Genomic DNA, 144179 nt, shown 5'->3' with positions numbered 1-144179 from the left:
GTTTAGAGGCCCTGGGGGATGTGCTGGGACATCTGCCTCTCACATGTCCTTCTTCGGACGACCCCTCTTCTTCCGTGGGGGGTTCCTCATGTGCAGGCCTCTGTGGTGCAGGGGACTCTCCGCCAGAGTCCTCCTCCCTCCCTGTGGCGCTGGCAGATGGTGATGCAACAGATGTTGTGGCCACACAGAGGGGTGTGGACAGGTTGGTGTTGATCTGGCGGAGGCATTGGAGTATGTCCCGATGCACCGCAGTAATGTCATCCCACTTGGCCTCCTTGCGGGCATGGTGGGTGACCTGCTTGTGTTGCATGTCTTTGAGGATCCCCACTACCTGGCCAAATCCTCCGGTGCTATCCTGGTACGCATCTAAGATGTGTGCCAGGTGGGGGTCATCATGCAGTCCAGACTCCTCTGCAAGGTGCGCCCTTGCCTCCCACCCCTCCCAGCACCCCTCTCCACAAGGGCAGTACCAGCGGCGGGATGCACAGGTGACACTGGGACCAAATGGGTGGTGTTGCTGGTGGTGTTTGCTGTAGCTTCCGGGGGGTCCTGTGTCCCTCTGGGTGTTGATTGGCCTTGGTCTGTCCGTGTTGGTGGGGGTGCCCTGTCGGTGTCCAGATGCTGGAGGCGTGGTTACAGGGGGTGCAGATGTTGATGCTGCTGGTGCTGCATGATGGCTCACACCGGAGGGGCCAGGTTGGTCGTCGTCATCTGAAGAGGACAGAGAGAGAGTCAGACCAGAGAGCTCAGTGACTGCCAGAGTCTGGAACTGGTTATCCCCAGCATCACCTGTGTTTGGAAGAGACACACAATGTGAGTTATGTTTCTACATGCATCAACAGATTCCTGCATGCACCCTGCTTTTCCCTGCTTGTCACGGACTGAGTTTGATATTGTTGTTGGCCATTTCCCAGGATGACCTTGTGCTTCCCACAACAGAGCCCAGTGTCAGACATCTTGTCAGTCCCTTCCCACACCCTGTGAGGCGAGTAGGGTTCAGTGTGAGCTTGCTGGGCAATGTGGGTGGGTTTAGATTGTCTGTGACTGCGACTCCCATCATACTCTTGGCTACACCCCTTCCCAGCATGCCCATACTTCCTCCCTCTTGACTCTACTTCCCTGTGAGGGGGTGTGACAGCAGTGGCAAGATGGCTGACTGTGTAGTCCTGGTGTTTGTTGTTGGCCATTTCCCAGCATGGCCTTGTGCTCCCCAGGACAGAGCCCAGTGTCAGACATCTTGTCAGTCCCTTCCCACTCCCTGTGAGGTGAGTATGGTTCAGTGTGAGCTTGCTGGGCCATGTGGGTGGGTGTAGATTTTCTGTGACTGCGACTCCCATCATACTCTTGGCTACATCCCCTTCCCATCATGCCCATACTTCCTCCCGCTTGACTCTGCTTCCCTGTGAGGGGGTTGACAGCTGTGGCAAGATGGCTCACTGTGTACTCCTGATGTTTGTTGTTGACCATTTCCCAGCATGGCATTGTGCTTCCCACAACAGAGCCCAGTGTCAGACATCTTGTCAGTCCCTTCCCACTCCCTGTGAGGCGAGTATGGTTCAGTGTGAGCTTGCTGGGCCATGTGGGTGGGTGTAGATTGTCTGTGACTGCGACTCCCATCATACTCTTGACTACACCCCCTTCCCAGCATGCCCATACTTCCTCCCTCTTGACTGTGCTTCCCTGTTAGGGGTTGTGACAGCAGTGGCAAGATGGCTGACTGTGAAATCCTGGTGTTTGTTTGGCTACAAATCCAAAGTGAGCCCCTGTGCTTCACACAGCAGCACCCAGTACGGGGTATCTTTTGCTGATATTTCAATGAGGTGTGTGTCAATGCATTGTACTCGGTGAGTTGTGTGGAGTTTGTGTTGAGGCGGAATGTCTCCTCATGCTGGTAAGCATGGTCAGGGCTGTAAGTCCTCCTTCCCATCATGAAACGTGCTTCCATTGTAGGACGTGAAAGTTGTCTTTCAGGATGTCAGTCAGTGGTGTCCTGCTTCTGATTTGCACACAACCCCTAGCGGACCCTTGTGCTCCTCACAGCAAGACCCAGTGTTAGCCATCTCGTCAGTCATTTTCCACTCCCTGTGATGTGGGCATGTTTCAGAGAGGTGTTGATGAGCAAATCAGGAGGGGGAGCATTATCTGTGACTACAGGCCCCAACATGCTTTTGGATACACTCACTTCACCTGCATCCCCACTATTCCTTCCCGACAGCTGCACTGTGAGGTGGTGTGTTTGTGGTGGCAAACTGTCTGGCAGGGTCTATTTGGCTTTGTGCCACTGGCTTGCTCTATTTGTTTGTAGGTTGGTGCATGTCATGATACAGATCCCAGTCACTATGAGATGGCAGGTATTGTGTTTGTCTAACTGGCATACACATCTTGGGCTGATTATCTATTGGTTAGCGTAGCATTGCTTGCGGTGCATGGTTTCACTGTCCCCTTGCCACACAATCTTGGGTATGTTGTTTGTGTACTCACCAGGCTCTGGTATGTCTGTTAGGCCATGGACGCTCTCTGGTGGTAGGATGTCCCGCACCTTCTCCTCCCAGGTCCTGAAGTAGACTGGTTTGGCAGGAGGGCCACCGCCGGTGGACTGACTCAGGGCATGATCTTTTTCGATGAGTTTCTTGACCCTCCTGCGCTCGTCATACCACCTGTTCTGGATATCGTCCTTTGTGTGCCTTGCTGGTGCTTGAGCGTTCACCTTGTCCACAATCCTCGCCCACATCTTGGTTTTCTGTGAGATGGGGGTCCTTTGGACCAATGTACCAAACAAATGTGGCTCTACTCTGATGATCTCGTCTACCAGCACTTCTAACTCACTATCTGTGAACTTTGGATTCTTCTTTGTGGGCATGGTGATGGGTGGTGTTGGTGAGGGATGTGTGTGTGATGGTGCAAGTGAGGGTGGTTTGGTGTTGGTTTTGCTGGGTGTATGTGTGTGTGCTTTTGTATGAGGTGCTAATGGTGTGTGAGTTGTGTGATGGGGGAGTTGTGAGTGTGTCTGTGGTTGCTGTGTACTGGTGTTTGCTGCTGTCTGTGTCTCCTGTTTGCAAGGGATGATGGTAGTGATTGTAGTCCTTTATATAGTTGGAGTTGTGGGTGTGTCTTTATCCCATGTTTTTTTCTTTGGTAGTTATTGTCTTTGTCATTGCTTGTTTGGTCCTTTTTTTGTCTTTTTTCCTTTGGGTTTTGTAGGCATGAAGGAGACGTTCATGTGATGGAAACGGACGCTGCTGTTGCCTCGTGCGGGCTTCTCCGCCTCGTTCACGCTGCCTATCTTCCGTGTTTGGTATGCGTCGGTCACGGCAGTCTCTATTGCTTGTGTGCCGGGTTGTCTGTACGTGTCGGTCGTGCGGCTTGGTCTCCATGTGAGTCGGTCTGGTTTTACACGCATTGCATCGTACTGCACGAATCGTACATTTGCGGGTACGGGTCGGGCGGGTTCATGCCGGGTTCGTGTCGGTCGGTGAAAATCGTGTCGGTTTTCCAGCTGGATCACTATTTTCCCTACGGCTCGGCCATACGGCTTGTATTCCATACGTGTCGGTTGTACTTCACACGCATTGCATTGTACTGCATGGGTCGTACGGCGCTGGTACGTGTCGGTCGGTATTCGGTCGTACGGCACTGGTACGTGTCGGTCGGTATTCCGTCCAGGTCCGTGTCGGTCGGTTCGTTTTGCGGGCGGAATCGGAATCGGCCCCTTAGTCTATTATTATTTTAGGCTCCAGCAAATTAAAGTCAGGGATGGTGTTTAATCTTTCTTTATAACTATCCAGAGCATGCATTTACTGAATGTTTTAAAAAAATTGTGACTTATGGAGATCGAAGTCGACTGCCAGTTGCTCAAAGGATTTCATGTGGCTCAACATACACACATCTTCGAGTTTTGAGATCACTATCATATCACATGCTCAAAACCTTCCAGTTGGATCAAACCATTAGTTCAAGTAACATGATGAAGTAACACTTCCATCATCCCCCTTTTACCACAAAATCAATTTCAAAGCTTGGTGCCAACATTTTAGCAGCATTTTCATGAGTGAGGGCAATGTTTGGTGTTATTTTTACCCGTATAAGAGAGGCATCAGTTTGAGTTCTTCAAGAGTGTCCATTTCCAATATCAGAGCGGGATCCTCTCTTTTCTCATCAAGCCTGTCTTTAATATAAAACAAATGACAGCCCAATAAAAATGGTTTATTTCGACTGTTCCCAAGCCACCATAATACAATGTTCACACACATTTCTTGTACACATCTCTGGGGGACCCACCTGCCCATATATACATCAGATTAACTTGCGGTGCAGTGAAGAAGCTGTAAGAGGACAGTGTAGGGGTAATTATTCAGTTTGTACAGCAGCTGGGGCAGTGCAATTATTTTGAACAAGGCATGTCTCCCCATTATTCTCAGTGGTAATTAATTCAATATGCACCCAAGTTTTTTGTAGCAAAGGAACGATGATCAAGTTCTAGCTTTACTGTGAATCCCACAAGGTCTGGTTTTTAAAGCTGCAATTGGTGCAATTTTGCACTAGAAAATTTAGGGGCACCAATCTATCCATCCATTAAAAGGGCAAAAGTCAATTTATCCCAGTTAATTTTAACACCTGATGCATCCCTATATACTCTGAGCATCTCCAGTAACTGTAGATGTTCAGTGGTTTTCTGCACATATAATAACACATCCTTCACATACAATGAAATGCAATCCTCAAATCCACCCCCTCTATCTTATGCCTCAAAATCTGTGCATCTCACCTTATTTATTCTGCATGTGGCTCTATCACTAAGGCAAAGAGGGTGGACAAGGGTCATCATTGCCTTATGCCCCATTTTGGGGTCAATTCCAATCCTGTATTTTTTTTCCCGTACGACTCGTATCTGTAATTTTTCCCGTACGAATCGTACAAGTCCCGTCCCACGATTCGTACGGGAAAAATACATACAGATCGGCCCAATCTGTACAAATTCGATCGGGAAAAGTTCTACGAGACGGACTCGGACACTTTTTCGTACGAATCAAAAAAATAAAGTCCGAGCGTACAAGTATGATCCGGACCGGCTTTCCGATTTAGGATTTGTACGGAAAACGTCCCGTACACGGGGAATGACTTTACCCGCTACAAAGCAAACTTTGTAGGACTTGAATCCTGAGAAAAGTAGTTCCCGGGTGCAAGTCGTACAGGGGTACGAGTCGTACAGGCCCCCCCATGCATATGTACGCACCGCACAACAACATCACGTAGGTACGCATCTTACAACAACATCATCATCATGTATGTACGGTGCGTACCCCAACATCGCGTATGTACGCACCTCACAACAACATCGCGTATGTACACACCTCACAACAACATCATCGCGTATGTACGGTGCGTACCCCAACATCGTGTATGTACGCACCTCACTACAACATCATCGCGTATGTACGGTGCGTACCCCAACATCGCGTATGTACGCATATCACAACAACATCATCGCGTATGTACGGTGCGTACCCCAACATCGTGTATGTACGCACAGCACAACAACATCATCGCGTATGTACGGTGCGTACCCCAACATCGCATATGTACGCACCTCACAACAACATCATCGCGTATGTACGGTGCGTACCCCAACATCGCGTATGTACGCACCTCACAACAACATCGCGTATGTACACACCTTACAACAACATCATCGCGTATGTGCGGTGCGTACCCCAACATCACGTATGTATGCACCTCACAACAACATCATCGCGTATGTACGCACCGTACATAGGGAATGTAAAATAGCACAAGGAGAGTCTATTCGACTCGCACAACACCACAAAACACGTCTACATCAAAACATCGAAATGACTGACCTGGCCACTTCCAAACACGCAAACAGCGGGCCAAACTCACAACCACCCCACTATAACACACCCACCAAAAATTCAAACTGAGGCCCACCCACAAATGGACCAATAAAAAGGGCTTACACATACAAACCATGAGCCTTTGCAACAGACTCACTGCAGTTAGAGAGCACACACCAACAACTGCACCCATCCACCTTAAAATATACACCTTCACACAACCTCCTTCACATATACCCCCCTCTTCACATTTAGACACACACCTTCACATTCAGACCCACACACCCACAACCATCCACACCCTCACCCCACACCATGCCCACAGACAAGAATCCAAAGTTCACAAGGGAGGAGCTGGAGATTCTTGTCAATGAAGTCATCAGAGTTGCGCCACAGCTGTTTGGAACATTGGTCAGACAGACCAGCATAGCCGAAAAATCATGCCTGTGGCAGAGGATTGTCGATAGGGTGAATGCTGTTGCACCCATCAGAAGGACCAGGACTGAATGCCAAGCCAGGTGGTACGATCTGCGGAGGGCAGTCAAGCGAAAAATGAATGACTACGCCCAGAGCAACATCACTGGAGGTGGTGGGCCCCGCAGACGAGTACATTTCCATCCCTGGGAGGAGAAGGTGATGGCCCTGCTTCCGCCGGTGGGAGTACATGGACTTCAAGGAGTTCCAGAGCCTGGTGAGTACACAAACAACTTATGTAACATGGGGGTAATGGCATCCACAGCCCATCTACACAAAATGCACGCAACTACCTCCAAACACTCACTGGCCAGAACCATAGTCAAAAACAACGCCAAAGCCACTAACATGTGTATGCTCCATTGAGAAAGCAAGGCCATGCTATGTCCCATGCTACACGAAGCACTAACCCAAGAATGGATGTCCGGTATGCTGGGAGGGTGGGTGTCACAAAACGCATTGTTGAACACCAAATCAGACACAATTGCCCTCATCCCATATGGCCCAGGGACATACCCATGCACCATGCTTAATGCACAGGGACTGGGAAAGTACTGACAAGATAGCTGACACTGGGCCCTGGTGTAGGCAGCACAAGACCCTCCTGTGACCAGTACAAACACAAACACCAAGACAACAAGGTCATATATCTAGGACAGGAACTCACACTCACTGTCATGGCAGCATGCTCCATGGGGGGACAGCTACATCACCTGGAAGCCCCAGTGCAAAATCACACCACAGCCACCAGAAGGCTGTGTCACACACGCCCCTTACACAAGCAGACACGCCTGGGACAGGCAATGGATTTACCCACTGTCACAATGGACATGTAACACAACAAGACCAATACATAGCCGAAGAAGCATCCAAGCCAAAAATCAACAAGTCAAAGACTCAGGAACACATATCAATCTGTCCCCCGCAACATACCCATCCACAAGTGAACATTGAGGAGAATGCTAGGCACATACAACTAACTGGAGGAACAGTGCCAACTAGAATGTGTATGAAACATGGATGTTGCATGAAACAGCGTTAACATTGACTGTCTCTCACACACAGGGGAACAATGGGGGTGATGAATCACAGTCCCAGGCTCGGGAGGAACCTGATCCCACCGGCAGCGACGCCTCTCAACACTCCGCAGATGACCCCGACCGACCTGGACCCTCTACTGTCCAAGCTCTGCAGCACCTGGTTCAGGAACATCTGTGCCAACCACCACCCCCATTCCTGCCACATCCCAGGAGACACCGAGGAGCCCTGCCTGCAGTGAACAACTGAGCCAGTCTGACCAGGAAGGACAAGGTTCGCCGGGCACCCAGGAGGAGGCAGACAACACCACCAATGCCATCCCTCAGGGGTCCCGTAGACCCGATGTGCCCACAACGGCAGGCCAGGCTCATGTGGGCAGGGGTGGTGGGAGTGGAGGCAGGCGGAGGCGAGAACCTGACCAGCCAGCTGAAGAGACCGGTATGTCACACATACACAACATCATGAAGGCATACCGGCCAGCCAGGTAGTTGGGACACTCACAGAGATAAAGGGGACCATCACAGAGATAAAGAACCAGCAGGCCGAGCAATATGCCAGTCAACAAGAACACCAAGGAAGGAAGGAGGCAAGACTGGCTGAGCTCCTGGTGGTGCAAAGGGACATTAGCCATTCACTCTGTCGGATCGCAGACAACATGGGCAACCCTCCCTGTGCCACCAGGCGAAGACCACCACCAGCCACAGGGAGGGAGGAGGAGGAATATTTGTCCGACGGAGCGTCCCAAGCATCGTCAAGGCCTGCATCTGAGGGACCCCTGAGGAAGGTGGGTCATCCACAGAAAAGACTGTGAGAGGCAGCGGGCCATCCACATCACCTAGGTCACCTGGCCTGGCACATGGCCTTCATGTGCAACAGCATCACCTCATTGACTGACATTCTCTGCCACATGGACTTGCTGGTCACAGTCTGACCAATGATGCCAAACACTGTGGTCTGGACTCTGCTGCTCTCAAATGCCAAGGATCCCACCTCCCCCTGGGAACTTTGGTTTCTATGGTCCCTGTATTGCACCTTTTTCTTGCACAAATCATGCCCCAGACCTACAATACAAAAATATATAATTAAATTTGGTGTTGCAGTCATTTCGCATGAGTCCACAACATAAGTGTGGGGATATGTCAAAGTATGCCTGAGTGTGGAACTAACTCCAGCCATCCATACACTGGGATCTGAGTCCGGTCGAGGACACCTGGGTCACAATGTATCATCAAATACAGACATGGAGCCCAATACTCACCCGTGATGGACTCAAGCTGCTGAGGGGGGGCTTGCAATACTGCTCAGAAAGACCAATTTGGAAGAGTATCATGAAGGTGTTGAGGTCATGGGTCATGTGGAGGTGCCCGGGGAGGGAGTCCCAGGTCTGTTTGGCGAGGTGGGAGAACTATCTCCTGCATGCAGTTGTTCTTTGGATGTGATGAATGGTGGCCAGGGCAAGGTTGTCTGCACGGAGTTGGGCCAACGGGGTGTTGGATGACAGATGTCCAAGGTCGGTTTTGGGTCTGGGGTTGTGGACTGCCTCCTGAGTGTGGGTGAGGAGTCTGAAGGTGATCCTGCAGCAGACAGTGAGCCATTGTAGCTATCTCAGGTGGATGATGATGTGGCTGGGGCGGGGGATGTTGAAGATGAGGTGTGCGGATGCACCCTGGATGTGGACAAGTTCTCCTGCAGTTTTGCTGTTGGCCCTGCGTACAGGGCATTGCTGTAGTTGACCCGGCTGGTGTCGTGGACCTTGGTGACAGTCTGTATTGCCTTGGAGTGGATCTATCTGTGGATCATTTGCAGCATGCGGAGGGTGTTGCAGCATGAGGTACAGATGGTGTTGAGTTGCATGGTAATTGTGAGCGATGAGTCCTTGAGGAACACCAGCTTGCGTGCGTGGCCACTGGGTGCTGGTGCGGTGCCCAGGCTGGTGGGACACAAGGAGTTGACCCAGCCGTAAGGGGACAATCCTCAGATGATGACCACAGTCCTGTCCAACTCCAGCCTCAGGTGGCTGATGTTCAGCGATTCATCAACGGATCTCATGCCTTCTTGAAGGTTGGATCTGGCAATGGCTGGGTCTTTGGTGAGGGTGAGGAGCAGCTGGGTGTCAATGGCATACGAGATGATGATGAGGACGTGTGCGCATGTGATGGTGGAGAGTCATTGAAGATCGTCACGCTGAGAGATGAGCCCTGGGGCATGGGCCAGATGACCCCAGTGTACCACATGCGGAAGGGTGGAGGCCGACTCCCTGGGTCTTGCTGGTGATCTACTTGTTGATTTAATCCTGGGCCCTCCTTTGGATACCAGTGTTTTAGATGTGTGAGCTGACAGTGTGGTAGCACATGGTGTAGAATGCCGATGCGAGGTCAAGGGGGGTGGTCTCACCATTGTTGAGCAGGGCAAAGTTGTCGTTGGTGGTGCTAATTATGACGGTTGCAGTGGTGTGATTACTGTGGAAGATAGTCTGGTGCCGGTTGCCTGGAGCTGTTTGCATGGAGGAAGTTTGTCAGTTGCTCGTTGAGTGTCTTCCTGATGACATTTGCTGGGTAGGGAAGCAGGGTGATGTTCCAGGAGTTCCTGCGGTACTGCCGTCCGTTGTGTAAGAAGGGCCTGGGTCTCTGCATGCCTCCAGCTCCCATGGAATGTGGCAAACTCAAAGGAGACATTCATGACGTGCTGGATGTGGGCTTCAAGGATGGGGAATGATGTGGTTGAGATGTTGTGTGGGAAGGGGCCTGATGGAGAGCCATAGTGGATGGTGCACATGAGCCAGTTGGTGTATTGCTGCTGACGGGAGTCCAGAACCTGAGGGGGGTTTGTCCCGTGGATAATAGGGCTGTCTGCCTCTGTGTGCCAAGGCTGTTGTGTATGTCCATGAGCTTGCAGTGGTAGAAAGTTGCAAGGGATTTGATCTGCCTTGCAAGGGTGGGGTGTCTTTTGGATGGAGAGCCGCTGTCAGTCCACTCACAATGCTGATGAGCTCCTTTATGTCGTGTGTTTTGGTGCCTCGGCCCTATCTGAAGGATCTCCACTTGTCCTTTCTGATGATATGGTGATGGCTGTGTGTGGCGTTTTCTAGGGCTGTAAGGTAACTGATGGTTCTTTGTGTTGCAAAGTTTGCACAAGAGTCCGTCTAGATCTGTATGAGTCCAGTAGGTCTGCCTTGTCCCAGGTGGCTTAACTGTTGTTGTGCTTCACAGGAAAGTCCGTCAATGTGGCAAGATTGTTGGATCAGTTGCTGATCCAGTGTGTGAGGTTGCAGGGTGTGGCGGGGGTGTTGGTTCGAGTGTCCCACACAGCCTGTCTGTGGTGACTTACATCAAGCATCTTTGGGGGATCGGTAGCGGGGTGTGGGGCAGTGTGTTGCTTGTCGGAGACGTGGATGCAAATGTTGATGGACCAATGTTGGCTGGTGGTGTGGTTCTCCTCCAGCAAGAAGTTACTGGCCCCCAGCCACATGTAGCCTGTGGAGGTGAGGGCGTGCGTGCAAATGTACGTGTTGATGGCTATGCGGATTTGTGGATGTAGGCCTGGAGATCTGTAGATGAGAGTTACTCTGAGGGTTGCCAGGGGGTTGGTGCGAAACCGGATTTGTGACTCTGAGGGTGTACTTGTGAATAAATTGCAAGTCATCCGCCAGGATTGTTAGTGCCGTCCCTGTGGGTGATCTTGTATCCGTCAGAGATGGCAATGAAGAAGTTGCGTGCTGAGGATGCTTTTATACAGGTTACTGTCATGAAGGTGATGTGTGGGGCTGTTGTGTTGAGGAGGTAATATAGTCCAATGGCGTGCTGGTGGACGGAGGGGGTGTGGAGTAGAAGGGACATGACCTGGTTGTTCTGACAGGGTCTGGTAGGCGGGGAAGCCCTGTGTAGGCAGTTGGAGTTACACACTCAGCATGCAGAGGTGTCGTGTGTGCGCTTAGGGGTTGCCTGATAGCAGGCGGTTGCTTGTATGGTGGACATTGCTTGGAGGGTGGCTGCAGCATGAGCCTGTTGTGTGACGTGGGTCATGCAAGGACCAGAGCGTCGTGCACTGTGCACGTTGTAGGCGCAGACGGTCCTGCCTTTGGCACAGAGTTGGCGCAACAGTGGCACAGACAAGCTGCTGGCTGCATTAAGAATGGGTGGAGGGGGGAAGGGAGGAGCATTTTGGAGGCGTGTGGGTTGCAGAATCAGGGCACTCGGTGGGGCGGTGCCGCAGGTGAGGCTGCAGCAGGCGGAAGGGTGAGAAACTAGGCAAGAAGTAGCACACAGAGACAAGGAGGTCAGAAAGGCGCAGTACAACAGGTGTATGTAAAGGAAGGAGTGTCAGGTTACTCATGGGTCACTCCGAGAAAATGTATGAAGAATCAACAAAAATGACGGCCACAAGATCAGGCAACAAAGATGACATGAGCAGACAACAGGCACAAAAACCTGGGAATGACAGACACACAAGAAGTCACCTAAAACAAATCTCGCCGCACACATGGTCAGTTACGAAACATGAACAATGTTGTACTCATGCAAATTTCAAATAAAGTCTCTCCGCAAAACTGTGTGGCATGACATCATCACTCGAGTGACACGTCAGTACACACATCAAAGTCACTTTGCATTCAGTCAGCTGAACACACACATTGCAACACATGCCACTCAATGCTACAAGCTTGCACACTCATACCCAGTGACTCACTACTATGAGAAGAAGTTGCGAATGAGCTGACTCCGGATATCATCCTCCTCCTCCTCATCACTTGCCTCGTGACCAAGCCCTGGATCCTCCACAGGTGGATGTTGCTGCTCATCAGGATCCAGGATGAGTGGCACTGCCTTCTCAACGGCCATGTTGTGCAGCATGCAGCACACAATGAAGATTTTGCACATCTTCTCCGGTGCATATGGGAGGGACACGCCTGTCTTGTCAAGGCACCGGAATCGGCTCTTCAGGAGGCCAAATGTCCTCTCAATCACTCGCCTGGTCTGCCCGTGTGCATTGTTGTACCGGTGATCTGCAGCTGTTCTTGGGTTGCGGAGAGGTGTCATTAGCCATGGCATGTTGGGATATCCAGAGTCCCCTACATGGAAACATCATGTAAATAAGTTGGTCAGGAGATGCCGTAAGAGCCAAAGATACCGCAACACACAGGACAAACAGAGTATACCCACCAACAAGACATGCTCATTCGTTGTGCAGCCACCAGCATCATTTGTGGCACCCTGCTACACCCTCATGATGTAGGCATTGTGTGCTGATCCTGGAAAACGTGCAAAGACATGGGAAATCAGCATGTTAGCAAGACACACCACAAGGGCATTTATTGAGTGGTAATGTTTACGGTTGTGATAGGCTTGCTCCTGTGCCTGTGGTGGTACCAAAGCCACATGTGTCCCATCAATGGACCCAATGAAATGAGGCATCCCTCCCAGGGCATAGAACTCACCCTTGACATCTGTCAACTCCTCAGGAGTAGGGAATTTGATGAATTCATCAAGGTGCTCCAACATGGCTGCCAAAACATCACGCAGGACACGGCTGAACATTGTCTGTGACATCCCACCAACATCAGCTATAGTCAATTGAAACGTACCTGTGGCAAAAAAATGTAGGGCTGCCATCACCTTCATCTTGGGGGTCAGCGCAGTAGGATACCTGTGTCGCGGTTGGAGGTGTGGTGCCAGCTTGTCGGTCAAGTCCTCAATCAACTGTTGAGTGAATTTGTAACGTCGGATGCAGGCACGTTCCATCATGGCAGCCAAGTCTGGCATTGGTCTTGGGACAGGCGGTGCCCTGCAAGACATTGTTAGGAATAATGAAGATTGAGAGTCTGCCAACATCAATGTCAATGAACATAGCACATGCTAAACTGCTACTAAACATCAGGTAACTATGGAGTCTGGTGTGTGCAATACATCCAGGACACATATGCCAGCTTGCTGACACTCCTACGAAAAGCCAGATACACCTGTTGATTGTCATGTCTACATGACATGCCCTGAAATGAGCTGGGGGCAAGTCTGAGTGAACAGCCAGAGATATCACCGGAGTGACACACATCCACATAGCTGCATTGGAAGGGTGTCATCTCATCCAGACAGTTGACTGCAAGGCACACGCAGAGGTCACATGGAGTGTCAAATGTACATATGAAACACATTGCGATGAAGGGGTACACGTGACAACAAATAAACACAGCCATTCAGACGACGCAGACATGTATGCCTGGGAAAATATGATGTCCAATGCACACAGACCCTACAGCCGTGGGCATCCACATGTGGCATGGTGTGCGTAGATGTGTGCCATGCCCATCTCCACACAGACCCATGTTGAATGCACCAACAGCAGATGCAGTTGACGGAACACTAACAGCAAGCTCATGGGAACACATGACACACACCTGACATAGTCACATAGGGGCACTCTGATCGTGACATGTCAGTTGATGGAATGTCCCTGTCCCTGGAATCAGGAGACAGGTGCGGGTGGTGATGACTGTGCCATCCCACTGCTGCTGTGCATGACCCAGTTGGACTACAGACACACATGTGGCAAGTATCAAGGTGATGTGTGCCACATAGTGCCCCATCACACATGACATGTGTACACAGGTCATCACACATCAATTGTGCAACTAGATGAGATGACCTGTGCAACATCACTGGGTGACACACCTAGGGCCTGCACATGAAAGTATGCAATGACAAGTACTTGATGGACAACCTTGTGCGACTCGTAGCCCTCTATTCATTGTGTGTGTACGCATCGTATCACTATTCTACTGGTGTCCGTAGGGGTACGCGTGAAACGCACCATACACCCGCATTCATTGCGTGTGTACGGTCCGTATCACTATTCTACTGGTGCCGTAAGGGTACGTGTGAAACGCACCGTACACCAGCATTCATTGTGTGTGAACGGTCCGTATCACTGTTCTACTGGTGCCGTAGGGGTACGTGTGAAACGCACCGTACACCCGCATTCATTGCGTGTGTACGGTCCATATCACGGTTCTACTGGTGCCGTAGGGGTACGTGTGAAACGCACCATACACCGGCATTCAGTGCGTGTGTACGGTCCGTATCTCTGTTCTACTAGTGCCGTAGGGGTACGTGTGAAACGCACCGTACACCCGCATTCATTGCGTGTACGGTCCGTATCACTGTTCTAATGGTGCAGTAGGGGTACGTGTGAAACGTACCGTACACCCGCATTCATTACGTGTGTACGGTCCGTATCACTGTTCTACTGGTGCCGTAGGGGTACGTGTGAAACGCACCGTACACCCGCATTCATTGCATGTGTACGGTCCATATCACTATTCTACTGGTGCCATACGGGTACGTGTGAAACGCACCGTACATGTGTGTGGATTTCAAAATTACATAGGGGACACATAGGGGACAAGTATTAGGCCCAAAATGCATGCTGGTTGTCATGGATACAGAGTTTTCATTTGAAATGTGTCCATCAGGTGTCCTGGAACAGTCAGTTGGCCAAATAATACAATGTTGCAAAGTGGTTGTTGACTTGACATGATGCTCAAAATTTGAACAATGCGAATGCGTGTCATTGGTGAATGTTTAAAGTCATTGGTGTATGTTTAAAGGGATTGGAGTAAATGTATGATGCGAATGAGTCTGACCAATCACTATGTACTCCTCTAAATGAATGCCCCTCAGCAAGACAGATATAAGGCAGCCAGAACCCATGAGAGGGCACTTGCCTGCAGAACTTTCCAGTCGACCACACTGCTGCTGTCTCTGCTTCCTCTGGACCATGTTGCGTACTGTGGAGAGGGCCCAGCCATTCACCCTAGAGGAGAATGAGGCGTTGCTGGACGTCCTCCTCCCACAGTACCCCAAGCTGTATGGGAGACCAGGGGAGCAGTTGAGTGCTGACTCCACTACCTTTCCCTATGCACCTGTTGTGTGACTGTCACTTCTGGCATTGTGTCCAGGTGTGACAGACATGCACAGTTGTTTAGAGTGGGTCCCAGGGGGGGGACTTGCTTATGTCTCTCATGCAGAGCATGAGGTAGTTCCTGTGTGCACTCCTCACTTGCATTGTACTTACTGTGACATTCACTGCATAGTGCATGACACATTCAGCCTGGCAAATCCTTGGTGGCTTTTTTTCCTATTGTCGTGACGTGATTCAGTGGTCCCCCCGGTGTGACAGGTGACTGTACCCACAGATGTGTATGAGTTGAGTGGACCTGTGGTGAGAGTGTCCAAATGATGTGTACGACCTCATGGACATTGATGTGTGTGAATGTTCCTTGTCATGTGGGTGAGTGTCTATGTGAAGTGTTGCACCATAGCTGCATGGAGGAGGCAACAGCTCTACCCATCTGATGCGAAAAGTAAGCCGTGCTGTGTGTCTGACTTGCAGAGCTAGCACGACACCTGTGACACCCCACAGGCAAGTGGCACATGTGTAGAGTGAGGGTTGTATCCGCTGTTGTGACTGACAGGCGAGTGATCTGTGCCTGGGTGTGTCTGTCTAGTCTGCTGAGGGTACGTCAGTGGAGTGGGACATGTGACTGCTTGGCACGTGCTGTCCATCAGCCTACTGTTGCATGTGCTGCACAGTGTGTGTCATGATCAGTGAGTGTGTCGCACCCCTTATGCCACCTGTTGACTTTCAATGCCATGTAGTGCATTGGGGCTTGCACACAGGCCAATTTCTCATTGAGAATGATGCAATTCCTGTCAGCATCCTATGCCCTGTTCAACATATCAAAGATGTTCAAATGTGCGTCTCTGGGACATGGAGCAGGTGTAGTGATGTTGTCTCACTTTGTCATCCTGACAGGTAACTGCCTACGAGAAGATGGGGATCTGGCAGGACATCTTCAGGGCCCTGAGATCAGCGGGGGATCGCAGTCGGCACCTACCACAGCTCCGAAAACGGTGGCAGGACATCCGGTGCTGGACCCGGCGGATCGCCCGGGTCCAGCTGGGGCTCGACACTCCTCACCCCCACGGCGGGCGCCCACGTGACCCATGTCCTGGCGGTGGTCTTCCCTGACCTCGATAGGCAGTTACAGGAGAGACTGCAGCAACGAGGGGGTAGGTATTTGGCTGTTTGTTGTGTTATGTGTCACCAGCTTTTGGAAGTGCTCTGTAGCCTGGATACACTCCCAGAGTTTATATGTGCAGTGCATTCTCTGTTCCCCAATGTCACCTGGTGCTCTTTTTCATTCCTTCCCCCCCTCCTTGAAATGTGTCCCCAGGTCTGTGTGTAATCACATTTGCACATGGTCATCTAGGGTGCCAGAAAATCAAAGTGCACATTGCTTTCCACATCATGTGGGAGGGTGGTCTGTGACATGTGTTGGTACCTTGTCTGTGCCATGACCTGTTCACTATGTTGGGGGTTCATATTTGTTGGCACTGATGATGAGTCTCAACATAGGAGTGTGAGGTTTCAACTGAACACCCTTGCACCATGCATAACCAATGTTGTGGCCTCAGACAAGATATGCATGAGTGGGAGATATGCATAGTGCCATGACAGTTGCTCATGGTACAGTCAGCTCATTCCAGGAACATGGAGCAGTGTGCCCACTACAATCCCCTGAGACACCCTGGCCTCCTAATCATGTGTGTCATCCAACACTGTGCACATTCTCTGTGTGTTCTGCATAGGTCTGCCTCTGTGGCATTGTTCCCCGGCCTAGTTTGTATTTTTCCAATGTGTGCTACATATGTCCACTGGACAGGGATACACCATTTGGCTTGTGCATACTCACACTGGGCAGTGCCTGTGTGGCTGTTCACAACAATCTGTTGATGGTTGTTTGTCACAAATATGTGTTGCCAGCCCCACGAGGTGATGTTGGGTCAATTTAGCAATTGTTGCTGCACAGTTTTTGAAACCCTGATTAAGAGGTGTCACTTCTTGATCTGTATCAATCACATTGACTCAGGTATGGGGGGTTGTGTGGAAGAGGCCTACATGGGCACCCCTGATTTCTCCTTGCCAGGTCTGACCTGTGTGTGAGAATTTGCTGTGCAAAGAATCAACGTGCAGTGCCCCTGTGATGGTGGCCAGTGCTTAATGTTCTTGCTTTGCATCCTGTGTCATTTTTGTAAGAACATGATTAATGCTCAAACATTTTTGCCACATGTGTGTGATTCAGATGCAACACAGTTTGGTCTTTGTGTGCTGACATCGGTGTGGACATTCTGGCTTGCCATGAGGGTGTCTCCACAGTACAGCTATGTTTTTTTACAACACAATTGCAGGCCCATTAGCTTATGCATTGTCCTGGGTTTGGACATGTGTGCCACTCTACATGACAAGCAGTGGGTCATATGTGTAGCCAACTGTGTCATCAGGTAACGGATGGCCTTGTGACAACTGACATAATTCAAGTTGTTAGTCAAAAATGTTTGTAGCTTGGCACCCACAGCACTTGTCGACAGTTCTTCATGTTTTAAATGTGGTAATTTGATGATTTGTGTTAAGAACACTAATGTGCCTGCATGAAAGATGTCTCCCAAGGAAGTGCACAACAAACAACATTTCCACTTTCATGGAACACGCTGGCACCTTTTCAAAGAAGCCCCAACCAGCTCCTAAAAAATGACGCAATTAACATAATTAATAATTATCAGCCAATTGATTAATCAGTAATTATAAATTAATTCCCACAATTCACACTATAAAATCTAAATTAAAAAAATACTAATACACAAACATGTATAATAAATGTATTATAATTAAATTACATCCAACCATATTCCCCTATAAACACACAACCCTCACCTAAAAATGACACCATTACCAAAATTGACAATTAATTTATTAAAAATAATTAACAACGAATTAATAAATAATTAATAATAAATTAATTCTCACAATTAACACTATAAAATCTAAATTAAATAAATACTAATGCATAAAATATCATCAGTAATTTATTATAATTAAATTACTTCCCACCCTATTCTCCAATAAACCCACAACCCACTACAGAACTTAAAAAGTAAAATGTAATTGAGATAAAATTAATAACTAAAAAAAATTTAACACATATTAAAAAACAAAACAAATTCTTAAACAAAAAAATAGATTGCATACTTTAAAAATACATACTAAAATACATAACCCTAATTAAAACATCGATAGTTTAAACAACTATATTTCTGCAAACGATATTAACAACTTCCATATTTCCAAAAACGATATTTCTGACCTGCAAGTCCATAGTCTTGACCATGCTATTCTTTCTGTCGAAATTGCTGTATCACGATATTTAAAACTCGATGTTTGTGTATGTCCACATTTTAAACTCGATGTTATTTCTGTGCACCCTCTGTTATTGGGAGATCCACCGTTCTATTAGTTTCTCTTTGTTCCTATAGTTTGGGTATCACCAAGTCTTTAACTATTGCATTCTTCTCCTCTGATGTCGTTGGGTTTTGCGATGGGTAACATTTATCATAGTAGTGAGCGAACATGTTCACAATGCCCAGTGACCATGATACAAACCCCTCCACTGTGTTGCAGATTTCAGACACAGGTCTAGATTCAGTATTTTTGTTTGTGAGCCAATGTATATATTTGACTGTTTTGCCCCTAGCATGTAAATTCTATGTTGGCATGCTACCCATGATGCATTTTCAGAGTGGATGAATTGTTGTTTAAGTGCAGTTTCAACTGCTTCTCTTGGGATAGTATCTGGGGTTCCTCTATGAGAATAATCTGACTTTCAAGGGAAAATGATTCTCTTTCTCTGTTCCTTTTTTCCACATTGTATGAAAAATTTTACCTCTGATTATCACTGTTAGCATTCCCATATGATGGGTCTAGAGTGCTCCCGAGGGCATTGAGTTCTGATTTAAGTAGTGTTGATTTCCTCCCACAATTAATCAGAGAACTTTCCCTCTAGTAACCACGAAGCTTTCGGCTGATATTGGCTGTTAGCCCATTTTTGGGGGTGGCATAGAGTCAGTTCTATTAGGGAGTTATCTGAAAGGCATATAGACAGGACATGGAATCCAGTAATGCTGTATAGCTCTACTGCTGGAATACAAAAGTAGTCAGGCCTGGAGTAGGAGCAGTGCAAATTAGAAAAAAAGCTTTGGGCGTGGTCTGTCCGCGAGAAGAGATGGCCACTTAGTTCCGGAGCTCCGTGCTGTGGGGAGCCACGGATGGTGGCGGCACCTTGTTCAGCCGTAAATAATTGGCAGAAACCCCAGTTTTGGACGTCGGAGGGTCCAGTGGTGCTGACTCTGCAATTTTGATGACGCGGAAAACCTCCTGTCATGCCCTTCTGTCCTGTTGTGTTTACTAGCGGATTATTGGGCTCGGAAGATGCGGCCATCTTGGAGTTCACAGAGTTCCTGAAGGAAGCTTGTGAGAGGCATCTGAGGTGGGTTTGCCTTTTCGCTGGGCTTACATACCAAGGAAAACAAGGAAATGCCTGGAGCCAAGCGGAGTACTGCCTCGTTCAGGTAAAGGCATCTGGTCTCATGCTACTTTTCTGCAAAATGTCTTTACGCATTAGGAGTACTTGAGGAGATTTATACTACTTGTCACCGCCTTAAGCTACCTGCCAAGGGGGATAAGATATGTTTTTCGAAGGGTTGCTACTCCTCAGGATGCTTCTTTTTGCTATTGCTTAATTTGATGAGATGACGAAAACAACAACACTGTGGTAGTTTCACAATTCCTATTATTACAGCCCGTGTCTCTCCTCAGATAGTGTGCGCTGGGCTTACATGGCTTTGAAGTGAGTTTTATACTGCAGTTGCATGATTTATGAAGTAAGCACTATACTACAGCATTTGGAACGTGTTAGATAGGCACAAGTCCTTTGACAAGCCGCAGTGTTTACTTTGCACCTATATCAGGGCTGTGCACTCATGTTCTAGATCAGGAACTTCTGAGGTGATTTATGTTCCTCACACACTAATCCGAAACTGTGACCAGGCGTAGGAGTTTTTCATATTATGAACATTCCTCCTCTGCTGTGTTTGCTTCACTCAAATAAGGAAGATATTCTGCTTTGCCTTGGTGATTTCTAACGTTGCCGTCAGTGCTTCTCCTCAGCCATTACTCACTGTTCACACGGCTATAATATCATTTTCATGCTGTGACAACAGGAATGTTGAGTCTTACGTTGCTTTCTCAATAAGCTGCAATGTAACGCAACTGTTTTAAGCTTAGGAATAGCTACACTGAAGTAAACAAAACTCATCAACACAGCCTGATTCTTCTCCGAGTTTCTAGATCGCCTAACAATCTCTCCTTTGTTTAAATCACAAAGACTTATTTATACTGCCCACATTGTTGAAGATCATAGAGAATTACCTGCTTGAAGGTGCCCTCTGGTAAAGCAAATGGTAAATCTATAAAACAGCCTCTCTATTCTGAAGCTCTAAATCAGAGCCGATCCAGCTCGGAGTTTGTAAATATTATTTCCTCAACTCAAAAATTATCTAATTCTATTATGGCAACTACACCAGACCCTACTATGGACTGCATACTCCAGGAAATCTCTGTAGTAGGGCAACGTCTAGAGGGCATGGAAACGTCCATATCTGCCCGAACAACTGAAACCAAATCTATACACGCAGATATTGCTGGATTTCAGAATTGTCTTCAAGGTCTAACTGAACGAATTGCGAACCGCTTTAGCAACATACCGGACCGAGATCAAGAACTCCTTTTCCTTAGGAGTGATATTATAGAGTTGGAAGACAGAAATCACAGGGACAATGTACTTTTTTTTGGTTTTCCAGAAGGAATAAAGGGTGCAGATGCTAAATCCTTTCTCAAAATAACTCTACCAAAGATCACAGGTCTCTCCTTCAGTCAGCAGTTGGAGATGCAAAGAGCGCATTGCATCGGTCTGCTCAAAGGAGGGGAAAATATACGACCACGCACATTCATTTTTTGCTTTCTAGGCCAAGAAAAGGCTTGTCAAATAATCAATTATGCTCGTATTCATGGTCCGTATACATTTGAAGGTTATGAGATTAGTGTGACAGCAGACTTTTCAAAAGAAAAGAATGATCGGCGCAAGACCTTTCTCTCTCTTAGACCTTGCCTGCATCAGTTAGACATCAAATATGGCCTTTTTGAGCCGGCACGCCTAAGAATTACTAAAGACGGTATCTCTAAAGAATTCTTCAGCCCAGAAGATCTTAGAGAATTTTTAAAGAACCTCGCTCACCAGAATATGGACTGTACAATGCCTTTACCTGAACTTAAATCCCAACATCCTCCATTCAGCTCTAAGTTATCTTCTGGTGGATCTCGACCCAATCGAGATCGCTCCAATAGTAGAGGGAGAGATCTAGATCGACATGTGCATTCTCTGGGAGATCGATCACAAGCCCTTCAAGCAGTAGCTGCTCTTACACAGGATAGAGATAGAGACAAATCACGGTCTCCTCTCAAAGCCTCCTCATCAGCTAAGGAGGGCGTACCCTGAATCCCGCTTAACTCTGATTAATTCTGCTTTTCTACTTAAGTACTTACTATTGAGGTTCTGCTGATAGGAATTTCCTTTTAGCCCCCTGAAGCGATAAGACCCCAAAACAACGGAATAGACTTAGGGGCTCATTACGATGGTGGGCGGATTTGGTCTGCCCGCCACCATAGCGGTGATTGGGTGTGACCCCATGTGTACAGCGGTCCCGCCTATTCAATTATGATTGGACCGCCACCCCTGCAGTCGGATTCCACACCTTTAACATTGCAGCAGTGGCTGCTGACAGCAGCACGCTGCGATGTTGAAAGGAGCATGTTGTGTATTTCACTGCAGTACGTGGCAGGCACTACACACTGTGCCTGCCACTTGGTGCAGTGAAATGTATGGTACCCCCCAGTGCACCCACACCTCCCCTTAAACACAAGGGGGGCCCGCAACGGGCCCCTGAAGACATTCCCTGCCAGCCTTTCAATGGCGGTTCAACCGCCACAGAAAGGCTGGCTTCAGCCGGCATCATAATTGTGCCGGCCGAGCCTGCTAGGCTGTGCAGCGTTGTGAGCATGCTGACCACTCCGCCCAGCAATCGTGATGATTGCTACAGGTGGAAAAGCGGCAGAAGGACTTTCCCTCTGCCGGCGTACTCACCGCCATAATAATGTGGCGGGGGTAAATCTCACGACAATGGCGGAACGATCACCACCGCCAGCGCGGCAGGCGCTATTTTTCCGCCATCGTAATGAGCCCCTTAGTTTGTTATATACACTTTTTTCAGAGATGGAGCTCAAAATCTGCAAACAGTAGACGCTCTTATGCAGGGAAAAGATAGAGACAAATCACGTTCTTCCTCAAAATCTCCTCCTTCACCTGAAGAAGATGTTTCCTGAACGTCGACTTAATATTTATTTTTGATTACTACTGAAGAGCAGTCAGAAGTCATTTACTTCACTATCTATTGACAGTTCGATCTGATGAGTATCTGAAATTCATTTATTCTTTTATGCATTATCTTTGATGTTACGCTCATTTTGTACTATATTATATTGTTTTGGGTTATACTATATTATATCATATTAAGCTATGCTATATTATATTCCTTTTCCTAAACCCTCTCTCCCCTCCCCATCTCTAAGTTTATTTCCAAATAAGATAACTATTTGTATTTTGCTTGTTATTATTACTACTATATACATCACTTACCTGTTTCTATCAAATCTTCTGTTGATCTTATATTTTATTATTCTCTTTCTTCTTATTCTTTCTAACCCACTTCCTAGTTATCCTCCTCAAACCCACTAACACATCCTACTTAATTCACAAGCCTTTTTCTTCTACTATGAATTATAAATGCTCCTTTGCGCCTTTCCTCTTAATACTCTCTAATACACATTCTTTAGCTTAATCAATATGTAACTTGTTAATCAATTACTTCAATGTTTTAGACCTAACTGACAACATTTATTTGCGATAATATTTATTTATATATTTATTTGTCTATTTATAATATGCTAATATCTAGACATAGTAATGTTTAATTGTTATACTTCCTACTAAATCAATATTAATTGTAAATATTAATATATTATGTAATGTTTGAACGATGGAATTTTCATATTTTAGGATAATATCTTTATAACTTTATATTGCATTTTCTGCATAATCTAGATGCTTATATTTTTTCCTCTTTTTAGGTGTTATTTATACTCTCCATTATGGATTTTAGAATTATTAACTACAGGCATGCATGTTTCTATTTAAATGTAATAACAACTCTTTATATAAATTTATACATATCATTATTAGACTATTCATAGTGTATCTCGTTGTACCATATATCGGGCAATTTCGTTCTAAGCTGGCCCCTCCTTCTATTTACTCATTCTAACTCCCTTCCTTTCTTTATTCTCTTTCAATTATCTTATCTTCTCCAACATTATTCTCTCATAATTCCTGTTCCTTCTTCCCCCTTTAATCTAAATTCTGAATTCTATATTATTACCTGAATTTTATTAGCATCAATTTATAAACCACTTATTACCACTAACGTTGTTGCCGGCTGGGGCTCCCCCGGCGCAAATAGCCCGTAAGTTTAGACTCTTAGTAAACAGATCCATCTCACTGAAGCTGTTTTATCCCCACACAGCACCTCTCCCTCTCTTTCTTTGAATTCTTTTTAGTTTGTTTTACTACTTTTACTTGCTTCTATATATAATATCTAATTGACTCTTTCATAAACCCTTGATCTCCTTATATTCCATGGGAAATTACTTATTCTTTAATTCTCCCCTTACTTGGAATTTATCTTCTTCATATCTTATCTTTATCTCTTTTTTATCCCTCCCTTATATAGTTTCCTCTTTTATTTAATTTTTGTTTGAATTTTATCTTATTCGTTTTTATCTCCTCATTTATTTTTATCCTCTCTCTTGCACAACTTTCCCAACACTTTCCTCATCCCTATTTCTACATGTCATTCTTCCTTCATTCTATCACCTTTGTATCTTAATCTCTTTTATCTCTTACGCTACTCTATATTTCTCTCAAACTAACGTCTCCATTTTTCCAACGTACACATGACAGCGAATACATCCTCCTCCTCCCATCATTAACGCATAGTTTTGTGGAATGTTAATGGCCTCACGCATTTTATAAAATATGAAAAGTACTCTCTTGTCTTAAAAAGAAAAAAACGGATATATCTCTGTTGCAAGAGACTCACCTAAATGCTCTAGAATCCTCTAAATTACAGCGAGAATGGGTGGGAAAAGTTGTAAATTGTGGTTTGACTACGCAACCTCTTCCTGAAACGAATCACAAATCCCTACATTTCTCTCTCGATAAAATATGGATTGACCCTGAGGGTAGATATGTCTTTGCTAAGCTAAAAATTGGGGAAATCCTGTGGGCTATGTACTAACCCTATTTTGCGAGTCACTTGCAAAGTAGTGTTTAGCGACTCGCTATTAGGAAGGGGCGATCCCTTCCTAATAGTGACCCCAACAGCTATGTAAGAAAGTTTTGCGACCGCAATTGCGGTCGCAAAACACTCACAGTTTACCACCCTTCGAAGAAGGGTTGTGAAGCACTCGCAAAAGGGAAGGGGTCCACAGGGGACCCCTTCCTCTTTGGGAATGCATGCACAAACATTTTTTGTGGGCAGGCAGTGGTCCCATGCATTAAAAAACAAAAACTGCTTTATTTAAAATTAGTACCAGACATGAAGGTCTCCTGACCCCATCCGGCCACCATCCCTGAGAGTGCCCGCCACTCCCAATGGGGTTGCAAATTGCGACAGCGTCATGAAAATTAATGAGGCATGCAATTTGCAACCACATTGGGAATCGCAAACAGTGTCTCAGACACAGTTGCACATTGGAAATTGTGACTCGCATATTGCGACTCGCAATTTGGCACAACAATTTCCAATGGTTGTACATCTGGCCCCATATTCTTTGTGCTTCAGAGCCAAAGGAACAATACCGCTCAGTATCAATGGAAACTGTGAAGTGATACTGCATATACCATACCTGTAATGGGGCAACTCCACAATTATAGATTACTAATGACAATGTGGAGAATTTGCCTATGCACAGCCGACCCCAGGTAGCTAGGACTGTGCATCCTCATGACCATACACACCCCAACACTGGTCAGCCCTGGGGAGGATCCATCTGAGTTGTTCCAAAATCCGCTACAGAAGAAAAAAACTCTGTTGCATCAGGCTCAAAGTAGAAATACTGCTGATTATTTTAGCTGGGCTGAGTACCCGGACATTTTGGAAGAATTCAGACTGTTTTCAGACAGTCAGGGAATTCAGGAGGATCCATATTTTTCTTCACCATACAAACAAAGGCAAACACCCACAGGTTACAGATCACCAGGTGGGAACTGCTGAAGATGATTAACAACACAGAGCCTGGCCTAAATGTGATCAGGGAAGAACTAAGAGCCATCTGCCTCATGGTGATACAACATCAGTATGTGTTGGAGTTGATGACAGCGGTGGAGAGTGGGGTGTTTGCCAAGATCAGGTGACATTAAGTGAATCTGAGCATATGACAGTCTTTCAACTGTGGTGTGATGCTACATCATTTGGACTTTGTTAGAGACTTTATAAAAGAAGAAACCCCAAAGGAGAAGCAATACCATTCTGATTGTTCTACTCTAAGACCCAAACGCTATGCTGATCCATTTTTTTATGATTGCTAAGCACTATCCTCTTACTTTTGGACTGCTTTGCTGATGTTAAATTTGGGAGCTGACAAACCATATAATTTTCCTTTTTTTCTTTTGTTCTATGCTAATGGACTCACCCTTGATAGACTTTAAAGCTGTACCTTTTCCCCATCTTCATAGGATTTGAGATGTTGAACAAACAAACTATCCTTCTGCCTTTAAAGGTAATGGGACTTGGTAATGCTGTAAACGGATTTTTATAATGCAAGCTGTGATATTCTTAACCAAAATTAAAAATAAAATTGCATATTGCTATGGATTTTGAATCTTTAACCAATAACCAAATTAATGTAATATTTGTATGAGTCTATTATTGAGTCTTGTTTGTTCTTCCATTTAAACAGTGCTATTTTACTGAGGATGTACATGCGTTGTAGCGAGAAACAGCGAGCTCTGTCAGAACATCAAGTATTTCTTCCTTTGTTCTGTATTGCTGCCGAAGAGCTTTTGGTCTGCAAATTCTATTTTGACTTAACTTCTTCAGGAGGTTGGGGTTTCACGTTGCTGTTCTTTATTTCTACAGCATGGTCCTAAGAGTGGTGTACCTAAATCTGATCTCAAATTTGTGAGTCAGCTGTCAATTAATGGTCCTCATTGGACAGCTAATGTGGTGTACCTGCCACCCTAATTTCCAACCCTCCTATCAGCGGAGAAAGATTCATCATAAGATCATTGCCTCTCCGGTAAATGAAAATGGTGCAGATTGTCTAATCCTAAAGGGCCCAGTATGGTTACGGTAGTAAGGAGAGTAGGCGTAAAATAACATTTTACCACACTTACACTGCTACACAGCCACTTACCAGCTCGCGCCAAGTATAATTGTGGCACCGCTAGGCATCCTCTTCAGAACACAACTCGGCCTGTGGAAGACAGAAGAAGGACTGTATCTGCTGTTGAGACCTGTCAGGACAAGTGAAAGGCAGTAACTTCTACCACTTGTACCCAGGACAAAGAAATGGTCTCCATTGAAGGTACAAGGACACAACAAGCTGTCAGAAACCCTTTTCCTGAATAGCCCAGGTGATCATTTACAACCGGACCAGCCCAGAGCCTTGCTGGGGCTTCTGCTGGAATGAGTCTTGACCCCCCCCTCAAGTGCTCTTCCTGAGGTCTTTGGACACTTGGCTGTGTCAAAGTGTACTCCTAACATCCTGAAACACCTAAAACATGGAAACTTTTTTGCTCAAACACCTCATGAGGAACAGGGTAAACCTGCCAAATCAATCTGACAAATGTGAAATTTCACTGGGCCAGGATTATGGATGCTCTCGCCCTTAGCTTTTCTGAGCAGAAACCCTTTTTAAGTGGGACATCACTGAGGGGGTAACAGGCCCTGTGGAGCACTGTTCGGCTACAGTTTGCAGCCTTGTCCTCTTGAATGTCTCCAAGCTCCAAAAAAGTAACTAAGATACTTTACCTAGTAAAGGTTCCAGAACTATCTGGCCGGCAATGGACCTCCCTTGGGAATTAATTTAGAATTTCCTCCACTCAGAGGTTTCCCGCCAAAAGTTAACGACTTCACAAGGCGTAGTCCTGCTCAGTCACTGGCTACTGCCTTGCCCTGCTGAGTATTTTTGACTTCTATTTTAGAGGCAAAGCTCAATGGTATAATTTCAGACTGGGTCAACCTTAAATCATGCTTAAGCCAGGCTTAAATCAAGCTAAGGTCCTGTTCAATTGCAACCAGCTGACGACGATTGCTGCTTAACACTTTTTGGCACGATTTTTATTTCAAACTCTAAAAATGCAGACCTCTGGTTCCTGTTATAAGATTTTTGTCATTTTATTGTCAATTATTCTCTATTTTTCCACATTGAAATATTATGTTTATTGTGTTGCGGTTTTGAATTTGTAACTATTTTGATACTCCTAAATGTTGCACACATTTTATATAGTTAATCCTGTCTCCTCTGTGCCATAGTTACCAGGGGCGGAACTCAGGCTTAAAATACTAAGGAGCACATGCATCAAGCCATTGCAATCGCAAACAGTGTGAATCGCAAAATTCTGCTGTTTGCTTATATAGCCCTAAGCAATGCATCATCCAAATTCACAGACTATCCCTGGCATTCACAAAAATAGCAATTACCTACTTTGTGATTGCCAAATAGCAAATCTGTAATAGCAATTTCACTATTTGGTAATCGCAAACCTATGCATGAAACATTTCCAAATTGCGAATGACCTGGGAGTCGCAATTTTGCACTCGCAAAATTACACCAAGTCAATTCAGGTGGTAACCAGGTGAAAACTATCAAATCAGGTGCGAACCATTGGCAAAGTATTTAAACAGGCCCAGAAGGCCTTAGAATGTTTCACAATGGCAGAGCTCTACGTCAGGGCGAGTAGGATGAGGCTATGAGCAGCAGCACAGAGAAGAAGGAGGACACAGAAGCAAATTTTTAGATTCTGCATTAAATTGTTCGGGCAGACAGAGGAAGAGATATATGACAAATATAGGTTGAATGCAGACATGATCTATGATCTGATAGTTGAATTAGATCCCCTCCTTCAGTGTCACACTTGCAGGACATATGCCATTCCCACTCATGTGCAGGTTGTAGGAGAGTAGGATCTGCTTCACATCTTTACCCCCACTTTTTGCTGGTGTTTCACTGTTTTTCGACTTTAGTCTGGCTGGAACCCTGCTATTCAGGGCCCCAGCCTAGCTGCTTCCTCTCTAAAATGATTCTATGTACTTTAGGACCAGTTCAGATTGGAGCTGAGGTGCCCTTGTAAGCCCCTAATATATGGAATACTAGGTACACAGGGCATAGGTTCCCCAGAGGCCTACCAGGGGCTGAAGCATGTATTATGCCACCCCTGGAAAGCCACCCAAAATGACACCACAGGTCTGCTACTGCAGCCTGGGTAAGGTGGTGCATGCACCCCGTACAGAGATATAGGTTCACTATATCTCACCATATACCCACATATAAACCTATAAGTCACTCCTATGGAAGGCCTTATCAATCCTGAAGGCAGAGTGCTTGGTTCCTATGTGAGAGGGTGCCCCTGCATGAGCAGAGCCTCTCTGCAGCGTTTGGACACCCTTTTCTGATGCTGTTGGTAGTGCAGCCTGACCATATGCTCTAAAGTGAATTATAACCAAATGGTAAATCCTAACTTTGGACTGGCTGCACAGAAACATGTCGTGTTTGGTGGCAAACACCTTGGAATCATACATCCACACCAGTAACTGATGTGGGAGTATGAACCCACCCTTCTAGAGGGAGAGACAAGACAGCACTGGTATACCCGGTAGAAACTTAATAGAGCCCTGGCATCACAAAATGGATGCTGCAGCCACAGACACTGGTCTGGCCTCCTGCTGCTGACTGAAACTCCAGCAGGGGAGGCCTGGACAATAGGTTTCCTGTCAAAGGGAGGTGTAATTACCTCCCAGACAGGCTTATATGTATTGGGGCTGGGTGGGAGCACTCTCTGAGTGCTTTGAAGTCCTGCACTGGGGGCACATTTGGTGTCCCTGTGCATAGTCCAGCTCAAACCGGTTCAGGGGCTTCCAGCCCCTACTCAGGTGCGAAACTGGACAAAGGAAATGGGTGTAGCCACCCCTCTTTCCAAACCCTCCCATAGGTGGGTCCCCAGAGTATGTCCAACCCCCTACCTTAGTATAAGTATGGGACCCCTGTCCTTAGGACTTTAGATTACCCTGGACGAAACTCTGACACTGAATCCTGGGCCTTCAACGCTCTGCTCAAGACCAGAGGACTGAAGAAATCTCCCTTGGGGTCAAGGAGTGACTCCCCTGCTTGGCAGGCACCAACAAAGCAATTTGTCGGTCTGGATCCTCGAAGATCCTGCCGGACTCTGAAGTATTTGCATCCCAGGAAGAGGATTTCCAGACATGCAGAGGCCGACCCGAGTCCCCAGCAAAGCTGAGACCCGCAGCTCTCATGAGTAGCGTGGAACCGGAACTCCTGGTCACCATGCATTTCTGCAAGTGCATTGACTTCTCAACGTCTCTTGAAATCGTGCTTAGGCTGACTTGTAGCTCCCACCTCGAGCACTGAATCCACCGAAGATTGTCAGCCTGGTCATTCCGAGTGACCCGTGGACCACCATTTTGTGTTTTGGTCTCGAGTTCCCTTCACGATCCCTGGTCCGTTGACTGGTGGGTCCCTGAGGGGGTAACTTTGTATTTCCTTGGGCATTCCTGGTTTCTACAGATGTGCCCTGGCTCCCATCCAAGTGGTGAGTTCCACAGACCTTGCTGGTCTGCACCGAAGCATCTTTCTCGTTTCTGTGTGGGTTGCTGTTGCCAAGGCTTGTTGTTTCCAATCTGGGCACCGATGCTGCAGCACTCGACATGCTTTGTGGGACAGCTCGAATCCAGCTCCTGGACCTCGTGGCTGAAGAGTCAAGCTTCACATCCTTCACCTGAAATCACCAGACATCGGTGGGCATCTGCTCATCGCCTTCCTGGTCACTGGCAAGGGACCCAGACTCTGTCCCCTCTGCTTTCAGGTTCTTCTCATCTTCAATCCAGGCTTGGATCTCTTTGGACACTTCGCATCTTCACGGCAGCAGCACTTCCTCGCCAGCTCCCATTGAAATCGTCGACGTGACCCGACACAAAAAGACATCTATGCACCCAGCTTCCCTGGGTGAGGTAACACGAGTACTCTGGTGCGCCCGTGGGTGCTAGCCTTAGAACTAAGTCCAAAAGGGTTTGGTCCTGAGTCATTTCTAAGTGTCCCTAATCTTTAAAAATCTAACCGCGACTTTCCCCATAGAAGCTAACTGGAGCTCACGGCTGTGTTCACCCACTGCACACGGCCCCCGTGGGTCCCCTGTGTCACTACCTTGGGTGGTTCCTTGGGGTCCCGCGATTCTACAGGCTCTAGGCCTTGTGTCTAGCTAAGTCGTGGTTCTTATACCACTATTTTAGTATATGGTTTGGCTCGTCCCTAGGGCATGACGTGTATTTGTGCTATTTTACTGTGATTATTGAAGTGTAACTTATGTGTTTTGACCTCTAGTCTGATAAAGAGACTAGGAGGGTGTGTTTAGTAATAAATACATATATTTTATATATATACCTGGTGTGGACATCTTTCATTTAGTGACTCAAGAGATTATGGACTAGTAAAACAAGCTGCTTTACATTCCTTCAAGACTTAGCCTGAAGGCTGCTCTCCATAGCTACCACTAGGATAGCTTTCAATAAAGGTTGTCTTTAACCTATAACCAATAAGGGGTTGTTTGGACTGATACAAGGTGCCCACTAGAACTAGTGGCCAGCATATATCAGTCCCACTTCTCATATTGGTGTGCAGCGGGTGGGATTCCAGCTTGCTTTTGTTTTACAAGATAATCTCAATTGAGTAACTAATTGAAAACCACTAAAGGTACCCTAGGTACATATAATACAAGCTTTAGAATACAGTAAGTTCTACTGAACTTAGAGGTGTGTGTTAAGGGATAGCCCACCCTTTCTACAACTCAAGAGAGTTTAGTAGGCCACTCTAGAGTAGGTAGTGTAATACACCACACCACACTAGTAATGTCTCCAAGGCCAGGAACCAGTAGGTCCTTGCCAGAAGCCAATGGGCTGCAAGATTCCCAGTATGATAGACTCCCATTCATGGAACTGAGAGCATTAATTACAACTAGGAAACTGAAGACAGGAACAACTCCAACCACCCAGCATCTCATAGAGGTACTCAGGCTGGATGACCTTAGCAGATCTTTTGGGTTTTGAAGGGGTAGGCAGAGTGGGTCGGACAGCACCTGAGGAAAGGCCTAGGGGTGTAATTCCCCATGGCCTGACCTCTGAGGCTGGCCAGGCAGATAACAATGATCTGGACCTGGAAAATCCAATTCCCCTAGATAGTGATGGAGAGGACCAAAATGGACCCCTCTTTGTCCCTCCTGGGAGAGTTGGTGGTGGGCCAAGAAGGTCAAGATCTCCCTCAGTGGAGTCTAACCATTCTAACTCATCTATAGGGACCTCAATCTCCTCTCATAGGAGGGAAACCTCTCAGGAGAGAAGGGAGAGACTGCTCAAGTATGAGGAAGCCCAGCTAGATAAGGATGCCCTAGAGCTCTACAGTGCTAGAAAAAAGTTGGGACTAGAGTCCCATGGTGGCAGCAACATCCCTAGAGATAGGGAGAGGTCTCATGACCATAGAAACCTGAATAAGATTGTCCCTCCTTAGAGTGGGGATGACATGCACAAATGGATAACTGCACTGGAAAGGGCCTGTAAAGTACAAAGGGTCCCCCAGGAGCAGTGGGCAGCAATCTTATGGCTCTCCTTTGCATACAAAGGTAGAGATAAACTCCTCACTGTTAAAGAAGAGGAGTCAGATGATTACAACAGTCTGAAGAGTGCCTTAATTGATGGGTTTGGCCTAACCACTGAGCAATACAGGTTAAAGTGCAGGGATACCCAAAAGGCACAGACTCAGGACTGGGTAGAATTTGTAGATTGTGCTACTAAGGCTCTGGAAGATTGGTTACTTGGCAGTAAAGTGCATGACTATCAAGGATTGTACAATTTAATTATGAGGAAGCAGATCCTTAATAAATGTCAGAATCAGCTGTTGCACCAATACCTGGTAGACTCAGATCTGACCTCTCCCCAAAAATTGGGAAAGGAGGAAGACAAGTGGGTCAGAACCAGGGTGAGGCAGAAGGTACAGAACCAAAGCGGTGAACCCAAGAAGCAAGATCCTAAAACCTCTGATAAGGGTGGGGAGAAGGATAAAGACCAGAAGTCTTCACAAGGCCCCCAAAAATCTTCTTCAGGTGGGGATTCACAGTCTAACAAGGGAAAAGGCCAAAAGAAACATTGGTGCAAAATCTGTAAACAGAAAACTCACTGGACAGTGACTGCCCCAAGTCCAAAGAATCTACTCCAGCCACCATTGCCCCTAAGGCAACTGTTCCCCCTAGTACAGCTACAATAGGTGGGACAATGCTCAGAATAAGGGTGTAGTAGGGTTGACCCTGGGTTCTGAGATGGACTCTGGCCAAGTCAGAGCTCTAACTCAGGCTGTGCTTGTCTGTGATGGGGGCATGGATATGTCCCCCTGTGTGAGTCCCAGTAATCTGGGCAAATACAGACAACAGCCTTTAATAAATAGAGTAGAGGCTTGGGCATTCAGGGACACAGGAGAAAGTGTCACCATGGTGACAAAAGATCTTGTGGATCCTGGGCAGATTATACTTGGTGAAATGTACCAAGTGACCAATGCCAGCAATGTCAAAACAGACCATTGTCTGGCAGTTCTTAACTTCTCCTGGGGAGGGTTAACTGGCCTTATGAAGGTTGTGGTAAGTGCAGACCTACCAGTAGAGTGCTTGCTTGGCAATGATCTAGAGACTTCATCTTGGGCTGAAGTTGAGATCGTGACACATGCAGAAATGTTAGGGATCCCAGCTCATGTCTTTGCTGTGACTAGGTCACAGGCCAAAATGTCTAAAGCTGGACAGGCCTTGGAATCTGGAATAATAGACCAGGTGCCTCCCAAGAGGAGGAGCAGTAGGGTTAAGGCAGTGCCTTCCCACCTGACTCAGAATGCTGATCAGTCTCCTCAGGGAGATAATCTTGAGCCTGAAGAAGGAACTGTCCCAGAGGAGCTTGAACCTGAACAGGTTGAGTCCTTGGGGACAGGGGGCCCTTCCAGGTCTGATCTGAGCCAGGAGCAGAAAACCTGCCCCTCTCTTGAACCCCTCAGAAAGCAAGCTGCTGATGAGGCTGCTGGGAATGCTAGTTGCACCCATAAAGTTTATTGGGATGATGGACTCCTTTATTCAGGGTGTAGAGACCCCAAGCCGGGTACATCCAGAAGGTTAGTTATATCTCTGAAGTTTAGGGGCTTCCTATTGACAGTAGCCCATGACATTCCCCTAGCAGGACACCTGGGCCAGAACAAGACTTGGGACAGAATTGTCCCTCACTTTCACAGGCCCCACATGTCTGAAGACACTAAGGAGTTCTGTCGCTCCTGTGTAACCTGCCAAGCCAGTGGCAAGGCAGGTGGAACCACAAAGGCCCCCCTGAAACCACTACCTGTAGTGGGGGTTCCCTTTGAGAGGGTTGGGATTGACATTGGTGGTCCCAAGGATCCTCAAACAGCATCTGGGCACAGATTTATACTGGTGGTGGTGGATCATGCTGAGAACAAGAAAGTTAGTATGCAATTCCTATAGGATTCGTGCAAGTGACTGGGGGAAGGGGAGCTACAAGTAGAGTTTAGCCGGAAAGGGGATGGGGAATTCCTCCTTTCGGATAAAGTGCCCTCACACACCCAGCCCGCTGGGTGTCATGCTTCATCATTGGGCATGCTCCTTGTCGGGTCAGCGGTGCAATACCCGACGGGCACCCTCAGTGGGGGCTCTTTGACAGAGCTCTTTTATCATTGCTGTATGGTGAGTGTGTGTTAGGGGCCCTAGAGTGTAGACGTGTTGTATCTGAATGGGTGAGTTAAAACAGTGGATGGTGGTCAGGGCCACTTATTTAATAATCCTGCCTCCTACCCTGATTAAAATAGTGATAGCGACTATCTACAGTAATGTTGCAGCTAGCGGCTCTTGTATGGTCAACATGTTTCTTGCCTAATAGTCCCTACAATAGGATCAAGTGGCAATTCTTCAGGAGCAGGGAAATTATGCACCATCGGCTTGAGGTGTCCGTAGGTGCTGTAGCCAATCTAAATGTTAGTTAGGACTGGCCTCAACGGCAATGAATGAGTGCGTTTAATCAACAGAACCGGCAGTACTGGTTAGGTCCTCCGCCGAGTGGGCGTCAGTCTCTGAAACTACGCATTGATTAAACGCGCTCATTCATATGGCAAGGATAAAAGATCTCCGCCAAAGAGCCCCCACTGAAAGTATGATAACAACCGCATTCCAGCCAGTAGTGGCCCGTGGAGGGAGTGCTGGGGGGTGGTGGGCGGGGCGGCGAAGGGGCAGGGTGGGGGATAGTAAACACCGGAATATGGATGAACGGAGGTAAGTAAACAAATAAATGAAACAAATTTCTTTGCGCGCGCTGCATCGCATTTTGCAATGCCGTGCACACAACAAAATTAATTTTATTTATTTAATTGTTTACTTACCTTCGTTCATCCATACATCCATTTATCCATATTCCGGTGTTTACCACCCCTTGCATTTTGCGATGCAGCGCACGCAACGGAATTCGTTTTATTTATTTTATTGTTTACTTACCTCCGTTCATCCATATTCTGGTGTTTACTACCTGCCACCTTGCTTCTCCCCCGCCCCACCCCACCGCCCCGCAGTACTCCCTCCATGGGCCGCTACTGCTTCCAACAAGCCACCATGACCTAAAAAACATAGATGGACCTGATTGCAAATAACCACGATAGTTCTGACCTCTGTATAACCCCTGATTGCTCAGAAATCAGAATAATGTGAACTTCAGGACACTCAGACATTACCGAGTGTGACATAGACTGCACCCTGTTTTATTTCATTGTTGGATATTCTTCGAGCAGAAGGGCCCTGTAATTACACATTTTGGCAAGGTAAGCACCAACATCCACGTAATTTCCCATTACTAGGGCAAACATGGAATGGGTGCTGTTTATCACAGTGGCAAATCCCGAATCCTAAGTGGTTGGATATTATCAGGTGCGAGAAATACAAAATTTCACTCTACGGCTCTGGTGAGGAGATCGCTATTGGAATGCAACGTTGGGGCATATTAACAAGCCAGGCGATAACATTATCGCCGCTTTAGTGGCAGAAAACTGCCGCTAAAGCGGCGATAATGGACTTGATAATATGCCCATGGGAATTCCAATTGAAGCCCATGTTAAATGTGAAGGACATCTAACATGGACTTCAATTGGAATGCCATGGAGCATATTATCAAGCCCATTATCGCCGTTTTAGCGGCAGTTTTCTGCCGCTAAAGCGGCGATAATTGTATCGCCTGGCTTGTTAATATGCCCCTTAGTTGTTAACTACGAAGATAAAACCCTGCTCCCATCGCTTCTTACAGACTTGGGGGCATATTATCAAGACAGGCGATAAAATTATCGCCGTTTTAGCGGCAGAAAACTGGCTTGATAATATGCCCCCTAGTTCATTAAATAGGCGATTAAAAAGTAGCTTAGCGACAATAACAACTTTTTAGAATTAATATGATATACAAAGCAGTGCTGTATTGTTTAAATAATGAAGGTCACGCACAGACACCGATATTGTGCACTTTTGCCACTTAAAGAACTGTTGTTTGTTTTTCTGCACAACACCTTTTATCCATGAGTTACTCTCGGTTGTCGCCCCTCTGGTCGGTCCGATGATACTTTAATGAAGAGAGAACGGTGGAGTGTCTGCACATGCATATTGCAAGAAGGTCTTTCTCTGTAAAATCCAATTTCCTTTAACACTCTGGTCATTAAGCGAAAATGATCAGCCCTCTCGGTCGCCTCACCTGCACCAAAAAGCTTTACATGATTTGTTTCTCTATTTCCAGGATCACTTTACTTAAGATTTATAGTGTGCATGATATATTATTATCACCTGTGTCTGACTTAAAATACCCCTCTTTTGTGGAAAGTGGCATTAATCTTTAATGAAGAAAGAACATAAACTCTAAAGGGTTTCTTTTCCACTCACTCCAGGCATATTTATTTCGATGTATTCGACCTAGTCCTGTCCCTAAAGAGACTGATTCTTGGGTCAAGGAAAGGGTATACCTGCACATGTTAGATTTACTGAGCCCATTATCAAATGGGGTCATTAAAACATTAAATTGTTACCTCTATTCACAATATTTTCAAAGGTTATATATATTTTGTATAGATCTCAAATAAAAGATTTGACCTATGTTATGCTTCCATGTGTATTGCTCCATCACAGTCAAGCCTCCATGGTTTTTGTGACCTGAAATGGATTTTTAACACCTGCAGTTTCATACCTCCCATTGACTGTAGCTCAGAAGCATGTGCAGCACTACGGTTGTGACTTACCTACTGTAGAAAATCGGCCACAACCCATTTAATCCCCCTCGATATTGGTGTTGGACTACCCAGTTTTGGGATTTTACTGTGAGCGAGTCATACTAACTGAGTTTTTTGCACAGTTAAATCTGAAAAAATGGATAAGTACAGTGGTCAACTTTTAAGATAAGGTTCGCTGCAGGCACATAGGAAAGGCAGCTCTGGGCTTGTTATATGTGAGCATTTGAGCACAAGGGCTCTGTGTGTTAGACTACCAACTAGCTCAGCCCAATATCTGCACACAAGTAGCCTACTACTGAACAGTGGTTTTAAGCAGTGCGTGGTGTACTAAGTAGAAACATGAAATGATAATAACTTTGAGTTATTATCATTTTATGCTTCCTGCTGCTTTGCGGGCGGGCGGCTGGGCGGGGCTGCTCTGCTCTCGGAGCAGGGCAGGCGAGGAGTAGTTTGCCCACCCCTTAGTGCGCAATGACTGTTTGGTCGGTCCTCTCGGGCTGCCGAAAACAGTCAGGGGCACTTTCCCCTTCTCCAATGCAGGCTGCATTACAGCCTGCATGAAGAACATTTCCACCCCTACAGACCTCTCTGGATGAGTGCTGTGTCAGGGTGTTCAGACCAATCACAACGCTGCATTGAAGCGTTGTGATTCGTTTAAGGGAGGGAGCCTGGCTGCCTGCTTCCTGTTACTGGAATGAGACAGGAGAGCAGGAGCAGAGACACAGGATCCAGTCGAAAGGTCATTTCTTTAAATTGTTTTTATTTTAGTTTTTTATTCGTCCCCCCTCCCCAGCAACCCCCTCGTGATACCCCCGCGACCCATGCCGGCCGCCCCTGCTACTGAAGGGACCCGGTGTAGGCTTTATAATGCAAATGGGCATTCATAGTGTAGGACTGTAGTGCTAAATGAAAAGAGTGGGTGCTTTACACAATTATATATAATGGGAAAACATGTTCCAAAGAGCAGTTTTGCCTTAAATAGCCCTAGAGATACAGATCAGGTAACAATCCTAGGGTTGAAATGCTCCCCAGATAGAGATCCAAAGTGATGTTTTTGATAACTGTAATTCTTGTGGCATTTAATGTTTTGTTATATTTCCCTGGATCAGCTTGTAGTTGTATTCTAGGCCTTTAAGCCCTTCACCGGGCCAGGTTAATTACCCAGTTGGACAGCTGGAGGATCCCATGACTCTTCACACAATAGGATCAATTGCCTCTTCTTGGCCCTGTTCCTAGGAAAGGATGGGTGGGGGCAACATTTGAATGTGCTAATCAGTTCTCGACCCTGCACCTGGCTTGGGCAAGCTGAAGCCCACAGAAACAAAGGAGGACAGGCAGGCCACTGGAGCCAAACACTGGGGGGTGACCCTTTAATTTTTTGGAGCAAAGAAATCAGGCAACAGTGACTGCTGGGGCCAGGGATGAGGCTCCCAGGGAAGGGCCTTTAAAAGACCAATTCAAACTGCCATGGTGAAACATCCCAGAATGTTATGCAGAAGGCTTGGACAGGAGTGGAGTGATGATTCTTATGCTGGAATTGAGCAGAGAGGCCTACTTTCTGGAACTTTACCCCCCACTACACAAATACAAGTAAAACACAATGAAGAGACTGTTGAGAATTTTCTGTGCCCAGGATTGACAATCCCCAGCTGGAAGGAGAAACCACCTGACTCCATTGCAAGAATGGACTTAATGACTCAAGTTAGTGCTCAAGGACTAGCAGGGTACTGGCCTTTAAACAAATTAAAAGTGTGTAGTGGAGGCACTTTAAAAAAAGTGGGGAAAAAATAAAAGATTCAGGAGTATGACCAGTTGGCAAGAGGTTGCCTCATAAGCAACTGAGACCCATCAGCAGGGGCTCTCCATAACCACCTGTGAGGGCCTTGACATTTGAATATTGTTCTTTGCTGTGCCCTTAGAGTGAGCAGGGGCACCAACAATAGTTCGGAAAGCCTTTAGGATCCTACATGAAGTGCACCAGCCCCCTAAAGGCACTCCTAGAGATTGTGCTTTTGCATGTGGGCTGTGGAGTGAGAGAACCTCAGTTGGTTTAACCGAAAGCTGCAGTAGAAGCAAATTAAAGGTAGCAAAAAAGACTCTAGCATTCATCATATTGAAACTGATCCTATTTTATTGACAATGACAATATTGAAAATGAAAGGGTATATTCTTAAATCATGGTCAATATTTTGTGTTATATTGACAAACACAAACTTAACAGTTGATCAGTACACATTTATAAAGAAAGTCATCAACATATTTTAAAACTCTTTATTGACAACCCCAAAGTCGACAGTGATTCATAACAGGCCCAACCCTTTCTGTACCAAAAACATAAAGGTCATGTCCTCCGCCACGGTGGCTGTAGTATTAGGGAGAATTAGGGATGGGTGGCAAACTCCACTCTGCCAGTGGAGGTGCCAGAGTTTTCCCTACTCTGTGCTCTGCTTGGAAAGCTGAGTTTGCGAAAACTCTGTGAACATCAGCGTAGCTGAGCTTACCAACACTGCCCACCTTTTAGAAAGCACATGAGCGTGGTATCCGTTGTGTTGACATAATTGCATCAACAGCAGATACCCTATCCAATTCATTCCTGCAGTGCCCTCGGTCATTGGGCTCTACAAGCCAGCTAGCAGGAGTAGGGATTATGGAGTCCATTGAGGAAGGTAAGAGTCAGCATGAGTGGCATTCCAAATGGAGCAAGCTCTGTGTGCGGGAGTCGCGGCCCTTCACTTGTTGACGCTGGTGATTTATTGCACATGTGGGGGGCCCGATGATGATGGCAAGCCCAGGGACTGCTCTGGCTTGCTGGCCAAGCATGGTTTAGAGCAAGAAAAAGGGGAGTCTGAAAAAGAGAAAAAAATACATGCTGGAGGAGGGCAGGGGTCGCGAGAAGAAACTACTTTTCGATTGTTTGTTTTCACATGAATACGAGGTGTTTTACATGGGCCTTCAGGCAATACATGCTGTATCCCTCCTTTCATGGTCAGGTGCCTGCTGCACTTCCACACATGCGTAGGTGAACAAGACTACTACTAGTGATTGAAGTAATCACTTCCCTCTTGTGCAATAATCAATCAAGGTGCAGTTCTGAAGCCTGCCCTACAGCACTCATTAAAACCCTCCTAAATCCACCCGTCTGTTTACGTTGACTCTTAAATTGTTTCAGAGCTCCCATCACTTTTCCACCCTTTTGGAATTCACTCTCTATATGTAGAGGCATACGTTGCTCATCTGTGCCTGCCGGTGAATGCCCTCATGCTAGACCCAGCCTTTTTACCAAGAAACAATTATGTATTATGATAGGGTGGCTGTCAGAGCAATACTTCGCCTACTCACGGAACTCCAGGGAATGTGGCTGGATTTTTCAGCAACTCCATGGAGAGAAACTCCATGACCGCTGCCCACCCCTAGTCAGTATGTTGCTGACTATGTCTTCTTTTTGGAAAAAAAGTCTTGCACCACCAGGTTGATGCAATGGGCCAAACGCAGGACCTTGAAATAGCCACAGTCTGATATTGCCTTGACTATCCTACTGCCATTGTGTGTGGCAACAAATCCAATTCTGTGACCTCTTGGTCATAGCCATTCAGACTTCCCACAGAATAGGGGAACCTCTACACGGGATTCTATTCTTATTTACCAGCCTTCTTTACCTGACTCACTATATTCTTGCCGATGCCTTGAGTCCAAGAAGCTGTGGACATAACGTGGTCCCCTCAAATAGGAAATATTTACCAAGACATGTCCATACCCTAAGTCCAGGAATATACACATATTATTGTGCTCGTGACTATTACTACATGCTCCTGATTACCAGACATATATGCCTCTCCACATTGGACCTTCAATTTGAGGTTACGTGCCCTCAATTTGGACCTCTCTTTCGTTGTTGGCAATTAGTGGCCGGGCCTTTAAATAATTATAGCCAGTTATATACTGTGTCTCTAAGGAGCCTGCCCACCTCGCAGCTTGCATTTATATTTTACTTAAAGAAATTTTGGATTGGATCTATGACCACTTAATGACTGTGATCTCCTGTGCCCTGACGAAGGACTTGTCGGACCTCGGTCCTTTCCGAAACGCGAATCGGCGCTCTGTTTGCCAATTAATGGAAATGAAGGATTCCCTTTGTTATTTGTAGTCTTATATGTGCTATCCAAATGGTAATGTATATTTTTTTTGTAATTTTGTGAAGTATTTTGTCTTTCTCTTTCTTTCTCTCATCTTTCATTCTATTATGTATTGTTGATCATATATGTTGTTTTTGACATGCTCTGTGAGGTGTAATTTTGTGTACTGCCTTTAAGGCTATTTGAAGGATTGACTCGCTCATGATTTATAGTGTCTTTGATTATTGTTTGAACTGAATACATCTTTGCATATCTCTATTTTTCTATAGCATTGTCTGTCATTAAATAAATTCAAATGAAAATATTTTCTGTGGCTAAATGAGGTTTGTTTATGATCTCTTGGATGTATTACCAATGAAAAATTAAATAGGGGGAGTCTTTGTTGTTTTATATTGGTTATTTACTCTGCCCTTCTCCCCCTTGTATACTGCTCTCAGGGGCCCTCTTAAGTTTAGGTTTCATAGCCATTCAGACACCTTGCTGTTAAATTTGTCCGAGATGTTTACAGCTGTATATGATTTCTCCATGGTAAATACGATCACTGTTGCGTGCGGTCAAACACTCTTAAAACTTTCTTCGCAGCCAAGACCTGAAGATATCTTTTGCTTTTAACCCATAAAAGTGATCCGGGGTGCAGTGATGCACATGTAATCAGTTGCCTGACAACTGGTCCAGATGTCTGTCATCAGGTGGATAGTGTTAACAACATCTTGCTGCAAAGAATGTCCAATCAATTGCAGCACATCATGATGCAGCACTGGAACAGCAACTCTGGTAAAATAGGTCCAACTTGGAACCTTCCATTTTGGGCAGATGGCTGCCTCAAAGTCTAAGAATCCCTCTCCTTCCACAAAAGAAAAAGGGACGAGGTCCAGCGGTAAAATTTTTGCCAGCTTCCCATTGTACAAATGTGCCATTGGGTGGTTGCAGTCTTAGGGCCCCTTTTGCCTAAATATTTGCCTGTAATGATAGCCTGTACATTTTTTATTCTTTTCTGGGGCCACTGACACAGGTGAAGTTTAAGAAGTAGGTGGTGGTATACTCAGTGTGCATCGTGGTGGGGCAGTCACTGTATGTCGTGGTGTCTCCATCTCACTCGAGATTCTTGTGATATTGTGAAGTCGCTAAGGTGGGTGATTATGCTTGCAAACTACTGGGGACACAACTGTTTTGCGAGAAGATGTCACCCTCAACTTCCTCATCTTCACCTGACACCATCATTGGGCTTGTAGCTGATGTTCTTCGGCTCACCTCACCTTCACCACCACAACTATGTTTAGCAATGTTTTTAATGGGCTCTTCCCAATGGATTGTGTGTTTTTTTTTCATATGGGTTATTTGGCCTCCAGGACCATAATGTGAACCAAGATTACTTCAACTAACATGGATGTTGCAATTGCTGCATACTGCAATGTGCTCTCCCTGTGTGCTAACCATAAAAAAGTACCAAATAGTGGAGAAGTACTTTTTTACTATGCCCATGCCAAAGCCTGAAGAAGAACTGGAGGTTGGTGGGTTTCGGGTAGGTGGGGGTGTCATTGATTGCCTCTCTGTAGTACATACTTCTATTGAGGTTGTGGTTAGTGCAGGTCTAAGCTGGAAGTTTCCAAATATGGGGGCTTGTGGTGCTACCTCACACTTAGGTGGTTGAATAAAGGTCTTGGGTTATTTTACCTTACTTTCATCCCATGGGTTGTCTGGAGGCTTATATTCCTGTAACTCTCATTGCAAACTGGTGATTCTCTAGTCTCAGATTTGAGACCTCCTATTGTAAACTAGTTACTGCTTTGGTAATATCTGCTAAAGTGTGGGCATCTGTGTCTGTGTATAGTGCCTGTGCTAAATCACAGAAGGTCCCCATCCTAGAATAGATTGCTCAGGCAGGCCTGTATTTTGTGGCTTGGCTTAATGTAAGACTGTGGCGCAGTTCAGGTTGTCTGCAAGAGTGATGAACTGTCCTCTCACCACCTAGAACACCTCTCAGCACTACGGAACTCACTACAGGGGTCACAGCAGGAGTCCCAAAAGGTAAGGGGAATGGAAAAAGAACCGCAACAGATAAGTACAGAGACACTTCTGGGCCACTCAGGCGCACTCAATATAAAACATTCAGAATAAGTGACTTATGTTAATCACTTGGTGTTCAAGAGGAGCTGAGATAATCTCTTAGCCTTTGTCTGTAGGTCGCAGGAGAATACAATCCAAATACTAGTTCTCTAAGAACAATGCTGCCATAAAGGAGTCACTGGCTATGATTATGTGTCATCTACAGTCAGGTAAACAAATGGCACCTAGACACATAATTTCATTGGTACAAAACACCCATAAACAAATATTCACATCTAGGAACAGTGTCCATCCGAGGGGTAACAGGATCCTTCAATACACAAGGCGCAGGATCAAGTTCACAATATTCGTCTTAATATCAACGTTCTATGCAAATAGTGTAGAAAAAAGGGCCAGATGCACCAAAGGGTTTTGCCCATTCTATGTCTGTGGGAAAATGTGTAGATGCATATGGCCCAAAACTCTCAGAAGTCTGTAATGAGTTCAAACATAAAATGACCCCAATCGCTAAGCTGAATACAAATACGAAATTGGTTTAAACATAAAATGACTCCAAGCGCAACGTGTGAAACAAATATGTAAATGCTATAGTCTTGAATCAAAAGTCACTTGTACCAAATACCAGATGGCCAATTCAAATGGCAACTATGCATGGACAAGCCTTCTGATACCAACAGAAAATGTCAAAGTCACACAGCCTTTCACTTCACACGCAGCCTTAAAGCACACTGCACTTAGCTGTCCGATGCTTGGGCTTTTATAGTCAGTTCAGTGGCAGTTAACTACACATGGCTAGCCACGCCCATAAGCATGCAAGGTGCACATATTCAATAATGTGACAATGTTGTTAGCACCCAAAAACAACAAGCATTGACACAACAAGCACTGGCTCCAACAAATACAATATAAAGAAACAAACATTGGCAGTGACAAGAAAAGGAAAAAAACAAACAACTTAGTGGACAGAAACATGTGCAAGCAGGGATGCCTGAGGGTGCCGACATACTAGACAGGATGGGGAGACACCTGTGGCACTCAGGGAACTGCATGGATAAATGGAATAATACTCTTTTAAAAAAATGGAGGTTAGTAGGTGCCTATTGCAGGCAATGTGGTCCAGGGGGAATTGGAATAATCATCAAAAAATCAATGAGGCTGATGTGTCTGCAGCGCACCTCTGCCTGGGTGTCCAGGAGGAAATGGAATTATACTTAAAAAATGCTGTTGCATAGCTCTGCACCTATGGTGGATGGATGGATGGATGGATGGATGGATGGATGGATGGATGGATGGATGGATGGATGGATGGATGGATGGATGGATGGATGGAACGATCAACAGGGGCAAAATGGAAAAAACTCTTAAAAAATATGAAAATAAAAATTTTACATTTAAAGCTAAAACAATTAATGTAAAAAATTTAAAAATGTAAATAAAAAAATATAATTTGTTTTCAAACAAATAAAATAAAAAAGCAAACGATAATAATAAAAAAATGAAAAGGTCAAATCAAAAATAAATTGAATCTATAATTGCCGATGTTTGTGAGTGAGGATGAGAAAAAACCTATTGTGAGGCAAGGTGGTGCTAAATAAAAAATAATTATGTAATAAATAAGCACTGTTCATCAAAATCATATTCTTAATATACATACCACAGTTTTCCCCAAGAATATATTTTTAAACTAACATTACATCCATCCATGCAAGCCTATGGCAAAGTCCCACTGGCCAGATAAACAAAATGGCTGCCAGCCACATAGTCAACAACAGCAGCAAGCAAGGAGACATGGGAAACAAAGAACACATGCAAGCCTATGACAAAGGCAAATTGGCTGGAGGCACAAATTGGAAGCCAACCACATGGTCAGACAACAACAGCAAGCAAGGCGGCATGGGTAACAAAGAGAACACATTTTCTATGGACACAGATTCCACAAAATGTCCCCCTGCCAGTTAGCATAGAGAACAAAGACATATCAATGGTGGCCTATGGTGGTTTGTTGTCCCGGCTGTGCCCCCTGAGCCAGACTAAAAGGGGCTGCTCCTGTGGGCTACCCTTAGAGTGTGTCCCCGCTCTTCCTGGCTGCCACTGCCTCTCACCTCAGTGCCAGGTCCTGCAGCCTTCCCCTCAGTGCCAGGCCACTCCTCCCTCTCCACCTCTCACAGACAGAACGGACAAGGAGAGTTAAGCTGTCTCCTGTCTCGGAGCGGCTGTTTCCTGTCTCGGAGCGGGTGTGCCGTGCTGTGCGCAGGCCGAGCTGGCTCCGGTGTCGTGACATGACGCACCGCCCTCATACTGGGAATTTTTGTCGCTATCAGGGCCGGGGTCAGTGCCAGTACCTGAGCCATGAGCAGCGAGTCTCCGCCACTGGTGGGACTAGTGAGTCACGCCACTTGGAGAGGAGTCCTCGGCAGGAGTCAGGGGAGGTAGGACCAAGCCCTGCCTCCGCCCGAGAAGATCTGATTCCTGATGCGTTCCTGCACATGAGTGCGAGAGCTGTACTTGGCTCCTGCAGGACCAGACGCGGCCTGCATGCTGATCGGTGTGCCCCACTTGTTGCATGGTTTTCCAAGGCAGCCCAGCCAAACCAGCAAAACAGCAAGCCAGCAGGCATATAGAGGAGTCGATAACAAGCAACTCCAATTCTGCAGCTCCAATTTAGTGAGCCCCACCTGGTACACCTGCCTGCCTCCATCACAACACTGCATCAAGACAAGTGAGGGTTGATTCAGCAGCAGGCAGCAGGAAGCAGGCAATCGCCCAGGAGTGGCCTCAGGATCCGCCTGGAGAGCCCTGGTGTCCCACATTTAGCAGCCCCTCCTCACTAGTGATAACAGTGCTAGGAGAAGCAAAGGAGATTGAGCAGAATCCTTGAGGTATCAGCACCACCGTCACCATCTGTCTGCAATCTAGGAGAAATGAGGTGAGATGAGAGGTGAGGTGAGAGGCAGAGAGGGCCAGATAGACAGAAGGCTAGTGGGTCAGAGGATTGGGGGACTGTTAGATTATCTTTGTCCCTTTCTGATTGTGGAGCCAGGGGGTGGGGAGCAAATTGGAGTCAGTGGAAGGTGAAAGGTGGATGTTACACGGTTCTGTGCTTCCTGTTCCTTGTGAAGAGTTCGCTCAACTGCCCCAGCCACGGCCGCTAATACCCTCATCCCTCTGCTTTGCACTACACAACGGCACAGCCGTATAAGCAGTGAAGCTATAGGCTATAGGCTATAACCATAGATCACAGTCAGACGCAGCTGACACAATCTCAGGCAGCAGTCTCTACCTCAAGAGTCACCCACCTCTACAAAACGTATGTTTTCTCTAGGGGTGGGCGGAATTTGCGAAATTCACTTTCGCAAATTATCGCGAAAATGTTAAAAATCTCCTCAAACACACGGAAATATCGCGAAGATGCGGAAGTTTTTTTCCCACCCATTCACGGTATTTTCTGCGTGGTTGTGGCTCGCCAACTTACCCATGCGGTTGCTCGCGTGCGCGGCCATCTTGTTTTCACTAGTCTCACGGTGCATGATCGCGAGGAGAAAGACGCGATCGCGCGACGCGTGACGTTACTGCGGGCGCGAACTGTTGCGAGACATCGCAAATGGCTACCAACAATCCAACATCTCGTGGAGAACGCGACCGGATCGGGAAAACTTTTCGGCGAACGCGGGGATTCAGGTAAGGCGATCGCGCGCACGCGAGAATGTATTATTTTACAGTGCGAGCAAGAACCAAATTATCGCTAAGCTGCGGAATGCGGAAATGTTGACATTTTCGCGCTTTCCGCGGAACGCGAAAATGACAAATTATAGCAATTTCCACGAACGGAACGGAATTTTTGCCCAGGCCTTGTTTTCTCACTACCACGTATATCACCTAACACTTAAATTATGATCCTGCCCCCTTCTCGATCTGCATTGCGCCATTACTCAGCCACTGGAAAACATGGCAGCACCAGTAACAGGGCAGTAGAGACACACCGACTAGATGTTAACACGAACATTGGAATACCCTTTGCCCCTTGGGAATATGGAGGGAACAAGACATTAGATGACTAATCTTTAAGCCATTTACCCTGTTTTCTTAGGGGGGGGCTAATCACATTAAACCCGGCAACTCCTCAGTTGCACTATGAGGTCTGGGAAAGAAAGGTAAACAGCAACCTCGGTCTTTGGCAAAAGGAAAGGGAAGTGCAAAGAGCCGAGTGAATCCAACGAAGGATTCGTACGAACGGAAGCCCATGACCAAATGGTCCTAGTCGAGATAGACTGTTTCTCCCCAACTAAAGCAACAAGAACTGGTTACCAACCAAAGATTTACACAAAATTGTAATTTGTGAATGATGCAGGGACAGTATTGAGCTCAAGCATCAAAGTGTTTAGGGGTCTCCCCTCTCCTCTGCATCCAGAGGTCTTAGCTCAAACAGAAGTAGCAGCTGCGACCTGAACGATAACAAGTAACAGGGATAAAAATATGGACAAAGAAGTACGAGACATAAGAAGCAGCTATGAATTGACAGCACAAGAAGGAGTAAGAGGAAATTATGAACAGGCAACAGGCAACATAAATACACTAATTTAAACAGGAAATATGGCTGCAGGTATGCCCGAACTAAACATTGACCACAAAGGTTCCACGCCTCTCATTATGCGGGAGGCCGCTGAGACTCCACTTAAACCAAAAATCATTATTTTGCCCAAAGTGAACTTAAAGCCCTATGTGTCCTTGGAACCTGAGCCATACACGCTTCAAACAACACTGGCTAAAGCAGAGGAAAATACAGTAGAAGACACATCAAGCAGCCACCTAACGGCCATCTGCGAGGGACCACTGACCAGCCCTGACTCCCGCTTCTGTACACAGATCAATACTAAGGAGAATGACAAACCTGACTGGAAAGAGGAAGGGCTTGTAATCATTCTCAGCGTTTTGGCCTTGAAAACAATAGAATCTCAGGCAGCAAATCAGCATGGCAAAACTGACTGTGGCATCAAGGTGATAGATACTAAATCAGAGGAAACTGGTAAAGCTGAAACAACAGAAGAGTGGGAAAGGCTGGTAGCCTCATATTTCCAAGATATACCACAGGAGAACAGAAATATAGTCCATCAAGAATGGGCTGCAGAAGAAACCCCAATGGGAATGGAAAATCTATGGGAATCTTTATTAAACACTCTACAACTCTCAATAAAAAGCATGCAGTATCACTCAGATAAAATGGATATGCAACTATCTCTCCTTAACTTCCTGGCAATACATGTTTCAAACATTGATAACAAACAATCTGACATGGTGAACTTGATTAAGAGGGCCCAAGCTGAAACACAAATAATCCAGCCAAGTTGCACTTGCTTCACTATAGTCGAAAAACTAACAACAATATCACTACTAATGGGGGCGCTCCTCTCTGAGTTAAAAAAGACAAGAAGCAATGAAAAATATAACACCACACCAGCTAAGAGAATAACATGACAGGCTCAACCTCCAGCAGCACAGGGGCAGGGACTCAGCAGAGACAGAAGCAAGAAAATGTTAACAAATCCCCTAAATGTAAAGGGACGTCAGATCAAATCAGCAAGTCACCTGTCCACACAAACGGAAAGACCCAAGTCGCTAGAGTGGGCACAGGCAATGAACATGCCATCAAAGACCACCTCGTAGCAGGCCCTGGGTATACAGGGTCAGAGTCTCTGGTGCGCTGCAGCAACAGGTAATTGAACTAGCAGCCAGCAGCTTCCACAGCCTGCCGGGGCGATATGAAGGTGAAGAAGTGGGGAAAAAGAGCATTAAATAAAACATCGCTGGAAACAGAGGCAGAAAGGGAGAGACAAGCACAACAGCATAATGGCATACTTTCAAGCGGGAACAGAGACACCAATTGGGGATAAAGAGACATAGAGGCCACCCCGGCGTCGACAAACTCGCAGACCATTGGGATCCCCCTTAGCCAGCAGACTCAAATGAATTACGCAGGCACAGATCTCGGAGGGAAAAATAAGGATGTCTGGCAGGCAAACCACATAGCTGGACCAACAGAAGTGACCCGAAACGGGTCGACCTGCGGCTGCCCAAAAACTCTACAGACTGAAGCACTGAAGCACTGACAACTTGTACAGAGATAATCCCTCTGATTCAAGAAGAATTGTCAGCTCCAGGGAGACACGCTGAACAGAGGAAATATTTTACAACTACACCAGTAACCTGGCAGGCATAGGCTCACAAGAGTTGGAGTCTATAGAGTTCAAGTATCTAAAACATCTGACAGACCAAGAATTGACAAAGACGACCTGGGCCACAAAAGATATAGTAAAGAGATTCATGAATGAGGAATGCCAATTAAATGCCGGGGGGGTACGACGAAGGAGCTTATCAGCAAGGGCCTGCGATAATTATCGCTCAGCACTTTTAGCGCAAGGATAATTATCGCTGGCTAACGCTGGATTCTATCGTGGAGATAGCGTGCTATCAGCAACGCTTATCTCCCAAACGAAAGGAATCCATGCGTTAGCTGGAAAACAGTGTGATTATCGCTGGAAATCCATCAATAATCGCACTGCGGCCAGCGATACCTTGCTGATAGGGCTGGGTGGTCTTAGCCATGTAATTCACCTCCCATTGGATTACATGGCCAAGTCAGATCACAAGCAGGCGTAGGGAAAGTAGCGATAACTGTGGTTAGCGCTACTTTTCTTATCACTCTGCTTGTTTGTGTGCAGCTTGATAATTGGAGAAATATCGGTTAGCGACATTTCTCCAGTTATTCTGGCACGGAACGCCCACTTTGCATCTCATTAGAGATGCAAAGCTGGGCGTTGTTGTAAGGGGCAATAAATCAGCAAAACACGCGATAGCGTGTCTTTGCTGATAATGCAATAAAATTATTGCCGCTTTTCAGCCGAAAACGGCCGCAAAAGCGGCGATAATTTTTTATCACCGCCTTGTTAATATGCCCCGAAAACTTTATGAAGAAATTGGATACACAGAGCCTCTGCTCCAAAACCAACAGGAGCAGGAATACTGCAGACCCATGAACATGCATAACACAGGAAAGGCTCACTCGGAGCTTAAAGGGGAACAAATGCTTTCTATTTTGCACACAGAAACAAAAGCTTAGAGCCCGTGGCAAATGCAGGTAAGCATTAAACCAAATGACTGGACTTGGATAGCAAGAACGATCAATGTACAGACCAAGAACGCCTGACTAGGCCCGGAGCAAAACGCATCAGCTACCTCTCATCTAAGATTATGTTCCTGGAACATAAATGGACTAGGAAACAAAATCACGGACACACATATTCTGCTGTATTTTCAACAATTTGATCTCATCCTACTTCAATAAACCTGGTTAGATCAACCACATAATCTACAAGGCTTCAAATCCTACCATCTGCCGGCGGCTAGAAGTGCTACATTTGGGCATTTAAAAGGAGGTCTTACAATCTACACCTCAATCAAAGAGCATAAACACAATCAAGGAACTGGACATTAAAACAACAACATCTAACGGCATAAAAATGGACTTAGGAGGGCACTTCAGCAATCAAAAATGAATACTGCTAAATATATACATCCACCCATGTGACATAAAAGCTGGGACGAAACTCTTGGGCTTGGAACTTACAAGAATACTTTCAGAGGAGGCCACCCTGAATCTTATTGTAACAGGCGATTTTAACATGCACTTCTCAGGGCCCCTAGACAGGGACAATTTAGTGGAAGAGCAATTTTTGGCACGGGTCATCCTGCACCAAAAAGAAAGCAAATGGGGTAAACAATCCAGGCAAGCAAAATAATTCCTAAAGGGCCTGGAACATCTGAACCTGGGGGCACTAAACAGATGGTTCCAAGGGGATTGCCCTGTGGCGGCAACCTTTCATTATTCACTATCGAATACAACAATAGATTGTACATTTGTAAAATTACCACTGATTAGTAAAATCGCAGACTTCCAGATAGATATTACAGACTTTAGCGATCACCTACCACAAGGGATTACTCAGAACGAACAAGGTGCAACACTAACCCAGCTAGTGATGAATTCGAGCAGGAGGTACACAGCTAACAACAGAAGAATCAAATGCAACATGCACAACTTGCTAAGCATCCTGGCCAGGGCAAAAAACCTCTAGGAGGAAAACAAATCGACGAATACAAGTACATTAATTTTCTGGGGAAACTTCACTAAAAGTCTCAGCGCAGCCCACACAAAATGAGAAGAGTCCCGCGTAACAATAAAAGCAAAGTCGCAACAAAGGCTGCTTCCTGTGTCACACAGATTGCAATGTATCCAACTCTCAATTGAATCAAAAAGCCAACCAAGGCCCCTCAAGAGAGAAATAAATAAAGCAGTGCTGAGGCTCCGTCAAATGTGCTCAGATGATTCCCAAGAGAAACTAAGAATCCCAAATATCACCAAGAAGAAAATCATCTGGCAATCAAAAAGGGAAACAGATGCTAGGCGGTGGGTCAAACTCTTACCTGATGCAAAAACAAACAACAGTGCAAGAGAGAAATAAATAAAGCAGTGCGGAGGCTCCATCAAATGTGCCCAGATGATTCCCAAGAGGAACTAAGAATCCTAAAAATCACGAAAAAGAAACTCATCTGTCAATCAAAAAGGGAAACAGATGCTAGGCGGTGGGTCAAACTCTTACATGATGCAAAAACAAACAACAGCACAAGAGAGAAATAAATAAAGCAGTGCAGAGGCTCCGTCAATCGTGCCCAGATGATTAACAAGAGGAACTAGGAATCCTAAAAATCACCAAGAAGAAACTCATCTGGCAATCAAAAAGGTAAACAGATGCTAGGCTGTGGGTCAAACTCTTACATGATGCAAAAATAACCAACGGTGCAAGATTTTGGCGCACAGTGACTAACTTACAGAATCCAGGGGCACCAGGAATTAATTCACATCTGAATGAAGAAGCCTGGGCTAATTACCTCTGGCATCATTTCAATACAGACGTACTCGACATTACACATGAAGCGCAAGAATTGACAGAGAAAGATCTCATTGTCTTCACAAACAAACAAATCACGAAGAGGATAGCCAAAGGCAGGGCAGAGGGGGCGCCAGGGCCCAATGACATCCCGCCAATCCTGTACAAACAGGACACAGAATACTTGGAAGCAGCATTTTTGCCACTTTTTAAACAGATCATAGAAGTGGAAAGAAAACCAGACTCCTGGAAGGGATTATTATTTCCCCAATTTATAAGTAAGGCAGCAAAGAAAAAGGAAAAAATTATAGGCTTGTTGTCCTAATAGATAACAACGCCAAATACTATGCTGGCCTTCTACTGGAAGAACTCATGGATTGGGTGACTAAAAAGGCTAAAATACCAATCAATCAAACAAGGTTTTGCAAATGTACCGGAACAACAAAAAACATATTGCCTTATACCTTCTGATAGATGCAGTCAAAAAAGTCAACCAACTACTCTTTGTTTGCTTTATTGATTATTCATCTGTCTTTGATAACATTGAAAGGAAGAAACTATGGGACAAGCTATCCAAAAGAAAAATCCCACCAAGACTCCTGATTCTACTCTATACCAACACGTGGGTACAAACAAAACTGGGAGCTGGCGACCGCCTATCTAGAAAGATACAGATGACCAAGTGGCTCAAACAAGGATGTGTTTTGGCCCTGAGTTTGTTTAATTTATTTATGTCAGATCTTGTGCCCGAGCTAGACAGTTGCAACTCCAACACCCCGAAGTTGGGAGATAACACTCTTTCAAACTTACTTTACGCTGACGACATTGCACTAATCAGCCGCACTCTGATTGACTTACGACATCTAATTGACATTACGCACAACTATTTGCAAACTATGGATTATGTATAAATCTAGATAAAACAAAAGTGATGGGGATAAACCTAAAAAAGAACGCACAAAGATACTGTTGGCAACTAGGAGGACTCCCACTGGAAACTGTCCAAGTGTACAAGTATCTGTGTGTAATAATGGACAGTAAAGGCAAGTTCTTGCAACAAAAAGAAGCCACAGCAAGAAGAGGTAATGCAACGGCGGTTGCACTAAAATACCTTAAAATCAAAACATCCAGCTTAAGTTTCACTCCTTTGCTACAGGTGATCCAAGCAAAGCTCCTACCCTATATCACCTATGAGAGCGAGTGGCTACGAGGTTGAGATGCAGGGATCTTGGATAGCACGGTAGCTAGGGCAATGGGAATAATATTCTAGCTACCCAAATATACCTCGCCAGCACAAATAACATTAGAATTCGGATTACGAAATCAACAAATAGCGCAAAAGGGCGCTTTCGCCAAATGCTGGCATACAATCAAGGGAGCAGAACCAGGGCCTCTGAACGAGCACCTCTGGAATGAGCTTAAGTCAAAAAAGGCAGCGTGGCCGTGACCTACCTCAAAGACTCAATAGACTGTCTGGCCCTACAAGATCTTTGGGAAAGTGTTGGAACGCATAACAGCTTCAAAGAACTGGTAAATAAAACGGTAAAAATTATGTCCCTAGTGGAGGACAAAGCTACTCTAATGAAAATGGCACACAGCCTGTTCATCGTACAGAGCTACTCCAGAGGTTCTCCCTTTCAATTCCACTTTGGAGTGGGCTTCACAAGAGCAACAAAGGAGAAATACCTTCAACTACGGTTGGGCATCCTTGCATTGTTGCCTCACTTGCCCCCATGGAAACGTCTACAGACAACAACCAACTGTTGTTTATGTGGAGAGTCATAAAAAGATCTGCTACATTTAATATGCATATGCAGGATATTAGATAAGGAACGAAGACTCATATTAAAACCTACATGAAAAAAATGGGAATAAGAACATGTACGAAATCAGTTTAAATGTTATTTGAAGGCGGGGTGTCTCGCTAGCCTGCCCTCTGGGCCAATTTTTATGCAAAGCAGAACAGATGCTAAACTCCAACTCTTAGCTGGCCAAGTGGGCATCACATTAGGCATTCAAGAGTTAGCCACCGCCATGCTAGCATCAAAGAGAACCTGCACCTGCTCACCACAGCTGATGGGAGCCACACTCAAGACTCTGCTTTGTCTGAACACACTATACAGGAGATAAAACAAAGGCTGAAATGGCAGGGCCTACTTATTGCCTTCAGCCCTGTCTTGCAATAGCACTGCAGGCTTAATCCTGTCAATTTTAACAAATCCCTTTAAATTAATGTCAGAACGTAGATCCGGCTAAGTTGAACTGTAAATGCCGGCATATAACTAAGGGTTTTAAATTTGGCCAATTTTTGTATTTATTATTCTTTTACTTATGCTTAATTTAAAGTGTTGTTATAGAATATGGAATAATTTGATACCATTTTTTTAAAGTTGCAATGATTTTAAGTATTCACGCAAATAAAGATATTACTTACTATGGCAAATACACACAAATATAGGACAGACTAAAGAGGCATGGTAACATTGAAAAAAATACTACCATTAATTTAGCAATGCCAAAAATGAAAATTAACTGAGCAATAGCAATTTTACAACAATACACATCCACCCAAGGCATCAAATATCACCCACACATACACTTTCTTTAGAAAGAAAACGTGAAATGTAAAAAAACACCATATTTTTTATTTAATCCAATGCCATCCCACCCTTGAATGATGTTTAAAACAGTAAGTAAGTATGTTTATTATTGTTCTATTATTTATTTCTTATTTTGCACTGTGTTTTTATACTGTTCTTATTTTCTCCGCCCTCTTTAAGATGTAATGATTTCAAATAATTGAACTTCAATGAACCACAGAAACATTTGTTTCAAGCACCCATTACTAGTACTGGCCTGGACCTAATGGATGGCCCCTTGGCGGACTTGGCTACATAGTAACATAAGTAAATGTTTCAAATTTAACAAACATGGAGAAAATGTACTGAACTGTGCAAGATTGTTCCTTTTCATAAGAAGAAAAATATAACTAGGCCCCTACTGAAAATGCAGGCCACCCACCACAATAACTTTAAAAAAAAATAGTACAAATAAATACTAGTGCAATCTCCTTATCAAACAATCAACACCCTTATACAAGAGTTTTTTTAATCTATTTGTGAAATCTCAAATACAAAGTCCTTTTATCCAATGGAATACATGCTGAAGACAAGAAGAGTGATCCTTCCAGCTCCAAATCCAAATTTAAAGTGACTAGGAGATGGACAAAGCACTGGGGATAACCTGCTGGACAGGAATAGGAAGTCTCTGGGGCACTTCCTTCTTGTTGGGAAAAAAGTAAAAAAGGATTCTCGCACACAAAAAAACAACTCCAACAGTTCCAATGGAGAAGAAAATCCCCTCCGAAAACCTCTTCAGCTGCTTGTCCAGCAAAAAGCTACTCAAGTGGCGGTGTGCTCACGATTGGCACTACATTGGCGTTGTTGCAGTCGGAGGACATGGGATCAGGCGTGAACTTTTGCACATGCTCGCTAGAGGACCGAGAGTATTGTGGGACTCCTGATCGAGCACCAAAACAAACCTCGAGCATGCAAACTGTAAGAAAAACTCTACTTCGCACCGGGAAGGCTAAATTCAGTAACTCTGTCCTCCTCCAAAGAGTGCAGAGTGTTCAAATTCCACAAACTCTGCAAGTGGAGTGGAGTTTACTGTCCAGGCCTAATTTGAAGCTGATGATCTAAATTCAAAGATCTGATCTACACAATCCCAGCTGCTAGATGAACTACCATTCATTGCGTGTGCACATGTAGCACCCAACCAGAGCTCTCCAGTTCTGGTCATCCTGCCTGTCATATCTCCAGTGACCACCGAAATTGAAGCTCTGGTAAGTCAAGACATTGGCTCAATGCCCTACACACTGCCTCTTCGCGGGAAATCTTAAAAAACTGAACAAATGGGCCATGGACCACATCACGATGTGAGTCTGGGTAGATTAGATTGGCGAAGAAGGCATAATCCATGGTGTAATGGTTCATTAGACTTATTTCAAGTCACAGGAGTTGTAGAAGGACACATTCAAAGGGAAATCAAAATGGGTACAGGACATATAGCCTTCTTCTGTTATGAATCTTCAGTTCCTTCTGCTAAGCTAAAAAGCAAAAAACCACCACCCTTGAGTTACTGCAAATTTCTCTTTTATAATCTTCTCTTCCTGTGAACTGATGGGTGGTTTATTTCCACTTCACCTGTAGGGCTGGCAGCAGAGCTTGATGGGCTGCTAACTCACAGAGGACATCAAGTGTTGGGCTTACTGCGTCTGCTGCATTAAATCCTGTAGGACAGGGGCTCATGATATCACCCATCATGGAGACCTGTCAAGGTCAAGAAATACTCTGATACAATAAATGAAATTAAAAATCAAGTCAACGATCAAATTAAGTTTCAGTGACTGTAAGCAGAACTTTGTCAAACCGGAAATGCCATGTTGTATTGTGTTGGTCTAAAGAAACACAAATTACAAAATAAAATCGCTTTCCTTGCTCAAACTTTAGCTGGGTTCAAGAAGCCCAACACTGCATGGTAAAGTCTACATTATTCATTTCAACATGGAATATATTTATCTGCATGCTTTAATAGTCATTTAGCAATCATTTACACAGCTCGCAAACATATTTTTTGATTATTTTAGTTTTTTTTTTAGCAATTTCAAACAGTGGAACACAATAGAATAAGTTGTTAGCCCCAGACATTAACACCAAAACAATCACCAAACTGCAAATATAAACCTGTTGGCTATACCTCAAAGAAACAACTGCTACAAATTGCATATACGCTCTTTCTCAAACTGTACCATAACGCTACCTTTATGGCTCCATTATCAGCTAAGCAACAGATAAGCACAGCAGTGAGAGATATGAAAGCAGCACAAAACAATGACCAAACCTGTGTACCCCAGCATCAATAAGGCCTATCCTGGGCCAGCATCAACTAAAGAGTATACAACTGTCCTGCATATCTAACACACAAAGGTCGATCCCCAGATTAATTACATACTCATTCATCACTTGCATCACTTTAAGCCGAATTAAATAGAACAAACTGTTAGGCAGGAAGATGTTTTTTTTCACCCCTACCAAGGGTCTAGAACCTAAGGAGGTGCCTGTAGGGGATCAGGAACTCATTCCAGCAGAGGCCAGCACACTCTTGGAGTCACTCAAACTTGGATGATGGGAGCAGGTCCAGTCTTCCTTCTAAGAGACCCGGGTATGTCTTAATCACCAAAGCAGTCCTCAAGCAACAGGGTAGTCTTCTGGCAGCACAACAGTCCTCCTGTGGGGTCCACAGGCCCTGGAGTGTACAGTTTGACTGAGGAACCAATATTTTTGCTTAGGGCCAGCTTTGAAGTGGGGGAAACTTTTTGACTGCGCTCCACATCGAGTTCTAGAATTTCCTTCCTTCGCATGCCCATGTCCCAAGAGGTCTGTGGTGACAAAGCACTGATAGCAGGCTCTATGTGAGTGTGCTGGAGACAGCCCCTTTGATATGTAATTGGGATAGGGAACATCCCTGCCCCTCCCATACTGGAAGTATGGCCCATCTTCTCAGCATCTAGTCCCCCTTTATCTCACTCTCTGGGAGGAATACACAAAGCCTATCTCCCAACTACACCCAATCATGGAACTCAGGACACATGCTGCAGTAACAAAATGATCAGGGTTAGAAAATGCCAACTTTCTGAAAGTGCAATTTTCAGAACAGTCACTTAAATTACAATCACACCATTAAAGGGGTTTCAAATTATAGTTCATTTGAGTGTGAACATGAAATGCCTACCTACTCACAATTAAATGTTATCACTTATTACATGTAATATGGTAACCCAGTGTAATCCCATGGGACAGATAGGCCTTGCACCAGGACATGTAAAACTTGAATGGACATGTCCAATTTTTTTAAATACACTACACCTTGCCTTAAGGACTGTTTAGGGCCTAGCTTAATGGTGACATATATATATATATATATATATATATATATATATATATATATATATATATATATATATATATATATATATATATATATATATATATATATATATGTATGTATATATATATTCACAGAAAAAACCATAGGTTTCAGGCACGTTATAGTTAGGAATTAGCATTTAAAAAACCTCAGAAATTCACTGAAAAAACCATAGGTTTCAGGGGTGTTATAGTTAGCTGGACTTTTCACTTGTACAAAACCATTGAAATTCCCCCGTTATAGTTAGTTCAGCTAACTATAACTCGGGCGCCCTCAATGCACTGCTGATGACGTCACATATTACATCACTCATGACATGGTCAGTGACATCACTCATGACATCACTGATGACATCTCAAATGACATCACTGATGACATCACTGATGACATCATCCAGTGAATGTGTGTTTTTCTGAAAATTAAATATGTTTTATATATGTATATCTCAAGGTCGATGGAAGAATAAATGGGTATATAAGTGTCTAAATGGATGATTTGTTTTTGAAAAATTGATTGTGTAACTGACTGATTAAGTGTATCATAGTGAATACATGGCTTAGTGAGTAATGTTTAAATATGTAAATATCTGTATCAGTCTCTCACTTTGTGTATAAGTGGCTGCATGGGTTGGTGAGTAGCTACATGGGTGTCTATATTGGTTATTAGTTGGTTTTTGAGTATCAGTCTGAGTGTCTGCATGGTTCGGTGGGGGGTATTACGTAGTGCATAGGTGCATGAATGAGTGACTCACTGTTTGTATGTGTTGAACACAGCATGTGTGCAGGACTGTATGGGTGGATGAGTGTGTGTATGGGTGTGTTAGTGAGTGAATGACTGTCTCAATAGTGTCTTTATGAGTAACTACATATGTTTTAAACTAGTATATGTGACTATTGGTGTATATATGTGAGTATATGTGAGAGTGAGAGATTGAAAGAGTTCCTGTATGAATAAGTATGTGTTTCTATAAGTGATTGTTTAAAAGACTAAGTATGTGTAAGTTTCCGTAGAAGTAAGTATGGTGGTGTGTGTATAACTGTATATGCAAGTAAATGTATGTTTGATTCTTTTTTTAGCATGAGTGACTATGTGTGTGAGTAACTCTATGGATGAGTGGCATTGTGTAACAGGATGTATAGGTGTATGAGTACATATGATGAGTGAGTACATGTATGAGTGACTGTATAGGACTGTTGGTGAATGAGTGGATGTGTATGTGGATCTTAGAATTACTGAAGAGGTTGTTGTAACTGGTATTGGTATGTCCATTGTTTTGAAAATTTTAGTCTCTATTTTTGAATGTGTGTATCAAAGGTTATATTAGGGTGAGAGGAGGTCTGCCACTCTATCACAAGGATGATGTCATCAGTGATGTCATCAGTGATGTCATTTGAGATGTCATCAGTGATGTCATGAGTGATGTCACTGACCATGTCATGAGTGATGTAATATGTGACGTCATCAGCAGTGCATTGCGGGCGCCCGAGTTATAGTTAGCTGAACTAACTATAACGGGGGAATTTCAATGGTTTTGTACAAGTGAAAAGTCCAGCTAACTATAACACCCCTGAAACCTATGGTTTTTTCAGTGAATTTCTGAGGTTTTTTAAATGCTAATTCCTAACTATAACGTGCCTGAAACCTATGGTTTTTTCTGTGAATTTCAAAGGTTTTTTAAATGCTAATTTCTAACTATGCCTACAGAGATAGGACATGTGAAGAAAGAAGAAAAAATGCACAGAAAGAAACAAAAGAAGTGCAGAAAGAAGCAACAGAAGTCCTCAAATACGAAGATAAGTGCAGGAAGAAGGATAACGTGCAGAAAGAACAAAAAGAAGAGCAGAAAGAAGCCTTGTTGCAAAATCATCCTGTACCCTCAACTTTTTCAGACGGATACTGGTGGTAACTGAGCCTGACTAACCAGTCCTAGAGCCAGTGCTATGTTAAAAGACACTTAGAATACAGTGAAAACACCTACATACACTAGGGAACATTATGCGTTGGGGTCCCCCTGTGATTAGCATGACCTCCTCTGTAAGCCCCTAGTATATAAGAGGGCATGGGGATTAAAACTACCTCTTAAAACAGGCCACAGGGCGTTTTTGCACACGTTAACTCAGGCCCCGTCCCCTCCCTTCACCACTGTGTAAACACGCCCTGTGTCCATTTTTAGTTGGGAGATTAAGTTCATTTGAATCCTGAGGGTCCCTAGGGTCCAACTAGCCCACTAGGTACCTCCAGTAAGTGCCACAGAGCTGCGTTGCAGAGAGGTGTAAAAAGTGGCACGGCCTGGACCACCTCTCTGCAATGCAGCTCAGTGGCGCTTACTGGAAGCACTTGGTGGGCTAGTTAGCCCCCAGGGGCCCTCAGTATTGAAGGGAAATTATATCCCCAATTTAAAGCGTGCCATAGTGCGTGTTTGCACACGTCACCTCAGGCCCCGTCCCCTCCCTTCACCACTGTGTAAACGCGCCCTGTGGCTGTTCTAAGTTGAGAGATTAAGTCCCCTTGAATCCTAAGGGTCCCTAGGGTCAAACTAGACCACTAGGTACCTCCAGTAAGCGCCACAGAGCTGCGTTGCAGAGAGGTGTAAAAAGGGGCTTGGCCTCAGAACACCTGGCTGCAGCGCAGCTCCCTGGCGCATACTGGAGATACCTGTTGGGGGCGCGTTTGCAGAGTGCTGCACGGAGGGGGCATGGCCTCCTGCACGATGCCAGTCTTTTATTTATTTTAGTTTTTTAAGAAGGGGGGCTCTTTGGTTCCCCTTCTTATTCTAATTTATTGGCCCTGATGACCCCATCCCCCAGGGCCAGTCTCCTAATTATATTTTTTTGACCCCAATCCCCAGGGCCGGCCACTGTTTTTTATTATTTTTAAAAAATATATATTTATAGACACACCTAGGACATGCTGGACAAACCGTACGTACCTATCACCATGACGATTTGCGTGATATTCATTAAAAGGCGACTATGCATGCAATGAATCCACGTGGAATGTATTTACACCACTAGTGAAGCTCTGACATGTCTGATGTCCTACCGTGCCTAATCCCGGTAGACACCCTTGTCGTTTATTTATACAAACTTGGGTAGCTATTGACGGGCACATTTAATACACATGCACACCAAGCCATTCAAAGGGGATTCGACAAAAATTCGACCAAAACTATGCAAGAAACCCCCCTCACGGTTAATAAAACACACATCCACTGCCGGATGTGTAATACTTTTTATTTTACTCTCTGGAAAGGGGACGAACATCACTTGAGAGTCACAGCGCGCTCCTGACAGAGCCCAATGCTGTGTTACACCCACCATTGCCTGCCGTGTGCCACACACCTCTGTGTTGTATTCCACTAGCTAGTGCATATGCTATGACACTCTCTAGCCCATGTGCACTGTAACACCACCCCGTGAATATGTCATGCCACACTTGTCTTCGCACGGGTTATATTGCCCCATCTAACGTGCCTTTCTCGATGCCTATGTTATAACGCACAGTGCTATGCCATACATATTACAATCTGGGATCCATATCTTTGTCACAGTGCATATGCAACCTTACACTCCCCAGCACATATTTTATATTACAACTTTAGAGACTAGTTAGGTTACACAACACTGCCCTGTGCATATTACACTCCAAGGCGCATATCGCATAGCACGCGCTAGTGCCTGTGCTATCTCGCGCTCTCCAATGAATCTGTCATTGCGCACAATGTATTGCATATTATATTTCACGCCCGGTTCATCTTATATCACACTTTTTGGTGCATAGTTTATACCATACACTATATCTAGTTTTCATTTTCAATCGTGCTCTCAGGACTATGTTCTATATAACACTGTGTTCACCTACCCTTTTCACGGGCATTACATTTTGCGATAGGGGGTGGAGGGTCAGGGGGTGTTTCTGCCAAGTGAGCCCGGAGTCACAGTCACAAACGTCCTCTTCTTCCTGAATAAAAGTGAGATTATGCTGCATACTTGTTCATATTTTAAGTAGTTCGCACAGACACAATGTTTTAAAAACAATAAAGTTCCTAATACCCGCCTTCTCTGAACAGTTAGCTTGCTGCCCCATCCCCTTCCTCCCTATCCTCTGTTGTGTGAATCCATGGACTAGCCTCCTCCCTCCTGCCATGCATGGTCTGATGTGCTGCCACTGCCCTCAGTATGATGCACCAGTCCACTCCTCCTGCCCTCCATTGCCCAATTCTATGCCCCATCGTTGACCTCCTGCTTAAACTCTGTGCTTAGCTTGCTGCCCCTATTCTCCTTCCCCCTGCCCTCCGATGTCTTTGTGCATGCCCCTGCTCCATCCTTTTTGTCCACCATGTCCCATGGACCTGCCATCCTATCTACTCTGAGTGTTCTGTTGAGCTGCCACTCCCCTCCCACCTGCCTAGCATTGTCAGATGACTGTAACCTGTCCCTGTCACCTCCACCCTGCCTGTCCACATGCCATGCCCCTATCCTCTTCCTCCTGTCCTACATGGTCCATTGTACTGCCACACCCTTCTGCCCTCCCTGGTCTGTTGTGCTGCAGCTGCTCCTCCTGCCTGCCCCGTGTGGTCTGTTGTGAGGTCCCTTCCCCTGAACTTTCTTGTCTGTGCACAGGTCCTGACCCTCCCTTCTATCCTCCATCGTCCTTTGTGCATGCCCCTCCACCCTCCTTCTTGCCCATCATAGCCATTGTGCTGCCACTAACCCTCCCACTTGCCATGCATGGTCTTCTGTGCTGCCATGGCCCCTCCCACCTTCCCTGTGTGGTCAGTTAGCTGCCCCTGACCCCCTCCCACCTTCCCTCCATGGTCTGTGTGTATGCCATCAGAGTCTCACTGTTGCTCTTCATGGTGTGTCTTGCTTCTAGTGCCCATCCTGCCTGACCTCCATGGCTATCTTGCTGCTCCTGCCCTGCCGCCTTGCCCCCAGCCCTACTCCCTCCCTCCTGGCTTGTCTGTTCCATTGTAATGCCCCTGATCCGTCCCTCCTGCCCTTTATGGTCTGTTATGCTGCAGCTTTCTCTCCTGTCTGTCCATTATGGTCAGCTAGCTACCATTGCCTCTTGCCCCTCTGTTCTCTGTTGTCCATGTGCATGGTCCTGTCCCCTCCCTCTTGCTTTCTATGGATTGTTGTGCTGCACTCCCGTGTGGTGTATTGTGCTGCTGCAAACCCTGATGCCTGCCCTGCAGGGTCAGTTTGGTGCACCTCTCCATGTCCCTCCTGTCCTCTGTTATCCAAGTCCATGTCCCTATCCCATTTCCTTCCATGATCCAATGTACCATACTTGCGAACATTTTGAACTTGGTAAGAGGGAGATTTTGAAAAAAAACTGGGGTATTGATTTTCCCCTTTGAGTTACATTGAAAAAGAGGATATTGTAGACAGGAGACAGATCAAATAAAGCCCATTTGAGCTTAAAAACATTGGACGTTTCCTGGCTGAATCGGGTCTGTTGGCATGTATGGTTGTACTACCATTGCCTCTTCCTTCTGCCCACAGTGGTCTATTACATTGCCACAGGCTTGAAGGAGGGTAGATTTTGTATCACAGGGGGCCCCTGGCCCGTTCTGTCTACCCCTGAAGTATGAGACCCTTGTCCTTGCCCTGCCAGCTGCGTTTGTAGGCCGTATTAAATTGACCAGCGGGTCCTGTGTTGCTATATAATTATCCTGAGACATCCTTACCACTCAGCCAGTATAAAACCCCTGTGTAGGCCCTTCTGTTCAATATGTAGGCCTCTTTGTTAAATTGACCATAGCTCTGCAATTTTAGTGTATAGCAGTCTGAAGGCAGGTCTGCGAGGCCTTCTGCTCCAAACCAGTAGCCCCCACCCTACCCGAGTGCTCCGTGCTCGGTATCAAAGTTCAACATCCCCCTGAAGCTGTCGACATACAGTAGGCTGCATCCTGGACTGGTACTTGCTTCCTGGGCAGGTTTCCCGCTTTTAAGGAAGTGGCAACCGCAGAGCGTCAAGTTAGGAGAACTGAGGAGATTTTATACATGAATATATTGAATTCCCGTACAATACCCATTATTTTCTGCTTGCTCTATGGAACTTACGATAAGCGATTGGCCTGAGAGACTGACCTTTTCACCCAGTCCATTGTCAGCATTAAGTGGGTAAATGACGAAATGTCTGGTAAAATCTGCAGACGAAGCTTTTGGGTAGCATACGTAGGTAGATGTAGCGTGCAAAGGAGCCCACAAAATGATATAAAAAGGGAGCACCCACAGATATCGACGGACTACCTCGCCGTCTGTATGTAGGTTAACAGGCAGTGCAGGTTTTCCCCAAGAGCTGGGAGCTCTTGTCTTCCTTTGCTTAAAATGTCTTGCTCTGCTTTGCTTGAAGTATCTTATTCTATTTTACCTATATGAAATGTCATGTTATGTTTAACCATTGTTCTCTTTACTTTTGCATTTAAAAGATTTTGTATTGTAATGGCAGGAATGCTTGCTCTAAGAGTAAACGTGAGTGTTCCTAGGTAACATTTTCCTTGGTGTAACTTGTTTCTCATGATGCATTTATAGATGTGTTTTCTCTCTCTCTCTGTCAGTACATTAATTGAGATACAGAGAATATCATGACAGCTGTATGATTATCTGGATTCTGTATTTTGTACTTTATGTCTCTATTCTGCGGTTTCTTTGAAGTTGCATCTTCTCATTAAACTGCCATTGTATTCTGCCTCCAATTCCATGTCTCATATGTCTGTTTTCTTCATTTTTGGAGCAAGCGTTCCTAGGCACCCCGGCTCAAATTAAGGTGCCCCTTTTGTCCCTGACTCACTCTCCTGCTCAGTTCTGTGGTGGCTCCCGGGGATCTGGGGACCGCCCCTAGCTTCCTTGACCCGTAATAGATCTTGCCTCCAACAGCCTCTCTTGCAAGTCCTGTATTGTTGGTTTGTTGCCCCTGCCCCCCTTTCCACTGCCCTCCATAGTCTGTTGTGCTTCCACGGCCCTTCCTGCCTGCTCAGTGTGGTTAAATTGTTGCCTTTGCACCCTCCTACCTGCCTTCAATTTTCAGAGTCCGTGCCCCTGGCCTCTGCCTCTCAACAGTATCCTAATGAACAACTAGATTGCTAACATTCTATATTTATTACAAAAGTGTGGAACGCCTGACATCATCTTGATGTAATCAAAACTGTAATACCTAGAGCATTTCCTTTAGAAATTACATATATGAGAGGGTCTTATTGGCATCAAAATTATGGTTAGTGCTCTAAAAGGCTAAAATAAGGACATATTTTCTGAGTTTTCAAATAGCGACAAAGCACTTTTAAATTATTTGTTATCTTTATGTTTTTTTATCCAGTTGACCACTTGATTAAATGTTGCACTTAGGGGAGATGATGTGGTGTTACTTCCAGAACTGCAGACTTTGCAACTGGGGAACCAGGTTGAAGTTTCTGCTTCAGCTCGACATTCTGTGATTCTGGTCAAATCACTTAGTCTCCCCATGTCTACAACCAAAATGAATATGTTCTTGTGTGATGTAACCAATGCTCATGTAAAGCACTCCAATACCTGACAAGTCTGCACTATATAACACTGCAAAAACACAAAATAATAAGTGTTTTGCACACTTCTGTCATTGGGCTATATTTGGGCTACATCTGGGTCATTTTGGGCTACATTTGGGCTCTTTTGTCTCCGGTGGCCATCTTGGGAGATTTATTTGTTATGAAGTTTCCTAATTTCCTCATGTACTGCAGTCTCCTCAGTAGGAAATGCTTTCAGTTTTTTACTTTGATTCCATCATGAAGGTATTCAGATATGTCACACATTTGCCATAAATTCTGAATGTTAGCACTCTAGTTGCTCATTATATCATTGTAGTAAAACTACTGCACCATGGAAGTCTGCTCCTGGTATTAAAAGTGCATGTTTCAGTCTGCATGTCAGAATTTTTTTAATGAAATAGAAGAGGATTTGAGAAGTCACTCAAAATGTGCCCTCATTTTCTTTCTTCAGCATTAATCATAATTTCTATGGCAAAATGAACCTCCTCATTGTGTTCCTTTTTAAATTAAATGTTTTAAGTGTTACCAGTTTATTCCAATCAAGATGGCTTCAGGTGTGCCATACTTTTGTCATAATGAAGACAGTAAGCGCTCTAGTTGTTTTTAAGAACATTCTGGGACATTCTGTCATTGGGCTATACTTGGGCTACATCTGGGTGATATTTGGGCTACATTTGGGCTCTTTTGTCTCTGGTGGCCATCTTGGGAGACTTATTTGTTATGAAGTTTCCTAATTTCCTCATTTACTGCAGTCTCCTCAGTAGGAAATACTTTCAGTTTTTTACTTTGATTCCATCAAGAAGGCATTCAGATGTGTCACACATTTGCCATAAATTCAGAATGTTAGCACTCTTTTTGCTCATTAGATCACTGTAGTAAAGCTACTGCTCACCAGGGAAAACTGCTGCTGGTATTGAAAGTGCATGTTTCAGTCTGCATGTCAGAATTTTTTAATGAAATAGAAGAGGATTTGAGAAGTCACTCAAAATGTGCCCTAATTTTTCTTTCTGCAGCACTAATCATACTTTTTATTGAAAAATGAACCCCCTCATTTTGTTCCTTTTTAAATTAAAGGTTTTAAGAGTTACCACTTTAATCCAAGCAAGATGGCTTCAGGTGTGCCATACGTTTATCATAAGTAGGACTGTTAGCGCTCTAGTAGTTCTTTGGAACACTCTGGGAAGCTGCAGTAGAACACAAAGGAATCAACTGACAGTCTCTGCCCTTGTTGGATGTACATGTTTTACTGAGAATGTCAGACTTCATTCTCACATGACTGAGAAAGATAATGTGAATTTACAGAAAATAAGCTCTCAGTTTAGCCTATAGATCACCTTCCAAACCTCTGTGGTAAAAGCATGAGAAAATATTTTTCACTCAATCATGATATCCCAGCAGAAGGCTTTTTCACATGGTGAAATCACCTTAGAACATACCACAATTCCTAAAATGAGTATGGTACCATCAACAAATGATTTATAATGTAACTAAAGTCTTAAAACCTTCTATTAACTGCAATGCTTTTTAATGAGGTGCTATCATGTATATTGGTCCCAAGATGGCTGCCAACACTTCTTGGATGAAGTGCTGACAGCCAATCAGATCTCAGGATGAGATGTGTGGTTAGGCTCCGCCCACATATATATATGCTTTTAAATGCTATTTTCTCAGGATCTACTGAACAGATTTACACCAAACCTACTAAAGGCACTTCCTTGACCTGAGGACTACCTCTCTGCCAAATTTCAAGTAATTCTGTTCAGCCGTTCGGGCTGTAGCTGTGTCTAAAGGTCCTATGGAAAAATGCATGGGAAAAACGCGTTTTGGGACCCCCCTTTTATCTCAGCCCCCGCTTGACGAATCCCCCCGAGACTTTCAGGGTAGGAGCGGAGCGTAGCGCCCCACCTATTTTGAAAAATTCGCGAGGATTCGTCAACCGGCGCCAAAGTTATTCAAAATAGAATGTTGCGGATTTCCTATGGAAACGTGGTCCTAACTATAACTATCTACTGGCGACCGCCAGTAGATAATATATATATATATATATACATATATATATATATATATATATCAAGGCTCCTAGGGGTGTCCACATTTCAAGCAGCACTCGAACACGATTAAGCTTTTCCCCTATCAAAGCTTTATTGGTATGCAGGCAGCTTTCCTCAGTTCATTATAAGGCACACGACCACAGCCTTACGCGTTTCGTTTTGCAACTTCCTCAGAGGCATCTGGGTCGAAAGAAGCAGAGCGGGCCACACCTCCTCATTTAAACCATATCATACGCTGATATTCAGCTGCCCTGAATGAGCCTGTATGTGCGGGTAGTCTGGGACGTGTAGTCCGTAATTAAAATCCACAGATGGATGCCTCTTATGATGAATGCCAAATTAAAAGCTCACCTTGAGCCCCAAGGAAAGGCGCGCTGCTCAATCCAGAAAGCACGCTCCACTTTTAAGTCCATATTGAGACTACGTGGCCCCCTACCATTATGGGGTGGTGCTTGCTTCGCGGCTGGACCGCCGCGTTGTTACATCAAGGCTGCTAGGGGTGTCCACATTTCAAGCAGCACTCGAACACGATTAAGCTTTTCCCCTATCAAAGCTTTATTGGTATGCAGGCAGCTTTCCTCAGTTCATTAAAAGGCACACGACCACAGCCTTACGCGTTTCGTTTTTCAACGTCCTCAGAGGCATCTGGGTCGAAAGAAGCAGAGCGGGCCACAGCTCCTCATTTAAGCCATATCATATGCTGATATTCAGCTGCCCTGAATGAGCCTGTATGTGCGGGTAGTCTGGGACGTGTAGTCCGTAATTAAAATCCACAGATGGATGCCTCTTATGATGAATGCCAAATTAAAAGCTCACCTTGAGCCCCAAGGAAAGGCGCGCTGCTCAATCCAGAAAGCGCGCTCCACTTAAGTCCATATTGAGACTACGTGGCCCCCTACAATCATGGGGTGGTGATTGCTTCGCGGCTGGACCGCCGCGTTGTTACATCAAGGCTCCTAGGGGTGTCCACATTTCAAGCAGCACTCGAACACGATTAAGCTTTTCCCCTATCAAAGCTTTATTGGTATGCAGGCAGCTTTCCTATATATATATATATTCCATATGAAATTGCCCTGCAATTGAGGCACCACATACCAGCGATATTCGACCATTTATTCTCAAAGGTGGCATGGAAAAACGGCATCTCACAACAGCAAAGTTTCTCTTGACCAAACGCATTTCAGGCTTCCTCAGCTCTTGTTCACTGGTATTACGAGGGGGAGAAGCTGTATGATTTCGCGCCATGTTTGCAGCGCTTTAAATCTAATTGCCGTAGTGGGCGTGGCTATAGTGAACTCTTGTCTTTGTAGTTTTCAGTCTTTAGTTGGGGAATTAATTCCTCTTCAATCCAGAGGTCCCCTAGGGGCCAACTAGCCCACCAGGTACCTCCAGTAAGCGCCACGGAACTGTGTTGCAGAGTGTTGTAAAAAGGGGCGTGGCCTCTGAACACCTCTCTACAACGCAGCTCCCTGGCACTTATACTGAGTAGTGCAGGAACATTGGACGGCAGTACATTTGGTATTCCCCCAGATTCTGGCAGATTTCTAAATTCTGGGTAAGAAAAAAAGTTGAATCCACTCAAGTCACATGACCCACGACTACCTCAATTGCCTACTTTTCAAAAATGTTCGGGGTCGATATTTCATTTCTGGTTGCCCGCTGACCCCCTGCCCAAATGCTTCAGCTTCCTGAATCCCAAGACTCACTGCAATTCAAACCAAATTTGTTTCTATAGTGTGATTAGGGCCTTTCCAGTCCAGAATGATCAAACATGTAGAGTACTGTTTTTATCAGGTGATGACTGGGAATACAAAATCATAGCACACTGGTAAATATCTATTGATTCTCCCTATATTTTAGACATTGAAATGTGAGTAAATATACACAAAACTGTTTTTGAAAAATGCCATCAGAATTATGATGGGTAATCCTTAATCTAGTGTGGTATGAATAATGTCTGGTATTAGCTCAGACTCTCGGTCACAATTAAAAATGCATAGATTTCTTTCATACCAATTTCTTTTTCATTAGATGTGAACTTATGAGTTGATGCATGGTTTATTCTACAGGAAAATCATTTTAATGTGCAGATACGTGCCATGCACTTCAGGCCTGATAGTGCAGAAGCCTAGCAAACATCTCCCCATTACAATGATGGATTACTCTGGAGTACAGGAAAAACTGAGGGAGGCATGGAACGCGATCCTGCACGGTACCCCCACATTGCTGAGATGACCTAACGTGGTGACTGATTTTGGCACTGGACTTAATGGCTATGTGACCCCAGCTGGGCTATGGGCCCGCTTACTCTAACTTCTTGGGCCTCCATGAGGTACTTCTCTCCCACTGCCGATCTGCCAGAACTGATCCGCTTCCCAGCCCCCTGTTTCCACACCCCTCCCCCATTCCCTCTATTCCTCTATTGGGGACTTGTTCTTCTGTGTTTGACTATGCAAGTGTAACTAATGTAACAATGAAAAACAGTTTTTCTTGTTATCCCTGACCGCTGAGACCTGAGCAACATGACTGATGCCCGGTGGAGCTGCTAGACAGTTGTAAAGGAGATCGGCCCTGGAGATCGGCCCTGGTTCACCCCCTCTGCCATCACCTACCCAACCGGACATTGGGCTGACAACTGAGCTGGCAGTTGCTGAGAGAGGACGTGTCTAGGGGTTGTTCCTGTGAACTTAATAAAGTTCCTACTACAAATAACTTAAAAATGGCTACGAGGATGGGATGTATTTTCATTTGAGGGCAGACTGAGTAGATGCTTTGAATTATCAACCCCTAGACAAATGATGATCAATTGAACTGTTGCACAACGTTTCTCCATGCTGTGTTGATGGTAAAGTGTTGTTGAAGACGTCCTATTACAAGAACATCAAGAGAGGAGACTAGCTGGGATTGCCGTCTTATCAATGCTAACTTCTATTCCGTGAGCCCAGGGTAAGAGTTATATTGCGTGAAATTTAGCGCTGTCTGTGTCATTAACTGCACTGTGAGCTCGGGACCAAACTGGTTTGAACTGTGTATGGCGCTGTTTAAGTGCTAACTGCGCTGTTAGTTTGTGTGTGGTCTGGATTGAATTGTCAGTACTGCTGGAGGGGACTGAACGCAAGATAAGAAAGAAAAAGAGAGAAAACTGCAAGCGTGTGAAACTGAATTTACCCTTACGAGCGAGAGTGGAAGCTCGTATTTGATCTTCAAAACTGTTTGATTCCTGGCTGGCCGAAATCAGCTAAGTCTACAAGTCTACGGCTTACAGTAGGAGCTCTATTGTTTATCGCTTGCATCAAAAGTGTTGTTTTTTAAAAAATTGGGTCACCAGCAGTTGCTCGTGCTGTCATCCATCTCATCCTTGTTGTGCGCGTCATCGGGTGTTCCACGAAGGAGCTGCAACATGTCACAAGCTCGCAGTGAAGTGTAGGAATTGCATCGCTTTGTGACGTGCGACGTGATTGACTTCGGGCAGGAAACAACGTTGTGTGGTTGTCATGACAACCAGAATAGAGTATTACAACGCGATCGCAAGGAGGAAATCAGCAATTTGGAAGTGAAACAGAAAACAGTGTTCAAGATCCCTGCTTCTTGAACAACGGTGACCACATTAATTTTGTTAGCTTTTTTTTTTTTATCCGTGTTTTTTTTCAGATACTTTAGGACCAGTGACTGACTATCTCTAATACAATATTATCATTATTTACTGTGTACTTAATGCTTATAGTGTGTATAGTATTGTTTAGGACACATTGTTCATAATCATTCTGTAAATAGGAAATACCATCAATATGGACATGTCATCCACTATAGGTCCACCTAAGTTTTTACAAAGTCCGGGAGAGCCTGCTTTACCGTAGGAGGATTGGATAGAGTCCTCCGCGACCTATTTAGAAGCTATTGGTTGGGAAGATTTGATAGCTTCCCGGAAAGTGGCAATACTCAAGCACAATTTAGGAATAGAGGGCAGAAAGGTATTAAAACTTCATCCATTTATACAGAAAAAAAACAAGTGGTTATTAGTGAGAAGGCAAGCAATAGTGAAAGTAAAGAGGAGGGTGAGGAGGTAGTAAAGTTTCATTACAATGAGATAGTTCCTATTGATGAATATATTGAGGTAATTAGAAGAAAACTAAGGCAAAAAGATTTGCATAGTATTAGAAAGGCACACATTTTTCTTTCGATCCCAACTACCGGGGAAGTCTGTAGAGCAATATGTTTCTGTATTGAGAACACTTGCAGCCACCTGTAAATTTAGAGAACCTCACGAGGAGATCATAACGGATCAATTTATAAACAGAACAAGCAATATTAAAATTCAAGAGAGATTACTAGATATGAAAGATCCATCTCTACAAAAAACTATAGAAGTAGCAAGGTGAGTTGAGAATACTTCAAAGTATGTCAAAGAGTTAAGCTCAGAGAAACCTGTCACAACCAAGGTGTGTGCCCTAGAGAAAAATCCATATAAAAAGAAGGAAAGTAACAGTAAGATCACCACTACTCCTGAGAGTAACAAGGTGTGTTACAGATGTGGCAGCATTACACACACTGCAGATTCCGACAACGGCTTTGCAGTCAAGGAGAAATGCTACAAATGCAAAAAGATTGGTCACTTAGATCGCATGTGCCAGGCAGGGTCCTTATCCACCATAAAATGGAAGCACCCTGTGAATACCATAAGAGAACATTTTGAGGATGACAATTATGCTAATGAAGGGGAAGTTGAAGTAATGGTTATTTGTGACAATGTTATACATGATCTATCTGAAGGTTACAATCCGCCCAAATGTGATTTAGGCATTAATGGCACTAAAATAATTGTGTGGACTGATTCTTATTCTCCATACACCATCATAGATAAGAACACATGGGCGAGAGTAGGGAGTCATCGGTTGAATCTGCCAGATGTTGAACTGGTAGGGTACTGTGTTATTAAACTCCCATTGTTAGGTTTTTTCTCTTAGAGGTATTGGTGTGAGATACAAATTGCATGGTAACACATGTTTTTATAAAAGGCAACTACTGTATCTCCCAAAATTAAAATATTCATTGGCTCAATGAGATTAGAATTGGAGCTGGGATATCCCAAAATGGGACTTAGCCTTCATGGGGAAAAATGGAAGAGGACAAATGAAGGCCTTTAGGGAGATTTGGGCCAAAGAAGGAGTTGTTTAATCCTTGATAGCTTTTGCCTGTGATAACACAGCATGTGCATAGGGATTAAAAAAGTCAATGACTGCAATTAAATGATCGCTGTAATTTCAAGAATTGAGAGGGATCAAATTAATTTTCATAACTAGATTGATATCATGAGTATGTCCATAGAATGTATGTCATCTATACGATTTGATCACGTATTTAACAAATATGTTGACCTGGCAATCAAATAAAGGCTAAGATGGCCGACGCAGAGCGTTGTAGTGACCCACCCTTGCTCAAGTCCTTTGTTTATTTTTGTAATGGATTTCGAGTAACAAATTAATTTGTTTGTTATTTAAATGTGAATTATGTTTGCGTTAACTAGCATTGATGAAGGCCAGGCGGCCGAAACACAATTGTTTTAGCTTACACTGATGGAATAAGCTGGAATAAATAAATATATTCCGTATGAGCCCGAGTGCGCAGCTTCGTTTGTCTTTAGACACTGGTTCCTGATGAAAATATATTCCGGAGCCGCCTCCGTGAGCTGAAGCACCCATGCTATTGAGAGAGGCGATTGGTAGGTGGTCCACATTTTGGATATATAAATATATATAGATAGATAGATAGATAGATAGATAGATAGATAGATAGATAGATAGATAGATAGATAGATAGATAGATAGATAGATAGATAGATAGATAGATAGATATTTTACCTACTGGCAGTTGCCAGTAGGTAGTTATAGTTAGGACCTATTTTCCATAGGAAATCTGCAACATTCTATTTGTAATAACGTTGGCGCCGATTGACGAATCTTCGCAAAATTTTCCAAACTTTTGGCCAGCTCCGGTCTGCTCCTATCCAGATAACACAGCATGTGCATAGGGATTAAAAAAGTCAATGATTGCAATTAAATGATCACTGTAATTTCAATAATTGAGAGGGATCAAATTAATTTTCATAACTAGGTTGATATCATGAGTATGTCCATAGAATGTATGTCATCTATACGATTTGATCACGTATTTAACAAATATGTTGACCTAGCAATCAAATATAGGCTAAGATAGCCGACGCAGAGCGTTGTAGTGACCCACCCTTGCTCAAGTCCTTTGTTTATTTTTGTAATGGATTTCGAGTAACAATTTAATTTGTTTGTTATTTAAATGTGAATTATGTTTGCGTTAACTAGCATTGATGAAGGCCAGGCGGCCGAAACGCAATTGTGTTAGCTTACATTGATGGAATAAGCTGGAATAAATAAATATATTCCGTATGAGCCCGAGTGCGCAGCTTCGTTTGTCTTTAGACACTGGTTCCTGATGAAAATATATTCCTGAGCCGCCTCCGTGAGCTGAAGCACCCATGCTATTGAGGGAGGCGATTGGTAGGTGGTCCACATTTTGGATATATAAATATAGATAGATAGATAGATAGATAGATAGATAGATATATTACCTACTGGCAGTTGTCAGTAGTTAGTTATAGTTAGGACCTATTTTCCATAGGAAATCTGCAACATTCTATTTGTAATAACGTTGGCGCCGATTGACGAATCTTCGCAAAATTTTCCAGACTTCACGGTGATTCGTCAAGCGGGGGCAGAGAAAAAAGGGGGGTCCCAAAACGCATTTTCCCCATGCATTTTCCCATAGGACCTGTTGACGCAGCTACAGCCCGAACTGCTGTACGGAATTACACCAAATTTGGCAAAGAGGTAGTCCTCAGTTCAGACGTGTGCATTTTGCTTAAATGGTGTAAATCCGCTCAGTAGTTCCTGAGAAAATTAGAGTTAAAAAGATAGATATATCTGGGCGGAGCCTAAACACACATCTCATCGTGAGATCTGATTGGCTGTCAGTACTTCATCCAAGAAGTGTTGGCAGCCATCTTGGGACCAATATACATGATACCACCTCATTAAAAAGCATTGCAGTTAATAGAAGGTTTTAAGACTTTAGTTACATTATAAATCATTTGTTGATGGTACCATACTCATTTTAGGAATTGTGGTGTGTTCTAAGGTGATTTTACCATGTGTAAAAGCCTTCTGCTGTGATATCATGAGTCATGTTTGAGAGAAAACTATTTTCTCATGCTTTTTCCACAGAGGTTTGGAAGGTGATCTTTAGCTAAACTGAGAGCATATTTTCTGTAAATTCACATTATCTTTCTCAGTCATGTGAGAATGAAGTCTGACATTCTCAGTGAAACATGTACATCCAACAAGGACAGAGACTGTCAGTTGATTCCTTTGTGTTCTACTGCAGCTTTCAGAGTGTTCTAAAGAACAACTAGAGCGCTAACAGTCCTCCTTATGACAAATATATTGCACACCTGAAGCCATCTTGATTGGAATAAAGTGGTAACTCTTAAAACATTTAATTTAAAAAGGAACAAAATGTGAAGTGTGTTCCATGTTTTGTCTTCCCGTTGCCCCCCGCTGCCACTTCCTGTCAAGAACTGCTTCTGATACTCTACGTTGTCCCCCGTCCTGGGAAGCGCACGCTGCTATTTCGGACTCTCATTGCCTTGAGTGTGTTTTGCATTTAACAGAAAATGAAACTGGTTTTTCCGATTGCTCTTGGCCTATGGCCACGGCCTGTTGCATGTGCTCACGAACTGCCGGGAGCTTCGCTTCTGGTTTATTTGAATGTGTGGCGTTTCATTGCGGGCCCTCGGGCTCTGTAGCGGCCGGCCTCGGTGGTTGTAGGCCCTTGTATGTATTTTATTGTGTAATAAAGGTTTCTTTAAAAAAAAAAAAAAAAAAAAAGGAACAAAATGAGGGGGTTCATTTTGCTATAGAAAGTATGATTAGTGCTGCAGAAAGAAACATTAGGGCACATTTTGAGTGACTTCTCAAATCCTCTTCTATTTCATTAAAAAATTCTGAAATGCAGACTGAAACAAGCCATCTTGATTGGAATAAAGTGGTAACACTTAAAACATTTACTTTACAAAGGAACAAAATGAGGGGGTTCATTTTGCCATAGAAATTATGATTAGTGCTAAAGAAAGAAAAATTAGGGCACATTTTGACTTCTCAAATCCTCTTCTATTTCATAAAACTATTCTGACATGCAGACTGAAACATGCACTTTGAATACCAGCAGCAGACTTCCCTGGTGAGCAGTACTACAGTGATCTAATGAGCAACTAGAGTGCTAACATTCAGAATTTATGGCAAATGTGTGACACATCTGAATGCCTTCTTCATGGAACCGGAACCAAAGTAAAAAACTGAAAGTATTTCCTACTGAGGAGACTGCAGTAAATGAGGAAATTAGGAAACTTCATAACAAATAAATCTACCAAGATGGCCACCAGAGACAAAAGAGCCCAAATGTAGCCCAAATATCACCCAGATGTAGCCCAAGTATAGCCCAATGACAGAATGTCCCAGAGTGTTCTTAAGAACAACTAGAGCGCTTACTGTCTTACTTATGATAAAAGTATGGCACACCTGAAGCCATCTTGATTGGAATAAACTGGTAACACTTAAAACATTTAATTTAAAAAGGAACACAATGAGGGGGTTCATTTTGCCATAGAAATTATGATTAGTGCAGAATAAAGAAAAATTAGGGCACATTTTGAGTGACTTCTCAAATCCTCTTCTATTTCATTAATACATTCTGATATGCAGACTGAAACATGCACTTTTAATACCAGCAGCAGACTTCCGTGGTGAGCAGTAGCTTTACTACAGTGATCTAATAAGCAACTAGAGTGCTAACATTCTGAATTTATGGCAAATGTGTGACACATCTGAATGCTTTCTTGATGGAATCAAAGTAAAAAACTGAAAGTATTTCCTACTGAGGAGACTGTAGTAAATGAGGAAACTTCATAACAAATAAGTCTCCCAAAATGGCCACCAGAGAGAAAAGAGCCCAAATGTAGCACAGATATCACCCAGATGTAGCCCAAGTATAGCCCAATGACAAAATGTCCCATAGTGTTCTAACGAACAACTAGAGCGCTAACAGTCTTTCTTATGACAAAAGTATGGCACACCTGAAGCCATCTTGATTGGAATAAAGTGGTAACACTTAAAACACTTAATTTACAAAGGAACAAAATGAGGGGGTTCATTTTGCCATAGAAATTATGATTAGTGCTAAAGAAAGAAAAATTAGGGCACATTTTGACTTCTCAAATCCTCTTCTATTTCATAAAACAATTCTGACATGCAGACTGAAACATGCACTTTGAATACCAGCAGCAGACTTCCCTGGTGAGCAGTAGCTTTACTACAGTGATCTAATGAGCAACTAGAGTGCTAACATTCAGAATTTATGGCAAATGTGTGACACATCTGAATGCCTTTTTGATGGAACCAAAGTAAAAAACTGAAAGTATTTCCTACTGAGGAGACTGCAGTAAATGAGGAAATTAGGAAACTTCATAACAAATAAATCTCCCAAGATGGCCACCAGAGACAAAAGAGCCCAAATATCACCCAGATGTAGCCCAAGTATAGCCCAATGACAGAGTGTCCCAGAGTGTTCTTAAGAACAACTAGAGCGCTTACTGTCTTACTTATGATAAAAGTATGGCACACCTGAAGCCATCTTGATTGGAATAAACTGGTAACACTTAAAACATTTAATTTAAAAAGGAACACAATGAGGGGGTTCATTTTGCCATAGAAATTATGATTAGTGCAGAAGAAAGAAAAATGAGGGCACATTTTGTGTGACTTCTCAACTCCTCTTCTATTTCATTAATAAATTCTGATATGCAGACTTAAACATGCACTTTTAATATCAGCAGCAGACTTCCGTGGAGAGCAGTAGCTTTACTACAGTGATCTAATGAGCAACTAGAGTGCTAACATTCAGAATTTATGGCAAATGTGTGACATATCTGAATACCTTCTTAATGGAATCAAAGTAAACAACTGAAAGCATTTTCTACTGAGGAGACTGCAGTAAATGAGGATATTAGGAAACCTCATAACAAATAAATCTCCCAAGATGGCCACCAGAGACAAAAGAGCCCACATGCAGCACAAATATCACCCAGATGTAGCCCAGATGTAGCCAAATGACAGAAGTGTGCAAAACACTTATTTTTTGTGTATTTGCAGTTCTATATAGTGCAGACTTGTCAGGTATTGGAGTGCTTTACATGAGCATTGGTTACATCACACAAGATCAAATTCATTTTGGTTGTAGACATGGGGACATTAAGTGATTTGACCAGAATGACAGAATGTTGAGCTGAAGCAGAAACTCCAACCTGGTTCCCCAGTTGCAAAGTCTGCAGCTCTGGAAGTAACACCACATCCTCTCCCCAGGTGCAACAATTAATCAAGTGGTCAACTGGATAAAAAACAGAAAGATTACAAATAATTTAAAAGTTCTTTGTCGCTATCTGAAAACTCAGAAAATCTGTCCTCATTTTAGTTTTTTACAGCACTAACCATAATTTTGATGCAAATAAGACCCTCTCATATATGTAATTTCTAAAGGAAATGCTCTAGGTATTACAGTTTTGATTATATCAAGATGACGTCAGGCGTTCCACACTTTTGTAATAAATATAGAATGTTAGCAATCTAGTTGTTCATTGGGATAGTGTTGAGAGGCAGAGGCCAGGGGCACGTACTCTGAAAATTGAAGGCAGGTAGGAGAGTGCAGAGGCAACAATTTGACCACACTGGGCAGGCAGGAAGGGCAGTGGCAGCATAACAGACTATGGAGGGCAGTGGAAAGGGGGGCAGGGGCAACAAACCAACAATACAGGACTGGCAAGAGACGCTGTGGCAATATAATAGACCATTGTGGGCAGAAGGAGGAGACAGTGATAGTACAACCATACATGCCAACAGACCCGTTTCAGCCAGGAAACGTCCAATGTTTTTAAGCTCTAATGGGCTTTATTTGATCTGTCTCCTGTCTACAATCTCCTCTTTTTCAATGTAACTCAAAGGGGAAAATCAATACCCCAGTTTTTTTTCAAAATCTCCCTCTTACCAAGTTCAAAATGTTCACAATTATGGTACATTGGATCATGGTAGGAAGGAGGAATTGGGGTAGGGACATGGACTTGGATAACAGAGGGCAGGAGGGACATGGAGAGGTGCACTAAACTGACCCTACAGGGCAGGCATCAGGGTTTGCAGCAGCACAATACACCACAAAGGGCATGCGGGACGGGAGTGCAGCACAACAATCCATAGAAAGCAATAGGGAGGGGACAGGACCATGCACATGGGCAACAGAGGACAGAAGGGAAAGAGGCAATGGTAGCTAGCTGACCATAATGGACAAACAAGAGAGAAAGCTGCAGCATAACAGACCATAAAGGGCAGGAGGGACGGATCAGGGGCATTACAATGGAACAGACAAGCCAGGAGGGAGGGAATAGGGGTCTGCACATGGAAACAGAGGGCTGGGGGCAAGGGAGCAGGGCAGGAGCAACAAGATGACCATGGAGGTCAGGCAGGATGGGCACTAGCAACAAGACACACCATGGAGAGCAACAGTGAGACTATGATGGCATACACACAGACCATGGAGGGAAGGTGGGAGGGGGTCAGGGTCAGCTAGCTGACCACACAGGGAAGGTGGGAGGGGCCATGGCAGCACAGAAGACCATGCATGGCAAGCGGGAGGGTTAGTGGCAGCACAATGGCTATGATGGGCAAGAAGGGGGGTGCAGGGGCATGCACAAAGGACCATGGACGATAGATCGGAGGGTCAGGACCTGGGCACAGACAAGAGAGTTCAGGGGAAGGGGCCTCACAACAGACCGCGCAGGGCAGGCAGGAGGAGCAGTTGCAGCACAACAGACCAGGGAGGGCAGAAGGGTGTGGCAGTAAAAAGGACCATGGAGGACAGGAGGAAGGGGATGGGGCATGGCATGTGGACAGGCAGGGTGGAGGTGGCAGGGACAGGTTACAGTCATCTGACAATGCTAGGCAGGTGGGAGGGCAGTGGCAGCTCAACAGAACACTCAAAGTAGATAGGAGTGGCAGTTCCATGGAACATAGTGGGCAAAAAGGATGGAGCAGGGGCATGCACAAAGACATCGGAGGGCAGGGGGAAGGAGAATAGGGGCAGCAAGCTAAGCACAGAGGCTAAGCAGGAGGTCAATGATGGGCCATAGAATTGGGCAATGGAGGGCAGGACGAGTTGACTGGTACATCATGCTAAATGGAGGGCAGTGGCAGCACATCAGACCATGCATGGCAGGAGGGAGGAGGCTAGTCAATGGATTCAGACAACAGAGGATAGGGAGGAGGTGGATGAGGAAGCAAGCTAACTGTTCAGAGAAGGTGGGTATTAGGAACTTTATTGTTTTTAAAATGTGTGTCTGTGCGAACTACTTAAAATATGAACAAGTATGCAGCATAATCTCACTTTTATTCATGAAGAAGAGGACGTTTGTAACTGTGACTCCGGGCTCACTTGGCAGAAACACCCCCTGACCCTCCACCCCCATCGCAAAATGTAATGCCCGTGATAAGGGTAGGTGGACGCAGTGTTATATAGAACATAGTCCTGAGAGCACGATTGAAAATGAAAACTAGATATAGTATATGGTATAAACTATGCACCAAAAAGTGTGATATAAGATGAACCGGGGCATGAAATGTAATATGCAATACATTGTGCGCAATTACAGATTCATTGGAGAGCATGAGATAGCACAGGCACTAGCGCGTGCTATGCGATATGCGCCTTGAAGTGTAATATGCACAGGGCAGTGTTGTGTAACCTAACTAGTCTCTAAAGTTGTAATATAAAATATGCACTGGGGAGTGTAACGTTGCATATGCACTGTGACAAAGATATGGATCCCAGATTGTAATATGTATGGCATAGCGCTGTGCGTTATAACATAGGCATCGAGGAAGGCATGTTAGATGGGGCAATATAACCCGTGCGAAGGCAAGTGTGGCATGACATATTCACGGGGTGGTGTTACAGTGCACATGGGCTAGAGAGTGTCATAGCATACGCACTAGCTGGTGGAATACAACACAGAGGTGTGTGGCACTCGGCGGGCACTGGTGGGTGTAACACAGCATTGGGCTCAGCCAGGAGCACGCTGTGACTCTCAAGTGAGATTCGTCTCCTTTCCAGAGAGTAAAATAAAAAGTATTACACATCCGGCGGTGGATGTGTGTTTTATTAACTGTGAGGGGGGTTTCTTGCATAGTTTGGTCGAATTTTTGTCAAATCCCCTTTGAATGACTTGGTGTGCGTGTGTATTAAATGTGCCCATCAATAGCTACCCATGTTTGTATAAATAAACGACAAGGGTGTCTACTTGGAGAGTACCAACCGGCGGGGGCACCGGGATTAGGCACGGTAGGGCATCAGACACGTCAGAGCTTCACTAGCGGTGTAAATACATTCCACGTGGATTCATTGTATGCATAGTCGCCTTTTAATGAATATCACGCAAATCGTCATGGTAATAGGTACATACGGTTTGTCCAGCATGTCCTAGGTGTTTCTATAAATATATATTTAAAAAAAATAATAAAAAACAAAGGCCGGCCCCAGGGGGCCTGAGGAGGGGGGCAACGCAGCCCCCTCCTAAAGAATAAAAAAAAAAAAGGCCATGACCAGGGGGTTGGTGTCCCCGGGGCCAATTCAGGCATTGGGAGGGCCATATTTATTTTTTTCTACAAAAAAAATTAGGGTGCAGGCCCTGGGGGAAGGGGTCCCCAGGGCCGATAAATTAGAAAAAGAAGGGGGGACACACAGCCCTCCTTCTTAAAAAAATAAAATAAATAAAAGACCGGTATCGCGCCGGATGCCACGCCCCCTCCTTCAATACTGAGGGTCCCTGAGGGCCAACTAGCCCAACAGGTATCTCCAGTATGCGCCAGGGAGCTGTGTTGCAGACAGGTGTTCTGAGGCCACGCCCCTTTTTACACCTCTATGCAACGCAGCTCTGTGGCGCTTACTGGAGGTACCTAGTGGGCTAGTTTGACCCTAGGGACACTTAGGATTCAAGGGGACGTAATCTCTCAACTTAGAACGGCCACAGGGCACGTTTACACAGTGGTGAAGGGAGGGGACGGGGCCTGAGGTGACGTGTGCAAACACGCCCTCTGGCGCGTTTTAAGTTGGTGAAATAATTCCCTTTCACTCCTGAGGGACCCTGGGGGCCAACTAGCCCACCAGGTGCTTCCAGTAAGCGCCACTGTTCTGCGTTGCAGAGAGGTGGTGCAGGCCATGCCCCGTTTTACACCTCTCTGCAATGGCGCTTACTGGACGTACCTAGTGGGCTATTTTGCCCCTAGGGACCCTCAGGATTCAAGGGGACTTAATCTCCCAACTTAAGAAACGGCCACAGGGCGTGTTTACACAGTGGGGAAGGGAGGGGACGAGGCCTGAGGTGACGTGTGCAAACACGCCCTATGGCGCGTTTTAAGTTAGGGAAATAATTCCCCTTCAATCCTGAGGGCCCCTGGGGGCTAACTAGCCCACAAGGTGCTTCCAGTAAGTGCCACTGAGCTGCGTTGCATAGAGGTGGTCTAGGCCGTGCCCCTTTTTACATCTCTCTGCAACGCAGCTCTGTGGCGCTTACTGGAGGTACCTAGTGGTCTAGTTGGACCCTAGGGACCCTCAGGATTCAAAGCGACTTAATCTCCCAACTTAAAACGGCCACAGGCGTGTTTACACAGTGGGGAAGGGAGGGGACGGGGCCTGAGGTGACGTGTGAAAACACGCCCTGTGGCGCATTTTAAGAGGTAGTTTTAATCCTCTGCCCTATTATATACTAGGGGCTTACAGAGGAGGGCATGCTAATCACAGGGGGACCCAAACGCATAGTGTTCCCTAGTGTATGTAGGTGTTTTCACTGTATTCTGAGTGTCTTTTAACATAGCACTGGCTCTAGGACTGGTTAGTCAGACTCCGTTACCACCAGTATCCGTCTGAAAAAGTTGAGGGTACAGGATGATTTTGCAACAAGGCTGCTCTTCTGTTGCTTCTTTCTGCATTTCTTTTTTTTCTTTCTGTGCGTTTTTCTTCTTTCTTCACATGTCCTATCTCTGTAGGCATACTTAGAAATTAGCATTTAAAAAACCTTTGAAATTCACTGAAAAAACCATAGGTTTCAGGGGCGTTATAGTTAGCTGGACTTTTCACTCGTAAAAAACCATTGAAATTCCCCCGTTATAGTTAGTTCAGCTAACTATAACTCGTGCGCCCGCAATGCACTGCTGATGACGTCACATATTACATCACTCATGACATGGTCAGTGACATCACTCATGACATCACTGATGACATCTCAAATGACATCACTGATGACATCATCCTTGTGATAGAGTGACAGACCTCCTCTCCCCCTCATATAACCTTTGATACACACATTCAAAAATAGAAACTAACATTTTCAAAACAATGGACATACCAATACCAGTGTGACCTCTGACCCTCTGGGCAGTTCACACCACCACGCACCGCGCACACTCCCCGTGGGTGTGCCCAGGCTGCCCCGATCCAGCCGCTGCCCACAGCTGTGCTCCTGACCACTAGTGTGGTCTCAGCCTCCGTAGCGCAGCGCCGCTTTCTCCTGCTGACTGTTTGTTTTCCCCCCTGTTGCCCGTTTCGTGACCTGACTCCTGTGATTTGCGGTTTGTTTCCCCTCTGATTGTTGCTGTATCCTCTGTTGCCCTTTCTGTGCCCAGCCTTTGTCCTCTTATTTGTTGCCCGCTGTTTTCCCTTGCTGTGCCCCTGCCGCGTTTCCCGCCACCTCCCCGCTCCCCGCCGCTGCTCCCCTGCGGCCCCGCCCCCTTCCACCTAGGACCCTTCCCATTCGCCGCCCCGCTCCCGTCTCCCAGCTGCTCCTCCCTCCCACTGGACCTTATAGGGAGGAGTGCATGCAGTGGTGTGCAGTGACCTCTGACCCTCTGGGCCGGTCACACCACCACGCACCACGCACACTCCCCGTGGGTGTGCCCAGGCTGCCCCGATCCCGCCGCTGCCCGCAGCTGTGCTCCTGACCACTGGTGTGGTCTCAGCCTCCATAGCGCAGCGCCGCTTTCTCCTGCTGACTGTTTGTTTTCCCCCCTGTTGCCCGTTTCGTGACCTGTCTCCTGTGATTTGCGGTTTGTTTCCCCTCTGATTGTTGCTGTATCCTCTGTTGCCCTTTCTGTGCCCAGCCTTTGTCCTCTTATTTGTTGCCCGCTGTTTTCCCTTGCTGTGCCCCCACCGCGTTTCCCGCCACCTGCCCGCTCCCCGCCGCTGCTCCCCTGCGGCCCCGCCCCCTTCCACCTAGGACCCTTCCCATTCGCCGCCCCGCTCCCGCCTCCCAGCTGCTCCTCCCTCGCTCCGCCCCCCCCCACTCTCCTCATATGGCAGAGTGGCAAACGCGCAGCGGGCGCGCCCTAAGCGCGCCGAAGGTGCGCCAAAGGTAAGCCCGTCCGCGCCTGGACCGCGCCCAGCGCCCGAACCCCTGGCCCCCGCAGACACCAGCCCCCCCGCCGGACATACAACACCACCGAACTCAACGCACTCAACACTGGCTGAACCCCGGGATGCTACCGAGCCACCCCGAGACGAACCCACGGACCCTTCAGCTGCCACTCCTGCAAGTTCACCTGCATCCGGACCTGCACCACACCCGCCAAGCCGAGCACCAGCAGCAACCACCTGAAGTGCATCCTGCTCAACACTCGCTCCGTCCACAGACACGCCGTCGAACTCTGGAACCTCCCCGACACCACATCCCCAGACGTCGCATTCCTCACGGAAACCTGGATGAACGCCTCCTCAGCACCCGACATCGCCATCGCCATCCCGGACGGATACAAGATCACCCGGAGGGACCGCGGCAACCAAACTGGAGGAGGCATCGCCATCGTCCACAGGAACACCATGCGCATCACGACCAACACCAACGACACCCTGACAACCGCCGAACACCTGCACTTCCAGATCCACACCAACCCGAAGACCACCCTCAGAGGCACCCTCATCTACAGACCCCCGGGACCCCGCACACAATTCAGCGAAGACATCGCCGACTTCATCACCCCGCACGCCCTCCCCTCCGCTGACTACATCCTCCTCAGGGACCTCAACTTCCACCTGGAGAACAACAACGACCGCAACACCACCACCCTGCTGGACAACCTCGCCAACCTCGGTCTCAAGCAGCTGGTGACCAACCCCACCCACTACGCCGGACACACACTCGACCCCGTCTTCTCATCCAGCAAGGACATCATCTTCAGCCACGCCACCGGACTCCACTGGACGGACCACAGCTGCATCCACTTCAGCTTCAAAAGAACAACGGTCCACCACCACCAGCAACAGGTTGCACGCAGAAGCTGGAACAAGATCACAGCCGACCAGCTCGCCGCATCCCTGAGCCAGCACCCCCCCACCAGCTCAGCGAACCCCAGCCAGGCCGTCGACAACCTCACGAAGTGGATCAGCAGCTGCGCAGACGACCTCGCCCCATTGAGGACCCCACCTAGCAGACCCGGCAGCAAGAAAGCACCCTGGTTCACCGACGAACTCAAGAGCTCCAAGAAGAACTGCCGAGCCCTCGAGAGAACCTACTCCAGACAACATGACCACCCTCAAGCTCGCCACCCGAAAACACCATCAACTGATCCACGCCACCAAGAAAACTACATTCAAGGAACGACTGGACAACAACGCACACAACAGCAAGGAACTCTTCAACATCGTTAAAGAGCTCTCCAACCCCAACGCCGGAAACAACGACATCACCCCATCTCAAGACCTCTGCAACTCCCTCGCCTCCTACTTCCACAACAAGATCGCTGACATTCACAACAGCTTCAGCACACAACCAACGCTCCCCACGACCGCACCTACGCTCCCACCACCACCCTACGTGCCTGGACCCCGATCAGCACCGAAGACACCATCCGCACGATGAACACCATCCACTCTGGATCTCCAACCGACCCCTGCCCCCACGACGTCTTCAACAAGGCTGATGCTGTCATCGCACCCCACCTGCGGGACATCATCAACACCTCCTTCGACACCGCTACCTTCCCTGAGAGCTGGAAGCACGCCGAACTCAGCGCTCTACTCAAGAAACCGTCAGTGGACCCCACCGAACTCAAAAACTACCGCCCCATCTCGCTCCTCCCGTTTCCGGCCAAAGTCATTGAGAAGAACGTCAACAAGCAGCTGGCCGCCTTCCTCGAGACTAATGGATCCCTCGACCTCTCGCAGTCTGGCTTCCAGGCCAACCACAGCACCGAGACCGCCCTCATCGCTGCCACCGATGACATCCGAGCCCTGCTCGACAACGGAGAAACAGCGGCCCTCATCCTCCTGGACCTCTCCGCGGCATTCAACACTGTCTGCCACCGCACCCTAGTGCAGCGCCTCAGCAATGTCGGAATCCAGGAGAAGGCACTGGAGTGGATCATCTCCTTCCTCGCCAGAAGGACACAGAGAGTCCACCTTCCACCGTTCAGATCAGAAGCCACCGAAGTAATCTGCGGTGTCCCTCAGGGCTCCTTGCTCAGCCCCACCCTCTTCAATGTCTACATGAGCCCCCTTGCGGCCATCGCACGCCAACACAACCTCAACATCATCTCCTACGCCGACGACACTCGGCTGATCCTCTCCCTCACCAACGACCCCGCCACCGCCAGAGCCAACCTACACGAAGGGATGAAAGACGTAGGCGAGTTGATGACGACCAGCCGCCTGAAACTGAACACAGACAAGACGGAAGTTCTGATCCTGGGCTCCTTTCCCTCCGCCTGGAACGACTCCTGGTGGCCCCCCGCCCTGGGCAGCGCACCCAAACCGACAGACCACGCACGCTACCTGGGCTTCATCTTGGATTCCTCCCTCTCCATGACCAGACAAGTCAACGCCGTCTCCTCGTCTTGCTTCAATATCCTGCGCATGCTACGCAAGATCTTCCAGTGGATCCCCACCGAGACCAGGAAGACGGTCACCCAGGCCCTCGTCACCAGCCGACTGGACTGCGGCAACGCCCTCTACGCCGGAACCACCGCCAAGCTCCAGAAGAGACTCCAGCGGATCCAGAACGCCTCAGCAAGACTCATCCTCGACATCCCCCGACACAGCCACATCTCCGGACACCTGAGAGACCTGCACTGGCTCCCGGTCAAAAAGAGAATCACCTTCCGTCTCCTCACCCACGCTCACAAAGCCCTACACAACCAAGGCCCAAGATACCTCAACAGCCGCCTTAACTTCTACACTCCCACCCGGCAGCTTCGATCGACCAGCCACGCCCTCGCCGCCGTCCCCTGCATCCGAAGAGCCACAAAAGGAGGAAGGTCCTTCTCCTACCTGGCCGCCAAGACTTGGAACTCCCTCCCGACCCACCTCCGCCTGACCCAAGACCACCTCGCCTTCAGGAAGCAGCTCAAGACCTGGCTGTTCGAGCAGTAGCGGACGCTCCCACCCCAGCGTCTTGAGACCCTCCGGGTGAGTAGTGCGCTATATAAATGCTTTGATTGATTGATTGATTGACAACAACCTATTCAGTAATTCTAAGATCCACATACACATCCACTCATTCACCAACAGTCCTATACAGTCACTCATACATGTACTCACTCATCATATGTACTCATACACCTATACATCCTGTTACACAACGCCACTCATCCATAGAGTTACTCACACACATAGTTACTCATGCTAATAAAGAATCAAACATCCATTTACTTGCATATACAGTTATACACACACCACCCCACTTACTTCTACAGAAACTTACACATACTTAGTCTTTTAAACAATCACTTATAAAAACATATTCTTATTCATACAGGAACTCTTTCAATCTCTCACTCTCACATATACTCACTTATATACACCAATAGTCACATATACTAGTTTAAAACATATGTAGTTACTCATAAAGACACTATTGAGACAGTCATTCACTCACTAACACACCCATGCAGACACTCATCCACCCATACAGTCCTGCACACATGCTGTCTTCAACACATACAAACAGTGAGTCACTCATTCATGCACCTATACACTACGTAATACCCCCACCGAACCATACAGACAATAAGACACTCATACTGATACTCAAAAAACCAACTAATAACCTATATAGACACTCATGTAGATACTCACCAACCCATGCAGCCACTTATACACAAAGTGAGAGACTGATACAGATATTTACATATTTAAACATTACTCACTAAGCCATGTATTCACTAAGATACACTTAATCAGTCAGTTATACAATCAATTTTTCAAAAACAAATCATCCATTTAGACACCTATATACCCATTTATTCTTCCATTGACCTTGAGATATATATATATATAAAACATATGTAATTTTCAGAAAAACACACATTCGCTGGATGATGTGATGTCATCAGTGATGTCATCAGTGATGTCATTTGAGATGTCATCAGTGATGTCATGAGTGATGTCACTGACCATGTCATGAGTGATGTCACTGACCATGTCATAAGTGATGTAATATGTGACGTCATCAGCTGTGCATTGCGGGCGCGCGAGCTATAGTTAGCTGAACTAACTATAACGGGGGAATTTCAATGGCTTTGTACGAGTGGAAAGTCCAGCTAACTATAATGCCCCTGAAACCTATGGTTTTTTCAGTGAATTTCTAAGGTTTTTTAAATGCTAATTCCTAACTATAACGTGCCTGAAACCTATGGTTTTTTCAGTGAATATAGATATATATATAGATATATACAAATATGGATATATATTACCTACTCGCCAGTAGGTAGTTATAGTTAGGTGCTATTATCCATAGGAAATCTGCAACATTCTATTTGGAATAACTTTGGCACCGGTTGACAAATCTTCGCGAAATTTTCAAAACTGGTGGGGCGCTCTAATCCACTCTTATCCTGAAAGTCTCGGGGTGATTCTTCTAGCGGGGGCCGACAAAAAAGGGGGGTCCCAAAACGTGTTTTCCCCATGCAATTTTCCATAGGAACCGTTAATCGCAGCTACAGCCCGAACTGCTGAACGGAATTACACCAATTTGGCAAAAAGGTAGCCCTTGATTCACACTTGTGCGTTTTGCTTAAATGGTGTGAATCCGTTCAGTAGTTCCTGAGAAAATCAAAAGTAAAATCATAGATATATCTATGGCCTTGGTGGATCCGTGCACCCTGCCAAGCACGAGCTGGATGCTAATTGGCTGTCAACACTCCGAACCAGTAAGTGTTGGAAGTCATCTTGTGCCTCAGTAGAACCGAGGCACAAGAAAGCACAAAAACAAATGCGCAGAATGCAAAAAGGGGGCAGGGTAGAAACACCCTGACCCCCTAGGCCTGCTCAGGGGGCCCCCCCCCAAATGTTTGTGTAAATCAGCAAAATCCATGCTGGGTGCGCGGATCCAGCCGATGAAAAAAAAAAAAAAAAGCGGACTCCCGCACTTCGTTGCTAATTTGCCCCTGGGGGGGCAAAATCCCAGGGGCTAATGCTAGTATTGGGTTGGGGGGCCCAAAGGGGCCCCTCAGCCACAGGGACCGCCACCCCTGGGGGCTTTATGGAAATATGTGGAGGGGCTTACAGCCCCCCCAGCCCCGGGGACCGCCACTCTCCGGGGCTTGGAAAGTGAATGGGTGGGGGGGCTCAAAGGTCCCCCCAAGCCCCGGGGACCGCCACCTCCCGGGGCTTTGGGAAAATATTTGCGGGAAGCTCATGACCCCCCACAGCCCCGGGGACCGCCACCCCCCAGGGCTTGTGTATTTTTCAGGAAAAAAAGAAGTACCCTGTGTGGGGGGGCTCAAGCCCCCAACACACCCCGGGGACCACCACCCCCTGGCTTTGTAAATTGGTGGGAGGGGGACGTGGGGCCCCCCCTCTGGAGCTGATGATGGCCCTGGGGACTGCCACCCGCCAGGGCCGGCTCCTGCAGTGTCCCGGGGTGCCAACCCACGGGACACTGCTGTTTTACACCTCTCTGCAATGCAGCTCTGTGGCACTTAATGGAGGTAGCTGGTTGGGTAGTTGCACCCCAGGGACCCTCAGGATTCAAGGGGGGGTAATTCCCCAACTTAAAATGCGCCATGGGGCGCGTTTGCACAGTGGTGAAGGGAGGGGGCGGGGCCTGAGGTGATATGTGTGCTAACACGCCCTGTGGCATGTTTTAAGTTCAGGAATTTATTCCTCTGCTATCCGGAGGGTCCCTGGGGGCCAACTAGCCCACCAGGTACTTCTAGTAAGCGCCACAGAGCTGCGTTACAGAGTGTTGTAAAAAGGGGTGTGGCCTCTGAACACTTCTCTGCAAGGCAGCTCTCTGGGTCGACCCTGCGTATTGTTCACCAGACAATCTTAGGGCTAATGTTTGTATATAACAGTTTAGTGCATTATGATTTATATTGAATAATTTGGTAATGATATGACATGTGTAGTGTTTACAGTATAACGGATTATTGATTGCAATAGGTGATGTCTGGTAGTGGCCCCTGGCATTTGAATTTGAAAAATATTTTGGTCAGGCTCTTTTGAATGATTGGCTTTAGTATGACCGTAGTTTAGTATGGGTTATAAATGTGGAGTGATTGTGATATGAAAGTAGCAAGCAAGATTGGTGGAATGTGTGTAGTAATTTGATGAATACATTTTTTCGGTTGTTTATATAGATATTGTTCTGCTGAAAGTAACCTGGTTTCTTAAATAATGAATTCATTTGGAACCTAAAAATGTTAAATTAGCTTTAATAAAATTAAAATTAAGCAAAAGATTGCTCAAGGCTGCTGTAGATTTCTTCTAGGCACTAACTAAAGAAAAATTAAAAGGATTATCAGTATTGGCATCTCCGTGTTGGTTTTGTTTGAATAGGCTCAGTCTTACTGATTGGAGCCTGGACCCTGTATACGTTTCTTTGATGTTTGTTTAATTAGGGCATTGCACCTACATTTTTTTTGTACTTTTCATCATTTTTTTAAACTTTATTGTGGTGGGTGGCCTGTAGTTTCACTAGGGGCCTAGTTGTTTATTTGTAAGTATTTGTTCTTTTATAAAGGAAACATGTTGCACAGCTCACTAAAGCCTCCCTGTGTGGCTGTGTGGTTGAGCCTCCCTGTGTGGCTGTAAAGTCTGTGTCCATATAGGTCTGCTTGAGTTCATTGTTTTCCAGGCCTCCTGCTTGTTGTTGTTGTGAGTGACTATGTGGCTTGTGGCCATTTTGTGGTGGTGGTAGTTAGTGTGCTTTGGCTGTAGACCTGCATGTCTTCTTTCCTTTGTTCCTCTTGGCTCATTGCTTTTTGTTGTGGTAGCCTGGCCATATGTCTGGCAGCCATTTTGTGAAGGCAGCCAGTATGCTTTTGTCATAGGCCTGCATTATCTGTCTTCCCTTTCTTGTTGTGGTCTAGCCATGGAGCTGGCGGCCATTTTGTGAAGGGGCATCCATTGAGCTTCTGCATTAGGCCTGCAAGCCTTCTTTGTGGTGACCATGCCTTCTTGCTGGTTGTTGTTTTGCATGCAATAATTTGTACTTTTATCCAGCAAAAAATGTAGCACAGTTCACTACATTTTCTAATAAATTTGCAATATTATTGATTTGAATTGATTCACTATGGGGCCTTGTCTCCAAATTGGTTTTCCAACCAATAGGCTCAGAGCTGCTCATGTGTGCATGAGACAACTGTTTCTGGGGCGTGTGTTGAATTTAAACATCATTTAGGGCATGGATGGAATTGGATTGAAATGCTAAATGTTTTTTTTGGGGGTATTTCACTTTTTTCATGTGTGTTAAATAAATACCTTTGTTAGATGTGTGTGGCTGTTATATCTTGCAAACCTTTGTTAGCCCTGTGGATTTTCGCTTTTGGCATTGTTGCATTAAAGCTGTGTTGTTAAGCATGCCGCTTTTGTATGGCCAGTGTATGTGTGTTTGTAATAGTGGGCCAGCATTTGCCTTGGCTGAGCCTCCCCGTGTGGCCAGGGGCCATTTTGTAAAGTCTATGTCCATATAGTCTATGTCCATATACTGCTTGAGTTCATTGTTTTCCAGGCCTCCTGGTTGTTATTGTTGTGACTTGTGAGTGACCATGTGGCTGGTGGCCATTTGTGGTGGCAGCCAGTGTGCTTCTGCATTAAGCCTACATGTCTTTCCTTTGTTCCTCTTGGCTTATTGCTTCTATCAATTGTCAGCTGGAGCTCCCTGAATGCTGAATCCCACGTGATGCACAATGCCAAACCGGGTCTGTTAAATTTGTATTTTTGTTGTTGTTGTTCTTTTTTCCTATCCTTCCTGCGTGTACTGTACACTAGTACAGCAACCATGAAAGCCATTGCTGTTGTCAAAGTCTCACAAATGGCTGCACTGTATTGTTATGTTTTTTAATAACTGAGGTAATAAAGTTAATAACGTTACTAACACTAACAAGTGTGACCACACACTAAGTTATATATTATATTTGTTTGTTTGTACTAGTAATAATTGAACCACAACAATGAATGCCATGTTTCACTGATGTTCTTCTTTGCTTTTTGGTGCACAAAAGAGGAGGAGACAACATCACCCATTGTACTGCCAGACAGAAGTCCTGCTTTGCACGCAGTCACATGACGAGTAGTGATGTTCAAATTGACTTATCGTTATCGCAAATAGGTACCTAATCAATGCAGGAAACTCAGAGAAGTGGGCAACAACAGCCGCAACTACCCCCAATAGCAGTTGTGCCTCCCAAAGTAGATGCAGTTCAGAAGATCGAGCTTCCCTGCAGCGGAAGAAAAAGAGCAAGCCACTCTTTCAGAAGATCCATTGTCTTCCAGATTCCCAGCAAGGAAAATGAGGGTTAGTCCATCAACTTCTTCTCCATGCCCCGCTTCTAATGATCAAGACACCACTTGGATTGCCCCTTAGTCTGAGTTGAAGACACGCCATGCCCACAAGACAAGGCTAGGGAAAACGAAGGTTCCAGAAAGCCTTAGACTTCTGGCAGTAGATGTAGAAGAGAAGGATGATGATGATGAGCCAGTCATCATGAACATTAGTCCCGCACCAATTGAGACCGACATTACCACATCCCAAATTGCTGTGAGGGACGTGGCACAGATACCACCAACACAGATGATACCACCAACACCACCTCAAACTCCATATTTCACAGGCAGTGACCTACATCCACCACAACCACCTCAGTAGAAGTAGGTACTGCAGAGAGTCAAACTTCACGCCCACCTACCACTTAATCCAACATCGCTAGTGGCACCACCAGTGTCAGAAAGTTGACCTCCCCAGTTTGAGACTTCTTTTCCGTTAGCGGAAAGGAGGTGAAAATTGCTATATGCTCCATTTGTGGACAAGGTGTAAGTCAGGCCAAGCTTGATACAAACTAGGGTTCCATAGGCCAAACAACCCATCTGAGAAAACACCACTTGATCCAGCGAAAGGCACACCTTAGTGGCCAAAAAACTGCATGTGTGTTGGTGGAGGGGATGAAGAAGAAGATCCGATCATGGTGAAAGGTGAACAAGAGGGAAATATTGTATCTGTTACACAAAGCAGCCCTGTCCCCAGCAGTGCAGTGGTACAGCCCACATCATCATCAGTAACATCGAAATGGCTTGAGAGTCAGGCTGAGACACCACTGGTCCCAGGCAAGAGAGTACAGCAATGAAAAAATATGCATTAAGCCTAACAATATCTGGCATCAAGAAGTCATCTGCATCAGTGGCACCAGAAAAGAAAAAAATCCAGGTCGGAGGGGCAGTACAAACGCAACCACCCAACTGCACATTTGTACAATGCAAAGCTGGCTAAAATGTTAGTGCTGGACCTCCTCCCTTTTTCTTTTGTAGAAGGGGTGGGTTTTCTTGAATTTGTGGCAGCCATCTGCCCAAAATAGAAGGTTCGCAGAAAGTCCTATTTCACTAGAGTTGTTGGTCCAGCACTACATCACGACGTGCTGGAATTTCTTGGACAAGCTTTGCAGCAAAGTGCTGTTCACACTAGCCACCTGACAACAGACATGTGGACCAGTTGCCAAGCCACTGATTACATTTGCAACACTGCACACTGGATCTGTTTTATGGGGGTTAGAGAAAAGATATCTGCAGCAGGTGTTGTTGACACTCCTGAGATTTTGAATGCCCCTCGGAAACATGCAACTATAGCCATGTTCGCATGGAGAAATCTCACACTGCTGTAAACTTTTTGGAAGACTTTGACAGCAAGGTCTTTGAATGACCACAGACAATGGCAGTAATATAGTTAAGGCCATGGCTGATGGTGGCTATTTCAGGGCCCTGTGCTTGGCGCACTGCTTTAACATCATTGTTCAAGACTTTCGGAAAAAAAAGAACGATTCAGAAACTTACTGACACCCTGCAGAAGAATTTGCACACATTTCAGCCATTCTTTTAAAGCCCGGAAGCAGCTGAGGACTATTCAAAGTGATAATAGAATGCCAGTTAAAGCACACATCAAGGAGGTGCCAACACATCGGAACTCCACTCACTACACGCTTGAACGTCTGTTTGAGCAATACAGACCAATCAATGAATATGTCATATAAAGAGGGGATGCTTCTGTGAAAGGCTTAATCATTGAGATGGAGCAATGGGGCCTAGTTAAATGCCTCACAGGAATGCTACTTCCTTTCGAGGTCTTCACACGTGAAGTCAGCAAGGAGGACTGTACTATGGGTCAACCTATCCCATTGTTGCACATACTACAGGAACAGCTGTAGAGGGTGTCTGCAATGTACACAGGTGTGGAGGTAAAAAAGAAGCATATGAGTTGGTGGAAAGGTTGACTCTTCACTAATCTGAAAATAAAAGGGTGCAAAGAGGCATTGTGTCATCCAAACACTACATTTGTGCCACAATTCTGGATCCACGGTACAACCCATTACTGCACACTTTCATTCCTTTTTCAGATGGGGATGTTGCCAACTACAAAACTTGGATAGCTGTGGAAGCTAGTCCTCTAGAAAAAGAACGGGTGGGAATTAGAGGCCCACTACTCCAGGGCACAACAAGTACTGGAGGACAGCGGCCGTCAAGTTCAACTTCAGAGCCTGAGGGCAATGCGGTTGGCTCACAGTAGCCAAAATCACCAACAACACCAAGAACAACATCAACAACAACAAAAACAACAGGCGCATCAGCCCTAAAATAAGCACAGGAATGGTTTCTACAGGAAGGGCTTAAGACAAGTGCTGAGGCAAAGGCAAAAGAGGACAAGCAAAGCGGAGCACCCCTGAGCAATGAGCGGATAGTCCAGGCCTATCTGCATGACCCAACAGAGGTCTAATTTGATCAAAACCCATTGCTATATTGGTATGGGAAAAGCCACCAATGGCCAGTGCTCAGCAGGCTGGGGATAAACTATCTGGCTTACCCTGTCACAAGTGTCTCTTCTGAGTGTGTTTTCAGTGCTACTGGTGCCGTTCTGACAGTGAGAAGGACCAGTCTCTCAGCCCAAAACGTGGTGAGGCTAACCATGATCAAAATGAATCAGCACTTTATACCACCGGATTACACCACACCTGAAGTAGCAAGCAGGAACATGATGATGGTGACTCAGTTCATGGAAGTTGTGTGCTAGGTGACCTACTTCTGGGCGAACCACCAGAGTTTGAGGGTGAGCTCTACTTCCCTGACAACTAGGCTCATTCAATTTCCAGTTTCTCTCTTTCTTACTATGACGCCCCCCAAAAAAAGAAAGAATATACAGCTAAGGAACATTATTTACTTTATTATTTATTTGTGTGTGTGACTGTCTTTCAGGTTCACAAATTCATCCCCATGTCTTACTCTTTTTATTGCCGGATCACAGTTGCAACTGTGTGTAGTCAATGAAGAAGTAAAGTGCACTCCTGACTCGCCCAAAAGCCATTTTTCTCAAACCAGACATTGGATACAGAATTCAAACAAATGTGTGCCTGCCTCTCACCCTGGGCCCTGACTATCTATCTATCTATCTATCTATCTATCTATCTATCTATCTATCTATCTATCTATCTATCTATCTATCTATCTATCTATCTATCTATCTATCTATCTATCTATCTATCTATCTATCTATCTATCTATCTATCTATCTATCTATCTATCTATCTATCTATCTATCTATCTATCTATCTATCTATCTATCTATCTATCTATCTATCTATCTATCTATCTATCTATCTATCTATCTATCTATCTATCTATCTATCTATCTATCTATCTATCTATCTATCTATCTATCTATCTATCTATCTATCTATCTATCTATCTATCTATCTATCTATCTATCTATCTATCTATCTATCTATCTATCTATCTATCTATCTATCTATCTATCTATCTATCTATCTATCTATCTATCTATCTATCTATCTATCTATCTATCTATCTATCTATCTATCTATCTATCTATCTATCTATCTATCATGCCCCGGAAGAACAGGTAAATTATGGCATGCATTGCACGATGAGTGAGTGTTGTTGTTTGTTGTGAATGTCTATTCTACAAAGTGTCACAAGTCAATCTTTCCCTTCTTTTTGTTCGATAACAAAATTGTAATAATACAGGCCAATCCATAGCATTTTGAGTCAGGAGTGGACGAGTCTGGAGCACTCACTCGGGAGTCGGACACTGTTGGTACGGACTCGGAGTTGAACACCATGACTACCATACTCGCAGTCAGAGTCAGATCAGGAGGATAATAGATGATTGATGGAATAACGCAGAGAGTGCCACGAGAAGAAGATGGATCTTTTCAAATTTACTGAAACCAACCGATTTTGATGATTGATGATGACTTTGAAGTGGCCTGAAGGTAAACAACAACAGAGACCGGACCTACATATCTATGTAGTGGTGGTGGGCGGTGAGTGTGGTGTGACTGACAGCGGTGCATTGCTTTTTTACTTAATTTGAAAAATGCTATGTTACTGTGTGTATAGTATGTATGTGTGCTCAGTGCTGTCTGGCTCAAATCCGAAGCTAAGTGGAGTTTGGGTGAGTGTGGCCTGTTGTTGGAGATAACTGCTGTAAACAGAGTCTGATTCAGCCATGCTGCCTCTGAAAGTCTTCTTGTTGCACTCATCCTTATGCACCTTAACTTTTTATTTTCACACTTGCCATACCAAACAGCATCCGCCAGGCACCCAAGATTCACAGGTGGACAGTCAAATAGAAATGCGGAGATGAAACTCCCAATTTATACAGTGTCTTTTTTTTCTCTTCAATCATTACAACTGTGTGTGTTGTTTATGTTTGCTTTTTACTCCTACAGATCATTTAATTGTATTTGCTATCTTTCTAAGCCCGGTACACCAAAACATAAATATAATGTGTGTAACTTGGGTCTCTCGGGGGGCAGACAGACAATTGCATAATTAATATACTTCTCTGTACTGGTCTGGTACCATTCATTATCATGCATGTATTTCCTTTTCCTCCCATAATAGATTCATGATGGTCGGCTGCCAAGATGAGTGTTGTCCATGTGTAGTGTTTGTCTTTGTCAAACCTTTCCCTCAATCCTCCTTCCCATCCATCATCAAACCCCTCATCCTCTTCCACCAGTCTGTGTGATTATTGAGGTATGACTTAACAATTTTTATACCATTAATTGATCACACACTTTGTGGGGCAGATGTGGTGAGAGCAAAACAACAACTCAGTGCAGGGCGAGGAGGATCTTATTCTTAACTAAACTCATATAGCCCACACTGGCAGTATATATTATAAAATATCCACCCTAGCCAGCACAGTGTATGATATTGTTTTTAAGAGGAACACCCCATTGCCAGCATCATCATTCAGGCACTGTATAGATTTGCGTCTAAGCTGGTTAAGCTTGTCCACCTCATGCAGTTTGCAGTGGCTCAACATTGTTCTGATTAATTACATTTTTTCATTACTTATCATACTCTCTTCTTGTGTCTGAGACTGAGTCTATTCTAGTAGTCTATACTCTGGTGATTGTCATCAAGCTTGCTTCCGTTCTGATGAGTTTGCCTTCAATATCAAAAGAAATGCTAGCAATTCATGCTGCAATTACTACTACCACCATAACAATGGCACCTTGGGAAACCATGGCGCCCTCACTTCATCTAATCAGGTAGGAGAAGTGAACTGTGATTGATCATTGTTGACGGCAATCATTCTATACAATGGTAATTCACCCCCCATCCCCTCCGACTCCTTAGGGGTTAATAATATTATATAATCATCGCAAAGTAGACTGCCAGGACTAGGAAGAGAGAGTAGTAGGACAAGGGAGGGTACAGCATCACTATTTTGTTTACACTATCAGCAGACTTTTTAAAACTGGCTGCGGCAAAGGCAGCACTGAGAAGTAAAACAAGCAATCAATAACCTCACCACATTTTTTTAATCATTCATCATCATAAAATGTAAAAGAATGAAAGGTTTGTTGTTCCCTGAACAAAATACCAAACCCACAACTGGCCCACCCCTCTCCCTAACCCCAACCAATATTCAAGAAATGTCCATAAATAAATAAAAATGCAACAATCCCCCAACTCCCACCCACCTATCTAAAAACAGATTAAAAAAGGGGCTGAAGAGAGTGCTAATTGCGCTCATAATGGTGGAAAAAAGGGGGAGCAGCAGTGCTGGTGGCATGGTGGCAGTGCTGGCGGGCACCCATTGGACCACGGTGACGGTGTGGTGGTGGGGTGGTGATTGGGGCCTGGCTGGGGCCCGGGGCATCTGCAGCAGCTTCTGCCTCATCCTTCTCAGCCACAAGCCGCTGGTATTCAGCCCTGATGGCCTCCATTTTCCATCGCCGGGTCCGGGCTGCAATCTCCTGCCTGGGCAGTGGAGCAGCAGGAGTAGCTACATACCAAGATAGAAAAAAGTCAAATTGCAAACAATGCTCTTAACAAAACATATAGAAAATTATGCTATGGGTGTGGAGGGAGGTGATTGATGATGGGTGGGTAGGAAGGATACATAATGTTGCTCATGAAAACTACTGTGAATCCAGGGAAGAGTCTGAAATACCACCTCCTCAACCATTTGATTAAAAAAAAACACAAAAAAACATTCTAGGCAAGTAAAGGTGAGATGAACACTATAGTTCCTTTTTCTACTTTCCACGGATTTTGGCATGCATCATTGCATTGCATTGCATTATTTTTTATTCTTCACCCTTGGCTTTGCTACTCACCACCATTTAAGTTTTTCTACATTCTCTCAATCCACTCTTCACCATTGAGACTACCCATCCATCCACATAGCCATCCATCTAAAGTTCCAAACACGGCTCTCTTTCTCACTCTATTCTCATGATTTCAAGTAAAAACCTTTCAGCAACAAACATTTATCATTTGACATTTTCACACCCATGTGTCCTTAAGTTTATTTCAATCATCCCAAACCACCACAGGATTCTAATCATCCACCCAGGCAGGTATCCTTTCACACATACACTTTCACCCACCCAGTCAAGCTCCGTTCCTACCCGTATACCAACCTTTCATCCATCCATCACCCACCCATGCATCCTAGCTATCAGCCACCTATAGTACTATTTATGCATCCAGCGCTTTCACCCACACATCCTTTGCTTTCTGTCATATATAATACATTTCATCCAACCTTTCCCCTTCCATCCTTCCCTTTTCCAACAACCCATAGTTCAAGGTCTTGTTCATGAATCGTTTTCTGCTGAGTTGAAGATAGAAGCAGCCATTAGTTACTCAGCTCAACTTTAACTCCTGCAGTTTTCACCTGTTGTTCACAAGTCAACAAGACTGCACCTTTATAGTGAGCTTATAATTATAATTCATTGTCAATAACAAGCAAGCAATATGACTTACCACCACCCGCCACAGCCGCTGGCTCACCCACTTCTGCTGCCACATCTGCAGACTGGCTGGTGCCATCTGTGCTGGCCCCGGCACTGGTGGTCAATGCAGCTAGAAAAAAAAAGATTACACATTTATTCGATGCCAGATACACCTTCCCCTCTTAACTGTTTTATCGCAAAATAAAAAAAACACACAAATATCATACACTACAATTTGGATACATCACAGACAGTGTCTTCTATAAAAAATATCAGGATGGGTATTTTGTTTTTGGAAAGTTTTTAAAAAGCCTGAAGTCAAGACAAGAGACAAGCTGTTAATGAGTGACTGGAGCAATTGATTGATGAATCTGATGTTTTGAGAAAGAAATATCACATGGCCTTGGTTGGAAAATGCAATGGGTCTGTCCTCCTCATACTTCCTCCCAGACATGGCGCATAGTCATCAGTTCACCAACTTCTACTCATGATACTAGGCCTAGCTAATAAGAAGACACATCTTTGGGGTATCCAGCATGACCATTGCCATTCTCTTGTTTTAGTGATTATAAGCCTTCCCATCTATTACATGTGTAGAATACCTTTCTTGCTCAATGGGCAAGCAATCTGCACGGCAGAGGAGTAGTAGTAGTAGTACTATGTGACCAATGTGTTCTTGGAGTCTTAGAGTACCACCACTAGGCAGTCCAGAAAAGGGTAGAGGGAAAGCTGACTGAGAAAGCAGAAGAAAGGAAGCTACAGACAGACTAGTAACAATCTCCCCTAAATATATTTGACAGGCAAAGGCAATCGCAATATCATTGAACTTTTCTAAATCAGATCAACTAGTAGTAATATATCGCGGACCGTCCTATCCTATTCAGAATTTCCAAATCCTACCTACCTTGTCCACTCCTATTCCAAATTTAATAAACTGCATTTTGGAATTACTAAAAATAAATTGCAACAAATTATGATGGTTACTTCTTCTCAAATTTCATTTGCAATCTCTCAGTCTCAAGTCAGCCCCCTTTGACCGGCCAATGCACTAATCACTAAGGGCCTTATTATAATTAATACAATGATGTTGGGCAGACGCCATTGCGGTTCACGACAACCACACTAGTCTACTACGCAGGTCCAGCAGGTCCTACTCTCGGTCCAGGATGTCGGACCAGCGGTGTGCCAACTGCTGATGGGTGCACCGGACCATAGAGCAGCGGTAAACTGCCCAGCGCACCCTCACCGAGCGCTGCTGGCACTCCTGCATCCCGTACTGGGACCAAGGCCTGCCGCCTGCTGCCAGGGTGGAGGGGAGGTGGTGCTGGATATAAAAAACAGCGCTGCCACCTCCACTTTGGAAAACAGGGCAGAGGGCTGCACACCTGCCTGGCGCTGCCTTCCGCATGGAAGGCAGCCACACCTTGGTGCGCCCTTATCTTCCATGGAGCTGGGGGGAAAGATAGAAAAAAAAGAAAAGGGGAAAAAGAAGGAAGGACTGGGTACTAATAAGGAAGTGGGAAAGCTAAAAAATAAAGTACAAAACTCCCCAAAAACACACATTAAAGTAGAAAACAACACAAATACACACTTAGAAAGACAAAGGATAATATAAAAAGCAAAAAAGATGGGGAAAAAAGTTTTAAAAGCCAAGGATTACAGAGCTTAAGGAAGGGTAAAAAAGTAGGCCCCAGCACCAAAAATTAATTAAGAAACAAGATGGCCGTGCCCATGTGCAACCACGTGGTGCAGTTTGCATGATATTTTCACCGTACACGCAATCCGTGTTGACATATGATGGAAAACGTAATGCGAACGGGCGGGAAAAGCAACTCCGCTCGCTGCACTCCGCGTTCAACAGCAGAGTTTTTTCATGGGGTTCCGCGTAGCGATAACCTGCCTGCCTCTCGCGTGCTCCCTGACTTGTTTCTGCCAGCCTACCACCTGAGACACTGTTCTGAGCTCCTAGGGTGAGAACCTCTGCTCTTAGGAGGCCCAAACAGAAATTGTCCAGAAAGAGAGTGTAACACCCCCTCCCACAGGATGAGCTGCTGATTAGCCTTCCCAGGACTGTAAGCTTTTAAGAGCTGACACATTTGGAATGCAAGTCTGGCTTCTCTCACAGGGAAGGAACCCGCCCCTTTTGTCCAAGACACCCCTTAGCACCTGGACAAGCAGACAAATTAGCTAATCAGGTAGGTGTGCCACCCCCAGGCTAGTACCACCCCTAAGGCGGGCTAAGCTTAGGTAGACATGCTTTTTCAGAAGTAGTCATCTTTGTGCTAGCATACTTAGGAATTCTGGGACAGGGTTGTGTCCACTTATCACAGAAAGTGGTCATGTAGGGGGCGTAGTGACCCTATGGGTCAGTAGCCCATTGGCTTCTACCGTACACTCTACTCACAACCCTATAGTCAGTTTTTCAGGGAATCCCTGGCACAAGAGAAGCAGATCCTGATGACCTAAGATGCGAGAGGACATCGAAGAGCTGCAAAAGTAGAGAGGCGAGGAAAACCAGCTGACCTGGTACTAGCCCCGCCAGCCTGTCTGTATCCCCCATCTAAAACTGCACCAAAGTCAACTTGTACTGCAGATGTTGAATCCAGAAACTTTTATCCAATGGATGGTTACAGTTCCTATAGTATGAGAGAAAAGTGACTAGCTGCAGGTAAGCTGTCAATGAAGGGGAAAGTCTCCGAAGGTAGGGTGAGTGTGCAGAGTGAGGAGTGGGTACTCCTGGTGATGTTCCTGTGTGCCCTCACACACCCTCGCGGATGTATAGCATCATCATTGGGCACGGTTGCTCCTCGTGGGGGTGGCGCTGCAGTCCCTCACGGGCCCTTGGTTAGGGGCTCTCTGATGGAGTTCTTTTAAGGAGTTGCCGCATTTGTGAGTGAGGGTATGTGGGTTGAGATGTGCTAGTGAGTGCGAATTTTAAAAATGAAACAGGGAACTAAAATCCTTTAATCATAAGTTCCCTGGTCCAACCTAAAAATACTCGGGGATGGAGATGCACTGTAGTGCTGTTCAGAGAGGGGAAACAAGACCAAATAAAAGTCCCACTTCTCTCGACCCGATTGGTGTGTTAACAAAAGTGATTTAGTGAAAAGGTCAACATGTTTCGCACTATAGAACGGTCCCTAATGGATCCTAAAGCGCTTCGCCAGGACCGGGAAAGTGTGTTAAAGAATGGGTTTCGGGTAAAGACTGCCCATAATCCCACTTACTACCTAGGTCTGGTATGCTTGACAGATAGTGTCCAGGATCCGTCGTTATGCGTCAATCCTGTTCACAGCCTACAAGGGGAGACAAAATAAGGGAGGAAGAGAGACAAAAAGAAAAAGGGGGGGGGGGGAAACAAGGATAATACCTTAAATAAGATATATATTCTGTATATCTTGTGTGATCAGAGACGCTGGTGCACAGTCAGTGCTATGATGCCTCATGCAAGACGAGGACGTCAACCGATGTGCGTGTCTATATGGATCTATAAAAGTCAACCGGGGTGGTGGGAACGTGCCCCCCGACGTTGAGTGAACATGGAGATGATCATGGGCTCGCTGGGCTCCAAGCTCATGTGGGTGACATACAGGGAGTGAGACTGAACCTCGTAACCTCTCTGGTGACTACATATGGCGGTGGTTGGAAGGAGCATACAAGTACGATGTAAAAGTGGGGATGTCGTGCTCATCATGCCTAGTGCCCGCACGGTATTAAAGGAATAAGAGCCTAATTTAGACGAGGTGGCCCGGAGTGAGATGGTGATCAAACCCCGAGAAAGCCTAGGTGGTGCGGTGACTCGAGGGTCACCCCGTGCACATATCACGAAAAGAATACTATAAAACCAAACACATATTACATAAGTGCATCGCCAGCCTACCCTCTCCTCCTTAATGATGGGCTCCGTCAGCAATGCCGCGGAGTAAGGCTGAAAAAACACATGTAAAATAGCTCTATGACGGGAGACAGACATTGTATGGAGGTTGATGGGGGTTCCGCAATCAACGAGCAGTAAAGAGAAAAAGAGGAGTACTTACAAATCTGTACGCCTTACGTCTCGGGGAACCTACCCGTGCGGTTGCACTGCCGGTTACACGGTTAGTGCGGCTGCAGAGTCGTTAAATAGTGGAAGCGGTGATGCCACGGGCCCTGTGTGATGACGTTGCGTCGATGCGCCCGGAGGGCTCGGGCGAGAGCGGCCGGGGTGGTGCACGGCTGTCGTGGCCATCTTGGAGTGGTGTCAAGACAGCGGGAACGGGATAGTAAAGGGAGGGTGCCTTTGGCCCCAAAGGTGGGGACTGAGATCAAAGTCAAGCAAGGTGATGCTTAACACAATGAAGACATGATCTATAATGCTACCCAAATGAATATGGTCATAGATCTGTAGTGTCATGGTCATGTTCGTGCTAATGACAGACCGAAAAAAAAAAAAAACTGTTTTTATAAACATATATATTTTTTGACATAGGTACATTACCCGTCTTTCCATCATGGACCTGTAGGTACCTAGCTGTCCTTTATATTGTATTGTAATAAGTACACTTACGACCAGCAATTTATCGATTAAGATAAAATTTATTCCCGCAGCATTTTAAACTATCAATACGGTCTCCCTCCAGCTGACATCTTTCTCCCTCTCTCCCATTCACTGTGGGCACGGGCACTCCACCCCTGTGACTACCGGTTCGGTCTGTCATTAGCACGAACATGACCATGACACTACAGATCTATGACCATATTCATTTGCGTAGCATTATAGATCATGCCTTCATTGTGTTAAGCATCACCTTGCTTGACTTTGATCTCAGTCCCCACCTTTGGGGCCAAAGGCACCCTCCCTTTACTATCCCGTTCCCGCTGTCTTGACACCACTCCAAGATGGCCGCGACAGCCGTGCACCACCCCGGCCGCTCTCGCCCGAGCCCTCCGGGCGCATCGACGCAACGTCATCACACAGGGCCCGTGGCATCACCGCTTCCACTATTTAACGACTCTGCAGCCGCACTAACCGTGTAACCGGCAGTGCAACCGCACGGGTTGGTTCCCCGAGACGTAAGGCGTACAGATTTGTAAGTACTCCTCTTTTTCTCTTTACTGCTCGTTGGTTGCGGAACCCCCATCAACTTCCATACAATGTCTGTCTCCCGTCATAGAGCTATTTTACATGTGTTTTTTCAGCCTTACTCCGCGGCATTGCTGACGGAGCCCATCATCAAGGAGGAGAGGGTAGGCTGGCGATGCACTTATGTAATATGTGTTTGGTTTTATAGTATTCTTTTCGTGATATGTGCACGGGGTGACCCTCGAGTCACCGCACCACCTAGGCTTTCTCGGGGTTTGATCACCATCTCACTCCGGGCCACCTCGTCTAAATTAGGCTCTTATTCCTTTAATACCGTGTGGACACTAGGCATGATGAGCACGACATCCCCACTTTTACATCGTACTTGTATGCTCCTTCCAACCACCGCCATATGTAGTCACCAGAGAGGTTACGAGGTTCAGTCTCACTCCCTGTATGTCACCCACATGAGCTTGGAGCCCAGCGAGCCCATGATCAACTCCATGTTCACTCAACGTCGGGGGGCACGTTCCCACCACCCCGGTTGACTTTTATAGATCCATATAGACACGCACATCGGTTGACGTCCTCGTCTTGCATGCGGCATCATAGCACTGACTGTGCACCAGCGTCTCCGATCACACAAGATATACAGAATATATATCCTATTTAAGGTATTATCCTTGTTTCCCCCCCCCCCTTTTTTCTTTTTGTCTCTCTTCCTCCCTTATTTTGTCTCCCCTTGTAGGCTGTGAACAGGATTGACGCATAACGACGGATCCTGGACACTATCTGTCAAGCATACCAGACCTAGGTAGTAAGTGGGATTATGGGCAGTCTTTACCCGAAACCCATTCTTTAACACACTTTCCCGGTCCTGACGAAGCGCTTTAGGATCCATTAGGGACCGTTCTATAGCGCGAAACATGTTGACCTTTTCACTAAATCACTTTTGTTAACACACCAATCGGGTCGAGAGAAGTGGGACTTTTATTTGGTCTTGTTTCCCCTCTCTGAACAGCACTACAGTGCATCTCCATCCCCGAGTATTTTTAGGTTGGACCAGGGAACTTATGATTAAAGGATTTTAGTTCCCTGTTTCATTTTTAAAATTCGCACTCACTAGCACATCTCAACCCACATACCCTCACTCACAAATGCGGCAACTCCTTAAAAGAACTCCATCAGAGAGCCCCTAACCAAGGGCCCGTGAGGGACTGCAGCGCCACCCCCACGAGGAGCAACCGTGCCCAATGATGATGCTATACATCCGCGAGGGTGTGTTAGGGCACACAGGAACATCACCAGGAGTACCCACTCCTCACTCTGCACACTCACCCTACCTTCGGAGACTTTCCCCTTCATTGACAGCTTACCTGCAGCTAGTCACTTTTCTCTCATACTATAGGAACTGTAACCATCCATTGGATAAATGTATAACTTTTAGGAGCTTTGGTTCAGGACCTTTTTCTATAGCTCCAAGTCCCTCCTCCTTGTTGATATTGTGAATCCAGAAAATTGGAAGAACTGTCTGCCTTCCAAAAAGAATAAAGATCTACTGTGGGACGGTGGGACTGTTCCCTGCATCTCGCAGCAACTCCAAAAGAAAGGACTCAGAGGCCTACGGAACTGCCGAAACCCAACACCCGAAGCCAACACTGCACCCTTCGCTCCAAGCCCGAGTCGAAGTGGGCTAACGGTTTCATCAAGGTCCCCAGTCCTCAAGAGCATGAGTCCATCTTGTTTTCATCCCTCGTGGACCCTACCACTTTGCCTGCAGCCTCTGAATGCAGGTCCCTTCTACTGCAGCTACTTGGGTAGGGAAAAAACTGATGCCTAAGGTCACCCCTTCCCCCATCGCCCCTGGGATGTGCAGAAGAGGACCAAAGGTGTCCCTACATCCCCAGGCATCATGAGACATGATCCCCCCTGGTGGTTAGCCCGCTGGCATCCTAGCCAGAGCCTGCAGCCTCTTTTTGCAGAGACCGATCTCCATAGAATAACATTGGGCTACTGATGCTGTATTTCACACAGCACCTGGCCGCCCTCATACCGCTGGTGGTGTCCTGTTGGTGCTGATTTGGACCTTGCCCTCCACTCATCTTAACTCCTGGAGATTGGTCCCGTAAGTCACTGTACTATACCTGTTTGCAGAACTTGCTCTTCCTTCCATAAAATAACATTGCAGAACTCAAACTGCACTGCACCCACTTTTTGATCTGAAAATAATTCATGTTTAAAAATGTACTTACATGAACGATTTCTCTATGATGCCTAAGTATATATAAAGATACTTGCTATTTTTATAAATTGGTGTGGATCTCCTTCTTGAGTGGTGTGTGTCATTTATTGACCACTGTGTGTATTTGCAGATGTCAGTTAAATCTAAGAGTGCTTGACCATACTGCCCCTAATAGAGCACCTTAAGATTGCTAGAGCAACCCCCTGCCTTCTTAAAAGGGAAAACCGGGTTTTGATATATCAGATTATAGATATATCACATAAAGGGCTAGATGTACGATGGAAAATTGCATGTGCAAATGGGTTTGCGACCCGTTTGCGCATGCAGTCTTCCTCTTGGCCATGTATTAACACTATTTTCCGAGTCGCAAATAATTTGCGACTCACAAAATAGTGTTTTGCCACTCACTATTAGAAAGGGGAGTTCCCTTCCTAATAGCGACTTACAAGCCATGTACGAATGTTTTGCAACCGCAATTGAGGTTTTAAAACACTTGCAATTTACCACCCTCTTCAAGAGGGTGGTAATGCAGTCACAAATAGGAGGGGGTCCCCTAGGGACCCCTTCCCCTTTGCAAATGCAGTGGAAAATATTTTTAAGAGGCAGGCAGTGGTCCCAGGGACCACTACCTGCCCTTAAAAAATGAAACGAAAACATTTAATTTTTTATTTTTAAATGAATCCCATTTTCCTTTAAGGAAAACAAGCTGCATTTTTTTAAAAAAACTGCTTTATTGGAAAAAAGTCCAAGACATGGAGGTCTGCTGAGCCCAGCTGGCCACCTTCCCTGGGAGGGCCAGCCATTCCCAATGGAGTCGCAAATTGTGAGTGCCTCATTAATATTCACTGGGCTCGCATTTTGCGACCTCATTGGGAAGCGCAATCAGTGTCTCTGACACTGTTGTACATTGTAAATTGCGACTCGCAATCAAGCGCAAATTGGGACTTACAATTTACACTGGTCATTCATCTGGCCCATAGAGCCAGCTTCCCACAGTTCTCTTTTTTAATGTAGAGCATGAATAATAAGTTCTACATGAGACCCAGGAGAAAGTTGATTTATTTTCTTTTGTAAATCACAGGCATTACTTTACACTGAATTATTAATATATAGCTCAACCTAAAATGAGCATGTTTACCACTTGGCAACTATCTGACCACAGGAATTTAGGCCACCTCTGATGACATTATCCCAAATCAACCAAAGTAAAAAAAACTAGAAATCACTATAGAATCTGAACTATCCTTAATACTGCACATGCTACAAGCCATGAGGGGTACCTTCTTCACCATGTGCACCATGCGATGAATCTTCCCTAATCTATATTTCACACAGAAAGTCCAAAGCACTATCGCACTGATACTGTTACACCTGCATTATATGAAAAGTCTTTATCTTGGAATGTCGTTCTACGTACTGTGCAGACTATGAAGAATATAGATTGCAGTAGCAAGACAAGATTCTGCTCTAGATTGTCATCACTGCTTCTTTTCCTGCCATTTAACGAAACATAAATTGATGGCACATATACTCTTGATTCATAGACCGCACTAATAAACTACTCTGTACCAACCACTGAGAGCTGCCTCCTGAAACAGCAGAGCACTTCAGAACTTTAGCATGAGTATGAGGTGCTTTACAAATGCCAATTACAGTACAACAGAAAACAATACAGACACCTCTGAACTTGAATCGGGGTAAAAGGCTCAGAGAAGGATTACTACAACATGAGTCACTCTCCCCTTGATTTGCTTTTAGCCCATAATATTAAGGTGCATCACAAAGATAATTCATGACATCCCTCAAGATTTTCGAATTCTTTCAAAACTGTAAAGCACCATGGTAATAAACCAGCATCCATCTTGGAGCCTGGTAAAATACCATGCCTGCCCCTCCCTCTCATTTATTCATTTTGGGTTTTCAGTCTGAGCCAGTTTTGTATCCGTGTTCAAGAACACTCACATGATAACATTTCCTTATAGCTTTCATCTGAAGAAGAATTCAGTTCCTCCTTGCAAACATAGTAAGCTGTGAGAAAAAAAGGACTCAAAGACAATGTGGGAGACTTTCATTAAGAGCACATAACCCCCAGCTCAGGGATAAAATGTACAAGCAGTATCCCAAGAACCTGGTGGGGGTCTGTGTGAACCGTGAATTATATAAACCTGATTATGCCTGCAAAGCTAACTCTACTGTGAGTGTTAATGTCATTTTCACAAAAATGGACTCCCGGTTGGATGATATTTGCCCATGTACTACCTTTATATATGAGATTTGTAAATTATGAACCTCATACTATTTGCCCACAGGATTTTGGCCTGTAAAATCAGGTCAAAAACCTCTTTGCACATAGCAGGAAATTTCAAGATGCACTTATATCGAACTTTCACATCCGCAAGAGCTTTTCTGAGACAAAGTCATTCCCAGCTACATAATAAATGTAATTTTTTTCAATTTATTACAACTAAGATATCCCTTGAATTGCAACATGCTTTCTAATACAAAAAGTTTATCAAATTTCACTAAGCACTGAGCAATTTGTCTCTGAATATTTAATTATGTTGATAATAGTGTATTACGTTTTTATTGTAAATCAATGAAACTGTTTGTTAAATTAAAGTAAAGAGATTCTGGTACAGAACCAGGAATGCACACACCTCAGAAGCCCATACCCAATCGGCATGTAACTCTAAAGAAGGCTTTATAATTTGGTTTAAAATTGGAAGGATAGGGTGGCGTGGCTAAGATGGCGGCCGAGTGAGACGTGTTTCTCTGTCTCTCCGGCGCCGCCGACCATCGCATGGAATATCTCGCCCCCTGATGCCCATCCGCTCTTGCTTTGCCCCCCTACGTGTGGCCCACTTGCCTGCTAACTATGGTGACCCCCCTTTCGGGGAGCGGCGGTACCCCTGTGTGAAGTGTGGGCCTGCCCGGCCTCGCTGCGATCCGGGGGCCGGGCAGGCTGGACGTTACCGGCGGCGCGACTGGGGAATCGTCCCTGGTAGGGGCAGGAGTGACGGCGGTGACTCGAGGTGCCCTGGGTCCGCTCTGCTGAGGCCGCCATTTGAGGACTGGCAGAGCTGACGCGGCGTCTGACGCTACGGTGGGTCTGCGGCTGGAGGCGATGTGATTGGCAGACCCTGATGCCTTCTAGATCCGCTTCCTGATGGTGAGACGCTGCTTGGTGGATCCACTGGGGCCCTCCGGTCCCGGCATTGCTGAGACCCGGCGGCCCCTCGGATTTCTCTGGTGTCGACACTGGGCCTGGGGACGTCGGCGGTGTTGCCTGGAGAGGGCCCCCTGCGCCTGCTTGAGTTGGCATAGAACGCGAGGTGGGCCTGCTGCTGGGTGGTGCGCTGCTCTACTGGAGGGCCCTCCTGCATTCTGCACGGGCTGAAAACTCCCCGGCGGGGCTTTGCACCCTTTTCGGCCTCATCGCTTTGCTATGCCCCCGGTGAGTGCTGGCTGCTGGGAGGCACTGCTCGGTCCGCATGTCGGCGGACGGTGGGACCGGCGCTGCTGGGTTATGCGGGGGACCTGGCTGGGGCCCTGTGGCCTGCCACTGGTAGTGATGCTCCACGTGGCCTATGTGCTAGCAGTGACGTTAGGTGGCGGAGCGGTGGGGCTGCTTGCGAGTTCCCTGCCATTCCCTGGGTGTCAGAGGGTCTGCTGAGGGCACAGGGGACCGGTGTCTTTGGCCCCTGAGCCTGCCTTTCGGCCCGCACACCGCCGGGCAGTGCTCCTTGCCCAGTGCTCTTCAGTGGGGGGCTGGTGGTGAGGCCTGCTCGGTCCGCATTTCGGCGGACGGTGGGATCGGAGCTGCTGGGTTCACCGGGGATCTGGCTGGGGTCCTTGTGGCCAGCCGCTGGTGGCGGAGCTCCACGTGGCCCATGTGCTGGCAGTGACCTTGTGTGGTGGAGCGCTGGGATTGCTTGAGTGTTCCCGGTCCTTAAATGGGTGTTCGAGGGTCTGGCTGAGGGCACGGGGGGCCGGTGGCTTTGGCTCCTGGGCCCACTTCTCGGCCCACAGTCCGGCGGGCAGTGCTCCTCGACCAGTGTTCTTCAGTGGAGGGCCGGTGGTGAGGCCTGCTGGGTCTGGAGGTTTGGGGCCCTCTGCTGCCGCTGCCGGTGTGCCGCACGCTGCCTTACGGTTGAGGGGCACTGGCTGCTTGAGTGGTGGCGGCGCTCGGGCCGCACATTGGCGGTTGGCGAAGGGGCTGGTTACTCACCGGTGTTCTGGAGTCGGACCTGGGTGGTGTTGGTGCGCAGCCCTGATCCTTCGGCCCCGGGGGCCTTGCTGCTTTGGTTGCTTGGCGGAGGACCAAGGTTGCTGTCATGTCCTCCACTAAAGCTCGGCGGGATAAAACCCTGAAAGACGCTCTGCAGCGGTCCGCGGAGCAGTCCTCCTCCCAGTTGGCTCCCCCTTCGCAATCGTCTGAGGACAGCGACCAGCCGGCTACTAAGGCCTTTATGCTCGACCTCTTCTCTGCCATTAAGGAGGACATTCTGGAACTCGACTCCCAGCTCTCTTCTGACCTTCGCGAAGTGCGGCGCGATGTGGACGCTCTCGGGGACCGCGTCGCCATTGTGGAAGAACATGACTTAGGGCGTGAAGACGATATGCATCAGCTTCAGCAAGATGTCCTCCGTCTTAGGGAGCAAAACCTTCACTTGCAGGCCCACGTCGAGGACCTCGAAAACCGGTCCCGACGGAATAACATTCGAATTCGTGCGGTGCCATGGAAGGGTGAGGGGGACGATCTCCGAGACTATGTTCTTCAGCAGATTCTCGGGGAGGAGACGGAGCGGGACATTCAGATGGATTGCGTGCACCGAGTTGGCTTACCGAGGGGCCCGAGAGCTCCACCACCGGACATATTGGTTTGCGTGCACGATTTTCAGCTTAAGGAGCAAATTCTGCGCAAGGCCCGTGATCTTAACCCGGTGCAGTTCCGCCGCCACCAGCCGGCCCTCTTCCAAGACTTAGCTGCCTCTCTGGTGAAACGCAGGGAGTTCAAGCCCATCACTACTCACCTGCATGAGAATAATATTCCTTACTCGTGGGGTCATCCATTTCATCTTATCTTTAAACACCAGGGCAAACTCCACCAGCTTCGCTCATTGACTGCAGCTTATGAGGCTCTGGGATTGGTGCGGCCCTCCTCGCCGGATGGGGTAGCTGGCGCCCCCTCGCGGCGGCGTAGACGTTCGGATGGCTGGCAGTGGGTGGGCCGCTCCCCCGGTCCTCGGGGCCCAACGTGTCCGCTAGTCTACTGGAATGGGAGGCGGCAGTTACTTCAGTGGCGCAGGTGACGGACACAGCAACGGCGCTCCATGAACCTTCTATAGCAAGCATCAGGTGGACTTTTTCTTGCGGCGCCAGAGGGGGGAGGTCCTTGGCTGGGGTTCATGTTGTCAACTGCCCTGTGGGGGTTGGATGGCTGGTGCCCTTCGTGCCGAGGTGTCATCCTCCTGGATGCCACGGTCCCCCCATTATTTGTTCTACATGACAGACTGTTGTCCCTTTTCGGGGCCTTTGGGTTCTGTGCTTTGCAGTGTCTTTTCTATGTTCGGGGTGTCTTTTGTTTATGGGGTTGGGGGTGAGGGGAAGGGGTGGGGGGCAAGGGTTGTTTTTGGGAATGTGTTGGGGCTCCGCATCAGTCCTCTCTGGGGTGGGGAACTGTCTGTCCCCGAGTTATTGTCGATAGGCCCGCCTCCTTACTCTGGGTTCTTGCGCTTGGTACCTGGCTGTTCCTCCCTTGTCATTCATGGGTAGGAGTCTCAAGGTGGTGAGCCTGAATGTTCGGGGCTTAAATAATCCGGTTAAGCGCTCAGCTATTCTATCCCTCCTGGAGGGTGCGGAGGGTGATGTGTGTTTATTGCGGGAGACTCATCTTCTCTCTAAAGATATTAAGCGGCTGAGGGATCGGCGGTTCCCTCTGCAAGTGTGGTCCTCTGGCGCAGCTAAGAAGCATGGCGTGGTGGTTCTTTTTAGTGCGCGTGCTCATTGTAAGATTCTCACCCAGGTTGCTGAGTTGAAGGGGAGACTCCTGGTGCTTCGCTTGCAATGGGGAGAAATGTGCTTCACTGTAGGTTCAATGTACGCCCCGAATGAGCATCTGAAGTCTTTCCTAAAGATGGCCTTTTCTGAGGTGTTGGCCTTGCCTGATTCCCTGATATTAGTGGGGGGGGGACCTGAATGTGGTGATGGATGCGGGTCTGGATAGGTCAGGGCAGTGGTCACATCAGGCAGGTGCGCTCTCGCCGGGAGGCAGACGGTGGTTGAGTGATGGCGATCTGCATGATGTCTGGCACATACAGCACCTTACCGAGCGCGATTATACTTTCTACTCGGCAGCGCATAAAACTTATGCTTGCCTTGATCATTTCTTTGCCTCTACCTCCCTTTAGCCATGCCTGACGGATGCGGTTATCACTCCCCGCTCCCTGTCTGACCATGCCCTAATTTCTGTGCAACTCAACTCTTCTGCAGTCCGTCCCTCTTCGTCTGGATGGCGCCTGCGCGATTCTTTGCTCAGTTCCGACTCCACGATTGCTTGTATACGAGACGCGATCGTTGCTTATCTGGCGGTTAATGGTCAGGGCAATACGTCTGTGGTGGCGGTTTGTGAGGCCCTCAAGCTGGTGGTCCGGGGTGAGTTCATTGCGCTGGCGGCTGCGGTTGCGCGTCTACATAGGGATAAACGCGCGGAGCTGGAGCGGGAGGTGGGGGCCCTGGAGTCCATCCATAAGCGCACCGGAGCGCAAAGGGTGTGGAGAGAGCTTGAAGCGAAGCGGCGCGTGCTGAAACATCTGGACCTCGACAGGGCAGAGTATGCGCTGTGGCGTCTGCAACATAAATTTTACCTTAGCGGGGATAAGGGGGGGCGTTTACTAGACCATAGGCTCCGGGCGAGCGCGCAGCGTGCAGCGATCCAGTCCATTCGGGACGCTCGGGCGGTGGAACAGACCACTGACGCCCTTATTGTGGATTCTTTCCGAAAGTTTTATCAGCACTTGTATACTAGAGAGGAGACCGGTCCGACGGAGCGAGAGGCCTACCTTGCCTCCTGCGGTATCACGCCGCTGTCTGCGACCTCGGCTGAGGCATTGGAGTCCGCCATTCGTATTGAGGAAGTCATATCAGCGATAGCTCACCTTAAGGTCGCCAAATCGCCTGGCCCCGACGGTTTCTCTGCTTTGTTTTTTAAGACATTCTGTGCTGAGCTGGCTCCGCTTTTAACGCGTCTTTTTAACTCTTTTCTGGAGATGGGGGAGGTGAACCCCACTATGTCGGAAGCTGCGAATACGGTCATACTTAAACCTGGGAAGGATCCGAGGGACTGTGGCTCGTACAGGCCAATTTCCCTCTTAAATATCGATGCCAAATTGTTTGCGGGCATTCTGGCGGCGCGTCTCAGTCCGCTGATGGATGGCATCATAGACCCGGATCAATCAGGGTTTATTGCTACGTGCCAGGGAGGGGACAACACCAAGCATCTTCTCCATCTTATTGACTTGGTCCATCGGTCTAGAACGCAAGCTTGTCTCCTTTCCATTGACGGGGAGAAGGCCTTTGATCGGGTGGATTGGGACTATATGTTCGCGGCCTTGCGTGTTTTTGGCTTCAAGCCGCACTTCCTTAGCTGGGTGCACTGTTTCTATGTAGCCCCTAAGGGGACGGTGAGGGTGAACGGGTGCCGGTCTTCCCTCTTTCCCATCACTAGGGGGATGAGGCAGGGGTGCCACCTGTCTCCACTGTTATTCGCGCTCTATATGGAGCCCTTTGCTCAGCGCATACGGTCGAATCCGGATGTCGAGGGCCTTAAGTTTGGCGCTGACATTCATAAAATTAGTCTCTACGCGGATGATGTTATTCTCTCTCTTACCCATCCGCGTACATCCTTGCGGTATTTGATGCGAGAGCTCCACGACTTTGGATCGGTCACAGGATTTAAAGTCAATTTTTCAAAATCGCTGATGCTTAACCTTTCTATCCCTGAAGAGGAAGTCTGTGATTTCCAATGGGACTTTGCCTTCCAGTGGGTGCACTCTGACATCTCCTACCTGGGGATTCGATTGACTTCCTCCGTTGTCAAAACGGCCCACCTTAATTATAAACTTTTGGTGGAGCAGACCGCTAAATCGTTATCTGATTGGTCTCGCCTTGGCCTGGCCTGGTACGGGTGGCTCGCGGCGGTAAAGATGACGGTGTTGCCGAGGGTCCTTTACTTGTTTCAGATGCTCCCCGTGCAGCCGCCTCCAGGTACCATCTGCAAGTTGCAAGATCTGCTCAATACGTTTTTATGGCACAATAAGAGGCCACGGCTCGCCTTATCGCTTGTTACTTTGCCAAAGGCTGCCGGAGGGTTGGGTTTTCTGCTTTTGAGGGCCTATTATCAGGCCTCTTGCCTCCGATATATCACGGAATGGAACCGGCCTTCATCCAGCAAAAATTGGCTCTTTATGGATCAAACAGTCGCGGGTTGCAATATCGGGCGTGAGCTTTGGCTTCCGTGGAAGCATAGGGCATGGGGTCTTTACTCATCCCCGGTGACTTCTCTGACTCTTAAGGTGTGGGACCAGTTAGTGAGCACCCGGGGGTGGACCACATTCCCCTCCCCTATGACGCCTATCGTGGACAACCCCGACTTTCCGCTGGGATGCGCGTCCCCTGTTTTCAGCACTGGTGTGAGGAAGGCTGTAAGAGAGTGGGCTCCCTGTTCGAGTCGGATGGAGTGATCCCTTTCGCCCATCTACGCAAAGACTATTTTGCCCTGCCATCCACTGACGCCTATCACTACGCACAGCTAGCACATTGGGTGACCCTCCCCTCCAACTTTGCCTTGATGTCCCGTCCCTTAACCGCTTTTAAGCGCTGGTTGGTTTACAAGAAGGATGATCGGAAGTCATTTCGGAACTGTATGCACTGATAATGGCGCTTCCTATGCAACAGCGGTCAAAGGCGCAGGTTCGCTGGGAGACTGAACTGGGGCATCCGTTAACGAGCAAAGAGTGGGAGCAAGTTTTCTATTGCGCCCACCATACAGCGTCTGACACAGCGGGGGCAGAATCTGCCTATAAGGTAGCGGCAAATTGATACTACACTCCGGCGCGCATTCAGTCTTGGGACCCTACTAAATCCGATCTTTGTTGGCGGGGGTGTGGGCAGTCTGGCACTCTCATTCACTTGCTGTGGTGATGCCCGAAATTGGTGCGGTACTGGGCGGTGATTTTGGACGACCTCGACGAGGCGTTTCAGATTACGCTACCGCGAGAACCTGTGCACACGCTGTTAGGTCTCCCTCATCCCAAGTGCTTTCCCCTGCGCACGATGTGGGGTAGACAACTGGCGTTGGCGCTGCTCATGGCACGGCAAGTTCTGTTGGCGCAGTGGGGCTCGCCGGCTGCGCCGGATCCGGGGGACTGGATCCGGAGGCTCTGGCATCTGCTGGCGATGGAACGTCTATCACTCAGAATCGATGGGAGGGGTTCTGACTATGTGAAGATTTGGGGCCCCTTTTTGAGGCTTCTGTCCAAGAAAGTGCGGGAAGTTACGTGCCCTAAATATTTGCAAATTCTTCAGCTTATCCCTCTGGAACCGGCAAGGGACACTGGGGAGGTTTGATTTCACTTTGATTAAGACTGTCGACATGCAGGGCTTTGGGGTGGCGGGTAGAGGCTGATGCAGAGAGGGAGGGGAGGGGGGAGGAGTTTATATGTTTTGTTTTGGACTCTTCTTCTAAAACTGTGTTACACGAGCAAATGCCTAACAGGCCTGGCCTGTGTTCCATCCTTTTCTTGCAGGGTCGCCCTCTGGGCTGTAGACCTGTGTGCTGTGTATGACATATTTTGTTTCGCTCTGCCGGCCAACTGATGTAGGCAGTCGAGCTGTGTATTTTGCAGGTGTATCACTTCATAAAAAAGTTTGATTCTAAAATTGGAATGATTCGCCTTATCTGATGACCTATGGATCAACCGTGATGGACATTGTTCTTTTCCCAGATCAATAGGTTTAATATTATTTTAAATTACATGCCATGATTTTAAATTTATTATAAAAATCAATTTATCATATAAATACAGGCATGTGGTCATAGTGGATCCAAAATTACCATATAGACTTACAGGCACATGCATCAAAGGAAAAACCGGTCGCAAACGGGCAGATTCTCAGAATCTGCCGCTTTGCGTCCGGTATTTTTGCATTTGGGATGCATCATCCCAAATGCAAAAATCGCAATTTAAGGAATCTCTAAATTGCAATTACTTAAATTGCGATTGCATTTAAGGAATTCCAAATTGAGATTCCTTAAATGCAATGCATTAAAGTAAAAAAATTAGCGATTTCGCTAATAGGGGGAGCAAATTACCATGAAGTTGAACTTCATGGTAATTTGCAAAAACTTTGAAAAATGCACTTTTGTGCATTTTTCAAAGTTTCATGTTGCGCACACACATGCCCTTAGGGCATGTGTGTGTGCAACATATGTGCACAGATCAATTTCAGGGGTGCAATAGGGTGTCATTTTGACACCCTTGCACCCTTAAAATTGCATGAGCAATTTGCGAGTACCTACTGGTACTCGCAAATTGCTCATGCAATCTCCAATTCATTCCTATGGGACGGCTTTCCTCAATTGCGAGTCGCAATTAAGGAATGTGTAGGAATCGCTATTATTATAGCGATTCCTACATGCATAGGCTTTTGCAATTCCATAATTGCGATTCCTTAATAATCGCAATTAAGGAATCGCAAAAGCCTACGTTGATGCATGTGCCAGTAAGTTATTAGGCATGGGTGGAGTTTGCATAGATGCGCTACGCGGAACTCTGCAAAGCACTTTGAGTGCTACACCGAGTTATGCAGACGGAGTGTCCATGCGTGCTCTTTTTTTATGTCAAATGCAATACAGAGTGCATCCTCACATGAACGGCACCACCCGGTCTGCATGGGCACAACCATCTTGTGTTCTTACTCTGTTTATGTTGCTGGTCCTGTTTTTCAATCCCTTCTTACTGCTTTTAATCCTCTGTCCTCCTAATTATTCTACCTCTCATTTTTATTTATTGTATTAGTGTGTGTTTTTGTGTCTGTGTGGTTTATGGTTTTTTTCGCTTTTTTATGATTTTCTGTATTTTTCCCTTTACTTCCTTATGTCTTCCTTCTTTTTCCTGTTTCTTTTCTTTACTCCATCCAACACTGTGGCAGAGAAGGGTGACCAGGGTATTGGTGGCACCAGGCCCTCTGAACAACCACCAGCAACAGCCACCTACCTGATGGCCGGCGGCACTTCCCAGAGGTGCAGCCTCGGTCAATCTTTTGTGCGGTGGAGGTGGCAACACAGTTTTTTTCATGCAGTGCAACCTCCCCTCCATGCTTGCAGCAGACTGGAGGCCCGGCAATAGGTACCCCCTGAGGGAGCGTAGGCTGCATTGGGGCAGGGTGTGCAGGTGTGGGCGGCACACCAGCCAAGTCCAGCACACCACCAATCAGCTGACACACTGCTGGATGGATATCTTAGAACAGGAACAGGATCTGCTATGCATTAAGAATCTGGGGCCCAATGAGTATTAATTATTTGTTGTGTTTATGTTCTGCAATGCTAACATTTTATTTCTGAATAGCATGCTACTCACACTTGGAAGGATTTGATTTTGTTTATTGCACAGTTAATAAAAACTCACAACATTTAGTAGCTTAGTTTCATTGTTAAAAAGTTTAGATTTAAAACAACCGATTAAAAGGAGAATATCAGCTTATTTGAGGTCTTTAAAAGATTTTTTAAAAGTCTTAGTTTGAGTCTATTGGTGTCCGGTTTTTTCTTTGAGTCTGTCCGCAACTATTTCAAAAAATGTTGTTGTTCTGCAATTTAATTGAGTTTCCGCGGGGTTAAAACAGAGCAACACGGCCTGTCTGCAGCTGGTTATCCTCCTCTGGTTCCAAAGGGTCCGGAGCAGGGAACGCCTTATGTCCAAAAGGTTTTTACAAATACAGATAATGTGTATTAGGTCCTCCTTGCCAGAGAGGCATAGTCTGCAAAGAATTTTTGTTTTATCTCTCTTCCAGGGTGCTAAGTGTGGCATAATGGGTATGTTTCCTAGGCGGAGGTTAAGGAACTTATTTTTTGTTTTGTGTGTGAGACCCGTTATTAGGTACTGTTGTGGTTTGAGAGTTGTGTAATCTTTCAAAGCTCCCCATCCATGCTCTCTCTTGGCTAAAGTTGCCTTGTCCTCTTTCAATGAGATCGCCTTGGTAACTTTTGTTACCACTCTTTTGAAGGTACCGGCATCGGTTGAAGATTCCCACAGTTCTGTTAGACCCAAGATGGCCAGTGATTCCATTAAATAGGTCCTTGCTGGGGATTTGTCTCGTTTTGGAAGGAAGTTTAGTTAGTTTATGTTAGAATATTATTATTATGTGATCTAGTTTCAGCTAAGAGGTACTCAGCTCTACCTAATCAAACTCATCGGCGCTCGCTTCAGCTGATTAATTAAGCAGCCATTGCAGACTAATCTATCCTCCTGTCACCATAGTGAATCAGTGATATCAGTGAGTTAGCAATCTCTGTGGCTTTCTTTATGCAGCTCGTACACTCCCAAGCTATTTCACAGTGATGTGTATGCATCTATGCATTGCAAAGAAGGGAGACTGAGTTGGTCCATTAAGGGGGTAGAGAAGTGAGAACAAAATCAAAGATCATTCATTGCAATGCATTAGTTCCAAATGTAGGTTTTGTTACAGAACTTTGGAATAGGGGTTTTAGGATATGTATGGCCAACTCAATGACAGTCAGTGAACTCGGATCTAGTACTATAGGCGATCTGTTTGAGATAAGAACAATGTGACTGTGTTTGCCTGTCATAATAATTTTGTAGAGATTAACTCCAGCACTAATCTATGTTTTAATCTTCTTTCTTACTTACATCAGCACCCACAGGCAGAAAGAGGGGCGTTGAGGAACCGGATCCGGGAGGAGCTGGTCAGGAGGCACTGACCACCAGTGCCACTGCTGAGGGCTCTGCTAACCCCAATAAGTCCTATTATTTATTGTTATCATTTCCCTAATGTTGGGTTTTATCATTGCAGTGGGCTTAGGGTAGAATCTAGGGGTATTGGAATGTTAGTGCTGTGTTCCAGGATGGGAGTTGCTGCCTGGAGCCTGGTTTTGCTGGCAAGAAATAATGCTGCTCTGACAACCTTATCTTCTTGGATTAGCTTTTTCTCCCTATGCTAATTTTAAATTTTGCCTTGTTTATTTTTATATACTGTCTCCTTTTCTTCCAACTCCCCTATCCAATGTTTAATTCTTGTTAGCCCTGCATTATCTCTTTTTATCAAATGCCATGTTTTTTTGTAGCTGATTTTCTCCTGTCTGTACTAGTCTATGGCTTTAATATGCTTTGTTAGTAATCTTTCCCTCTTCCCTATATATCTTGTGATACTGTAAGACTAAGAACAGATTTCTGGTACTCGGCTGTCTTCTGTGAAGATTGCAGGCTCAAGTAAGCTAGTGTTATAAGTAATATTCAGCACGCATGTTTGTCGAGGAGGTTGACGTTTTCTTGCTCGTGCTCCAACAGTTAAAGAGAGAGTGACCATGGTCATGGACCCCCCCCACCAGTGTTGTGCTGTAATTCATTTATACAGTATACCAGCAGTTTCCATCATAGTGCAGCATGGCTGGAAACGAGGTCCCATTAAATGTTGCCAAACAACATCATATGTCCTTCATTGACCATTATTCCACCCCTTCATTGCACTCAGAGTCATCATCATAGGCTATAGCTCTAACACCTCTATTATGAAATGTTTTGGTTGGCTTGACTACCTGGATTTTCTAAAACTGCCGATCTGCCCAAAGTGATATTTTTTATAGAAGATACTGCTAACGGAACTGTAGTGATGTGGGTGTCCTTTTTCATTTTTAAAAAATAAGGGGAGTTTTATCTGGCTTCTACAAAATGTGTAATGTTTTTTCTAGCTTCACAGACCACCAGTGCCTAGGACAGTTATGCTGTGGATGTAGTTGGAGGGGAAGACACAGAGGTGGCAGGGACGGGCGGTGATAAGTCATATTGGATTGATGGGTGAAAGGATGGTTTAAAGGAGGGATACTGAATTGATGGCTATATGGATAGATATATTGAGAAGAAATGTTGGTAAGGGACTGGATGAGAGAGAGTACAGCTTAAATCATTGTGGCTATCAATAGGTGAATATAGAAGAATGAAAGGACGAATGAGTAATTGCTTGGATGAAAAAACAAGGGTGCTATTTTGGAGAGGGGCATTCTCACCTACTACCCTACTTGGTTTTATCAAAGCTATGGCTCCAATTGGGGGAGTCTTTTAACTTTTGGTCTAGTCTCTTGACTCACTGTATTTGGATCCATCACCTCCTTCCCTCCCCATTGCAATTCACCACCATAACTTAAGTGCAACATCGTGACTGCAGTGTTGGCTGTGTGGAATCAGGGTAGATTTTGAAAAGCATTTGGAGAAGAAGAGCAGGGCCATTGAAATAAAAGTAAGATAATTGTCCATTACAACTGCTCTAGCTGCAGACTGCAGAGAGTAGCAAAGTGCCCGACGCTCTGGCGAGCATTCCTCCATTAATTGAGCACAGCAACTTGTACTCCAAATTGAATAATAACTTACTCATTAATGAGAGGTAATTTATTTTTATTTTTCCATCTGTTTAGTTTTTTTACTAGGAAACCCTTCACGAGAAAGAAAAGAAAATCATTCTTTGTTTGCATATCTGGTGTTATTCTGCCCTAATTCTTTTCAGCCAGACAGTCAGTGCTTTTTATGTGAGGTGTGCTTGGCTAAAGAATGGCCCTGTGACACTCCTAATCACATCAAGTTCCAATGGCCCTAGGGGACCCACAATGTACTGCCACTGTGCCACTATTTAATTTTGAACCAGTATTTGCACAGAGCATTGTTTACAATTTGTCTTTTTTCTTTTGTATTTTTCTTGATATAGCTACGCCTGCTAGTTCACCAGCACCACCCACCATGCAGGAGATAGTGGCCCGGCTGTGGAAGCAGTGGCTAGAAACTATCCAGGCAGAAACCACCAGCTGGTGGCCTAGGAGGAGGAGGAGGTGGAAGCATCTTCCCCAGGCACCAGTTAACACAGCCAGCCACAGCCTCCAGCCTCCGGTCCAATACATCGCTGCCACCAGCAGTCAGGAGCCTGAAATGCCACTGCTGCCCCTCTATCATTCCAGCACTGCCTCCAGCAGCGTATGGACCAATTTGAAAGTAGGATGGCCCGGATGAAGCTGAGCCTTGATTTCCACAGGACCCACATAGATGACATCCTCTTTTAGCCCTTTTTAAATTTCTTGTTTTGGGGGAGGTACTTCTGCTGTGGGTGGAGAGGGTGGAAATTGGGACCGAGAGTTTGGTCTTTGGCAGTTTTCTTTGGACATTGGTTGGGGATTTGACGATTTGTTTGGGGCGAGTGAAGGGCCTGTTGTGGGTGGAGAGGGTTTTTTTTGTAAAAAAATACAGGGTACAATTGCATTTCTTCACAATTTATGCCTAAAGTAGTTCCTTTGTGTTTTAATTTTACTTTGCACTTCTGCCTTTTTACGTAGCCTTTTTTTCTAATATGCTTATAGAAGTGTATACCAGTTAGCTATAGTTAGTTGTATACCGGTGTCACTATCTTGACCATTATGGGGATGCTGCATTGACCTATATTGCCTACAACAACCTAGATAAATGCTTTCTTATGCAGTAGTAGTTACTTGTTCACTTACTAACTCAACTAGTTCACTTCACTCCATAGTTCTCTTACCTGAATATAGATGAAGCAATAACTGGGAAGCCATCACAACCTCACAAGTGATGTCACACCCCCACGCAGGTGAGCTCCAACTGTAGGATTTACCGGAAGTATACTCCATTGCAGGGAACTAAATGGAAATAAAAACACTTAGCTTGTCGGTTATAAACTATACCATAGCTTTACAAAGATTTGAGACCAGATGTCTACATGATACAACAAAGAATAACTGATAGTGATAGAATAACATTAAGGGCCTCATGTAGGTAGCCAAATACCGGTCGGTAACGGCCGATTTTCGGTAATTATACCGTTACCGACCGGTATTTAGGCTTTTGGTATGTAGGGGGTGAATTTCTGTATTCGGAATTTACCGAATCGGTAAAATTACCGAATCGGTAAAATTACCGAATCGGTAATTTTACCGATTCGGTAAATTCCGAATACAGAAATCAGATGTAGGGGGACTGTGTGGGTGTTGTTAGGAGTCGGTATTTACCACCAACTAATAGTTGGTGGTAAATAAAGTATGGATGAGTAAAAGCATTTTAAAGCGCTTAGAAGTGTGCACATGTGGCAGACATACATGCCCTTAGGGCATGTATGTGTGCCACATGTGCACACATGGCTGAATCAGGGGTGCAACAGGGTGTCAATGTGCCACCCTGCCACCCTTGCATGTTCTCCCCCATTACCGAATCGGTATTTACCGATTCGGTAATGAGGCATACCTTCCCCTCAATGGGAAGGTATGCCTCATTACCGAATCGGTAAATACCGATTCGGTAATTACCGACTCACTCCGATTCGGTAACATTTACCAAATTTTTACCTACATACACTTTACCGATTCTTAAATACCGATTCGGTATGATTCGGTATTTTAGAATCGGTAAAGTGTATGCCACCTACATGAGGCCCTAAATATCAAGAATAACTTCTTCTGAGCAATGGAGAGCTAGTAATTAAATAAAACTAAAGTTACAAAATCACTGAGTCATAAAAAAGTGAACTCAAAGTCTGAAGTGGATAAGGTTAAGAGTTTACACAACACGAGGCCTGGATGATGGTGAGGATGATTCCTGTTCTTCTATATTGAAAATACGAAATTCTGGATTACTTTTATGTGTGGGTGGGTAAATGGGGCCAGTGTGGGTGGGCTATTGCTTATGTGAAAGAAGATCCTGTGTTGAGTTGGTGTCACTTTCACAACATCCACCCCACCAAGTGTGTGATCCACAACTCAGTAAAACACACAGCTCAGGGAAAGAGGGTTAGGGGTGGATGAAGTGATGGGAAAGGGAATTTGGGTAAAGGTGTGAAAAAGACAAACATATCACAAGAATATAATTCACCTGGCCGATGAGCAGCCCATCATCGTCATCAATCTGTTGTGGAAGGAAATAAATGAATAAGTATCACACAGTACAGTTAAATGCATTGCACACAGTCCTTTGGCCCCAGAGATGCAATTTATTGGATATCTAAATGTTCTGGCTTCTAGGTTTGTAAAATTCAAATTATGGAGGAGTGAACCTAACCAACCAAGTTCTAAAGATATGATTGTTAAAAGAAAAATGATACTGTATTAAAAATGATGTGGTGTATCTACATTCTCCTTGGGAATGTCCATCACTCTTGGGTGTCTGACTGTCTGGAGTGTTGAGCTCAGTTTTTGCCTTTGGTTTGTGCAAGAGATGAGAAGGCTTATTGATTGTGAAACAGATACAGTATTTTAGAGTCAAGGAGAAAGAAGGTATGCTTCATGAGGAATGTATCAGGAGAATCAGAGGCAGAGCAAGGACTCAGAGTTTCACGTTTGCCACCTGTGCAACACACACACTCAGCAGAATTTCACAAATCAAAACACATCTCTTTATTCCACATAGCTGAGTACTACCAGGCCTTGAGTCATGGTTTCCCGCTGAAGTCAATAACTTATTTCTTCTAGCTGCTGATGAGGTAGTCCAGCCTTGAGTTGTTCCATCCTCCTCCTGGCTCAAAGTAATCCACCCCAGTCATAGCCCGAGCATGAAATACATATAGTGCCCTACTCTTGAAGAATTGCAGCATTTTGTTTGTTAACTAAAGTGACTGTTCTGATCTTTGGAGACCCAGAAAATAGGAATGGACCATGCAAGGAAATCTGGCTAAGTGTGAATGGTCCAGTATCCTTCAGGAAAAAATAATCACCAATCACTCAAGCCCAAAACATTGCAAATCATCTCTATCAAGTTTGCAGATTACAGTTGAACACCCTCTGTCACTGTCTGTAAGCCTGGGCGAAGCACTACGCTACGCTCGCGTAGTTTGCGAAGTTCGCGCTACTTCGCATTACGCGAACTGCACGTAGCACAGTGCGAACACGCGTAGCGTAGTGCTGCGGTCATTTTTTGCTTGTTCGCGGTCCTGAACGTCAAGTTGGCGACTGCGAGCAAGCAAAATGACATCCCGGCGAGCCTTTTTCCTTGTTCGCGATCAGCAACATCAAGTTGGCGATCGCGAGCATGGAAAATAAACCTCCCGGCGAGATTCCCAACGCGAGGAGGTCAGGTTTCTCATTGCGAGGGGTCGCGTATGCTCGCGACCGCTCGCGATGAGAAATTACCAGTTTGCATTGAGAAAGCTGCCGCTCGAGTAAAAATCTACTCGAGCAGCAGAAAACTACAGCTCGCACTGTGCAAGATGCCATTTTCAATGATTGCACAGTGCCGGTTGCTTGTCCGCACTGTGCAATCATTGAAAACAACATCTTGCACAGTGCGAACATGTTACTACGCAGTTCGCGAAGTGCTACGCGTAGCTCGCGTAGTGCGAACTTCACTTTGCGTAGCTTCGCGAAGTGCTACTTCGCGAACTACGCCCACCCTTCTGCCACCACACGAATCACCAATCATCACTTACAATCACTTTCTTACTGTTGCAATAGTTGTAGTTACCTCTTCCAATCCAAGCACAGGTATGTTAGGTAGTAGGTACACAGTTGTATCTTTGACGCAGGCAACACATTGGAATTTGTTATTGGCACTCTTCTGAATCACCGATCTTCTGGAAAGCCCTGCTAAGTGAGGCAGCCATTGTGACCAATGTCATGAAGGAATTGTGAAGGCTTCTTCACTGCACACTAGTCCAACTGCAATTCGGAAATATATGTGACTAAAAAATGGTGGGGAGCATAAATCAGACATAAACATAATGTACCACTAGCTACTTTTTTTGTTGCAAAGGAAGAAGTTCAGCAAGAAATAATTTAAACGTTCTATTGAGGCACTGGCATACTCAGTCCGGGAAGTAGAGTTTGTCCTCCTCTTCTGCTGTTTCAGGAAATGTGTAATTGTGTGGAATGAAATGTTGATTCATTTTCATCTTCTGAATCATCAAGATACTCATGGAACATCCTTTGGTCAGTCATTGATGCTGCCACTCGCTCAACCTCTTTTGCCATCACCTCTGCACTAGACTTAAGCCCTGCCAATTGAAACCAACACAATGCAGAGGTTGGGGCCGGTCCTTTTGTTGCTGTTGTTACTGCTGTGTTGGTTGATGGTGTTATTGGCTGCTGTGAGACAAGACTTCTTCCAGGTATCCAGTTTGCTCATCAATCCACCTCCTGTATTTTGAAACATCCCCTTCAGAAAAAGGAATGAAAGTGGGCAGAATTTTTCTTATAAAGTGGATCAAGTAGTGGGGCTTAGATGTACAGTTTGGATGCGATGATTGTGTCTGGCTGCCTTGTATTGGAAGTCAATTGAAAGAGTATGCTCTCAACCAAGGCACGTGCTTCTATATTCTTGTTCACACTTGTGGGGGTGAAACTTTCAGACACTTCTTTAGCTGGTCCGGTAGCAGATGCAACAATGAGACATCTTGGCCGATTGTACTGTCCTCCTTGCTAAGTTCCTATGTGAAAACCTCAAAAGGGAGTAGCATCTATGTCAGGCATTTGACTAGGCCCCATTTCTCTGCATCCACAGTCATAGCTTTCCCAACTGCATCCCATCCTCTTTGAATGACATAGTCATTGGTCATTTTGTACTCCTCAAACAGATGTTGCAACATGTAATATGTTGAATTCCAATGGGTTGGCACCTCCTGTATCGGGGTTTTAACTGGTAATCTATTAGCACGTTGAATAATCTGCAACTGCTTCAGAGCTTTAAAAGAAATGACTGAAATGGGTGCGGATTCTTCTGCAGGTGGTCAATATGTTGCTGACTATGTCTTCTTTTTTGAGAAAGACTTGCACCACCAGGTTGATGCAATGGACCCAACACAGGACCCTGAAATACCCACAGTCTTCAATGGCCTTGACTATGTTACTGCCATTGTCCATTACAGCAAATCCAATTCTGAGACTTCTGGGTCACATACAATTCAGACACCTTGCTATTAAATTCATCCAAGATGTTTACAGCTGTATGTGATTTCTCCATGGAGAACATGGCCACTGTTGCTGAATGCTCCTAAAACGTTCTTCAGGGCCAAGATATGTAGATATCTGTTGCTTTACCCCCACAAAAGAGATGCAGTGATGAAGATATAATCAGTCGCCTGACAACTGGTCCACATGTCTGTTGTCAGGTGGATAAAATAAACAGCACTTCGCTGTAAAGCTTGTCAAACCAATTGCAGCACATTGTGATGAAGCACTTGAACAGCATCTCTAGAAAAATAGGTCCAACTAGGAACCTTCCATTTCGGGCGACCCCGAAGTAGGTGTGTAAGCGGGCGTACCGGTGAGAGAACCAATGGTTCAGAGCCCACGCTCCCCACGGGAACCATGAGGCTTTATATTTAGCCTTTTTAACATCCGAATCATCCTTCAAGAACGGCTTGAAGGCACAACAAACTACTCTCTAATAAAGGTGTAGTACACAGAGGTTCAGGGTGTGGGTGCACCTTAGCGAGTGCAGATCCCCCGTTCCTCAAATTCCTGGTCCTGACGAAAACCTAAGAATTACTAGAAAGGTTGAAACATGTTGACCACACACACATACCAACACTGATATCACTGGCCATTAATACCAGTTATGATATCTATTCACAGGTTTTAATCGTGCCAAGTGGCATCATATTAAATTATTAGGAAGCACACCGCTGACACTTTTAATATATCACTTTTATTTTTCATCATTCACGTTTTCACTCACCTACACAAACGAAAACCCGCTCCGCTGGAATTCCAGGCTTCGAAGCACACCCTGACGGCATTCGGCGGTCAGGGTGGGACCCAGATGATGAAGCATGTCACCAACCAGGTTGGTGAGTGATGGGTCTTTTTCCAAATAGGAAATTCTTTTGCCCTGAATTATTCCTTTCTCTATCTCTCCCCCTTCTTTTCGATTGAATCTTTTTCGACTGCATCTCTCTCCCTCCTTTGTTTTATACTCATATCCAGACCGGGGGTTCAGGATCCTCATTACCCTCACTCTCTCTATTGTTTTTTTGGTTTATTCATGTGGGTCATTTGGCATAAAATACCATCATTTGTACCAGGCTTCCCTCGACAAAAATTCATTTGGCAAATGGTGCATACTTCAATGTGCTTCTCTTCTTTCCTAACTGTAACAAAGACCCAAGCTCGGGAGGAGTACCTTTTTACTGTGCCTCTGCCAAATCAGAAGAAAAACTGGAGATAGGTGGGCATGTCATTGATTGCATCTCTGCAGTGCATATTTCTACTGAGGTGGTGGTTAGTGCAGGTCTAAGCTGTGGCTTTGCGAATATGGGAGCTGGTGGTGCTACATGTGCCATATTACTTGGAGGAGATTGAAGAGCAATTTCGGACTCCTCTGTCACGATCCATAATGACTAGCTAGTCGTGGTTATCGTCCTCATCATTCTCCAGCATAAGATTTTCAGAAACGTTTTTCCCCCTGAGTCTCCTGACGTCTCCAGGACTCTGCCAGGGATCACTGTCTGTCCCTTTCATCATCATCAGAAGTGGTGCTTGGAAAAGATGGTGGAGTAGTACCTTCCCTTTCCCTTGCTGGAAATCTGTGAGCCAATGATTCTAAAATAGGAGGTTCTTACCCAGCAGGAAGATCAACTTCCTGTTCTACTCCAACATCAGTAAGATGTACCATTGCTGGCTACAGCTGCTGTTCACTTTGCTCTGTTTCCTGAAACAATTGGGTACTACTTTGTGGAAGGGACAAACCAAATTTAGTACCAATGCTTGTCAGCGTTGCCATGAATGCAGTGGCCACCTCACTGACAGACATGGTCTTATGCTTAGGTTGGGGTGGTGCTGTTGATGCGGAAGTGCTCCTCTCAGCATGCACCCTGGCGGCCGATCGTGGCAAGCACAGGACGTGGTCTGAAGACTGTTTGGGCTGACATGCCACTGGTCGGAAGCTGATTCTTCTCGCTGACCACTTTCTTAAAATAATCTTTCTTTGGCCATTTTAAAGCTCTCAATTGAAAATTGCACTAAGCTGCACAAGCAGAAGAGATGTAAGTACTGATGTGTGATGTAACTGCACATGCCTTCTGTTTTGCAGTACTGTGGGTGATGTCTCTTCTCTTGTGCACCTAAAAGCAAACAAGCAAGAAAAGCATTAAGTGAAATGTTGTATTGTTGCAGTTTGAATTAGTACAGACACCAGCAATATTAGTGTGGTTAGTTACCTTGGTAATAACCACTTTAAGGCCAAACCGCACCACAATACCATAAAATGTCATTCCCCATCAGAACAACCAACAATGTACAGATAGAGCACTTTTCTTTATGTCCATATGTTCTACAGGAAACACATGTGGCACTCAGGGAACTGAATAGGTAAATGGAATAATAATACTTTAAAAATGGATGTTAATTTGCCCCTATGGCAGGCAATGTAGTCTGGAGGAAATTGAATAATCATTACACAAATGAATCATGCTGATGTGTCTGCAGTGCACACCAGCCAGGGTGTCCAGAAGGAAATGGAATTATACCTAAAAAAACTGAATACTGTTGTGCTGCCGTGCACCTGTGGTAGAAGGATGGATGGATGGATGAATGGATGGATGGATGGATGGATGGATGGATGGATGGATGGATGGATGGATGGATGGATGGATGGACGGATGGGCGGACGGACGGACGGACGACGGACGGACGGATGGATGGATGGATGGATGGATGGATGGATGGATTGAGGCAAAATGAATAAAGAGAAAAATTCAAAAGAAATGTAATTAAAACACATTTACAATATATTCAAATTAAAATTAAATGAAAAAAATTACTATGTAAAATTACAAAAAGAAAAAGGAAATATCAAAATAAAAAAATTAAAACATGCAAAATATGAAATAAAAATTGTAATTGAACAAGGTCATTTATTGCTGATGTTTGTATGGGAGGATGAGAAAAACCTATTGTGAGGCAAGAAGGATCAAAATAAAAAATACATGCAATATATAAGCCCTGTTCATCAAAACTGATATCTCCCATCCACTCATGCATCTCTAGGGTAAAGGCATACTGGCTGGATGTACAAAATGGCTGCCAGCCCACATGGTCAAACCACAATAAAAAGCAAGGAGGCATGGGGCACAAAGGACACATGCAAGCCTATGGCAAAGGCACACTGGCTGGATGTACAAAATGGCTGCCAGCCACGTGGCCAAGCAACAACAGCAAGCAAGGAGGCAATGCGAACAAAGAGAACCCATTCAGGCCTATGGACACAGACTACACAAAATGGCCCCCAGCCACATTGCTTGGAAGATGAAGAAAAATCAATGGTGGCCTATTGCAAACACACACACAAACATTGGACAGTCAAAGGAGGCATGGTAACACTGATAAAAACATTACCATTCATTCAGCAATGGCAAAAATGTAAATTAACTGAGCTATAGAAAATTTACAACAGCACATATCCTCCTAAAGTATCGAATATTACCCCTCATAAGCAGATTTTGTACAATAAAATACAACCCCCCCACATTTGTAATTAATCCAAGGCCACCCCAGCCCCCAATGATGTTATAAAACAACATATACTACAGAAAGAGTTGCTTCATGTACCCATAACTAGCAAAGGCTTGGTCCTACTGGATGGCCCCCTGCAAGGCTGGACTAGCTAGCGGGCATTTTGTTGTGCTACCAAGCTGGGGGCTGATTTCACTGCAGTGGAGACTGATTTTGTTGATGGGGACATGCGTTTGCTTCTAAATAAATGAAGCAAAACTAATGATTTTAAGCACACGCAGGTCCCCATCAACAAAATCAGCCCCCAGCTTGGCAGCACAAAAAAAAAGCCCAGTAGCCAGTCCGGCCCTGGCCCCTTGTAGACTAGAACACACAGTAAAACTAAATAAATATTGCAAATTTAACAAACTTGGAGAAAATGTACTGGACTGTAGCAACATTATTCCTTTACAAAAGAAAAATGAAATGCAAAAATATAACTAGGCCCCTACTGAAAAAATGCAGGCCAACCTCCACAATAACTCTGAAAAACTGAATAAAAGTATAAACAAATACTGATGCATGCAAAAACGCAAACAGAACAATGACGATTCTCCAATTATCATACAGAGAGAATCTTGATTTCATTAAAGACAACGGAGGCTGACATTATGCAATAACTTTTATTGCTGCCCAAGATATGCAGCCCTTCAAAGTGTAACCATTACATCATAAATAAAACATTCCAAAACAGCATAGCAAAGCGCCATAGCAACCAAGTGTCTTCCTCTTAGAGCTGCGAAACGTTAAGACAACTTCATCCACGTTGAACGATGATCTGGATTTACAAGGAAGTTGAATCTAGAAAAGAAAATAAAATTGAAAAACAACAAGGTCAAAGATAAACAACCACCAGGGAGCGGTGGGAGGGATAATGTCAGCCTCCGTTGTCTTTAATGAAATCAAGATTCTCTCTGTATGATAATTGGAGAATCGTCATTTCATTACATGACCGGAGGCTACATTATGCAAGTTTAAAGCTTTGCAATGGTAGAAGCATTTGACCAATCAGCTGCTTTGAGGATATCTGAAAGTGAACCGCCACCACAGAAAACCTTACTAGCCATAGCTCCCCGAAAGGAGTGAGCACCAAATTTTGAAAGGTCAATACCGGCATCCATCATCACTGTTCTAACCCATCTAGAGATAGTAGCAGAAGAAACAGCCTTATAGGGTTTTACAAAGGAAATCAGTAACTGGTTCTCACTAATAGGTCTCAAAACACTAATTCTCTCTTCATAAACTTTCATACAACTTACCACACAGAGTTTGGGACAGTCATAAAAGGAAGGGTAGAAAATACTATCCGACATAGTCTTAGTCCTCTTCCAAACTTCAAAAAAAACGCCATCAGGAGAATAAAACCTATTAGAAATCTTTAATGCTTTAACGTCTGACACGCGCCTGAAGGATATAAGGCATAATAAGGTAGCTAACTTAATCGAAAGTTGCTTTCTTGTTAAAAAAGAATTATCAGGCCAAGAAGAGAAAAGTTCAAAAACGAGGTTTACATTCCATAAGGAATTATACCTAGCCTTAGGAGGGCGTTTGAGTCTAATTCCCTTCATCACCCTGCGGATTAGGGGGTCTGAACCTATTGAAAAATCATTCAATAAAGAATGTCCTGCGGAAATTGCTGATCTATAACAAGTAACCGTTCTATAGCAAAGGCCTGACCTAAACAATTCTTCTAAGAAATTTGCAACCTCTATTACAGGTGCATCCACGGGATCCAAGTCCCGTTCCAGGCACCAGCTATGCCATTTCTTCCAAGAACCGGTATATCTTCTCCTTGTTCCTGGTGCCCAAGATTCATCCAGAAGAACTTTAGCTTCTCCCGAAAGGCCAGAATATCTTCTTGAACCCCTGAAATCTTCCAAGCAAGAAGGTTCATTTTGCCTTCTAAAAGAAGAGGGTGTACTTCTCCATCTGGGCCCTGAAGGAGATCCAAGCTCCCCTGGACGAAACGTGGGAAATCTATTGCCAACTCCATCACGGAAGGGAACCAGACCTGAGAACTCCAAAAAGGAGTGATTAGGACAATGCGGCAACGCTCCGTTCGAACCTTCAAGAGTACTCTCTGAATTAGTGCAAAGGGAGGGAACGCATAACAGTTGGGTATGTCCCATGGTTGAAGGAGAGCGTCCACTGCAAGAGCTAGAGGGTCCAGTCTCCAACTGAAAAACTGATCTATCTGAAAGGTTAGCCTGCTCGCAAAGAGATCCAGCTTGAAAGGACCCCAAAGGTTTTGCAGTTTTTGAAAAATCAAAGAGCTGAGTTTCCAATCGCTTGAATCCTTCAGAAACCTTGAGTTCCAGTCTGCTCTTGTGTTCAAATGACCTGGGATGAATTCTGCTCTTAAAATTATTTTCTGATCCCAACAGAAATACCAAGGGCCTCATTTATGAAAAGTGACGCATCACTGCGTGAAAACAGTGATGCGCCACTTTTCACTGCGCCCTCCCTGCGACTCCAGTGATGCGTCATATTTACAGTATGACGCATCATGTCGCAAGGAGTCACAGATACATCAGTATTTCTGACGTATCTGTAGGCGCAAAAGTGACGCATCGCTGGAGTGTGTCACAAAAGTGATGCAACTCCAGCAATGTGTCCTTTCACATGGGGCAAGCCCCATGTGAAAGGGCCTGCGTCAGTCTTACGCCTGCTGTGAGGCAGGCGCAAGAAATTGATGCATTTGCACACTAGAAGTGGCGCAGTGAAATCTCGTAGATTTCACTGCGTCACTTCTACGACCCTTTTTTGCATCAAAACGCCCCCCTTGCATACATTATACCTGGCGCAGGTATAATGTGGCGCAGGGGTTTACAAAGTGACGCATCTACCTAGATGCGTCACTTTGTAAATATGGCGCAACATGGCGCATGTTTTATGCCACTGGTGCGTCACAAAAAGTGACGCACCGGCGGCGCAAAAGTGACGCAGGGGCTCATAAATGAGCCCCCAAATCCTTTGTGCTAAGTCCGCAAGGATCTTGGATCTGGCTCCACCCAAGCGATTGATGTATGAAACAGCAGTAAAGTTGTCTAAGCTTGATAAGAACTACGCTGTTTTTCAATATATCCTTGAAACTCATTAGAGCGTTCAAGCTGGCCATCATTTCCAGACTGTTTATGTGTAAGGGAAGTTCCTTCTGGGACCACCTCCCTCCAGTTTCCATTTTCTCTAATATTGCACCCCAACCCAGACTGTTTGCATTTGATTCTAATGTGTGTTCCGGAATATTCCCGAATATCGCCTTTCCATTCCAACTGTCTAGGTTGTGGCGCCACCAAAGGAGATCTTCCCGAGCTTCCAATGACAGGGGAAGAAGGTCTGAGTACCAAAGGCCTTGCCTTAGCCCTGAAGACTTCAGTCTCTGTAAGGCCCTGTAGTGTAAAGGCCCCAGAGAGATCGCTTGAATCGAAGAAGATAAAAGACCTATTATCCTTGCTAATTCCCTTAAGCTGACTGATTCCTTTGAAAGGACATAAGAGACCTCCTTTTTTATTTTTGCTAACTTTTTCTGTGGAAGTTGTAACTGAGTAGTAGGGGTGTTGACTTGAAACCCTAGGAACTCTAGGTTTTGTGAAGGGATCATGATGGATTTCTCTACATTGATAATGAAACCCAGACTCTCTAAAAGGTCTATAGTCCATTTCATGTGGGTCAACAATTCGTCCTTGCTCTGGGACATCAGTAAGATGTCGTCCAGATAGATAATTAGACGAACTCCTCTTCTCCTTAGGGATGAAACCACTGGTCTCATGATCTTTGTAAAACACCAAGGAGCCGAGGATAGACCGAAGGGAAGACAACGAAATTGATAAGTTACGTTTCTCCACACGAAACGTAGGAATTTCTGAGAAAAAGGATCCATAGGGATTGTAAAATACGCATCCTTCAGGTCTAGTTTTATGAGCCAATCCTTTTCTTGTAGGATGTCCCTCAAGAGGTGAATTCCCTCCATTTTGAAATGTCTGTACACAAGGAAAGAATTCAAACCCTTTAGGTTTATAACCGGGTGCCAACCCTTTTCCTTCTTTTTTACCAGGAAGATTGTACTCACAAAGCCCACACTTGTGTCTGAAATGACCCGAATCGCCCCTTTGGTTAACATCTGTGAGACTTCTATGTCTACTAGTGGGGATTGTTCTTTGGTTAGGGAAAGTTCTCTCCTGGAAGGGAATTGTAATAAAATCTATTTTGAAACCCCTGACGGTCTGTAGGACCCATGCGTCCTTGGTTATGGTAGACCAATTGTGACTGAACTCTAAAAGTCTTCCCCCTACCCTTGGGAGGGAAGAACCAATACATGGACTTACCTGGTTGTCCTTGAAATCTTCCACGACTGTTCCCGCCACGGGCACGTGAACTACGGCCTCTCTGGGGGTAGAAATTGTTGTTTCCCCGATAGTATCTTGAGGATGAACTTGTGTCGCTAAATAATGGTAAGTGTCTGTTGCCGATCCCGCTGCTTGACCATAATACAGCCGGCCCCAATTGCTGTACCATATGTGGCTTAAGAACATCCTTTTATCCATCTACGTGCTTAATTAACACTATGTGCAATACCTCTATTAGCCAGGTGGCCTGCCGCACAGACTGCGTGGACGCTCCATTACCCCGCCTAACTCTCAGCAACACCGCATTTAGCACTAACGAGCTTAACTGTGTTCTATTTAATACAAGATCTATGTCCAAACATAAATACGAATTAGAGGATCTTATATCCTCCACCAATCCAGACCTGATTTTCCTTACGGAAACATGGTCATCGGTCTCTTCTTCGCCAGATTGGCAAATAGCAATCCCCCTAGGTTACTCACTGGCACAAGTAGATAGGACCACAACGGTTGGAGGAGGTATTGCGCTCATTTATCGCTCCCACTTAAAAATTGTCTTTAAACAAGAATCCACTTTGGAGGCTGAAGCTATGTCATTCACTGTAAAATTTAACAACCATGAACTCCTATCAGGTCTACTGGTATATAGACCCCCTGGAGCAAGAGCCCCTTTCATTAAATCCCTCCAGACCTTTTTAGAATCCTGTTTTGACACTGCAACACTCACGGTCCTAGGCGATTTTAACTTTCACTTAGATGACCTAAATAATCTCGATTCATCTAACTTAATTGACAACCTGGCAGGGTTTGGCATGCGGCAAATTATATCACGGCCCACCCACGTAGCGGGGCACATACTTGATGGAATCTTCACAAATAATCAAAAGATTGAAATGAAAGACATACTACCGGTCCCATGGTCAGACCATTCAGTAATATACTTTAAAGTGAACCTGTCTCTGTCAGCAAACGGACGGAAATTTCGCTCTCGGCTGACAAATACTCGCCCATGGAAGGACATAAAAAGTGAGGAACTGGCCGATACCCTGATAAACTGCACTCCCCATTTGGTGGACAGTGATGAAGGGGCCATTAATTTTGATTCTTGGATCCACAAGGCCATTGATAAATTAGCCCCTGTGAAACCCACTCAATTCAAAAAACGATTACTCACCTCGCCTTGGTATACAGCTGAGCTTAAGCTTGCTAAAATCAAATGTAGGCGGCAGGAACGCCTCTGGAGACTAGATTATAGCCCCACGTCAAAGAAGGAATACAATCTCACACTAGAAAAATACAAACTATTAATTAAACAAGCCAAAGTGACTCATTTTACTAATAACATCCGAGAGGCAAAGAACTCATCCAAGGAACTTTTTAAAATAGTCACCACCTTAATCAAGAGCCCTAATGACACTACTTTCTGTCCTGATCAAAATTTTGTCGATAATCTTGCCGTCTTTTTTCAACGTAAGATCCAAGATGTCTACAACGAACTCCAGAAGCTACAGATTGAACCTGACAATGATACAGGCAAGCCTTTGGAGGAACGTTCCTCGCTAAACGGTCTGTCCAAATTTTCATCTTTTAGCGAAGAACAGGTCACTGACGCACTACTTCAAATAAAGTCAGGCTCTCCCCTTGATCCGTGTCCCTCCTACATATACCATCTGGCCCCCACAGAAATAAGTGCCTCGCTGGCCTCCTTGCTTAATAAAATTACCAGTTCAGGTGTCTTCCCGTCAAGCTGGAAAAAGGCCCGTATCAGGACTATTCTAAAGAAGCCTTCACTTGACCCACAGGATACCAAACACTATCGCCCCATCTCCTGTCTCCCGTTTCCATCCAAAGTTTTAGAAAAAATGATCAATCAGGAGCTGATGCAATTCATTGACTCCAATAATCTACTGGATGTAACACAATACGGTTTTAGATCACGCCACTCTACAGAATCAGCCTTAATTATGGCTACGGAGGAAATCCGCAGAGTCATGGACAGTGGAGGCAGGGCTACTCTTGTCCTTCTTGATCTGACAGCTGCATTCGACACTGTTAATCATAGAGTGCTACTGGATAGATTAAATGAATTAGGTATTAAAGACTCTGCTTTGGCGCTCCTGCACTCCTTCCATGATTCGAGATCGCAGCAAATCCACTGGGAGGGATTTCAATCTGCTGAACTCTCCCTCCCTTGTGGTGTTCCTCAGGGATCAGCACTCACCCCTACATTGTTTAATCTATATGTTACTCCACTGGCTAATCTAATCAAAAATCATGGCCTAAAATTAGTGTCGTATGCAGACGACACCCAGCTGGTGGTGTCCCTGACACATACTGTTGAAGTCACTGCGGAGAGATTCAGAAGCTGTCTTTCCAGGGTGATGAGATGGATGAGCTCAAACTTTCTTAAACTTAACACTGAAAAGACGGAGGTGCTGGAATTTGGTCAAAAACCATCCATCTGGAATAACTTCTGGTGGCCTCCAGAGGCGGGCGCTTGCCCTGTCCCTGCACATAAAGTGAAGAACTTGGGCTTCCTGGTGGACAAAGACCTCTCATTAACCCATCAAGTTAACCAGGTCACCGCTGCTTGTTTTCTGATGATTAAAATTCTTCGCAAAATTCTGCCTTTTATCCCTCCGTCCTTAAGGAAAACTGTAGTAGGAGCTCTGGTTCTATCCCGTATAGATTACTGTAATGCACTATACTCTGGGATTGGTGAGCGACAACTCTTAAAACTCCAGTCTCTGCAGAATGCGGCAGTAAGATTACTGCTGGACCTCCCAAAGCATCACCCCACCTCAATAAGCATGAAGAGGCTTCACTGGCTTCCTGTGCGTAACCGCATTCAATTTAAGATCCTATGCCTTGTGCATGAAGCAGTACATGGAGGAGGTGCAGATGACATGAAAACGCTATTTCCTCGGTATGTTCCAAGTCGCACACTCAGATCTCTTGAGTATGGGTCTAGTCGGCATTTCTAAATTCAAAAGGGTCCGTTCGGGAGGTAAGGCCTTCTCTTTCCAGGCAGCAAGCTTATGGAACAAATTACCAACAGAACTACGGTTAACAACAAGTAAGATCCTGTTTAGAAAGGCCGTGAAAACCTGGCTCTTCACCAAACCGTAGATCCTCTCCACATACCCTTTTCCAGCTCAGCGCCAAGACGCATCGGCATAAGTGGGTTTAATAAATACTTCAGTCAGTCAGTCAGTCATTCAGGATCCTCGCTGAAAGGGGTTATAAGAGGACCTGTTGAAACCTCGGCTGGCCGACGGTCCTCCCCTGCCAGCCCTTCCAAAAACTCTTCCGCCGAACAATCTCCTCATATTGCTCTGTGCTCTATTAAATGCGGAAAAGGTTGAGACGTAATTCCCCAATGTTTTAATAAAGGCCTCACCAAAGAGAAGGCCATTGGGATCCTCTTGGATGTTTTTATTGGCTAAGTCTCCCAACTTTGGGTTCATCCGCATTAGGTTGGCTCTACGCCTTTCTGATGTTAGGTTTGCATTTGCGTTACCCAGAAGACAAATAGCACGTTGACTCCAACCTCTGAGGAGATCTGTATTGACAGGAGAGCCGTTCATTGCGGATTCTTCAGCTAGATCTAGGATTCTAGCGAGGGAACCAAGGATGTCCAGTAGCTTGTCCTGAGATTGTTTCAGACAATGCTCCAGACCTTTACGTGGGTCTCTCGCAGACTTAAAGAGAACGGTGAGTAGTTCCGGATCTAGATTGGGGGTTAAGCCCGCTTTATTGTCTAGAAAGGGTTTAGGGCACTCCGATCTCATCAGATTTCTAACATTACTTTCTAGAGGTCTTCGAATCCATGCCTTAATGAACTTTGCGACATGGTCCATGGGCCACCAATCAGAACCCCTTGGGTGTGTAATTTTAGAAGGGTTAAACATCTTGGAGCCGGAGGGGTCCTTCACGATGTTACTAGGATGTGGAATAGAATCCCCCAAATCCTGGGCGAGGTCAACCTCCATTTTTTCGTGAGGGTCAAAGACGTATTCGTCTGCGTCTTCAGTCATATCGATTGGAGAGAGGTAATGGTCGTCATCGACATCAAGGTCAACCGTGCTGAGATAAGCACCAGATCTGATTGTGTCGCGGGGGACACCCAAACTCTTTGCTCCATTCAGATCGCTCTTTCTTTGCGTGCCGCTCGGGGCACCCAGGTCTTTTGTAGCGCACAGGCTACCAAGAGATAGGATTCTGTCTCTACAGGAAGCACGTAGGCTAGCTGGTTCGATGTGTTTCGTTTTTTTGGTGGCCTTTCCGCTTTTAATTGGAGCGGGGTAATGTTCTTCATCTGAAGATGAGGATCTCCCATTATTCGTATTATTTCTTTTTCTCTTACTTAGCGCTGACTCTACAGCCTCCTTTAGTGTATTTTTAATTTCCCTCTCAAAAAGGTTCAATAATGAGGACTCAGTAAGGCTTGAGTCATTGGTTGACTGAGCGTCACCTTGAGACATAGTAAGACCCTATGGGTAGCAAAACACCAAATATTCTTCCCCCTCTTTTTTTTTTTTTTTAGGGATTTAACCTTGAGTATTGATATGAAACTCGTTTCCAGAGTCTGAAAAGCTATTATTTCAAGTGTGGGTTCAAAAATCAGCCCAAGCGCGGTACTTAGCAGGTATGTAAGCCAAAGCAGGCAAAAAACGGCAGAACTTGATGATTTTCAATGTATCTATCCCAAACGAGCACACGCGAGTAACGAACAGCTGATCCAAGCGAGGAAAAACAAATCCGTTGGATCGGCTGTTCGTTCCCATGGCAACGCTCGTGGGATCGTCTCATTTCCCCCTCTCGGGTCACATTTCTTTGGTAACGCGGGTCCCACTAAAATGGGACCCGGAAGGAGGCGACGACAAGGCAAAGAGAGCCACACGGCAAGGCAAAGTGAGCCGCACTGGTCCGCAGTATTTCAAATAAAGGCAAGCGACCGAATCTCGTTGACGAGTTCCGGACGAGGACAAGACTCACCGTGCCCGCATCCCGAAGGGAGCCTCCATAAACAGGCCAAGGGATTGAGAGGAGAAACTCCAGTCCGTGTACGGAGATGTACGCGAAAGAGAGGGGGTCAGCTCTCTGCTTCTTTCGGGCCTATGAGCGCAGGGGGAAGGACATGGCAGATCGCGATGCGGTAGAAAAAATGAAAGAAACCCGACCATACATACCTAAGAGGGACAAAACATTGAAAAAAGGTACAGACAAATTGACATGTACGATATAAGAGCATAAGGCGATTAAAAAAATTGTTAAACCATGTACAGGTCGTAAACAGACGATGAATAGGCAAGCATTACCTGCAGGCAGTCAATATAAAACAGTTCAATCAACTATCTTAGATAAAATATGTTATAAATTATGAAAAGGTAAAGAGACACTGAGAAGTTGTACTTAACTTGTCCAGAGCAGCGAATAAAAGAGGAAGACACTTGGTTGCTATGGCGCTTTGCTATGCTGTTTTGGAATGTTTTATTTATGATGTAATGGTTACACTTTGAAGGGCTGCATATCTTGGGCAGCAATAAAAGTTATTGCATAATGTAGCCTCCGGTCTTGTAATGAAATTGATGGACGGAATGCAGAACAATGTCATACATTCACCCCAGTACAGAGATCTGGGCCTAAATCCATCGTTTTTTTTGCTCACCATGCCATTCTAGTTTGGACCCAGCCATGTGCAAATCAGTATTGATCCTGCACCCATTGGGAACAGTCCAGCCCGAACTGCCAGGCCAGGTCCTCCCTGGACTGGAACCATCATCCTAGGACCGGTGTCGGGCTTTCAGCCCTCATCAGCCAAGATAGTTTGACTCAAGTGGCATGTAGAGCACGGGACCCACGTCTAAGCATACCTGTCCCACTCTGGGTGACAAATGCAAAAAGAACAATTGATGGACAGAATGCGGAACAAAGCAATATATTCACCCCAGTACAGAGATCTGGGCCTAAATCCATTGTTGTTTTGCTCACCATGCCATTCCAGTTTGGACCCAGCCATATGCAAATCAGTCTTAACCGTGCGCCCAATGGGAACAGTCCAGCCCGAACTGCCAGGCCAGGTCCTCCTTGGACTGGAACCAAGCATCCTAGGACCAGCTTTGGGCTTTCAGCCCTCATCGGCAAGGACAGCTTGACGCTTGACTCCAGTGGCATGGAGAGCACTGGACCCAAGTCTGGGCATACCCATCCAACTCGGGGTGACAAATGCAAAAAGAACAATTTATGGACAGAATGGGGAACAATGTCATACATTCACCCCAGTACAGAGATCTGGGCCTAAATCCATCGTTTTTTTGCTCACCATGCCATTCCAGTTTGGACCCAGCCATATGCAAATCAGTCTTGACCCTGCACACAATGGGAACAGTCCATTCCGAACTACCAGGCCTGGTCCTTCCTGGACTAGAACCAAGCAACCTAGGATCAGTTTCGGGCTTTCAGCCCTCATCAGCCAAGGTAGCTTGACTCCAGTGGCATGGAGCGCACAGGACCCACGTCTGGGCATACCCGTCACACTCGGGGTGGCAAATGCAAAAAGAACAATTGATGGACAGAATGCGGAACAAAGTAATATATTCACCCCAGTACATAGATCTGGGCCTAAATCCATTGTTTGTTTTGCCCACCATGCCATTCCAGTTTGGACCCAGCCATATGCAAATTAGTCTTGACCCTGCGCCCAATGGGAACAGTCCAGCCCGAACTGCCAGGCCAGGTCCTCCTTGGACTGGAACCATGCATCCTAGGACCGGTTTCGGGCTTTCAGCCCTCATCAGCCAGGATAGCTTGACTCCAGTGGAATGGAGAGCACAGGATCCACGTCTGGGCATACCCGTCCCACTCGGGGTGGCAAATGCAAAAAGAACAATGGATGAACAGAATGTGGAACAATGTCATACATTCACCCCAGTACAGTGACCTGGTCCTATATCCATAGATTTTTTGCTCACCATGCCATTCCAGTTTTGACCCAGCCCTATACAAATCAGTCTTGACCTTGCGCCCAATGGTAACAGTCCAGCCCACCCTGCCAGGCCAGGTCCTCCCTGGACTGGAACCATGCATCCTAGGACCGAGGATGTAGGCCTCAACAGCAGGACTGGCCTTTGAGGGATCAAGGCAGGCTTTAGGCAGCAAAGCAGCCTTCTGAAGTACAGTAGCAGTCGGGAATAGTTCACAGCTGGTCACAGCAGCAGGGAGTTTGCTGAAAGCCCTTTCGCAGACACAGTAATGAACAGAAGAGTGTGTCTGAAGGTCCCATTTTAATACCATAGTACCCTTCTACTGGAAGGTGGGAGAAGCTTTTGGAAAGGTTCTTTGAAGTGCATGGAATTTCATGACTACCCTGCCTTTGCTCCATGCTTGCTGCAGTGACAATGCAGGGCTGATTGGCCCTTTGTGCGAATGCTACTTAATTGCAAGTGAGGCTTTGCTCAGTTCTGCCTCCAACCCAATCTGCCAGCAGATTGCCCATCGAAGCACACCTAATACCTTTATTGCGTGACAGTCTGAGAGGGATTCACAAAGTCTAACTCTCAGCTACACCCAGTCATGTGACGCAAGACAGGCTGCTGACACAAAGGGCTAAGGGCATGAAAATGCCAAATTTCCAAAAGTGGCATTTTGAAAATTGTAAATAACGATCCACATTTACCATTAAAGAGGGTTTATCATTATGATTTCATAGATACCAAACATGTAACAGCTACAAACAATCAATCAATCAATCGGGGGGGGGGGGGTTTAGAGTGCGCTACTCACCTATGAGGGTCTCAAGGTGCTGGGGGGGTGCAGGTCCGGTTCAGACAAAGAGCCAGGTCTTGAGGCTCTTCCAGAAGGTGTGCAGAATAGGGGAGCCTCTGATGTTGACTGGGAGCACATTCCAGGCTCTGGGCATGGTGTAGGAAAAGGCTCTTTCACCTGCTCTGGTTCTGTGGATGCACAGGGTTTCTGCTAGGGGGTATCGACAGAGCGAAGGTTCCTTTTGGGTACGTGGAAGGAGACTCTTTGGTTAAGGTATTTGGGTCCGTGTTGTGGAGGGATTTCTAGGTGTGGGTGAGTAGCTTGAAGGTGACTCTCTGTTCGATGGGGGGCCAGTGGATGTCTCGCAGGAGATGGGTGATGTCCTCATGTCATGGAATTCTGAGGACGAGTCTGGCTGCGGTGTTCTGGGTGGTTTGGAGTTTTCATAGCAGGGATTTGTTGATTCCAGCATAGAGGGCGTTTCGTAGTCCAGTTTGCTTGTTACGAGTGCGTGAGTGATGGTCTTTCTGATTTTGGGGGGATCTACTTGAAGGTCTTGTGGAGGATGCAGAGGATGTTGAAGCAGGTGGAGGTGACGGCGTTGATCTGTCGGGTCATGGTAAAGAAGGAGCCAAGTTTGATGCCGAGGTTTCGGACATGGTCTGTGGGGGTGGGGGGGTTGCCGAGGGCGGAGGGCCACCAGGAGTTGTCCCAAGATGCGGGGGTGGATCCAGGGACTAGGACATCTGTCTTCTCCAAGTTGAGTTTCAGACAGCTGCTGCTCATCCAAGCTGGGAAGCTGAGTCTTATGGTTTCGGGGTCTTTCGTGAGGGAGAGGATGAGCTGGGTGTCATTGGAGTAGGATACAATGCTGAATCCCTGCTGTCTGACGATGGCGGCAAGGGGGGTCATGTAGATGGTGAAGAGCGTGGGGCTGAGCTATGATCCTTGTGGTACTCCGCAGGTGATCTCTGTTGGTTTGGAGAGGAAATATGGAGCCTGATCCTTTGGGTTCGGCTGGTGAGGAAGTCGAGGGCGGTTCCCTGTATTCCTGCGTCGTGGAGTCTGGCTGCAAGAGTGTGGTGAGAGATGGTGATGGCTGCAGAGAGATCAAGTAGGATGAGGGCTGCGGTGTGGACTTGGTCTAGGAGCATGCAGATGTCATCTGTGGCAGCTACCATTTAAGAATTACACCTTATTAATGTAACAAGGAAACCCCAATGTTATCTTATGGAAGGGGTAGGCCTCACAGTGGTGAAAAACAAATGTAGGGGTTTTTCACTACCAGAACATGTTAAAACTTAAAAGTGCATGTTCAATCTTTTAATTACACAGCTCCCTGCCCTATCGGCTACCTAGGACCACCCTGATGGGAGACCTACATGTAAAAAAGGGGGTATAAATATCAAGC

Source organism: Triturus cristatus, chromosome 9 (assembly GCF_964204655.1).
Source record: "Triturus cristatus chromosome 9, aTriCri1.1, whole genome shotgun sequence".
In the NCBI taxonomy this organism is placed as follows: Eukaryota; Metazoa; Chordata; class Amphibia; order Caudata; family Salamandridae; genus Triturus; species Triturus cristatus.
The sequence above is the reverse complement of the archived record's forward strand: the minus strand, read 5'-3'. Positions refer to the sequence as shown.